Raw genomic sequence first — 144179 nt, forward strand, 5'->3', positions numbered from 1 at the left:
CTTTAGCTATAATACTGAAATTGGGATCATGCTGTCGCATCATTGGTCGATGTTGAAATTACTGAAAAATTGCTAAAATTGTTCGCACTATAAGCTTTGACGCTTATTATTAGAGCACATATATGGTGTCTTTTCCATCCCATCTGTCTACTGGTACGCTGTTGGTTACGACATAATGATTGACTGACAGCGCTTGTTTGAGTTGGAGAAGGAGTTTTGTGGGGGGGGGGGGGGGGGGGGGGGGCGGTGACACCTTCTGAGGATGGGTAGCATCGAAACAGTGATTGCGTACATGACTACTGCAGTATGAGGAATCAGACGAAACGGAACGCAGAGCCATCAGCTCTTCGTTCAATGTGACAGATGAGTTTAAATGTAGTTTGGAAACCCACGCCAACGCCATAAAACTCTTACAGTTTCCTTATGTTGAAAATGACTTTTATTTAAAATCATCCAGTGTGTGTGGTGTGTTATGGTAACAGAAGTGATAATATGGTTTACCCAGTGCGACGTCTAGAGCTAGCCCAACGGACCTATCTTCCCTCCAAAATTCTAACTTTCGGCCAGGGGGAGAGGGGCTTGGCACTTTCCAGCCACCTTGGGTATTGGTACTCGCATCATCAGCTGACGTCATGGCAGTCATCTTGAATGATGTCAATCATGTCACAGTGGAACGTCTTGGATAACTGTACTTTGGGGCGATGTCCTTGCTGTCTGCAAGAGGCAGTAGATCAGAGCGTCTTAATGTCAGTTTAGAACCTGACAATGACCTCAAAGTCGAGGCAGAAAAACAAAAGGTTTGGCAGTGTACAAAGCATATTAGAACAGGAAGAAAACATAATGTTTCAAACAACAAGACAAGGTCACAGGGAGCGTCTCTTGCCGCTTAGAGTATGGTCTGTGGGATACGATCATGCTCCTACAGTACAGGTGATGGAACTTTAAACTGGTTTGTGCAGTTGATCAATACCTGTATATTTAATAGGATCGTCACATGTTCTCGATGCCTGCACACATGCGGTATTTGTTTTTGCTATATGGGAGGAGGGAGATGTGGTAAAAATCTTATCTAGTTATCTATGGGATGAAGTTAGTTGCTCTTTTATAAGTCGTAATTTTTCTCTGATGGATGGTACCGAATAAAGAAGATAGCACGTTGGGGAGACAGATGTGAATGGACATGAATCTGTAGTATTTGTATGTAGTTTGGAGAAGCACCACAATGCAGTAGCAAAAACCACGTCCTTCCCCCAGTTCCTGTACTGTCTTTTATACTACTTCACGTTGCACGAGCAGGCTTTGTTTCTGTCGAATGGTTAAAACACAGTTCTGTCACAGTTACTCAGCTTCGCCTGTTTCTGCACGGATTGCAGGAGGTGGTAGATATGTTTCCTCTGACCCCTACTCCGTACCGGCTGGAGTGGCCGTGCGGTTCTAGGCGCTACAGGTCGGAACCGAGCGACCGCTACGGTCGCAGGTTCGAATCCTGCCTCGGGCATGGATGTGTGTGATGTCCTTAGGTTGGTTAGGTTTAATTAGTTCTAAGTTCTAGGGGACTGATGACCTCAGAAGTTAAGTCACATAGTGCTCAGAGCCATTTTTGAACCCTATTCCGTTCCGACTTACACTGGAACGATCACGTGCGCAAAGGTGCAGGGATGGTAGCGTAGAGTCTGAGGAGGCATTTGCAGGATGCATGGGGGCTACCTAAAACGAGGCGGTAATTTTACTGTAGCAGATAGATTCGAGAAAGGTGACTCGTTTCGAGATAGAGCCAAAAATATGATTCACTAGTGGCTGTAATCGTTAATGGACTTCTCCATATGATCCAGCGCAGGTATGTGCTTGAATGGAAAGACTTGATTCCAAATTCCAGACAGCATTTCTAGCGAATAGCGTGGTATTAGAGATCTGAAAAGCTTGTGCACATTTCTTACGACCTCAATCATCACACTTCTAGTACTGTTTGTGATCCTTCTCAGTCAACCATTGCCTATAGCCCAGCGGATGTATCACCGACCCTCTGAAATTGCATCGAGACAGAATGCTTTACAGATACTATAGAAATATCTAGCTGGGGAGGTGTGAGGGAGTCGCAAATACCGCTTACGTACCACGTTCCTTAGCCGAATCTCTTTCAAAATGCGGTAATTTTATCATGAGGTTGCATTATTGGCTACGTGTAACTGACGCACTGGTCTGATACTATACACTCCTACGATCACTATCTTGGTATTTGTCCGGAAAAAACCACCTCATTCACATGTGATGTCGTACCTCGATTTATAAAGCCAGTATAGGTTTTAACGTGAATACTTGTGTGCACCTGTAGAACCACGACCGCTTGTGACCGTAACATACAGTAGTTGTTGTGATCGGGTTTTTTAACATCTGGCCGATTACGTCTCTCTTTCTAAGACGCAGTGGTAGCACTCACAAGAAATGTCCATCCATCGCTGATTTTCTCTCAGTATTATTTCGTATTGTAGGCAATCAGTAATTGACGAATTATTGTACTTAGTAGTAGTAGGGGCTGCGTGATAGGTTCACATTGAGCATCAAGCTTACAAAGTATGTGTTTGTGTTCCAAAATATGCAAAGGGAAGAGTGCATCAAGTCATAAGAATGGTACAGATATTTCTATTTCCAGAGCCACAGCCGCCAGCAGGATGTATTTGCGATACTTCACTCATTGTCGAATGTCGTTCAACTGAAGCCGCAGTTGTAACATTTTATTGTAAGTATAGCGATCAAATATATATGTGAACGATTTCGTAGGATATGATTCCGTGTATACGTGGCCTGTGGTGGGAATGATTCACGTTTCCAGCTAACGGCAGAAGCCGTCTGAATGGTGACAGCCGAATAGCGAACTAATACTTGGTATGTGTTGGATAGCTTTGGTGATCGGGCGGAAACTTGAGAAGATTGAACATGGAGGTGCATTTGCACTGGACTTTTATTCCCTCCCATGTAAATTGTTCGGTTGACTGCTTCCACACATTTCCCGTCTTTATTTAGCTGAGACAATATCGATTGTGGTGTGTGCATCTAGCAGGTGGAAGATACGTTTGCTGGTTCTCTAGACATGAGAAACACCTTAGTTGAATTTGTAAATTATAGGGGTGATTTCGAGTATATTATGCCACCAACACTGGTATTCGCGAGTGGAAATATCAGCTTTCTCTATTGTTTCTAGTTACTGAGTGGTTTAGAGCACACTTCAACTAGCTGAAGTTTCGGGTTTGTTGAGAAATAATTCCCAGTCTGCATCTTCGGAATTATGTTGCGTGAACGGTTGGTGTGATACTGCTGTGTGCAAACCATGTGGAAATATATTTGTTATTGTAATCCCAGAGTCTGGAGATGGGTGTAGAAAAAAGCGAGCAGGGAAGTAGGTCTGAACCAGAAACAGTAGCGTTTTTGTGTTGGGGGGAATGAGCCCGAACTTGTACAACAGTTCTGAGAGTGACTTCCGCACACTGAGGGCGCTCTGGTCACCCGTCAGGAGTGGTTGGCCACCAACCTCGCAAGGACATATCTAGTGCCACGAGTATAACTACAATGCTGTCTTAGCGGTATATGTACGAATGACGTAAAAGGGGCGATTTTTGTATGGCGTAGGATACAAATTGTATGTTTATTACATCGACAAGTTAATCTGTGATATATTGCTGGGTTCGGGACCCGTTTCACACTCTAATATTCAAGCTCCTGTCCTCAGTGGGAGGGCAGCGTAATTGTCTAAGTCTTCCCGTATTTGACGATATGTATGGCGCATTTCGAGGCTTAGTTGTCGGTGCAATATGGCGATCAGCGTAAAATAGTTTTTTGCCTCTGAATATCTCGTCTGCAGAAAGAAACAGAAAAGGCAGATGGTGCTTCCACATTGACAGCATTAGTAATTTGGTGGATAAATTCGACAAGAGCCAATCATAATCCTACATTCAATCACAAGACTTCCATTGTGCTTGGATATAGGGGCTTGTGCTGCGTTTCACGAAATTTTCCGATTTTAAGCAGAGCCTTAGCTTATTGTTGTGGCTAGTTCGTAGTTTCTTGCATTTCATTTGGACTCATGCTGCGTGATTCAAATGTAAAGCGACTGTGTCGAACGATACGGAGCGTCGGGAAATCTCGAGCCCTTTCGAACGCGAATAGCGTGTGCGCAGCCCAAGACTGTCAGTTGCTCCTGGCGAAGACGCTGGATATTAAAGTCGAAAACTCGAGGTTTGATCCTGAACTGACGTGGACGAAGTTCGACAAGGGCTTATAAAAAATAAAACTTTGTTAGTAAAGTTATTCAGTCTATTAATGTTATTGTGCAGGTCACTTTAGAAGATTTAGCAGATTTAAAAAAACTTTTTGATCGGCTGCCGAACTGAGGATAAATTTGGAATAGCTGTAAACAATGACTAAGAAATTACTACAAAATTACTGAAAGAAACTGGGTTGAACCTTACATGCCCTTAAGGCGCCGAAAAACTCCGAAAACTTCTTATGAACATAAATAACAGGCACCTCAAATGGACTCGAAAACCTCGTTCTAGCTTAATGTCTACTTTTACATTTTAGATCAAGCTCTAATGTCAGATTTGATTTGTTATTTAGTCACATCAACGTATTTAGTGTTTTGTTTAAAGTCGGCAATGTTCAAGATGAAAGCCAATTTAACATTAATTGTTATCATTTAAAAGAAAGACTTTCTGTGAACGATGGTTTGTCAGCTATATAGAGGCTGGAGATTTGTGCGAAGAAACTATGTCATATCAAGCCGTTCTTACAGATTTCGGCAATGACAACAAAAATTCTGGAATTTATATTTGTAAATAATTTAACAGCTATGTGCCCAAATCTCACAATTTCATTACGAATTTTAATAACGATGCCATTCACAGTAGCACGCGCAGAAGGATCACTTCCAAAATTAAAATTAAAAAAAGTATTCCTTGCGCTCAACAATGGGGCAGGAAAGATTGTCCAACTTGGCCGCAATACCGACAGAAGAGAACATTTTACGTAACATAGATACTCACAACATTATTAAGGATTTCGCAAAAAGGAAAGCTAGAAGATTTGATATGAGATTTTTCAACCTAATTTTGTTATATATATATATATATATATATATATTAAATATTAAAATCTAGATACACTAGGATAACCCGCAAGCGTATAAAACCTATAAAATAGCAAGAAACGTTTTGCTGGTTAGACATACGAACGTAAGTTTTTTATTATTTTCTGTTAATTATGTAACGTTGTACAACATTATGACTAAAACAGCATAGGGCAATAAATACACAAAAAATAAAATCCTTAATTTGTTATAATTTGTATTTAAGATATGTTAGCAGATACGCAGTAAATATTTGTTATGTAGTATTTGTTTTCTTTTTGCCATCTTTTTCCAAATGGAAGTAAACTGGTTCACTCGTACGCAAAATTGAAGGGGCGCTTCGTTGGTTTCGCACACAGGCGCTGACCATGGTCGGCGCGCCACTGATTGTGGCTCGTTGCCGTGACGTATGTTAGTGTCTGTGGCTCAGCCGACGAGCGTTAGAGAACACGGACAGGCAAAGCCTACAGTAACCACAAGTCTTTGATGTTTATTGAACAGTACAGTATACATGAATAACATTTTCTCAGCGCCATGCTGTTGTTACCGCAACGTAAGAGAGACACTAACTTCCACTAGAAGACAATTCTTACGTTCCCCTAACCACTTCACTAGATATTGGCCATTTTCGGTAAGCGACGCGATTACAGTACCTTAACTTCACTGAATATGAATACGTAAGGTGAATGACAGGACCGCGTCTGAGACTGTTCATATTAGCCCTATTTACGGGGCCACAGCAGAAGCGTCCACGTCGCGGCCCTGGGAGGACTACTTGTAGTCCTGCTGATTCTGCTACCACCAAGCCATTACAAGAAAGAACAAAATGCATGACGACTCTCATAATCGGTCCTTCTTAAGACCACGTTTGACTATCATCTCCATAAACGTGGAGGGATTATCACCTGCCAAACAGGATATACTGGCTGATTTGTGCAGATCGAACGAATGTCACGTCCTATGACTACAGGAAACGCACCGAGGCCCAAACAGCAATAGACCTAAAATTACGGGCATGAAACTGGCAATCGAACGGCCTGAAGATCAAAACGGAAGTGCAATTTTCGTACGAGAGGGAGTAGCCTACGACGGGTTTCAACTTTCAGACAAAAACAACATTGAACTTCTCAGAGTTGAGACTACTCATATGACAATAACATCAATATATAAGCCTCCAAATACGCCATTCGAATATGACCTGCCGGGCAGTAATCCCCTTCCCACGGGCAGTATTGTAATGGGTGACTTCAATAGTCACCATACATGCTGGGGATACAATGAATCTAATGAAGACGGACTCAAGGTGGAGACATGGGCAGATGCTGAATCACTCTGTCTCATACACGATGCCAAACTCCCCCCATCTTTTAACAGCCGCACTGAGTACGTGAAAGATGTCCTGGGTCCTGTTCCACGCTCCCAACATAGACCCATCAAACTCACAGTTACTTCATCAGTGGTGCCAGTGCGGATTCCATTTCGACGAAGATTTAATTTCAAGAGGGCAAACTGGGAAGGTTTCGCAATTGGAATCGACGAAAAGCTGCAAAGTCTAGAACCAACACCCAGCAACTACGAAAAGTTCATAGAAATCGTCCAGAATGTACCAAGAAAGTCTATCCCTAGGGGCTGCAGAACGGAGTTTGTACCGGGCCTAACGAAAGACAGCCGTCAACTATACGATGCTTATAAGGAAAAGTATGAGGAGAACCCATTCTCAGAAGAAACTCTTGAACTTGCAAATGCACTTACCGACCAGCTAATCGAGAACCACCGAGATGAATGGCAATATCTTTTTTTTTTTTTTTTTTTCACTATGGGACTCAACATCTTAGGTCATAAGTCCCCTAGAACTTAGAACTACCCAAACCTAACTAACCTAAGGACATCACACACACCCATGCCCGAGGCAGGATTCGAACCTGCGACCGTAGCAGTCCCGCGGTTCCAGACTGCAGCGCCAGAACCGCACGGCCACTGCGGCCGGCAATGGCAATATCTAATGGAAAGTATAGACATGAAACATTCTAGCCGGATTGCCTGGAAGACAATTAAGAAGCTAAATAATGACCCTAAGCAGCGAACCCCCCTATGAACCATGGACCTTCCCGTTGGTGGGGAGGCTTGCGTGCCTCAGCAATGCCGATAGCCGTACCGTAGGTGCAACCACAACGGAGGGGTATCTGTTGAGAGGCCAGACAAACGTGTGGTTCCTGAAGAGGGGCTGCAGCCAGAGAAAGGGCAAGGTCATAGCCATTCCAAAACCCGGCAAACCATTGGACGAGCCAAAAAGTTTCAGACTGGTAACATTACTTTGCTGCTTGTACAAGGTGTGCGAGCGCATGCTGCTGAATCGACTTGTGCCTAATATTGATCATCAGATAATTCCGGAACAGGCGGGGTTTTGCCCTTTGTCCTCTAGCCATCCCTGCTTAGCCATTTTGCACTTCCTGTCGATCTCATTTTTGAGACGTTAGTATTCATTTTTGCCTGGTTCATTTACTGCATTTTTATATTTTCTCCTTTCATCAATTAAATTCAGTATCTCTTCTGTTACCCAAGGATTTCTACCAGCCCTCGTCTTTTTACCTACTTGGTCCTCTGCTGCCTTCACTACTTCATCCCTCAAAGCTACCCATTCTTTTTCTACTGTATTTCTTTCCCCCATTCTTGTCAATTGTTCCCTTATCCTCTCCCTGAACCTCTGTGCAACCTCTGGTTTAGTCAGTTTATCCAGGTCCCATCTCCTTGAATTACCACCTTTTTGTAGTTTCTTCAGGTTTAATCTACAGTTCATAACCAACAGATTGAGGTCAGAGTCCACATCTGCCCCTGGAAATGTCTTACAATTTAAAACCTGGTTCCTAAATCTCTGTCTTACCATTATATAATCTATCTGAAACTTGTCAGTATCTTCAGGCTTCTTCCACGTATACAACCTTCTTTCATGATTCTTGAACCAAGTGTTAGCTATGATTAAGTTGTGCTCTGTGCAATATTCTACCAGACGGCTTCCTCTTTCATTTCTTCCCCCCAATCCATATTCACCTACTACGTTTCCTTCTCTTCCTTTTCCTACTACCGAATTCCAGTCACGCATGACTATTGAATTTTCGTCTCCCTTCACTATCTGAATAATTTCTTTTATTTCATCATACATTTCATCAATTTCTTCGTCATCTGCAGAGCTAGTTGGCATATAAACTTGTACTACTGTCGTAGGCGTGGGCTTCGTATCTATCTTGGCCACAATAATGCGCTCACTATGCTCTTTCTAGTAGCTTACCCGCATTCCTATTTTTTTGTTCATTATTAAACCTACTCCTGCATTACCCCTATTTGATTTTGTGTTTATAATCCTGTAGTCACCTGACCAGAAGTCTTGTTCCTCCTACCACCGAACTTCGATAATTTCCACTATATCTAACTTTAACCTATCCATTTCCCTTTTTAAATTTTTTAACCTACCTGCCCGATTAAGGGATCTGACATTCCACGCTCCGATCCGTAGAACGCCAGTTTTCTTTCTCCTGATAACGACGTCCTCTTGAGTAGTCCCCGCCCGGAGATCCGAATGGGGGACTATTTTACCTCCGGAATATTTTACGCAAGAGGACGCCATCATCATTTAACCATACAGTAAAGCTGCATGCCCTCGGAAAAATTACGGCTGTAGTTTCCCCTTGCTTTCAGCCGTTCGCAGTACCAGCACAGCAAGGCCGTCTTGGTTAGTGTTACAAGGCCAGATCAGTCTATCATCCAGACTGTTGCCCCTGAAACTACTGAAAAGGCTGCTGCCCCTCTTCAGGAACCACACGTTTGTCTGGCCCCTCAACAGATATCCTCCGTTGTGGTTGCACCTACGGTACGGCTATCTGTATCGCTGAGACAACGCAAGCATCCCCACCATCGGCAAGGTCCATGGTTCAGTTTAATATCGGGGAAATCATCATATAACAATATAAGGTGGAAGAAAACGTTCAGGCCACATATAGGCAACGTCTCGGCCCGAAAAATTCTCAAGAAACATGAATGAAGCCACGGATAAAGTGACGCCAAATAAAACTGTGTAGAATTACACGCACATCTCAAATAATCATGATGAAATAAAGAACGCCGATGGGAAAGTGATGTCAATAATAAACTGATCGTCATCAGCCATATGACATCCGCAGACGGATAGTGTCCTCTTCCTGATTTTCCCATGCACTGAAGTCTTCAACTGTACATATTCACCACGCTAATGTGACAAGAATCCGGTCCTATTTTGCCTCACGCAGAAGAGCAAATAGCTTCTTCGCTCTTGCTCCCATCCAGTTGCCAGTCTACCTGGTTTTAAGTTGAGAAAAGAGGGAAAATCCCACCTCAGTAATTCGACATGTCCAAATATAGCCACAAAAATTGGTAACAGTGTTCAGATTCCAAATAATGACTAGGAAAACTGGTGCATTTTAGCTATAAAATTCACAAAAATAAATTTTGGAATACTGGTGACATAAACTTAAATCTTGATTTCAATGAACGAGTGAACTGTAAGTAACGATATCGTACGTGTTCCTATATAATGTCAGTGTTGATCATCTCTTCTTATCAAATGTTATAAGACATTGCAATGAAGTGTTCTTTATCCTAACAGTGCGCTCTTCTAGGACTGACAAGATAGGTGATCCAGCCGTATGAGTCGTGCTTGGGTGAAGCATACTAGCTGGGCTCGTTGCGTGTCAATTATTGCAGTGCTGGTACTCCCTTGTTGAGGAAATGGCTAGTTTTGAAATTATGAACATATGTCATTTGTGAACTATACGTCCTTGTTGCGCTTGCTGTTGTGCATATGGAGCTATTTGGACTGCACTAGTGCGTATTTAAATGTTCTAGACGATTATGGCTTCATGCAGTTAAATATTTAGGTGTGTTTAAACAATAACAGCGATGTATTTACGATCGTACTGTTAGTACATTTATTCTTCTAGTTGAAAAGTTCCACGTTAATATTATAAATTTTTGCTTTTCTGCCAGATTATGTCATGCGTATTTTAGGAAACTATGTGGCACAGTCAACAGCGTATCGTAATGCGACAGATGATGGAACTGAGAACCTTCTTTTGCGAACACGCTATTCGAACTAACTAACGATAAGTTGTTGGGAGAAATATCTCTGACGGTAAATGATACATCAGATGTTGACAAGGATGAATCTGTGTATTGGGCCGCAGAATTGAAAGTGGGAATGGTTCAAGCGAGTATGAACCATCATCACCAGACGGAGCTAAACGAAACGAATTTACAGATACTATGAGAAATTGTGTCTACATACAGAAAAGCTAAAAGAGAAGAGTAATAGAAAATATACATCGATGATCGCAAAGAAGATTAATTGTAGAAGGAGAGTAGTCAATAAAGCGGTAAGATTTTGCAAAACCGCCCCAAAATCATATCAGTAATCTTTAATAACAAAAACAAAACGTTTGAAAAGTTTAAAGAATACAGGCGTCGTGAACTAATTGTCCATGATTACTGCTATTTCTTACAAAAACACAACTGTAATAGCCTTGCGTGGAAAACTTTTGTTGAGCGATTTAAAAGATAAAACCGCTTTCGTTCCCGAAAAATAAGAAGACTAGATTCTACGAAAGAAGCGGACGAGTAATACACAATGAAGTCTACTGTATCATTTGTACACGGTGCTAACGTCTTAATCCTAGGTGAAGAATGTAGTGGAAACAGCATTTTCAATGTAGGCCGATCACGATTTGGATGTGAGATTTCAAGTGGGTGAATCTTACCGAATGTAGGGGAAAGGCACGCTTAATGAAATCTATTTCGCCTGCATCACACTCTGATGCTGTCCAACTCTATATTTCATCTGCTGAACTTCTTAGTACAACATGTACAATTGTTTTCTAGGACAGAATGGCTCTGAGCACTATGGGACTTAACTTCTGTGGTCATCAGTCCCCTAGAACTTAGAACTACTTAAACCTAACTAACCTAAGGACATCACACACATCCATGCCCGAGGCAGGATTCGAACCTGCGACCGTAGCAGTCGCGCGGATCCGGACTGTGCGCCTAGAACCGCGAGAAAGGACAGAATGAACGATTCGGACCAAGGGTGAGCCACGGAAATAGCTTTTAATGTAGTTGTTGATGCTAGCACCTGTGCCAAACGTACATGGAACCTCGTTATCCGCTGGATAAAGTGGTTTCATTTCAGATATAAAAGACAACACATTTTACTGTGGCTCGACTCTTGGACAAGGCTAACTGACGGGGCTTTATATCGGAAGAGCCGAAATTAAAAAATTCTTGAATAGGAAACGATTTGGACAGAAATAGTATCCCCACGAACCACTAAGTACATCCAACCATTTGACGTCTCCTTTTTCGGGCAATATAAACTCGTTATTCGCAAGGTTGTAGATTGCAATAGAAAAAAATATTCTGAAGGCGTCGAAAGATACATTACAAGACCGGGTATTAACAAGGAAACTTCAGTTAGTTGTTTATCATTAGATGTCCTTGCCAGTTTGCAAGTACATGACCATTTATGCGTGGCAGCCCTATGGATAGGTGAAAGAAGAAAGTATAACGAATTTCGTTAATATACTACGTGTAATAGTGATTGCAGTATCAAACATTGTGAAGACGGAGCTGATATTTATTCTTTCTGCTGTTCTCATAAGTTCTGCCCGGAACATTTTGTAACAATGCCTTATCACATATGAACACTATCGTATGTGCAGCAAAATACATTAGCATAGAAAATCGATTTAACAACAGAAAAGTACAATTTCCCATTTGTAGGAATGTTATACCTTATACTGATGGTGAATTAATATAAACTCTGTACGTATAATTATGCATGCATTTATGTGCATATGTGTGTAAGAATGTGTCTCCGTTAGTGTTTAAACAGTCTTTTCCCTTACATGCTTTACATTATATTGAGGTTTGCGTGCAAAACGGACATGTGGTTCATCTATACATTACGTTATTGCTCAAAAACTAGGCGTTAACTTAACAAGGGACTTTCAGTACTGCGTTCACCGATAGGAAATGATTCCAATATACGTTTTTCGGCCAGATACGGCACACACTCGAAGCATCTGTCTTGTAAGAGTGTCTTAAAGCCATAACCATACCGTACCTCACATTTACTTGCAGCTCTCTTCCTGTTGTCGTTAAGCTTCTGCCGAAGTGCAGCTATGCATGCATGTGTTGATCTTAGATACATCTCGAGCTGACTGTAAAATGGAAAGAGAAAATGTCGATGGAGCTTAGAAGAACAATTATTTCAAGTCAACAAGTCAATGTATACAGAAAAAAACAGTTTTAGTAATGATTACTTACACATTTTCAACTCGGATTTAGTATTCAACAATCGCTGCACAGAAATACTGCGAAATATTTTCTTAAAAATTTTTGATGTTACTAACAACGGAAACTTCCCATCGCACCCTCTTCAGATTTGTTGGTAAGCTGGTCTAGTCGATAGCCCATCAAAAACTGAACACAGATCAAGCGAGAAAACAGGAAGAAGGTGTACTGAAGCGTGAAAAGAAAAAGCAAAACAGAGTGCATGGTCCAACCTTAAGAATTTGAACATCAAGCGAAATTGGGGAGACATGGCGCTATGGTTAAGTGGTCACGATGCTGGACCACAAAATAGACGAGCCGTATTCAAAACTTTCTCGTACCACGTATTTTAATTTTTTTTCACAACATTAAGAACTGTCAGTCCCGTCATTGAAATATTTGTTGTCTTTCTGTAGTCTTGGCAGTTGTCATACTATATATGGGTTATAGAATATGAATCATGTGGTAAGAAAACATTACCATCGCAAATAAATGTGATGAATAGTGAGAGGAGGCGAGGTACCACATGGACGCCTCACAGAAGTGACAACAACAAATAAAATCGTGTAAACTATGTTACAAAAAATGGAATTCAAGAGTCAACATTTCCAAATCCGTACGCAGCTTCAAAAATGTTAAAAACATATGTTTTGAGCGAGCACAAAGAAACTGTGTGACTGTGAAACTGTTACGTTCATTTGTTGCAGTTTATGTGACAAACTATTATGTTTTCATGATTTTTTTGGGAGTGATCACATTCACATTCGTGCGAACACCTAAAGCGGGCAAGGAGGCAAACCTCACTCTCTCACTGGTGCACAATTTAGGTGCGTCTATAAGAGATTGCTGTCGTATGATACACGTACTGTCATTAACGCCATGTATGATATACCGGACTTGTTTTCCGGTGGAGGATTCGGTTGACTTGTAGTCTTGTCATCAGTCGTTTGCGGTTCCCATTCGAAAGCCAGTTCATTTTGGCTGCTAATATAGCAGTTGTGCAGAATCAAATTTCATTATAGGTCCCTTCCTTACATTTCGCTATTGCAAACGAGCGTTACAACACGACGCAGACACAAATGTGAATACAGTGAACAGCAGGAAAACAAAAAACAAAGAAAAGAAAAATGAGTGTGCATTTAACACGGTTCGCCCGCTTAAGAGTCCGATTCCGTAACCACTTAACCACAACGCCTAGCTTGTTGCACTTGCTCTGATTGGACCGTTCACCGTTTCTATTTTGCTTTTTTTTTTTTCACTGTTCAGTACTCCTTCTTCCTGTTTTCCTGCTTGACCTGTGTTCAGTTTTTGAGGGGCTGTTCACTGGACCCTCTTATCACTAAATCTGAGGTGGTGCGATGTGGGAGCTTCCTTTGTAAGGGAAGCTCATATTAGTTAAGGTCTCTAATAATGGAAAGAGAAGTTAAAACTTTCTGTCTTTCCAGTACATAATTTCCGAATACAACGCTCCTTACAGAAAACTATATGTCCAAAATCTGTGATCAAAAACGTGAATGTCCATGCATCTACTTGAGCTCAGCGTTGCATTAATTATGGGTTCTACAGATAGTCAAAAGCAAAAAACACCGTGAGAGGCATGTGTACCATTATAGTTCCAATGTCAGCCAAAACAATGTGTGTGTGTAGTGAGTGCGGTGTGTCCAGCGACTTGGGGTGATATATGAATACTCGTAAATATTGTAATGTTGCTTTTGGAACGGAAAGTATCTTCAAGGAATTATACTCTAGCAAGTTTTAAATTTTAATTATGCGTCACTGTTGTATCATCTGAAATACCTAATATCACTGTAAAATAATCTCTGAATGAAAGAAAAATTAACTAAGGCGTTGATGCAGCCGGCTGCCGAAGAGAATAGGTTGATTACATGACCAAACCGAGCTTGAGGTGGGGGGCTTCAGTTGATGCTTCTAGCTCCTTACGTGACAAGGATACTAGACACTTACACGGTTGATGTATGGAGAAGTTGTAACACACGACTTAACTGAATGTTCTGAAAGCATTTAGTAGTTCGCTTCATATCATAGAGAAATGATGAAATATGCACACATTCTATCTTTATGTTGTTGGTAAACTTTGTTTTTCAGGAAAGCCAACAGGAAATAACTCTGCACACTGGACATAGTCTAGTTTACAGTCCATGGAACATCCGTGACGGGAGAAAATAGCCTAAAGGAAATCATTTCCTTGGCAGCCAGTGTGTAAACCTGCTATGAGAGCTTACTCTAAATACTATAAACCTTATTTAATGACGGAAAGTAAGCACGAAAAAGGAAGATTAGGACTTGAAGTCCTGTAGATATAAGTGCGTGACTCATGTCGCAGAAACGTGTAAGAGGAGTCCATTCTTACCCAGCAAAGAAATGCATAAGTAAAACAACTGAAATTATACCGATAATTCGATCAGACAAAATAGCACAGCACAGTATCAGACGTTCAATCAGTCGTAGGCGGTTACCTTGGCGCAACAAAAACTTCATTTCATTGAAATCGAGGAACGAATGGACGTGGACACCTACATTTTAAGTCGTTCACAACTGGACATGTTGTGGGTGGTAAAGAGAAGAATGATTTCTCTAGTTTTTTGATGAGACTGTTAACTTTACAGCCTATAGGTGCTGTCTGTGGAAGGCTGGAAAGTAATTTTATATTTAACGCTGAGAATCGATTCTTGAAAATTTATGAGTAATTTTTCGTAAGAAACATGCGGTTATTTTTTCTCGGGAGCCAAGGAAACGAGACTTTTTAACATTTTCCTAATGTTCTTCGGGCAGTTGTACAGCCCTCTGACCATACACACTCCCCTCTTTGCTTACACTACACAAACCACATACTTTTTGAAGGAATTCGGATTATTATCCTGAATGTAAAATTATGTTAATCATGACATAAAAATGATAAAAATGCGAACGGTGTATATTTCAGCTGAAGACGTGGTGTTAGTCAGTTTTGCCGACACCTCGAGACTATGACGAAGCTGCTCGTCAATATTTTTATATACGTGGATGCATTGTAGAGTGTGAAAAGTAATGTTAGTAACTTAAGATTTCCTCTACTGTGTGCCTACCATTCGAAACTGATCGTTAAAAATTGTGTTGTGCAAGTGAAATTGTGTATCACGTTATGCAAAAGTTCAAGACACTTTCTTCTTTCGGAGATGACTAAGTACTGTGACCGTCGTACAGTATATTGCAAATTTCCCCCACAGTAAACACTGCTTACACTTTCGCATTGTAGTGGGTTGTCTAGACAACGCCTTCATCCCCTGTAGTGAGAATGAGACGAATTCTAATGCAGTGTATCATTGTGACCAGAAAGAGCATTATCTGAGATCTGTTATAGAAACTTCTGTTTTTCACTATTCGAAAAGCCTGATAATAATCAAGGAAATGTTCGAAAAATAACAAATAGTTGTTTGAAGATAGGCATGGAGTCAAGACGAAGCAGCTAAAGAATAAAAGCTGTTCACGTTCTTCCCTTTTCATGTTTAGAAGAGGCGATCGAAAGATTCTTTCGAGCAAGAGACAGACGGCCAGTTTCTCCTGCGTAATACTTAGCAGATGGTCTGTCACATGCCGCAAGGATATTGAACCGCAGTCAGATTTCTTGTATTTACATTCCTTCCGACCCCTGAATCTTGCACGAAATACGTCGTACCTATCACTTCGGAGCCATTTACACCATCTAATTACACAACCCTATTCTTTGCCTTCTGCGCCTGAACATGAAACTCATCGTTCAGCAGACTGTATGAAATTCACATTCAAAGCAGTTCTAAGCAGTACTGAATACAAGTATCAGAATACCTACAGAGCTCGATAGACCAGCAGGATATTGGTTTTCTCGTGATGCCATCACAGCAAATATAACGAATGGCGCCCTCATTTAGCGAGGTTAGTTATGTCATTGGTATTACGAAAACTTGAAAAGTAGATGAATCTTCCTGGCAGATTAGAAATGTGTGCCGGACCGAGACTCCACCTTGGGAACTTTGCCTTCGAGGTCGAGTCTCGGTCAGGCACACAGTTTTCATCTGCCGGGAAGTTTCATAACAGCGCACACTCCGCTGCAGAGTGAAAATTTTATTCTGAAAAGTAGATGTCAATGTGATCGGAAGACGTTACACTTTACTAGATGTTCTTTCACTCAAGATTTTGAGTGCTGCAACAAAGAACAGATACTATTTTTTCCTTAAATATAAAGGGAAGAAAGACATACTTCATTGGGGTACTTACATGCCTCTTTTTTGTGCGTGTTTTGATTCTATAATCTTATCTATTTGCTCTCGTAGATATTCTTGTCGTCTCCTTTCTTCATGCAAATTCATTCGTAGCAGGTATACTGTAAAAGTAAAGAGCTCAATAATTTTTCGTAACCAGAACGATTTTTGGTTAAAGATTTTTTTTCTCTTTTACTGGAATGTCAGTTGCATGCAACAAGGCAGAACAAAGATAATATTTAATGATTAACGACAAACTTTATTATCAAAAATTTTAAATATATTCCAGCAAAATGCAACAATATTTACGTTAAACTAATCAGTTTCAGTTATATTAAATGAACAGAAGGCACTGATATAGTAAATAACTATCCCAAAATTTTGTACTGATAACTGTAAGTGAAAGTTTCCGCCCATACTGCACGCAACAAAACATCATGGGAAAGATGGATTCTGTCATGATAGTAAGTAAACGAAGGGAGAACCATTACCATATTAAAACACTTAAAGTAATCATCTGAACACTGACTTACAGTTGATTTTGCTTTCACCCAGGTATAATGTGGTCTGGTCTTAGTCTACAGAGACTATTGCGACGCTTTCACATCTTTTTTTTGTCACAGGCAACACTCTGATGAGTGGTCTGATGGTTACTGGATTTTTTCCTGTCGAGTTGAGTTTCCCCACTGCAAGTAAACGTGCAACGCCCGAACTTTGCGACATTATGTATTGATTGTTGCTCTCCTCACTTATTCATCATCTCGTCTGTTGTTCAAGTCCCGCAGTTTTACCCCTGGCACTCAACAATTACAGTTTTTTACCCTGCTTTTATAAATTAGAATTCATATTTAATCTAAATTTCTAAACTGTGTACATCATAAAAGAGCGCGAAATTTGGACAGGAAGTAGATAACAGTCTACTGAATATTTATTGTTGTAAGGAACAGAACATTCCCGAGGATAACTTGTTGAAACTGTAATATTTCTACTGTTGTTACTGTAGCAGCTGTTTTAGTTGGAGCCCTCAGCATTGTGATCAGTAGCCTCCAGACATGATTAAGTGAAATAGTGTAGAAAGTAAATTGCATGGTAGAGCAAGTATCAACTATCAGAACAGTGGTAATAAATAAATTGAAACCCTAAAACGTAAACGTGTCTCTTAGGCTACGTTCACACTGCCGGCCGGGCCGAGCCGAGCGTGGCCGGGCCGCCGCCCGCTTCGATATCAAACACATGGTTTTGAATTGCGGTGTTCACACTGGCAGCCGGGCCGCGCCGACACGGCGTGAGCCTCCCGGAGTCGAGCCGGCGACATCCCGAGTGTTTAATATTGCCGGCGCGAGCCGACCGCAGGCGCGAGCCTGTGGAGCAGCACTGCAGCTTCTGCAGTACACGCATCACACGTCTCCCTTCTGCTTTCTTCACAAGTGTGACTGCACACATCTTTTATTTTAAGATGTTACCTCACATTTCACAATCAGTGAGGAAAAATTACGTTTATTATGATGATACATGCGAAATTACTTTTATTTCATTTATTTAATCTACCGTATTTACATGCATTTACAACAATAGCTTGCCAGCAATCGCGGCATTGCCGCCACTGAATAGTTCGCATTTACTTGTAAACGGAGACAGATATGAGTGTCACTGAGGGGCGGAAATGTGTCCCTACCAGATAATAATGCATTGTAAAGTCATGCTGTGGCAGTTCCTTATCAGTGGAGATAGAACCACTGAGTCAAAGGGCATTATCTCAAAACTCTTCGCCTATCAATCTGTCTATCTTACAAGGTAATGAAAAGAATTCTGTGAGGTCATCAGTGGCTCCACATGATGAACCATCACCACTGCCAAGCGCTGCATCATGAAGAAAAAAGAAGAAAAAAGTTGGAAAATTCTGAAGGAGTATTTTTGCGATTCTTCGTTGAAGGCACAGCAAGACATTACCCAAAATGACGAAGCTAATTACTTCCTAATGATTCTCAGGAGTCCCATAAACTCTCTTCCCCTCAGAGGTTAGCGTTTGTGAAATTTAAAATACAAAAGCATGACTACAATTAACTGGAGGTAGCGAATGCTGTACAAAGTTCTACTGCAAACCAAAAAGTGTGTACTAACGAATCTTACCTTATCGTTATACACAATTTTTCTTCTGCTGTTATACTTCTGCGAAAATTTGTGTTCTGTTTAGAAATTTTGTCTTGAATGTTCTGCAGCACATACTGAAATGTATTACGATTCATTCTGTAATTTGAATAAAATTTTTCAGGATAGTTTTTAAGTTCTTCATATAAAGAAAAAAACTCTCCTAAATGTCTGTCGCTATTCATAGGATGAATCCATAACCTCCTAGTTCTTCTGTACTTCAAAACTCGACGAGTTACTGCAGAGTCAAAACAATACCAATAAAAGAGTGAAGACATTGTTCTACACGACAGCACAGACTAGCTAAAGGCGAGCAACTGTTGACTGCAGCTGCGTTTTCTACTGACTTGCTTGTCAGCTGTCGAAGGGTGGAGATCTTTTTAAATTTATTTATTTGGCCTCCCGCCAGCCATTTAGCCAAAGAGTGGGGATTACCTTGACAGTGCAGCGCAGCCCGCCAAGGAAGAAAAAAAAAAAATGAACAACAATGAAACGCACATCAGTGCCGATCTACAGTAGTTTCATTAACTCTTCATTATTTTTTCTGTCAAAGTAGACAACGAGATTACAGAATTGCGCTTCAGTTATCTTTTAGTTCGAAATACGAAATGTACATCATACTAATTGTAGGATGTTGATGACAAATAATTGTTTGTCTTTTGTGATGCAACGTGTGGCCAATTATAAAAGCATAGCAGATGAATTGTCCAGTAGCCGAGGGAAAAATTCTTACACATTTGGATTTATCTAGAGAATGAGACCATTAAAATAATAAGAGGGACCGGCACTAGGTCCGCGCTGATCACTAGTAATTAGTATTTTTCTGCCCTGCATTATATGACTACACTAAACCAAGCTGTAACCGCGCGAACTCCGTGGCTTGCGGACGCGGCACTGACGCCACTGAATAGCTCGCATTACTTGAGACCAGAGACAGATATCAGTATCACTATCATTTCAAAAACTTTTTGGTACTTTTAGCTACATTTCATTCCCAACAATGTATGGTCTAAAACGGATCTAACAGTAAGCTAACCGCTAAATAACTTTCTCACTACAAGATTTGTAAATCAAGTGCACAACGTTGAAAAATAGCATCATTTCACAATGACTGTTAAGAAATATGGAAAGATAAATGATTCAATACGAAGCTAAGATGTTGCACTACCACGTGTACAAAAATCAGATTCTTTAGCCGCATACTTTCTTCAAAATCGGTTGGGAAGCGTTACGAAACTAAGAAATCACGCGAAACGAAAAGTAGACTTTTCCTTTTTTCACGACGTAAGTAACGCTTTTAAGGAAAAAATAAGCTCATAAAACGATGTGGCGAAGTCTTATATACCGCTAAGAATTTTTAAAACGTGAAAATCGGAGAAGTGGATTTTCCCCCATTTCGCCGTCCCGGCTCGGCGCGGCGCGCAATGTGAATGCACTACTCGTCGGCCTGAGCTGGCTAGGCACGAGCCGAGCCAGTACGCGTCAGCCCGGCCCGGCCCGGCCGGCAGTGTGAACGCAGCCTTACGGGAAACTAATTGTATAGAGAATTCTGAAAACTAAACGTTTTTCTCAGTTGCTTAGAACCAGCTATTGGAAAAAACTGATAAACGATTACCGTTGACACCTTACAACTGAGACGATAGTTCACAGAAGAAATTAGAAGGTAACTAAAACCATGATCTGTCTTTTTCGCAATGAGTTGAATATATAGAAAAAAAACTCTCACATAAAAATATAGACACACTTCAAGCATCACAGTCTGGTGACTGTTCCCGCAAGGAGAATCCATGGTGCAAGTGATTCCGTCTACGGTTCAGAGGTCGTTCAAGACTTCGCTTCTAACTACAGTGATAGTCCAGGAGAATCGCGGCTGTTATAGTGCTGCACACGTAAGAATGCGGATGGTGCGGCACGTGCAGTGGCAAGGCACAGTGTAGAATTTGAGGCCCCAACCAATAGAATCATTCTGCCGTGTATCTGTGTAGTGGGCGCTGTGTGGTGCACACAGAAACGTAGACCACTTCATGTTCATTTTCATGTTGGTTTAGGTATGGCGAATGCAGTTCTCACTGTAGCTAGCACATAGCAAACACGACAACACGACAAGCACTCCATTAAGAAGCGACATCGACATTTTTCCAATAGTATACATTATTCTAGAGACAATCAAAAAACTGAAACAGCTGCGCAACACGGTTCTCACGCCATCAAAGCCAGTTACTGTTACAGGCAACGTCTAGGGCCGGCAGCGTGGGAAAGAAACAGAGACACTGGTTCCGCCGCAAAGTATTTTCCGTCCCTGCCTGCGCGGAGCGCATTGCGCACCTGCCTTCTTAGTAGACGTGAGCGGTTTTGGTGAAACATCGATGCTGATATCGTATCATCATCGACTAAAAACTATCGATGGTTTCAACATCGATGTTAAATGATGAATTTATAGACTGGCGTAAAAAGCAACATACAGATACATTTAGAATCACGTTTATTAATCCGTAAATACGGCAATACTATTAACATTAGATATCCCACAACTTTTTGGCTACAGATCGTGATAATAACATTTTTGAGAGACTTTTCGCCCTCAATCTATTTTGCTGTTGGCAGAGATCATATCCTGCTACTGAGAAAAGTCTTTCAGAAACTTGATGTGGCTATACGGCACAAATATTGAAGTGCAGACTTTTGTGTTTTTGGGTTGGTAGTACTCATGAAGTGATTCTATGTTTCTAATGGATCCTCTTTGCTATATACATGACCACCTCTAGTATAACAACCTGGTTGTTGTTGTTGTTGTGGTCTTCAGTCCTGAGACTGGATTGATGCAGCTCTCCATGCTACTCTATCCTGTGCAAGCTTTTTCATCTCCCAGTACCTACTGCAACCTACATCCTTGTGAATCTGCTTAGTGTATTCATCTCTTGGTCTCCCTCTACGATTTTTACCCTCCACGCTGCCCTCCAATACTAAATTGGTGATCCCTTGATGCCTCAGAACATGTCCTACCAACCGATCCCTTCTTCTGGTCAAGTTGTGCCACAAACTTCTCTTCTCCCCAATCCTATTCAATACTTCCTCATTAGTTATGTGATCTACCCATCTAATCTTCAGCATTCTTTTGTAGCACCACATTTCGAAAGCTTCTATTCTCTTCTTGTCCAAACTATTTATCGTCCATGTTTCACTTCCATACATGGCTACACTCCATACGAATACTTTCAGAAATAACTTCCTAACACTTAAATCAATACTGGATGTTAACAAATTTCTCTTCTTCAGAAACGCTTTCCTTGCCATTGCCAGCCTACATTTTATATCCTCTCTACTTCGACCATCATCAGTTATTTTGCTCCCCAAATAGCAAAACTCCTTTACTACTTTAAGTGCCTCATTTCCTAATCTAATTCCCTCCGCATCACCCGACTTAATTAGACTACATTCCATTATCCTCGTTTTGCTTTTGTTGATGTTCATCTTATATCCTCCTTTCAAGACACTGTCCATTCCATTCAACTGCTCTTCCAAGTCCTTTGCTGTCTCTGACAGAATTACAATGTCATCGGCGAACCTCAAAGTTTTTATTTCTTCTCCATGAATTTTAATACCTACTCCGAATTTTTCTTTTGTTCCCTTTACTGCTTGCTCAATATACAGATTGAACAACATCGGGGAGAGGCTACAACCCTGTCTTACTCCCTTCCCAACCACTGCTTCCCTTTCATGTCCCTCGACTCTTATAACTGCCATCTGGTTTCTGTACAAATTGTAAATAGCCTTTCGCTCCCTGTATTTTACCCCTGCCACCTTTAGAATTTGAAAGAGAGTATTCCAGTCAACATTGTCAAAAGCTTTCTCTAAGTCTACAAATGCTAGAAACGTAGGTTTGCCTTTCCTTAATCTTTCTTCTAAGATAAGTCGTAAGGTCAGTATTGCCTCACGTGTTCCAGTGTTTCTACGGAATCCAAACTGATCTTCCCCGAGGTTGGCTTCTACTAGTTTTTCCATTCGTCTGTAAAGAATTCGTGTTAGTATTTTGCAGCTGTGACTTATTAAGCTGATAGTTCGGTAATTTTCACATCTGTCAACACCTGCTTTCTTTGGGATTGGAATTATTATATTCTTCTTGAAGTCTGAGGGTATTTCGCCTGTTTCATACATCTTGCTCACCAGCTGGTAGAGTTTTGTCAGGACTGGCTCTCCCACGGCCGTCAGTAGTTCCAATGGAATATTGTCTACTCCGGGGGCCTTGTTTCGACTCAGGTCTTTCAGTGCTCTGTCAAACTCTTCACGCAGTATCATATCTCCCATTTCAACTTCATCTACATCCTCTTCCATTTCCATAATATTGTCCTCAAGTACATTGCCCTTGTATAGACCCTCTATATACTCCTTCCATCTTTCTGCTTTCCCTTCTTTGCTTAGAACTGGGTTTCCATCTGAGCTCTTGATATTCATACAAGTCGTTCTCTTATCTCCAAAGGTCTCTTTAATTTTCCTGTAGGCGGTATCTATCGTACCCCTAGTGAGATAAGCCTCTACATCCTTATATTTGTCCTCTAGCCATCCCTGCTTAGCCATTTTGCACTTCCTGTCGATCTCATTTTTGAGACGTTTGTATTCCTTTTTGCCTGTTTCACTTACTGCATTTTTATATTTTCTCCTTTCATCAATTAAATTCAATATTTCTTCTGTTACCCAAGGATTTCTACTAGCCCTCGTCTTTTTACCCACTTGATCCTCTGCTGCCTTCACTACTTCATCCCTCAAGGCTACCCGTTCTTCTACTGTATGTATTTCCCCCATTCCTGTCAATTGCTCCCTTATGCTCTCCCTGAATCTCTGTACAACCTCTGGTTCTTTTAGTTTATCCAGGTCCCATCTCCTTAAATTCCCACTTTTTTGTAATTTCTTCAGTTTTAATCTACAGGTCATAACCAATAGATTGTGGTCAGAGTCCACATCTGCCCCTGGAAATGTCTTACAATTTAAAACCTGGTTCCTAAATCTCTGTCTTACCATTATATAATCTATCTGATACCTTTTAGTATCTCCAGGGTTCTTCCATGTATACAACCTTCTTTCATGATTCTTAAACCAAGTGTTAGTTATGATTATGTTGTGCTCTGTGCAAAATTCGACCAGGCGGCTTCCTCTTTCATTTCTGTCCCCCAATCCATATTCACCTACTATGTTTCCTTCTCTCCCTTTTCCTACACTCGAATTCCAGTCGCCCATGACTATTAAATTTTCGTCTCCCTTCACTATCTGAATAATTTCTTTTATTTCATCATACATTTCTTCAATTTCTTCGTCATCTGCAGAGCTAGTTGGCATATAAACTTGTACTACTGTAGTAGGTGTGGGCTTCGTATCTATCTTGGCCACAATAATGCGTTCACTATGCTGTTTGTAGTAGCTTACCCGCATTCCTATTTTCCTATTCATTATTAAACCTACTCCTGCATTACCCCTATTTGATTTTGTGTTTATAACCCTGTAGTCACCTGACCAGAAGTCTTGTTCCTCCTGCCACCGAACTTCACTAATTCCCACTATATCTAACTTCAACCTATCCATTTCCCTTTTTAAATTTTCTAACCTACCTGCCCGATTAAGGGATCTGACATTCCACGCTCCGATCCGTAGAACGCCAGTTTTCTTTCTCCTGATAACGACATCCTCTTGAGTAGTCCCCGCCCGGAGATCCAAATGGGGGACTATTTTACCTCTGGAATATTTTACCCAAGAGGACGCCATCATCATGTAATCATACAGTAAAGCTGCATGCCCTCGGGAAAAATTACGGCTGTAGTTTCCCCTTGCTTTCAGCCGTTCGCAGTACCAGCACAGCAAGGCCGTTTTGGTTATTGTTACAAGGCCAGATCAGTCAATCATCCAGACTGTTGCCCTTGCAACTACTGAAAAGGCTGCTGCCCCTCTTCAGGAACCACACGTTTGTCTGGCCTCTCAACAGATACCCCTCCGTTGTGGTTGCACCTACGGTACGGCTATCTGTATCGCTGAGGCACGCAAGCCTCCCCACCAACGGCAAGGTCCATGGTTCATGGCGGTGCATTTTATAATATTCATTCTGTAAATCAAATTTGGTTTCTCTGTTTTTATATACCAGTGTGGCTGTCCATCCTCAATGACAGTCGTTTCAATAGCTGTATGTAAATATTTGATGCTTTTGCTTCCCTTGGAACATACTAGATCGTTATTGACGTATATGTCTTGAATCGAGAACTGAGAAATGTTGATATGGCTTATATGTCATTATGTTCAGTTTGTCGTAGGCGCTTTTCAACTTTTCCTTAGATTCTCTCAAATTGTTATGGCGTAAAGCCAAGCGCCGGCACGCCAGTCGGGAACGATAGAGAAGAGATGGCTGTGAGAAGAAGTCAGCCAATGGCACACTGACCGACCCCTCTCCAGGACGACAACGCGACAGCAGCGGCCCCTGTGTGAAGGGAACATAAGCGCCGCGACCGATTGGTGACGGCCCAGTTCGATAGCAGCGTTAATTCGCTTGTACTATCTATGAAGCAGACTTGTAATTGTTTATACTGAAGAAGCTTAATTATTTTGTATGTCGCCCTTTGCTTGCGACACATCAGTGTAATTCGATCTTTTCTTTTTCTAGTAAAACTTATTAATACGATTTGTTTGAATTATTTGTTTAGCAAACCGAGTACGCAAGTTTCCTAGACACCATTTATTTGACCCCGAGGCTGGACATAGTACAAATAGTCTGTACTGGCTGCATGCCAAGTACTTTAATATTCGACGTACTAGTTATTAGCATTATTTTAATTTTTTAAACAGGTGTGACAGGTAGCCACTTGTAAAGCCAATGTAATATCAGCCATCAAGCGTATCAACGATATCTGCAGATGTTGGCATGGATGGCGCTCTAGCAGAGCAATTAATGCGATTATCAATCAATGGACGAAGCTTCAAAAGTATTTCCCTCATATAGAACGTTGATTTCCAGGAAGTGAATACTTCTTGAATTAGTTTGTCTGATACATTTCCTAGTTTAACACTTGTGGCTAAACATCATTTAAATCACAGTACAATCCTTTTCAAAGCAGTAGCCAAAACAACTATGTATTGTAGTGGTGCTGTTATGGGACAACTTCAGAAAAAGATTAGTTAAAATGGCTCAAAAATGATTAACAGTGATAAGAAGTAACAGACATCATTGGTCTAGTGTGAGTCAGATCTGAATGTAAGGCAGCACAAACCCACTTTTGCCAGAACTGTACGGGGACAAATGCACAGTATAGGATTTAGCAACAGACGACCAACATCACATTCAGTGCTTGTCTCTCACTGGTTGGTTGAATGTAGCTGAAGCAAAAGCCTTCACTCTTGATGCACTTCTTTTTAACTTCCTAGAGACCAGCTAGCATCACATTTTCTTCGAAAAATTGCCTTCGATATTAATGTAACTGTCCACTATTTTATTTAAAATTCCCACCAGTCTTAAATGTGCTGGCGTAAACTGTGGTTACTGGACCAGTTCTTGTAGTTATCTCATAGTGATCCAGTTGGCGTCGAAAGCGAGTCATAAACGAAACTTTGACAACGCACTACACTGTCTCTGGACGGACAACTTCAGAAGACAGAAGATGAGTGACTTCAGAACTTTTGCAACCAATGCTTGGCATGAACATGTTCACCGGCGACGTCTCCAGTGAAATGTCAAGTTGTAAACCACAATTTCGGGACACATCAAACCGCTCTGGTTTCTCGAAATGGCTAATTTCGTCATTATTAGAATTTGGTGCCATTTACTAGCAAGAGAACGGTCGACATGTTGTGACGAAACCTAATTTCACTTGAAGCACATAAGCCAAATTTCAGCTGGCTATACACTCTGGAAATTACCTACAAACCATGGAAACTTGATACAGACTGTTCATTCATTCTTTATTCATTGTCACATCCTGTTACGTCAATTCTATCATGAACGAGAACGTTTAGGTTTGTGGAACGGGTCAAGTAATACAATAACAGAAACAACTACCACTAGATATTACAGTAATGTATACTAACGACTCTTTTGCTTTTTCCCATTTATCTACAGGGTCGCCATTGTGCTATCGGTATTTACACTGTTAATTGCATTTGGTAGCCGGATGTCCTTTCTGAAGCCCCCACTCCACTTAATCATTTCATCCGTTCTTCATCACAAAAACACCCAAGTCATCGAAGTAGCGTAAAGTAGAAAGACTTGCACCAGGTGGCCGAACAATCCCAGACGCGGTCTCCCGATGCCATGCGATCGTTTCAATTCCCCAGGCAAGGAATCTGTGTATCACTTTTGTCCGTGTCTACTGTGGATGTCTTGGTCAAGTGTGATAACGTTCTATAAGTGTTTGAGTAGTTTGTATCTGAGGCAGGACATGGATACAAGCTGAATGTGGTAAAACAGTCTAAAACAGGCTGACGAGCTCACCAGCCCACATCGTTACTCCACGAGGCAGATTCGATCTGGAGCTGGTTCGCTTCCCCGTGTTCCAAATGCGGGCGCGTTAGCTCTCTCTACAACTCGGCGGGCTACTTCTGTTAAGTATGCTAAAAATAAATTATGGCTAGAGGTAATCTGTTTCAATTCGCAATTATGGTAATTACTTCCAGATTGTTTTATAATTATATCTCAGCAGAACAATAGCTACTTTGAAAAAAGCCACTTCTTCTCCTTCTGTACTACTCAGCTGCTATTATCTTCTTTTCATTTCTCTATGTAAGGCCAGTCCTTGGTGAGATGACAGAGAACCTTATCTGCAATAAAGAACGTTAACAAAGTTTTTCCGTGTTCGTCACCATTTTGGTGCGATAAAGTAACTCCAAAACAGGGAGTTCAGCTTTCCTTTGAATGCCAGTCTCAATCAACACATTTCTCATGTTATTGACTTTATTTCACTCACCTAATTCCTTAAATAATTACACTAATACGTGCCATTATCTTTGGTTTGTCTTAGTCCCATCAAATCAGATACTCTGCTGCACGAACACATGCTTCAGCACAGAGCAGCATCCCTCGCCACCTGCCGACGTATCGCCTCTACTGCCATCCGAATCTTCCCAATGAACTCTTCTTCACTTGTTACCTCCAATCTGTACACTTTCTCTTTGAAGAAACCCCAGAGGAAGAAGTTCAGTGGTATATGCGATTTCAGGCTTTCTCCTCGTGTTTCATGAATGGCTGTGTGTCTCTAGTAGTTGCCTGAGGAACGGAATTAGGAATTGGAGATACGGATTTTTCCATTCGACTTAGTCGTCGAATATCGTCATCAGACGTTTGTGCTTATCGCAGGACATTTCATACCGACCTAGGGTTTCGATGTTTCGTTTCCAGATCTGGAAGAGCTCTCATAGAAAGCCCTTGCCAGATTTTGGAAGTGCTCTTTAAGGAATTGGATTTCAGCAGCGGCGTGCAAATCGTCCGTGGGAAACCCAGAGCGTAAGTGCAGAGCCCTTCTGAGGGCACAGTTCTGCAGCCTCTGGAGTTTGTCCAGATGCGCTTGGCCATGCTTCCTCAGGTAGGGCACGCATATTCCATTTTCCATTACTGGACTAATCAATTACTGGTATATTTTTACCCCTGTAGAGAGGGAGGGAGTGGGTTGAGCAGAGGATAGGGAATAGGTTGGACATTTTGGCACAGACCTTCTAATGGACCTCATCTATGTAGGGCTTCCATGTCAGGCGAGAGTCCAAGGTTATGCGGTTCCGCGCCAGGGGAGTTGAGTTCCATGTGGGTGGAGGCGGAGCGATGGCGTTGAGGGGATCCACGTCTCCCGAGCCTCTGGGTGATCAGCATGGCATATGTCTTTTCAGAGTTGATGGTGATGCCCTAGCAAAGGGGCCATGTTTCCATGTTGTCTAAATCACTGTTTAGCCTACGGATGACCAGATCCTTTGTTGCATTACATGTGTAGAAGGCGCTTCAGTCTGGAACCGCGCGACCTCTACAGTCACAGGTTCGAATCCTGCCTCGGGCATGGATGTGTGTGATGTACTTAGGTTATTTAGGTTTAAGTAGTTTTAAGTTCTAGGGCACTGATGACCTATGATGTTAAGTCCCATAGTGCTCAGAGCCATTTAAACCTTTTTTTGTGTGTGTAGAAGGCTGTGTCGTCTGCATACTGCGCAGTGTGCACCAGCAGGCTGTTGGGGTGTCCACACAGTACAAACTATTCAACCGATTCCTGTGGACCCCAGCACAAATACGCCTTTTGGTGGAGTGGATTGTTTCTACATTATCAGAGAAAGTTCTGTTTGTGAGATAGCTTTGGATTAACTTAACTATGCCTCGTGTGAAACCTTGTGTGTGCAACCTGTATATTAACTCTTTGTGGCAAATTGAGTTGAAGGCTTTAACTACATCAAGTAGCACTGCCCCACAGTAGCCGCAGGTTGAAGCCCTCTGTGGCTGCTTCTACTACTCTCATGATTTGTTGTGGGGTGGAGGGTTTCTTCCGGAATCCGAATTGGAATTCCAGTAGAAGCCGCTCATTGACAATATGATCTCATGTGGGTATTAGCAGGAGGCGCTCATAGATCTTGCTGAGAGTTGGCAAGAGGCTAATCGGTCTGTAGTGCTGCAGGAATAAAGGGTCATCCCTGATTTGTGTATCGTGATCACTTCCGCATATTTCGACCAAGCTGGGAAATGCAGGCTCGAGTAATTTCATTGCAGACGATCCAGAGGTGTGTGGTCGCCGAGGGCGGGACATTTTTAACTGACTGATTGGTGACTCTATCGTGTTCTGGGGCGTTTTTTGTTGGAAGGGACCTAATTACTTTTGCCACGTCTTCGGGAGTGATAAGTGATGGTCTTCCTCAGCACTGAGGATGAAGTCAACTGATGAGGAACTACTTCCTCATGCTCCTCACTCTGGGGTTCTGCCACCTGGAATTGCTTTTCGAAAGTGTCAGCGAGGGCGTTGGCCTTTTCAGCATGGCTTTAGATCAAGCCCTGCTTGCCACGCAGAGGCGGCATCCTAGCGCGTATTTTGGTGAATTGTGTGGTAGCTTGCCAGAGTGTGTGATCGTCTACTTTGAGGGCCAACTGGCGCTTCTGCCATTGTTGGTTTCTGTGCTCATTGAGCGCTGCCTTCGGCTCTCTCTGTAGAGGACTGAGCAGCCTCCTGGTGGCCTGTTCTCTAGTGATCATCCACTGTTTTACTACTCTGATTTATGGCAATTTAAGCTAAAATTGTTCTGGGAGTTGTATTTGTGCAGGGGAATGGTCTCATCCGATGCCTGCAAGATGATACCTGTTAGGTCTTCTAGCGCTTGCTCTACTGTTTCGACAGTAGGTGGCGGAGCGCGAACGATATCCGAGGCAACAGTTTCTCAGTATTGCCCCCCCCCCCCCCCCAGTCTACGCCTCTGCAGGATGTCTGGTACAATGGGAGTGCTACCCATTCTCCCATATCAACCTCGAGGGTGACAGGGTTGGGTCAGAGGACATTCTGTTGATCGTCCTCACAGCCACGAACCCCTTGATTCTCGTAGTGAGAGAAATGTCTATTATGTCAAGCCTACCTCCACTTTTAGGAAAGTGTGTGTGCTCAACCGGACCCCATGTTTCAAAGTGGTGGTCGCATGCTAGTTGGTGCAATTTGGTGCCTGCTCTGTAGGTTATTCTAGAGGTCCAGTTTGGGTGCTTGGTATTGTAGTCACCTCCGTTCAAAATTTCTGCTTCAATTTGCCCTAATGCTGCTATATCTTCCTCATCAACCTCATCATTTGAGGATCGGTAGATTGCAACAACTGTTAGGGGTCCTGTGGCACTGATTGCTTCCACTGCTACTGCTTCGATTTTTATTGGTAGCTAGTATGTATACCTGGTGGTGGGGGATCCCTCTTTTATTTATAAGACCACTACTCTGCCTTTGGTTAGCCTATCTATACAGCATTAATTGTAATTGGGGACTGTCACTTTTATTTCCAGCTTGACGTGGGCTTCTACCATCATGCACACAGTAGGTAACTCCTTCATGAATCCTCTGAACTCGATCACTTGATTAACAATGCTGTTTGTGTGGTGTCACCGCCAGACACCACACTTGCTAGGTGGTAGCCTTTAAATCGGCCGCGGTCCGTTAGTATACGTCGGACCCGCGTGTCGCCACTGTCAGTGATTGCAGACCGAGCGCCGCCACACGGCAGGTCTAGAGAGACGTCCTAGCACTCGCCCCAGTGGTACAGCCGACTTTGCTAGCGATGGTTCACTGACAAATTACGCTCTCATTTGCCGAGACGATAGTTAGCATAGCCTTCAGCTACGTCATTTGCTACGACCTAGCAAGGCGCCATTATCAATTGCTATTTATCTTGTGATGCATGTACCGTCAGACCGATGTTCACCAATTATGGATTAAAGTTAAGTATTCCACAGCTACGTCCTGTTTTTGCTAGTTCATTTCCGTGTCCTGTTCCAGACCTCACGCCAGCCTGCGTGAGCTTAAACGCGTGCCTTTCGGCTTCCTCTCATGGTGACTTGGCGGTCTTGCCAAGTCACAACAGTTTGTGTTAAAGGTGCACATTGTCAGGCCTTGAATATTTGGTCGTCTGTCCATTATCGGTGTTTGAAGCTATTGATGATGTCACAGAGGGAACGACTGCTGGATTGCTGCATGAAAGGCAACAAGGATTTGCGTGTTCTGCTTCTGGGGCGCCCTGAACTCCATCATTTGAATGATGAGGTTCATGGTCTGGACCATAATGCCTAACAGCTGATCCGAGGGAGAGGATTGGGGAGCTGCTGGGGAGAGGCTTTCACTCTCTTCTGTAGCTTGTGTCTGGGGACCCCTACAGCTTTCTCTGTTTTGATGAGCCTAGTCATTGCTGTATTGTCATTCCCAGTGTTGTTCCTCTGTCTGTGTCTGATGTTCTGGTGACAGGGCTGGGATCCTTCCATTACATCTTCGTAGCTTTTCGGAGGGGAAACCACTTCAGCAACGTGCCCTTCAAGTTTTGTCTGCGTGTGTTGCCTTGTTTAGTTTCTTTTGTGGTTGCAGGAGGTTGTGCTGTCCTTTTCTGTGTGTAGGGGGTCCTTTGGAACTTTTGCCTGCTGTGTGTGTTTTTCGTGCACATGACAACCGATATATACCACTGTGTGGCTTTTTCCACACAGCGCACACCTTATTTGCGGGTCCGTGAGTTTAAGCGTGCATATTCTGGTGTCATGAGGCCCGGCGCACTTCCTACACTGCACACCCATCCGGCATTGAGCGGTGAAGTGCTTCAGTCCCTGATGCCTGAAGCACTGCATCATCTTGTTTTTGTCGTTCCTTCGTGCCTGGGGTGGCCAGAACCACCTTGATCTCTTTTCTGTTCTGCGGTATATCTGGGAGAGTAGCCTGAAATAGCGACCACTTGCTCTCTGCACCGGGTTTACTCATCTGCTGGACGGCTTTGATGACATACCTCTGGGCAGTCAGGTCTGTTTTGATTGCCTGAGACTACAGCTGTTCTGGGAGATGCTAATAATCATGTTTGTGTTTCGTGTTTTAGTTGAGGGGAACATGTGATGAGGTATGTTTTTTTCTGTTAATAATTCCTTCATGATGTTGTAATCTTCGATAGTGTTAAGTGTTATTTTTATCTTGTTCCCCCCCCCCCCCCCCCCCCCCCATCTGGTGTTGCTTTGAAGTTATCTCCTTTAATTGCAGCTGTGATCGTGTTGTAGAGTTCCTCACAGTTACGGGGAAATTCTACGACATTCGGAGGGAGGTGGCGTGTTTGGTGTTTTTGTGTTGTTGTTTCATGTGATGTCACCAGTACATCAGCCACAATTAGAAACCTGTTCGGGGTTAGTTCCATCCCCCAAACCAGTGCAAGATGTGGCTGGCAAAAATTTTTTCTCACCAACACGGTTATTCGGTCCTCTGCAGGTCGATGGTTTCCTGGTGTCCTTCCAGAATGGTGACAGGTGCTACCGGTGGCCCAGGCACTGCTGGCTCCTCAGGGGTTGATGGAGTGATTGAGGTTGGAGAGGCTGACTTCCTCCTGCTCTTCTTATGCCACTGGGAGGACATGAACTTGTGTGGAGGAGATTTCAGATATTTGGAATGGGGGGGGGGGGGGGGGGGGGGAGGGAGGAGGAGGGGCGGTTCGTTCGAGGTGGTGAGTTTGGGGAGTATTTCGATCAGCTTACAGGACGTCTTCTTGCCATTACTTACATACATTATGTATGAAGGAAGTTGATTTATGGCGTTGGCAAGCAGGAGCGGACTTCAGAGAGGCTCAGGAGGGGTGGGATCGCAAGTGCTGACTATGTATGTATTTGTTTCTGTCTTTTGAGTGACTGCATTCTGTGTAGTCGCAACCATGTCCAGAGCTGAAAGGGAGGCTTCTGTCAAGGGGTGTCAGTTACAACCTTCGTTGGTACGATAGGGTTTCTCGGTTACATTGCTGAAGCTAAAGACTTGCTGGTAGACGAGGAGGACTGGACGGTGGCGGCGGGAGCCTTCCCTTTAGTTCCTCGGCCTACTTCCAGTTCTGGGCCTACATTTTCCCTATTTTTGGGAGGAGCAGAGCCTGGCTCTGCAGGAGTCGAGGTGCTCGAACCGGCAGGCGACGTGGCCCTCGGGAACAAGAAGATATGCTTTTTGTCGTCAGCGGAGGACCGCCGCGCCCCAATTCGGCATGTGAGCTGAACATCTCGCTGCAAGTGAAAAGGCAAGACAGTTCCGCTGTTAGGAGTCGCTAAAAAATTCTTCCCGAACGCCAAACTCTATTTTAATAAAAACACAGTCCGTAGTTCCAGCGACCTTCGTATGCCAGGTTTGAAAGCCTTGGCACCTCCGCAACGTAATACAATTAACAGGTCCCTATGGCTAGATGCAGTACCATAAGCGCTCCTGCAGCTCAGCAAACGATCCACTCAGTACGACTGTCACCGAGCGATTGACACCAGGAGTCGACTCCCGCACTGGGTCCGCAACGCGCGTCCCCCCTCATCCCCCACCCCTCCTCCAACTTCCGGCGGCGCCGACAGCGCCGTGCAATTCCTCTGCAGCATGATTGGCCAGCGTGCGGAATCTGACAGCGGTCCAGTGGCTATAAAGGGCGCAGTAGAGAGCATCTTGACATGAGCCAGAAACACCACATGACACAACGGAAACACAAAAACGCCTCACACACCACCTCACCCCGATTGTCGCTGAGTTTTCTCAGAATTACGAGGAGCTCTTCGAGTTGCTGAAAACAGAAATCTGGGGAGGCAGCTTCTAGGCAAAACCTGCAGGTGGAGACAAAATAAAAATTGCAGTACACACACTAGAAAACTACACCACAGTCAAGACACTTTTCAACAACAAAAACATACACCACTACACGTTCCCCACAGCAAAAACACACAACAAAAACATAGTAATCAGAGACCTCACAAGATGACTGTGCCCCCAGGCAATCAAAACAGACTTGATTGCCCGGTGGTACGTCGTTGAGGCGGTCCAGCAGATGGGCAACATAGACAGCAAAATGGTTCAAATGGCTCTGAGCACTATGGGACTTAACATCTATGGTCATCAGTCCCCTAGAACTTAGAACTACTTAAACCTAACTAACCTAATGACAGCACACAACACCCAGTCATCACGATAGACAGCAAGTAGCCACTATAAAAGGTCACACTCCCTGACATCCCTCAAAACAAAAGGGAGATAAAAACGGTCCTGGCTGTGCGTGTCACCACTTAGCCACTGAGCTGTAAAAACAAGACTGTGCAGTGCTTCAGGTGTCAGGGCCTAAACCACATCGCCGCATACTGCACCATGCCAATAAGATGCAGAAAGTACGCCGAGGCCCACGACACAAGAACATGTACACTCAAACACAAGGACCCACAAATAAGGTGTGCACTGTGTGGCAAAAACCACACAGCGGATTACCATGGTTGTGAGGTCCACAAACGACACACACAGCAGCCAAAGGGCGCAAAGCCCACCCCCCACACACGCAAATAAAACACCACCAACCCAACCAGTCACACAAGGAAACAAAGCACAACAACACACACGGACAAGGCCTGCGTAAAACCAAGACCGGACACACCAAGTCAGTAGAACAACACTGGGAAACACACAACAACAACGACCAGGTACACCAAGACAGAGGAAGCTCTAGGGAACCCCACACACTGATGACCTCAGGTGTTAAGTCCCATAGTGCTCAGAGCCATTTGAGCCATTTTGAACCCCCCCCCCCCCCGCAATCGATCAGTTGTTAGGCGTTATGGTACAGACCATGAACCTCATCAAGTAAATGATGAAGGAATTAAGGGAAGCCCAGAAGCAGAACACACAGATCCTCACAAGGTGCGACATCGTCGTGAAAACACGGTGACCCATCGGTCTTTAATGACCATCATCAGCTCAGTTCCATAAAAACAAAGTCCTAATGTACTGCAGCCATAGTGGCATCGTCAAATCTCAAATGCGGAGTTTGCACCAGCATCGTCAAATACATATAAATAACATGACATGCACAAGTCATGTTGTCAGTAGTAAAGACCGAAACTGGTAACCTGTTAACTAAGAGTTTGTGACCATAGACGTAAATTAAAGGAAACTTATTACACAGATCCTCGTTGCCCTTGAGGCAGCAGTCCAGCAGTCGCTCCCCTCTGCGACTTCCTCAGTAGTTTCAAAACCCCATCATGGATAGACGACCAAATATCCAAGGCCTGGCAATGCGTGTCTTTAACGCAGACGGCATTGTTAATCAAGAGGTCGAGTTCAGAGAACTCATAAAGGAGTTCTTCATCAACATATGCATGATAGGGGAAACCCACCTAAAACCGGGAATAAAAGCGACAGTCCCCAACTATGTTAGCTACAGCAAAGACAGGCCAACCCAAGGCTAAGGAGTGGCCATATACATAAAAAGAGGGATCCCCCACCACCAGGTATTCTTACCAGCTACCAATAAAATCGAAGTAACCACTGCCACCGGGCCCCTAGCAATTGTTGCAATCTACCGACCCCCACAAGACCAGATAGATGAGGGAGACATAGCTGCTCTAGGGCAAATTGAAGGCAAACTCATAATAAGGGGCGACTTCAATGCCAAACACTGATTGGAATTCTAGAGTAACCTCCAGAGTAGGCGCCAAATTGCAACAACTAGCGCTCAACCACTATTTCGAAGCATGGGGTCCAGTTGAGCCCACACATTTTCCAAAAAATGGAGGTAGGCCCAGTGTGTTAGACATAGCTCTCACTAGGAGGACTGCGGGGTTTGTGACCGCAAGGACAGTCAACGGAATGTCCTCCGACCACAACCCAGTGATTCTAGAGGTCGACGTGGGAGAATGGGTAGCACTCCCACGGTACCAGACGTCTTACAATCGTACAGACTGGGAGCGATACCGAGAAATTATCGCCTCTGATATTGCTCGCGCTCCGCCACCTACTGCAGAATCAGTAAAACAAGCGCTACAAGACCTAACACGTACCATCTTGCAGGGTGCAGAAGAGGCCACCCCTCCACAAAGGGATGGCCCGCCGCCGCAAATACAGTTCCTGGAACACTTGCCATCTCAAATCCGACACAAGAATAGAGTGGCAAAAGACTGGAAGATGACTAGAAATCAGGCCACCAGGAGGCTGCTCAATCGTCTAAAGAGAGAGCTGAAGGTAGCGCTCAATGAGCACAGAAACCAGCAATGGCAAAACCACCTCACAGCCCTCAAAGTAGACGATCACACACTATGGCAAGCAAACAATTCACAAATAGAGGCGCTAGGATGCTGCCACTGCATGGCGAGCGGGGTCTGGCCTACAGCCATGGTGAAATGGCCAAAGGCCAACGCCTTCGCCGACTCCTTTGAGAAGCAGTTTCAAGCGGCAGAACCCCAGGATGACAAGCATGAAGAGGTGGCCCATCGTCAACTGGCTGTCTTCCTCAATGCTGAGGAGGACCCAGAGGACGAAGCCACGATTTTTGCCCCCGAAGACATGGTAAAAGTAATTAGGTCCCTCCCCTCCAAAAGTTGCAATTTTTTTTTTTACAGAAGAATGTTGAAGATTAGGTGGGTAGATCACGTAACTGGAGGAGGTATTGAATAGGATTGGGAAGAAAAGAAGTTTGTGGCACAACTTGACTAGAAGAAGGGATCGGTTGGTAGGACATGTCCTGAGGCATCAAGGGATCACAAATTTAGCATTGGAGGGTAGCGTGGAGGGTAAAAATCGTAGAGGGAGTCCAAGAGATGAATACACTAAGCAGATTCAGAAGGATGTAGGTTGCAGTAGGTACTGGGATATGAAGGAGCTTGCACAGGATAGATTAGCATGGAGACCTGCACCAAACCAGTCTCAGGACTGAAGACCACAACAACAACAACCCTCCAAAAAGGCGCCAGGATATGACAGTGTCACCAATCAGTTAGTGAAAAACCTCCCACCCACGGCGATCACGCTCCTCGCGAACGTCTTCAACGAGATTACTCGTTCCCGCGAGTTCCCAGTTTGCTGGAAACACGTGGAAGTGATCGCGATACACAAACCAGGGAAAGACCCTCTATTCCCGCAGCATTACAGGCCGATTAGCCACTTGCCATCCCTCAGCAAGATCTTTGAGCGCCTCCTTCTAAGACCCATACAGGAACATATTACCAGAGAGCAACATCTGCCGGATTTCCAATTTGGATTCCGGCAGAACCACTCTGCCCCACAACAGATCATGAGGGTGGTTGAAGGAGCCACAGAGGGCTTAAACCACAGAGGCTACTGCGGGATAGTGCTACTAGACGTAGTCAAAACCTTTGACTTAGTATGGAATAGAGGGCTACTCTACAAGTTGTACACACAAAGGTTCCCTGGGAGCATAGTTAAGCATATCAAAAGCTATCTCACTGATAGAACTTTCTCTGTCAAAGTAGAAACTGTCACCTCTACGAAAAGGCGCATCTTTGCCGGCTGGGGTGTCACAGGGATCGGTCCTGAGGCCCATTTTGTACAGTCTGTACACTGCGAACACACAAATGGCCCTGTCAAAGTAGAAACTGCCACCTCCACCAAACGGCGCATCTTTGCCGGCTGGGGTGTCACAGGGATCGGTCCTGAGGCCCATTTTGTACAGTCTGTACACTGCGAACACACAAACGGCCCCCCTGGTGCACACCGCACAGTACTCTGACGATACAGCCTTCTACACGAGAAGTGCGAACAAGGACCTGGTCATCCATAGGCTACAAAGGGTTTTAGAAGACACAGAAACTTGGGCCCATCGCTGGCGCATCACGATCAACTCCGAAAAGACGCAGGCCATGCTGATTACCCATAGACTCGGTAGGTGCGAACCTCCTCAACGTCCCCCCCCCCCCCCCCTCCAGCTTCACCTAAATGGAACCCAACTCCCCTGGCGCAGAACCCCCAAGTACCTTGGCGTAACCTTGGACTCTCGTATTATGTGGAAACCCCACATAGACGAGGTCCACAAGAAGGTCTGCGCCAGAATGTCCATCCTGCACCCAATCCTCAACTCATCCAGCTCCCTTCCCTGCTCAGTAGGAGTGAGCGTGTATCAGGCCCTGATCTGGCCATAATGGAATATGCGTGTCCTGTCTGGGGATACGCAGTGAAGCAGCACCTGGGCAAACTCCAGAGGCTGCAGATCCGCGCCATCAGGAGGGTATTGCATTTACCTCTTGGATTCCCCATAGATGATCTGCACGCCGCACCTGAAATCCCACTCCTGAGAGAGCGTTTCCAAGATCTGGCGAGGGCCTTCTATGAAGGTTCTTCCAGATCAGGAAACGCCCTCATCCATTCCCTAGGTCGGTATGACATGTCCCCATGACAATCACAAGCGCCCCAATATCCAATCGATAATCCTGCTCAATCCCACTTAACACCAATCATCTCGCCAACCTCAGGCAAGTATAGCAGACACAAACAGAACAATCATCACATTTCACAAACACCAAAAAACTTCAGATATAATCACACACACACGTATACAGGGGAGGAAAAGCCGAAAGGCTACAAACTCCCCCTCACACGTCCACAAAGAGGGGAAAGAAACAGATGACAGCAGCAGCATCTTGACACTTTGCCTGAAGATGTTGGACACAGACTCCACTGAAACGTTGGAAAGAGCGACGACGTCACTCGGCAGAGAACCTGAGAAGATTTCATAGCCAAGTCCAGTGGTGTCAAATTGGAAGATCATGCTGGTCAAGGAATGGGACTGCCCCACCTTTTCCATGTAGCTGGAAAATGCTAGTCAAACATTGTGGTATTCATAGACGAAAATGTTCTGGAGCATCATCTTGTTGATGGTCTGGATGACATGCGCCTACAGACATGACAGTACCTGTGGTAACAACTAGATGGTGCTCCAACACATTTCCATCTACGAGTATGACAATGGTTTGACGACCATTTTCCAGCTACATGGCTTGGAAGAGGCTGCCTCTTTCCTGTGCCAGCACGGTCCCATGAGCTGACACCACTGTAATTCTTTCTCTGGGATTTTATCGAAGAGTAAGTGTTCAGATCGGAGATAACAAGCACAGGTGACAACAATGAAAAGATTTACACGGCGGCAGTCTAATGGTCAACAGGGATTTGGTATCATGCAGCGACAGAGGGATCGACGTTCTGAAGCTTGTATTCATGCCAGAGGGAGACGTTTCGAGCATCTGCTCCGATGATACTAAGAAAGACCAAGGACTATGACACGTATTAATGTAATTATTAAAGGAATTAGGTGAATAAAATAATATGAGAAACGTGTTAATTGGGAGTGGCATTCAAAGGAACGAGAAACTCCCCATTTTGGAGTTACATATGTTACTCCAAAACGGCGATGCATAAGGAAATATTGTGTTAATATTATTTGTTGCAGTTAAGATCCTCTATCATCTCACCAAGGATTGACACACCCTGTAGAAACTGAAATGTTTGCTTCTGTCTGTCTGTATAGGCTATTCTTAGGAACTACTCAGGGGATTTTGACTCTGTTTTGACTAATAGGCAGATTCATAGTAAGGTTGGCGTAGATAACTTATAAAAAATTTCGTGGCAACAGGCTGAAGTATGATGTATTAAAGTCTGTGAAAACGAAGGCATTGACATTTAGCGGTACAGCCACCGCAACTCCAGATAGCAGTGAAGCTTGAGCAGAATCTACGTCGGGCCTGGTGGTTTAGCGTCTGTCTGAATTCCGGAAGGTCGCACGATCGAATCTCATATTTTTCACTGTCTTCTAACTAGATTCACACCTCAATGACGTGCACATTAGCCAGAAGCGCAAACGTTAAATTGTAGGTCACCTCTTCCTGGTTGGATAAATGGTTAGGGAGACGCAAGTCGCCAATGTGACGTCCAATTGAAAGACGTGGAGCCACACGAAACCATTATTACCAGAATCTATACATATATACACACGTTCTCCTTCTGTGTACGTTATAGTGGTGGTGGGGGTGTGTTGGGGCTTTTGGGCGCTCAACATCGAGGTCATCAGCGCCCTGACACACATTTAAAAGAAACAAATGTGGACAGACCTAAGAAAACTAAAGCACACACTCAAACAAAGCAGGAAAAGAAGGAAAATGCTACCTAAGAAAGTAAAACCTAAGGAAAGGGGAAACATAGCAACAAGAATGCCACTGAAATTGTCACTGGCGGGTTACTTACATAGAATATGGGCGAGCTTCTCACACAGTGAGCAAATTAAAATCCTCTCCCTAAAATCTTTGTAAAAACATTTGACAGGGCACAGAACTTTAAAACTTTAACCACATTCGTCCGAGTGTTGCCTAAAAGAGTTGGCAGGTCCGCTGGCAAGTCAGCCGTGGCCCGCTGGTCAGAAAATAAAACGCAATCCAATAAAACGTGGCGCACAGTGACCTGGACGCCGCAAGCACCACACATTGGAGGGTCCTCTCGCCGAAGCAGGAAGCCATGCGTCATAGGGCTGTGGCCTATTCGAAGTCGAGTGAGGAGAACCTCGTCCCGTCGACGGGGCTGAAAGGAAATACACCACACACGCGTTGTGGGCTTGACTATACGGAGCTTATTGTCAGTCACTTCCAGCCACTCATCCTCCCACCGACGCATGACCCGTGAGCTCAACAGCGAGGTGAGTGCGTGCAAGGGGATAGCACACTGAGATACGTGTGGATCGAGACACGCCTCCTTGGCTGCGAGATCTGCCCTTTCATTCCCAGCAATGCCGACATGCCCCGGAACCCAGCAGAAAGTTACAACCTTCCCCAGTCGCTGTAGTCGGAGGAGGGCATCCTGGATGGTCTGGACAATTTTGTCTGCCGGATACAAACGTTGCAATGAGAGAAGGGCACTGAGTGAATCGGAACAGACAAGAAATTTAGGAGAGGAAGAATGTCTCATGTGCTCCAGTGCCCGCAAGATCGCAAACAATTCTGCATCAAAGACAGTAAAAGTCTGAGGCAGTCGGACCTTGAGGACACGATATGGAAAAACAACTGAGCAACCAACAGAATCCCCTTGTTTCGACCCATCCGTAAAAACAGCTACATAGTCGTGGTGCTCAGATAAAATGGCAGAAAATGCTGCATTAAAAACGGTGGCAGGAGTGCAGTCTCTCTTGTACTGCAATAAATCTAAAATCCCTCCGGGCCTCTTCAATAACCAGGGTGGCAGGCGGTTAAAACCTTGGATTAGGGGTTGTACAGACTCCACACCGAGGGACTCTAGTACACGTTGCACACGGATCCCAAACGGCAACGTAGCCCGGGGACGGCGGGAAAAAAGGCGGTCCAGAGGTAGATGGGCAACAAGATGGTGAGCAGGCGATCTGGGAGCTGCAAGAAACTTACAAGCCTGGCGCACCAGCAGGAGCTGTTGGCGGATGGTAAGTGGCGGTTCGCCAGCCTCAGCACAGAGGCTGGGTACGGGACTGGTCCGATAAGCACCCGTGGCCAGTCGGATCCCAGCATGGTGAACAGCGTCAAGGATCCGCAAATAAGATGGCCTCGCTGACCCATATACTGTGCACCCATAGTCCAGCCGTGAACGCACAAAAGCTCCATAAAACTGTAGGAGACGCGCCCTGTCCGCGCCCCAAGACCTGTGGCTGAGGCACTTGAGGATGTTCAGTGCCTTCAGCGTTCTGGCTTTCAAGTCACGTAGGTGTGGCAGCCATGACAACCTGGAGTCAAAAATTAGGCCCAGAAACCGCACTGTGTCTCTAAAATGTAGTACAGTATCCCCCATATGCAAGGCAGGCAAAGTAGAAAGATGACGAGAACGATTAAAATGAACACAAACACACTTTTCGGCAGAAAACCGAAAACCTGTCTTTGCAGCCCACTCCTCTAACCGCCGCACTGTTAGCTGCAACTGACGGCTCACGGTTGCAACACTGGAGGAGGAACAGAAAACAGCAAAGTCGTCCACAAATAAGGAGCACTGTACTGGACTCCTCACTGTAGACGTTATACTGTTGATGGCTATGGCAAAGAGGGTAACGCTTAAAACACTGCCCTGGGGGACACCGTTCTCTTGCTCAAAGCGATCAGACAGTGTGTTACCAACGCGGGTCCGAAAAAACCGCTGAGACAGGAAAGACCGAATGAAAATGGGGAGGCGGCCACGAAAGCCCCATTGATACATTTGTGCAAGAATACAGTGTCTCCAAGTAGTATCATATGCCTTACTGATATCAAAGAAGATACCGATACAGTGATGCTGACGGAGAAAAGCCTGCTGAATAGCTGCCTCTAGGAGGGTCAGGTTGTCGACCGTGGACCGAAATTTTCGGAATCCACACTGAAAGCGGCTAAGGAGCTGTCTGGTCTCTAGCAGCCAGACCAGACGATGGTTAACCATCCGTTCCAAGGTCTTTCCGACACAGCTTGTCAAGGCGATACTACGATAGCTACCGGGACATGTGCGGTCCTTTCCTGGTTTGAGGAGAGGGATGAGAATTGCCTCCCTCCACGAGGTGGGGAACACTCCTGTCTGCCATATGAGATTAAAACATTCGAGGAGGATTTCCTTTGACGCCGCTGGCAGATGTCGAAGCATGGAGTACCGGATGCGGTCGTAACCTGGTGCAGTGTCAGAAGTCTCAGTAAGTGCCGATTCAAGTTCCCACATGGAAAAATGGGAATTGTAGGCCTCAGAACTGTTCGACCGAAAGTCCAAGGTCGCTCTTTCGACAGTCGCACGGTAGTGATGAAACGCTGGATCCTGATTTGTAGTGGCAGTACTTTGTGCAAAATGCTCTGCCAGCGTCTGAGCAATGGCTCTGGGTGTCGTTTGGAGGCACCCCTGGTTCAGGACAGCAGTTATTGGTAAACGGCTATGTTTACCGGAAATCCTCCGAATGGCTTCCCATACTCTTGTGGAACAAGTGGAACGGTTGATGGAGTCCAGGAACTCCTGCCATGCCCTTTTCTTGCTCTCTTTAATGACACGCCGTGCCCTGGCTCTCGCGATTCGAAAGGCGGTAAGATTGACCGCTGTTGGGCGGCATTTAAATCGGCGAAGAGCCGCACGCCTGTCCCGGATTGCTGAACGGCACTCTTCTGTCCACCAAGGCACAAGGCGCCGCTTAGGAGTGCCAGAAGACTGTGGTATGGACAGGTCAGCAGCATGATGGACCACAAGCGTGATGTGATCCACCCATTCCTGTACGTTATTGTGGCGGTCAAAGACAGCCAACCGAGTGAACAGTGGCCAGTTAGCCCTGCCAATCACCCACGATGGTGGCCGCGGCTCCAGCAATACACCATCCAGGAGATGAATGCGGATAGGGAAGTGATCGCTGGAATGAAGGTCGTCAATGACCTCCCAGTGAACAGAGTCGGTGAGGGTTGGAGAGCAGAAAGATAGGTCAATGGCTGAGAATGACCCTGTAGCAGTAGAGAAATGAGTCGGAGTACCTGTGTTGAGGATGCACAACACTTGAGATGTTAGGAGGCTCTCCAAAATTCGACCTCGAGCGCAAAGAGAAGTGGAGCCCCACAGGACATGATGGGCATTGAAGTCTCCCAGGAGAAGAAATGGGCGGGGGAGTTGGTCGATAAGATCTGTGAGAGCGTCTAAGGTCATTGCATCCAGAGGGGGTAAATAAAGGGAGCAAACGGTAAGCCTCCGAGGTGAATAAATTTCAACTGCAACTGCTTGCAGGTCAGTATCCAGGGGGAGGGCAGAGGAGTGGTGGTCATTATTGACAAACACAGCGACTCCACCTTTGGCCCTTTCTCCAGTCAGGTCATCTTTGCGATATGACGTATAGCCCCTTAGTACAGGAGCATCAGATGGTTTTAAATGCGTTTCCTGTAAACACAAGCACAGGGGGCGTTGCCGTGCTAGGAAGTTCAGTTCCTCCACATGTGCCCGGAATCCATTCATGTTCCACTGTATAATGGGAGCCATCTATCAGGGTGGGAGTACCTTCATTCTCACTTTCTGTTGGGGAGGAGAGCCCACAACAGGTGGAGGCTCAGTTTTGGGGCGAGATGATTGCCCCAGTCTGACATCAACCTCCATCGCCGCAGAAGAGGAGTCGAGAGAGACGTCAGGGAGAATGACATCCACATCAGGAGACTGTATAACTGCAGTCTCCTTTAGTGGGCGAGTCTTCACCTTTGTCTTTGGCTTCGATGTTCTGGCCTGAGGTGGCATTGAAGCCAAAACCTCAGAAGCAGTAGGGGGTGTAGCAGTGCTGGGCAGTGCACTAGACTGGACCTGGGAAGGGGCAGGAAGTTCCATGATGTCAGCTACCACAGCCTGGTCAGATGGCCGGGGGGGAGCAGCAGGCTTCACAGGAACGGCAGCAGCACACGTACATTGACAAGCGCAGGTGTTAGTGCAGACAGTAGCAACCGCCGTTTGTGTAGCGGCATCGGTTTTCAAGACTGGTTGTTTGAGAACGGAAGAAAAGGAAGCAGCGAACGTGGGCGGCTGCATGGACTTGTAGATTTTCTTCGCCTCACCATACGGGATGCGTTTTGTAGTTTTTAGTTCCTGGATCTTCCGTTCCTCAAGGAAAACTCTGCATTCCCTACTCCACACAGGGTGATCCCCAGAGCAGTTGACACACTTGGGAGGAGAGGAGCAACCAACTCCCTCATGGGCGGCTTTACCACCATTCCCGCAAGTGGCTTCCCCTCTACAGCCGAGAGCAGTGTGTCCAAAGTGTTGGCATTTGAAACACCGCATGGGGTTGGGGTAATAAGGCCGTACACTGAGACGTAGGAAACCTGCCTTCACATGCTCTGGCAGTTTGGTGGTGTTAAATGTAAGGATAAATGAGTCAGTCTTTATGAGAGCACCATCCACCCGTTTCATAATGTGTTGCACGTCCACAATTCCTTCCCGGGACCATTCAGCCTTCAGTTCGTCTTGGGGAATGTCAACGAGATTTCTGCAAGTCACAACACCCTTGCTGTAGTTCAAGGTGTTGTGAAATTCAGTCTCTATCGCAAACTCCCCAAGAAATTGTGCCTTCTGAAGGTTCTGGACTTGCTGGAAGCTAGATGTTTCAACCAACAAGGTGCCATTTCGCAAGCGCTTTACAGCTTTTAATGTGCCAGCAATACCTTCTAAGCCCTTCTGTATATAAAATGGCGAAACTTTTTCAAAACTCCCATCTTTTCTTTTAATTATGAAAAACACATTCTGCGAAGCAGCATGCGTTCTGTTACTACTACCTGAGTCAGGAGGACTGGCTACACGAGCCCTCTTGTTGGATTGGGTGTTAGAACCCACCAGCGATCCACCCTTTCCGCTGGCAGGAGAAGAATAAAAGTTCGAGGGTTCCATCTCGGTCCCACGAGCAGCTAGGGAACTAGAAGTCCACCTAGACAGAGCCCCGCGTGCCTAGGTAAGCCTTATACAACTGGGGCGCGGCAGGTGCCCCAGAGGTTGCCCGCTTGCGACTGTTCCACCCCAACAGCCATGCATCTTATAGGCGCGCAGCACACCGTAAGATTGAGGGTTTTTTATAGAGGTTTACCTTCCTCGCAATCCAGGCGGTCAAGCCAAGATTACCATTCCCCGCAGCACACAACGTTCCACCGCCGCGCCATGCGGTGGTCGCTGAAGCATGTCCGGGGATTACGGTGACAGGAGACTGGCGGCGCTGACCAGTCCCCAGCTCAGGACCCCGGGGTCGCCAAGCCCGTACTCAGCAAATGAATGCTGAGCCCCTGGGGGGGTGTACGTTATAAACTGAAGTCAATAGTCGCCTTTGTATACCTATATACGAATGCTAATCGCAGGGATTACTGCAAGGATTTTGAGAATGTTTTCACTAATCTTTGCCGTAACTTTTTCCCGCGTGGACAGAACTGACAGTTGGTGTTCAACAACGCAAACGAACGCATATAGTGTCCAGCAACGTGGCATTAGTTATTAACATGACAATTACTCCACACAGTAAGGATTATGATTCTAATTCTGACGCCTGCACGACCTGCGATCGCCTTTATATCGGCTACATTCGAAGTTTTATTGTACAACGCATTGACACCTAGCGCGCTTTAAAATGTCCTTTAGGACCGAAAATGGTCAAAGTGCAAGATATTGTCTAAAACATCGGTGCCAAACTCTGTCCAACTGGTGCGTTAGATCGTTAAAATCACGGGCTGGTTGGAGAACTCTGCCCATAATGCGCCAAACGCTCTCGATCGGGGAGAGATCCGGCACCTTGCTGGTCATGGAAGTGTTTTGCGAGCACGAAGACAAGGAGTAGAAACTCTCGCTGTGTGCGGGCGGGCATTATCTTGCTGAAATGTAGGCCCCAGATGGCTTGCCACGAAGGCCAACAAAACAGGGCTTAGAATATCGTCGACGTACCGCTATGCTGTAAGGCAACCGCGGATGACAACCAAAGGAGTCCTACTATGAAAAGATAGTTTTTGCAAGATTTAGAATTACGATGTTGACTGCGAGCCAGATGCAAACTTGTTCCATTATTCTCATGGCTGTGACTGGTATGGCTGTGTTTGGAACTTCTATCAACAAAACTGCGTCATCAACAAGCATTTAAATTTTTTCAGTGTCGTCCAATGTCCACAGGAAAACATTCATGTACACTAAGAACAGTTTAAGGACTTGGGAAGATCACAGAAAACGCCAGAACTGTAAGTTTCGTTGTTCAGTTCTACTAGAATTGAGTTTGAGAGATCATATATTGCGTACTCAGTAGAGAAATCTTTATGGAAACCGGGTTGTTAAAAGTTTATCTTCAGAAACATGGTTCCATTTCTGTTATAAGCCACTTCTCTGAAAGTTTTGAGAATATGGGAAGGAGTTAGATAGTCATTTGCTTGTCTCCAGTTTTGCGTATTGGTGTTACTACTGCATTCTTCAGTCTTTTAGAAAATACACATTGACTAATCCACTGACTACAGTGTGTGGCGCTACCAAGTTATCACAAAATTTTAAAAATTTGATTGAGATGTCATCATTGCCACAAGAGTTACCACTCTTTAGTGACCTAAAGACTTTTGCAATCACTCTAATAACGATGAGCTGACAAAACTAATGTCTGGCGTTTGAGTATGCGTTACCTGTCTAAGTAATTTTATTAGATCTGCTTTCAACGCACGATTGTTATCCCCGTGACTACAGCTACTATTAGGAAAAAGTCCTTGAATTTAGTAGCTAATGCTTTTAAGTTAACTTCATCTGTTTAATTGCTATTACCGTCTGGGAGTTCAGCATCATTTGCCTTGCCGAGTATATATAACATTAAATGCCGGTCACCGTGGCCGAGCGGTTCTAGGTGCTTCAGTCCGGAACCACGCTGCTGCTACAGTCGCAGGTTCGAATCCTGCCTCGGTCATGGATGTGTGTGATGTCCTTACGTTAGTTAGGTTTAAGCAGTTCTAAGTCTAGGGGACTGATGACCTCAGATGTTAAGTCCCATAGTGCTCAGAGCCATTTGAACCATTTGGATCTTTTGCTGGCACGCTGAAGAATATGGTAATACCGCTTACAGTTCATTTTAATTCTTGATGAAACCAATCCTTTACATCAAATAAACCTCTCTTTTCGTAGCACCATGTACCTGATTCATTCATTGTGTTATAAGAATACTTTTAGGAAAGAATTAAATTTCTCACCCACTGTGTGATCTTGGTGAATTCCTTTCCATTTATCATCCTGCGATTTATAATTCCAAAATCAGTCTGGACCGCAAAATAGAAGATAATTTATTAGTGGTGAGTGGTTTTAATCTATGTATCACCTTTGGATTATAAGGCATCTCCTTCAATTATCCGTGGAGGCGCTGAGTGGAGCCAAACTGTATGCCAGAAGGCACATTCGCCAACTGCTTATGTACCGATATACGACGGGCATACAGTAAATAGTGCACAATATTTTTTCTCGTCCATTTCCGTTTAAAAAATGCGGAAAGTGTTGTGATACAACGTGGAACATTATCGCTTCAACCCACATAGGTACATGAATTTCCGATTGGTGGCGGCGCTATACGTAGTCTTCAAAATGGCGTCTGTGACGGAGGTGCGTTCCAAGTAGAGAGCTTCGCTGACTTTCTTTTGGCGAAAACCAGATCATTGCAAGTTCGCGCAAGCATGTCAGACTTTCCGCGTGCTGGCTGGCCTCACACAGCTGCGACTCCTGCAATGTTGCAACATGCGGACTCCCTCATTCGATGTGATCGACATATCACAATCAAACACCTCGCTGCTCAACTGAACGCTCTGTTGGTAGAGCTCACACACTCGTTCATCAGTTGGCGTACTCACGGATGCCTGCCTGCCGGGTTTTTCGCCGTCGAACAAAAGACCATAAAGAACAACGAAGGACCTTCTGTGCGGAATTGTTTGCGCTCTACGAAACTGATCGTAACAATTTTTTGTCGAACATAGTCACTGGGGATGAAACGGCAGTCTATGGACTGGCTCCGTACCACCTCTCCTCCGTAGAAAAGTTCAAACCCGCGATCTCAGCTGGTAAAGTAATGATGACCGTCTTCTGGGACTCTGAAGAGTTTACTCTGTTACATGTCGTTCTCATGTTGCAGCGATCAACTCTGAAGTGTATTGTGCTACGGTCAGGAAATTGAAGAGACGATTACAGCGTGTTCGTCACCACAAAACTACAAACGAACTCCTCCTTCTCCGTGGGTACGCAAGGCCTCCACAAGTCCATGCACCGGATAGGAGCTCACAAAAGTTCACTGGACTGTTCTACCTCATCCACCTTACAGGCGGCTCTCACACCTTTGACTTCCATCTGTTTGACCCAATGAAGGTTGCACTCTACGGGAAGCATTCCGTGGATGATTGGGAGGTTAGTGATGCAGTAAGACTTGGGCTCCGACGTCGATCAGTAGAGCGATACCATGCAGGCATACAGCCCCTTCCAGTAAAGTGGCGTAAGGGCGTAGCATTGAATGGAGATTATATTGAACACTAGGTTTTGTAGCCAAAAAAGTGAAGAACAATACGGTGTATTGGAATCCTGCATAAAATCAACCCGCACAAAAAAAAAAATTTGTTGCATTACTTACAGAACGTCCCTCGTAGATTGAAGCAGGACACGTCTACTAAATCATATTGTGTTTTGCGATCAAGACTGATGTTTTCAGTGTAACTGAACTTGGATCGCTGTTTTCAAATATGTTGTAGAAAAACCTGTAATTTATCTCTGAATAGTGATATTGAGTCACTATTTGCAAATCCGTGAAATTTTCATTTCTCTTTCTTAGTTTAACTTCGTTGATGGGTATGTGTTATTGCTCCAGTTTGACGATCATGGTCAAATAAGCCAGTTGTTATGGTGTTCAGATCTATTTCATTAAAGACAAATCGACTCAAGAATGAATTATCAGTTTCTGGAGCACTATGCACTATATCCTTGTATTCTTACTATTCTTGTTGTGAATATTATCTGGGGGGAGGGGAGAGGGGGAAGGGGGTTAAAAACAAACGCTGGACGACATTAATACTAGGGGCCCTCGATGAAAACTACCCAAGATAAAATATATTTTTAAATCTCGACATACAATCATTTCCCAGTTATTTCTAATAATTCATACTTGTACTCCCTCTCATAGCTTCATGAAAATTAAAACATTTCCTGTTGGGGGCCTCTCGCTAGTGCTATCTGGTACATTTCGAAAGCCTATTACTGAAGTACAGCTCTCAAAACGCGATGAATGGAGTACTCTATCGCCAAGGAGTTCATTCAACTTTCTGTGAATATAACCACTCCCCCTTCCTCGTATTACGCCTCTAGTGATGTGACACTAATTGAGACTTGCAGATAATGTTGTGTTATGCATACCAGTTACAGAAATATTTTTCAGTGTCCTGTATTTACATGGCTAGCTAATTTTTTTTCTTATACTTTGATGGAGATGCCTATTACCATATTGTGACTGTTAACATTCCTACTCTTTATTTCTCCATTTATTATTGCAAGCGTGTTTGTAGTTATTCGGAAGCAAATATCTCGGAAACATGCACCATAAAAAAGCCTAGTTAAAATATGGAAAATCACAGAGATTGGGCAGATACTGTTCTGGCTGCACTGAGCGCTTCTGGATATTAGTCGTGCAACTAAATCTCTTACTGGAAACATTCTAATGTAGGCCGTGCCGTGCTTGATGCTACCCTGTGAGGGGCGACGGTCCGTAACACTAATGTATTATCGCCTCAATCTGTTGAGCGACACACGAAGCTCAGCATTTGCACATTCAACAGGACACAGTATCTAGTACTTGTCATATCGGCTGAAGAGCGTCTCAGTCTTCGAAGTTACGTAAAGACCACTTCTAGCGATCTCATTCCCAATTATGTAGTTGTTGTTACGCTCTAAACTGCTCCTGGCATCCCAATAATCACTACATGATCTTCTTTACCAAGATATTTCTACACAGAGCCTAAATTACAAATGCGTCGGCGAGCCCTGTACTTTGCTTATAAATACTAGTTATTCACTACCCAGAGAGTTCAACCCTCCCGTCCCAAGGCTGCTTTCTAGCAGAGGGGTCTTCTTGGGGTTTTAAACCTCCGACTAGTACCAACCTCAGCTTTCTCTGCTTTTCTTGTCTTGCCAAAGTGTTTCAACTGTCTGGTTTCTGTGCAAACTTTGGTCTTGTCTCCAGAGGGGTGAAGCTGTTGGAAACATAGACATAGATTGAAGCTAGCAGAACTGTTGCCTGATGTGGTAGGTTAGATCACAGTCCCGTCATGTAGCCTATTACTGACTACAATGCTGCCTCCTACAGTCCTCAACTGTTCTAATTCTGCGTGTACCACTGCCGATCAGCTTAGAATTTTAAGGTCAGCTGCTCTCACTCCATAATCGTGGAGCGGTAGGCACGACCAGCCGAAGACTAACCACATCTATATCCACGCCTTTTGCTTCACTACACGGAACACGAAAAAAGAGTGGGCACTCTTCACACTGTCGACCATTTCTCACCACTCTCCGGCAGTTTCCACGACCGTCCATTGTAGTAATTTTTGTCTACAAGCATTAATCAGCGGCGGTTACTCAAAGAAAAATTGCGATTAGATGAGTTACTGCTGTTTTATTTAATAAAAAAGAGTGACTTACATCTACATATCTACATCTACATATATACTTCGCGAGCTACCAAGCGGTGTGTGGCGGAGAGCACAATTCGCATCAAAGTCATATATCCCCCCCCCCACCCCGCCCCCCTCTGCTCCATTAGCGGATCGCGCGAGGGAAAAACGACTGTCTGAACGCCTCAGTACGAGCTCTAATTTCCCTTATCTTTGAATGGTGATCATTGCGCGATTTGAAAGTTGGTTGTAATAATATATGCTCTACATCCTCGGCGAAGATAGGAACTCGGAATTTAGTGAGCAGCCCCTTCCGTTTAGCGTGTCGTCGATCTGCAAGTGTGTCTCACTTCAAAGTTTCAATGAGATTTGTAACGCTCTCGCGATGACTGAATGTACCAGTCACGAATCTTGCCGCTCTTCTTTGGACCTTCTCAGTCTCTTGAATCAGACCCAACTGGTAAGGGTCCCATACAGACGAACAATAATACTGGACTAACTAACGTATTGTAAGCTATTTCCTTTGCTGAAGTACTGCATCGCTTCAGGATTCTACCAATAAACCGCAATCTAGCGTTCGTCTTGCTCGTTACTTGTGCAATCTGATCATTCCATTTGAGAGCATTTCGAATACTCACACCCAATTCTTGACGGATGTTACCGCTTTCAAAGACTGGGCATTTATTTTGTACTCGTACATTAATGTTATACGCAATAGGTTACACTTACTAATATTGAGAGATAACTGCCAGTCATTACACCACGCATTTATTTTCTGCAAATCCTCATTGATTTGTTCACAACTTTCGTGTGATACTATTTTCCTGTAGACTACAGCATTATCGGCAAACAGTCCACTGACGGTATCAATACCATCAACCAGATCGTTCATGTAAATCGTAAAAGGCACCGGACCTATTACACTGCCCTGAGGCACACTTGAAATTACGTTTGTTTCTTGAAGTCACACCGTTCAGGACGACATACTGCTCCCTGTCTGTTAGAAAACTATCTATCCAACCGCATATGTCATCCGATAGGCCGTAAGCTGCCACTGTTTGGAGCAAGTGACAGTGCGGAGCTGAGTCGAAAGCCTTTCGAAAGTCAAGAAATATGGCATCACCCTGTCTGCCGGTATCTACATCCTGTTGTATATCACGCACACATTTATGCAAGTTGCGCAAGAAACTTGAGTATATGGTTTATAGAAGTACTGCAGTAGCTAACTGGTATGTTAGTAAATATTTTTCACGAAAGACGATGTTTCCTGTTCGTGATTAAACTACCACTATTTGAGGGATTGAGATCGTGTTAGTTGCTTTCGCTACAAGTGTATAAAGTGGACATTTTGTTAAGTAAAACACGTCAGCAAAATTTATTTTTATTCTCTAAACCATTGATTCTCATAGTGTGCCCCTCGGATCCCTGGGGGGCCACAAGACCTCTGAGGGGGTTCCGCAAACGTTATATCAACGAAGCAAATCACGTCTTGTCACTCAGTGAGAAACAAATTGTTATAAATGTCATACTAGTGTTGGTTTTGTAACAGGCTTTGTTTCTCTCGGTCCGTAACTGCGGAAAATGAGTCGACAAACAACAGTAAATCTACACGACACTACAATCAAAATCAACAATCAAAAGAATTTAGCTTGTACATGTATTCTACGTGCAACTAAGTTAACACTCGGCGCGGTGGCTGATGGGAGCGACTGTAAATTCGAAATGCCTTTACGGTCGCTCCCACCATCTACCGCACCAAAGTGTCAACACATCTGAAGATGGTCATCATTGACCGAAACCGGAAGTCTGATGAGAAAAATTTGTGACCATAGACGTGAAGTAAAGGAAATTTATCTACATTCGGGCCAGTGTTCAACTCGCGGATATGCCGCAGCTTTTGCAAGTGTCATCTGAGTTTGCGCATACAGTAGGTATGTGGCGACTTGATCTCGTCACTACTCATGCTCGCAGCTGCCATGCTGACATTTTCTTCCTCTCTCTCGCTCTGTCTGTCCCTCGTGCTGTCTTATCTAGACACGCCACAAATTTCGATTAGACTTTCTCCATTTCTCTCTCATGTACAAACACCTATGACCGCCTCGAAGGATATCGTCGCTTCGCTATCTATACTTCACTACCCGGGTCTATACAGGGTGTTGGGAAATTCCCGTTGCAAACTTCTAGAACTTGTAGAGAGGACCGGGTGCATAATATTTTGAGTGGCAACCCATGGTCGGAAACGTACCGCTTCCTTTCTACGACGGCTTGAGTTCAGATCTTTAACTCACCCACTTGTGCTTGAGGAATTGAATTACGTGTTATGCAGTGCAACTATCGGGAAACAATTAGAAGAGAAACATAACTAAACACCCAAATATCACTTAAGCATATTTGATTGCATTAACATTATGCGTTTAGAATATTTCTAAACAAAAAAGGACCTAACGTACTGTATGTACAGAACCGTACTAATGCATTACAACTGTGGCTCGATGTGGCAACCTCCGACGTTGTTACAGAGATTGTACCGAAGAAGCATTTTCTGGCGCACACTCTCTATCCCACCTTCAGATTTATGGCAGCGGCCGAAACTCGTGCCTTCAGGTCTTCCTGTGTTTCAGCAGCAGTCTCGTAAATTAAAGTGACAGCAGGCGGCCGTCTGACGTAGTACACGTAAGCCGCCCACCATATTGCGTACCAGGACAAGCGACTCTGAGACTTTTCTCTTTCTCTTAGTAGACGTGGAAGCGTTACACATCTGAACGGAAGCCGTTGCAGAGTGGAAACGGCACGTTTCTGGACGTGGATTCCTATTCAAAATATTATGTACTCACTCTCCTCGACAAGTCCTAGAAGCTTGTAACGATAATTTCCGAACACCCTGTACAAACGCACGACGCACAGCACAGAGAACGGTCCCTACTACAGTTTGCGATTGCAGCGTGCAGTCCAAAATCGGCACCTTTCATCCGCGCATTGCTCTTGGATCGCATAATGTTTGATTTCTATTTGCTATTGACTGCAGGTGTAAAATTAAATGTTTTATGGCGACATTATTCTGTTTGTCATATTGGAAAATCCCCCCCATTAACCATGGAACTAGGCGTTGGTGGGGAGGCTTGCGTGCCTCAACGATACAGATAGCTGTACAGTAGGTGCAACCACAACGGAGGGGTATCTGTTGAGAGGCCAGACAAACGTGTGGTTCCTGAAGAGGGGCAGCAGCCTTTTCAGTAGTTTCAGGGGTAACAGTCTTGATGATTGACTGATCTGGCCTTGTAATACTAACCAAAATAGCCTTGCTGTTCTGGTACTGCGAACGGCTGAAAGCAAGTGGAAACTACAGCCGTAATTTTTCCCGAGGGCATGCAGCTTTACTGTATGGTTAAATGATGATGGCGTCCTCTTGGGTAAAACATTCCGGAGGTAAAATAGTCCCCCATTCGGATCTCCGGGCGGGGACTACTCAGGAGGACGTTGTTATCAGGAGAAAGAAAACTGGCGTTCCGGAGGGCATGCAGCTTTACTGTATGGTTAAATGATGATGGCGTCCTCTTGGGTAAAACATTCCGGAGGTAAAATAGTCCCCCATTCGGATCTCCGGGCGGGGACTACTCAGGAGGACGTCGTTATCAGGAGAAAGAAAACTGGCGTTCTACGGATCGGAGCGTGGAAAGTCAGATCGCTTAATCGGGCAGGTAGGTTAGAAAAATTAAAAAGAAAAATGGATAGGTTAAAGTTAGATATAGTGGGAATTAGTGAAGTTCGGTGGCAGGAGGAACAAGACTTTTGGTCAGGTGAATGCAGGGTTATAAATACAAATTCAAATAGGGGTAATGCAGGAGTAGGTTTAATAATGAATAAAAAAAAAATAGGAGTACGGGTAAGCTACTACAAACAGCATAGTGAACGCATTATTGTGGCCAAGATAGACACGAGCCCACGCCTACTACAGTAGTACAAGTTTACATGCCAACTAGCTCTGCAGATGACGAAGAAATTGATGAAATGTATGAGGAGATAAAAGAAATTATTCAAATAGTGAAGGGAGACGAAAATTTAATAGTCATGGGTGACTGGAATTCAAGCGTAGGAAAAGGGAGAGAAGGAAACATAGTAGGTGAAACTGGATTGGGGCTGAGAAATGAAAGAGGAAGACGTCTGGTATAATTTTGCACAGAGCATAAATTAATCATAGCTAACACTTGGTTCAAGAATCATGAAAGAAGGTTGTATACATGGAAGAACCCTGGAGATACTAGAAGGTATCAGATAGATTATATAATGGTAAGGCAGAGATTTAGGAACCAGGTTTTCAATTGTAAGACATTTCCAGGGGCAGATGTGGACTCTGAGCACAATCTATTGATTATGAACTGTAGACTAAAACTGAAGAAACTGCAAAAAGGTGGGAATTTAAGGAGATGGGACCTGGATAAACTGAAAGAACCAGAGGTTGTACAGAGTTTCAGGGAGAGCATAAGGGAACAACTGACAGGAATGGGGGAAAGAAATACAGCGGAAGAAGAATGGGTAACTTCGAGGGATGAAATAGTGAAGGCAGCAGAGGATCAAATAGGTAAAAAGACGAGGGCTAGTAGAAACCCTTGGGTAACAGAAGAAATACTGAAGTTAATTGATGAAAGGAGAAAATATAAAAATGCAGTAAATGAAGCAGAAAATATGGAATACAAATGTCTCAAAAATGAGATGGACAGTAAGTGCAAAATGGCTAAGCAGGGATGGCTAAAGGACAAATGTAAGGATGTAGAGGCTTATCTCACTAGGGGTAAGATAGATACTGCGTATAGGAAAATTAAAGAGACCTTTGGAGAAAGGAGAACCACTTGTAGGAACATCAAGAGCTCAAATGGAAACCCAGTTCTATGCAAAGAAGGGAAAGCAGAAAGGTGGAAGGAGTATATAGAGGGTCTATATAAGGGCGATGTACTTGAGGACAATATTATGGAGATGGAAGAGGAAGTAGATGAAGGTGAAATGGGAGATACGATACTGCGTGAAGAGTTTGACAGAGCACTGAGAGACCTGAGTCGAAACAAGGCCCCCGGAGTAGACAACATTCCATTACAACTACTGACAGCCTTGGGAGAGCCAGTCCTGACGAAACTCTACCATCTGGTGAGCAAAATGTATGAGACAGGCGAAATACCCTCAGACTTCAAGAAGAATATAATAATTCCAATCCCAAAGAAAGCAGGTGTTGACAGATGTGAAAATTACCGAACTATCAGTTTAATAAGTCACAGCTGCAAAATACTAACTCGAATTCTTTACAGACGAATGGAAAAACTGATAGAAGCCGACCTCGGGGAAGATCAGTTTAGATTCCGTAGAAATGTTGGAACACGTGAGGCAATATTGACCCTACGACGTATCTTAGAAGAAAGATTAAGGAAAGGCATTTGTAGACTTAGAGAAAGCTTTTGACAATATTGATTGGAATACTCTCTTTGAAATTCTGAAGGTGGCAGGGGTAAAATACAGGGAACGAAAGGCTATTTACAACTAGTACGGAAAGCAGATGGCAGTTATAAGATCGAGGGACATGAAAGGGAAGCGGTGGTTGGGAAGGGAGTGAGACAGGGTTGTAGCCTATCCCCGATGTTATTCAATCTGTATATTGAGCAAGCAATAAAGGAAACAAAAGAAAAGTTCGGAGTAGGTATTAAAATCCATGGAGAAGAAATAAAAACTTTGAGGTTCGCCGATGACATTGTAATTCTGTCAGAGACAGCAAAGGACTTGGAAGAGCAGTTGAACGGTATCGACAGTGTCTTGAAAGGAGGATATAAGATGAAGATCAACAAAATCAAAACCAAGATAATGGAATGTAGTCGAATTAAGTCGGGTGATGCTGAGGGAATTAGATTAGGAAATGAGACACTTAAACTAGTAAAGGAGTTTTGCTATTTTGGGAGTAAAATAACTGATGATGGTCGAAGTAGAGAGGATATAAAAAGTAGACTGGCAATGGCAAGGAAATCGTTTCTGAAGAAGAAAAATTTGTTAACATCGAGTGTAGATTTAAGTGTCAGGAAGTCGTTTCTGAAAGTATTTGTATGGAGTGTAGCCATGTATGGAAGTGAAACGTGGACGATAAATAGTTTAGACAAGAAGAGAATAGAAGCTTTCGAAATGTGGTGCTACAGAAGAATGTTGAAGATTACATGGGTAGACCACATAACTAATGAGGAGGTATTGAATAGAATTGGGGAGAAGAGGAGCTTGTGGCACAACTTGAGTAGAAGAAGGGATCGGTAGGTAGGACATGTTCTGAGACATCGAGGGATCACCAATTTAGTACTGGAGGGCAGCGTGGAGGGTAAAAATCGTAGAGGGAGACCAAGAGATGAATTCACTAAGCAGATTCAGAGGGATGTAGGCTGCAGTAGGTACTGGGAGATGAAGAAGCTTGCACGGGATAGAGTAGCATGGAGAGCTAAATCAAACCAGTCTCAGGACTGAAGACCACAACAAACACAAACAACATATTGGAAAATTAAACTGTTGATTTTAAGAGACAGAATGATGTGTTGGATAAAAGTGTTCCAGAAGAATCTTGCACCAAGAGTACAAAGGTGGTTCATCCAGAAGACGCGGCATTATCCTCAAAGTTTTCCGATCAACACTATGAGATTAAAGAAGACTTCTGGCTAGATGATTTCAAACACTAAGACAGCTAACAACTCACACCAATCGCAGATTTGTAGATTGTAACGGCTCACCTCTTTACATGTTACGTAACAAGCTACTTCCGAATAGTTCCATGGTACATTTAGGAACTATGCAGCCACTATCGTTGAGAATTCAATAAAACAACGTGTGCCAGGCATAACATAATGTATGCTCGATGAAAAATCTGCAAAGCATTTTTCTATAGTGCTGCTTTCAAACGACACTATTACACGTCGAATAACGATGTCGGCGCCTATATGAAACAAGAACTACTGAGTGACTTTCAACACAACAAATTCATGTTGCAAATGGTTGTTGCTGGACAGGCCATCTTGTTGACAACTCATGTAAACATTCATCTGCAGAAGAATTGCTTTTGTGCGTATCATTGGCGCATAACACGAACGGAAAATAAACTTTCAACACGAATAATAATTTTTTGAAATCAACTATCTTTGTTGTATCGACTGGTACAACTGCGGGAGCGTTATCACCAATAAACGGGAAAACACCAAATTTTAGTTCAAGCCTTTGTATCCTGAATAGAAAAGTATTCGTGACGTTCTCGATGAAACAGTAAAATTAACCAAGTACGTTAAGTTGCTCCTCTTCATTGTCGATTGGTTTCAGTGTTGTGTGAAGATTATGGTAGCAGAAATAAAACACTACTGCTCCACAATGAGGTAGGACGGCTACCTCAGGTAAGACTTTAACAAGATTATTCGAACTAAGAACTGAATTACATGCTTCTACCACTTACATTTACTTTTAATTAAAAATGTCGCTTGAGTGCTGTGATTTGGTTGTTCATATTTAACTCTTTTGGTAGATATATTTGGAAAAATTAATGAATTAAATCTATCTCTACAAGGAAGACAGGCAACAGTTTTCACTACTAATAAGAAATTAACCACTAAAAAACTGATTTTTGGGTTGTCTGTGTTGGCAAGAGGGAGAACTAGAAACCTTTTTAATACTGAATGTATTCGTTAGAGAGACAGCAGAACTACCAAATGAAATTACTGATGAATTGCTCCATTGTCTGTGTGATATGCAGGTGTTTTGAGACTTGATTTCGTGAAGAGCATAATTCAGAACTGAAAATGAATTCGTGAGTTTAGAATCCTTTTGTACAGAATTTGCAGAAACCAGACAATGTGTCAAACTAAACCAATAAATACTTTTTAGACATGACGTCAGTCTGAAACATGTAATCATTGCTCACATCAATGTCACTCGATGATTTATGGTACAGTGTCCTTGATGAATATCCACAACTTGCCGGACAGTCTCTTTATGTTCTTCTCCATTTCCCAACAACATATTTGTGTGAAATTGAATTGTCTGCATACGGATTTTCTGCATATGCAGTTACAAAGACAAAATGCCGCAATAGAATCGATGCTCAATCTGACATGTACCTTCTACTCGCTTCCCTCAAGCCCGATACTAAACAGCTAGTCGTGTAAATAGGATGTAGCCCCCTATGTGCACAGGCTTTCGGTTCGAGTGTTGGTTTCTCCTCAGTATGTGTTACACTTGCAACAGTGGCCGAAACGTTGGTTCATCAGTTAACGAATACTATACGATGCCGTCTGCAACCTAGACGAATTTTATGGAATGATACAGTTATGTGCACCTCATTCAGAATCCCTAATCTGGGTCCTCCATCGTTTTCTCAAATAATTCAGTAACTCAATAGAAATGGTGATAGGAACAGTGGTAGGATCGTTACAAAAATTGCAAAATAATTTATATTCCAAAATTATTGAAAATATGGCATGATAATACAGGGCTGCTCTAAAACAAGGAACCGGTCTCAGACATTTATTGCTTCCAAACAACAAATGCTCCTCCTCTTACAATCCAGACCGTTGGATTGTAAGAGAAAGAGCAGAAGATGAACCTCGTCGCCAGTTGCTTCATAGGTCTCCAAATCTTACACCTTGTGACTTTTATCTGTGGGCTTATGTAAAAGACCGCAGTTTTATCCCCCTCCCCCTATACCTGACACACTTGAAAGTCCGCACATCGTATTGCTGAAGCTGTGAATTCGATAACAATAGTACAGCTGCTTCTTGTCTGGCAGGTAATGAGCCACCGTTCTGATATTTGTCGTGTAACACATGGTCTTCTCATTGAATGCATAAAATCTGATCTTTTCTCTTTGCAGCATTGTTGGTTTCTATCTTTTGTAGTTTGGAGGCAGTAAGTGTTTGAAATCTGCTACTTTTTTAGTCCTGTATACATACACTGCCTTTAGGTGGTCCATAGCGTGTACTTTTTATTTTGTTCCGGACTAGTATCGGTTGAACATCAAGAAAAGTAAAACAAGGGTAGCAGAATGTATGCAAGTTAAATCGGACGATGCTGAGGGATTAGATAAAGAAATGGGGGACCAAATGCAGTCAAACAATTTTGCTATTTAGGCAGGAAAATTAGTGATGATGACCGGAGTAGAGAGGGTATAAAACGTAGAGGCGTTGTAACAAGAAATGCATTTCTGAAAAAACAGGAAATTGTTAACATCTAATATAACTTTAAGACTTTCGAATTGTTTTGTGCAGTCTGGTCCCTTCAATCCCACAAACCAACCAACTCTTTTGTGAAGGTATTTGTATGGAATGTAGCCATGTATGGAAGTGATATGTGGGCAGTTAGTAGTTCAGCGAAGAAGAGAATTACAAATAACCTTATAGGTCGGACAACCATAGCTAAAGAACTTGTACATAATGTAAAGGACAAGTCTTTTGACAGAGAATTGGAGATGTTTTACTGTACATGCACGGTTCATATTGGTTACCCATCTGCCGTTTCATCCATGGTTTTACCGAGCAGTGACATGTTTTTATGCGCAGTTGCACCTTGGAAGTCGTGGCACATGAAGTATTAGTTTTCTGAGTACATAGCTTTACTGTCTACTTTGTTCGGTAGGTTATGTTGACTATTAGCGCTTATTCTTACGTAGTTTCATTCGATATGCGGATACAACCCTCCAGGGTACGAAATCGGTCGTCATACAGGAAAAACCACAATAAAGAGCTATTGCGGATTTGAACTTTCACTCAGTTTAATACGGACTATTTTACCATCTCTGATTTTAAGTTGTTTGATTGTACTTCAGATTATGCATAAGAAGAGAATTGAAGCATCTCAAGTTCATAGCCGCAAAAGAATTCTGAAGATTACATGGGCAGATTATATAACCAATGAGGAGGTACTGAATAGAAATGGGGAGACAAGAAATTTGTTGCGTAATTTGGCTAAAAGTAGAGACTGGTTGACAGAAGTTAGTTAGTTTAGTTAGCTACGTGTTCCATTGTTCAATAACACGAAAAACCGTTATGATGTGGAACGTGTCAAACGCACAAGAAATGCCCACAGGAAACAATTTTCTTTCTTTTTCTTTTTGTTTACATTATAGTGTTGTACCGAAATATTTCTATTCCATTCCCTTAAATGGCACAAAATGCATATAATATTTCTCCAGATTTATTTACTCATATTCATATTCAAGAATTCATCTATGGTATGGAAGGAGTTATCAAGGAGGTATGATTTCAATTTGTTTTTGAAACTTACTGCTGTCTGTCAGACATTTTATTTCATCTAGTAATTTATCAAAAAGTTTTATAGGAGCATATTTCACTCCTTTCTGTGCCAAAGATAGGTTAAGTAAAGGATAATGTAGGTCTTTCTTTTTTCTGGTATTGTAATCATGAATGTCGCTGTTGATTTTAAACTGGTCCATGTTGTTGAGAAAAGATTTCATTACTGAGTAAATGGACTGTGAAGCAGTTGTAAGAATTCCTAACCTTTTAAACAGGTGCCTAAAAGATGTGCGACTATGAACCCCACACATTATTCTAACTACTTTCTTTTGAGCAGTGAATACCTTTTTCCTAAGTGTTGAGTTGGCCCAGAATATTATTCCGTATGATATCATCAGAGAGTGGTATTATGCAAAGGATGTTAGCTTACTAAATTCTACTTCCTCAAAATTGGCAATTATTCTGATTGCAAAAGCTGCTGAACCTAGTAGCTTTAGGAGATCCAAAATATGGATTATCTAATTAAGATTCTCATCTATATGTACACCAAAAAACTTAGTATGCTCTACCCTGGCTACTGACTTCTTTTGATGTGTTATGTTTATTGAAGGAATTATACTCTTTGCAGCAGAAAATTGGATGTACTGTGTTTTTTCAAAGTTCAGAGCAAGCCCATTCGCAGAAAACCAATTGATAACTTTTCCAAAGACCTTATTTGTATCATTTTCTATCGGACTTTCTTTTACTGGATTAATAATTATGCTTGTATCATCAGCAAACAGTGTCAGTTCAGCATCTTGTTTCACATAAGAAGCGAGGTCATTCACATATATCAAGAACAGAAGGAGACCCATAATCGAACCTTGTGAATAATCGAGCCTTGTGGAATGCTTGCTGAGTCCTCAGTTTAATGCTGGAGGGAAATGTGGGGGTAAGAGATGTAGAGGGAGGCTCAAACACAGAAACCAGGTTCAAATGGATGCAGGTTTCAGTAGTTATTCAGAGAAGAAGGGGTTTGCACAGGATAGACCAGCGTGGTTAGCTGCGTCAGATTGGTCTTGGCACTGAAGATTACATCAGCTAACATCGCTCACACGCCCATGTTCACCAAATATCGCTCACATGCCAATATTGAATGTCATCTGTATTATGGTGGGCAAAAGACACTGTACCATACTTTTTACTGTACTGTATAGTGTCTTTGGCATATGCTACAAAAACCTATAAAGCAAATACATTTACTAGATTCGGAGAAATGGCAGCCACATCATCTTATACGCAACAGTGTACGCTAGAAATAAACATACTGTATGCTGTATTTCGTCTACAGTATACAGATACCGCTGAAGGTGGGCATGTTTCCGATACTAGTCCGGTAATAAAACGATAAAGTAAAGAGTACAGTCCACTGTCCTGCTGAAGTCGGTGCACACACATTAACATGTCATACGTTCTATATTTACAAACTGCACAAGACGATATTGAAGAGAGCGTCTACTATTACTCTTGCTATAAAAATGGGTCTGTTTATGATTTAAGCGCTTCTTAGAAACGTTGCCTTCATCAGTGACCACGATTGTTCCATTGTTTTCCCTATTATCTTGTTTACTCGTTACATACCACATTGCTCTGGTGCCTCATTATCATTATCTATGTTATAATTGTTATTGTTATTCAGTTTAATGTTTTTTCCGTCGAGTCTCTGTGGAGAAATATTATACTTCAAAGTTAAACGTAAACAAATTAGGTTGTGTTCCACTAACATGTGTTTACTACTGCACACTTTTCAGCAAATTAGTCCATCATCAGGTAACGAAAAGAAATTGTTATCATTCTTACTGTTATTATTAGTTTCACTGTTCATTTGGTGTTTTTCCTTTCTCTCATTTTCTGCTTGTACAAACTATTATTTTGTTTTGTTGTCTTTAAATAAGTTTTACGTATATCATTGTAGCCACTGTGACTACTCTTGGCAAAATCGGGACTGTGAAGCCAGAAATATGTATCGTTCAGCTTTATGGAGCATTCTTAAATACAGTTTGCGAAATTATGGAAGAATATGTACGAAAGTGCAGTAAAATGTAAGTAGCTTTTAATAAAAACCTGTAGTAAACTTGTAAATTTTGTTCATTTCGTTTGTATATGACATCTTAATTAAGCAATCTCCCATTCACAGACTGTGTACTGTAAGTTTTAACAAAAAATTAAATATTTCCTTCTTTAATCCTTTATATGTTCCACCATAATTTCGCGCCTCCAATTAAGAATGCACTATAACTCCCATACATACAAGTTTCTGGAGCGTTAACATAGCAAAGAATGTCCCTACATTAATTAATTAATTTATTTACACGTCAAGTTCCGTAGGGCCAAATTGAGGAGCAAATCTCCAAGGTCATGGAACGTGTCAGTACATGAAATTACAACATAAAACTAATAACAGATAAAAATAAAATGTTTATGAACCCGAAAAAATTCTTAAGTAAACGCAACTACAATACAACAAGAATCAGTTTAATTTTTCAAGGAATTGTCGACAGAATAGAAGGAATGACTCAAGAGAAAACTCTTCAGTTTCGATTTGAAAGCACGTGTATTACTGTTAAGATTTTTGAATTCGAGTGGTAGCTCTTGAAAATGGATGCAGCAGTATACTGGACACCTTTCTGCCCATGAGTTAAGGAAGTCCGATCCAATTGCAGGTTTGATTTCTGCCGAGTATTAACCGAATGAAAGCTGCTTATTCTTGGGGATAAACTAATACTAGTAACAAGAAACGATGATAAGGAATAAACATATTGAGAGACCAATGTCAACATACCTAGACTCGTGAACGGTGGTCGGCAATAGGTTCGTGACCTTACACCACTCATTGCCCTAAACGTCCGTTTCTGAGCCAAAAATATTCTTTTAGAATGGGAAGAGTTACCCCAAAATATAATTCCATACGACATAAACGAATGAAAATAAACAAAGTAGACTAATTTTCGTGTCGAACGATCTCTAATCTCAGATGCCGTTCGAACAGTAAAAATGGCAGCGTTAATTCTTTGAACAAGATCCTGAACGTGGGCATTTCACGACATTGTTTACTGTCGATCTGAACACCTAGAAATTTGAACTGTTCAGTTTCATTAATCATATGCCCATTCTGTGAAATTAAAACGTCAGTTTTTGTTGAATTGTGTGTTAGGAACTGTAAAAACTGAGTCTTTCTGTTATTTACCGTTAGTTTATCTTCTACAAGTCATGAACATAGATCATGAACTGCACTATTTGAAACCGATCCAATGCTGCACACAACATTCTTTACTACCAAGCTAGTGTCATCAGTAAACAGAGATATTTTAGAGGTACTCGTAATACTAGAGGGTATATTATTTATATAAATAAGGAACAGGAGTGGCCCCAATACTAATCCCTGGGACCCCCCCCCCCCCCCCCCCCCCACTTTGACGGTACCACACTCAGACCCTGCATCACAGCCATTCTCAGCATCGTGAATAATGACCTTTTGTTGGTTGTTGTTAAAGTAAGAGGTGAACAAATTGTGATCAACTCCCCGTATTCCGTAATGGTCCCATTCTGGAGCAATATTTTGTGATCAACACAATCAATCGCCTTAGTTAAATCAAAAAATATGCCTAGCGTTCAAAGCCTTTTGTTTAAACCATCGAGTACCTCTCAGAGAAAAGATAATATAGCATTTTCAGTTGATAACAAATCATGTGATATAAAATAATCAATTATCCTAACAAACAGCCTTCTCAATAACTTTAGTAAACATCGATGGCATAGAAATAGGTCTAAAATTATCTACATTATCCCTTACACCCTTTTTATAGAGCGGCTTCACTACTGTGTACTTTAATCGTTCAGGAAACTTCAGGGAAGTTACAAATATGGCTAAATACTGGGCTAACATATGTAGCACAGTACTTTAATATTTTGCTAGGCACTCCATCATAACCATGAGAGTCCTTAGTCTTCAGCGATTTAATTATTGACTCGATTTACCCCATGTCTGTACCACAGAGGAGTATTTCACACATCAATCTCGGAAAGGCATTTGCCCAGAAAGGTATATGATTCTTTGTAGAAACTAAATTTTTATTTAATTCACCAGCAATGAATTAGCTATTCTATTTTCGTACCACATACTCTTTGCCTTCCTAATAACATTTTAAGCACCTTACAATACTGTTTGTAGTGGGCTACCGTAGTTTGATTGTGACTGCTTCCAACATTGTGATGTAATTCCCACTTTGTTCTACATGATATCCTTATCCCACTAGTCAGCCACCTGGGCTGCCAATTGCTGCTAGTATCCCTTTTACAACGTTCTAATGGAAAGCAACTCTCATAGAGCATGAGAAATGTGTTAGGGAATGCATTATATTTATCATCTATGTTACCAGCACTATAAACATCCTGCCATTCTTGTTCCTTGACAAGGTTTAAAAAAGTCTCTATTACTATTGGATTAACTTTCCTACATAGTTTGTAATCAGATGTGACATTTGTTTGAGTACGAAAGCCTTTTAGTGTTAAAATTTATGCATCATGGTCCGAAAGGCCATTCACGCTTTTACTAACAGAATGCACATCTAGTAATGACGAGTAAGTAAAAATATTGTCTGTGGCTGTGCTACTGTTCCCGTGCACCCTAGTTGGAAAAAACTCAATCTGCATCAGATCATATGAATTTAGGAGATCTACCACCATCCTTTTTCTTGCTCCATCATATACAAAATTATCCACCCCCGGTAGCTGAATGCTCAGCGTGACGGACTGTCAATCCTCTGGGCCCGGGTTCGATTCCCGGCTGGGTTGAGGAATTTTCTCCGCCCAGGGACTGGGTCTTGTGCTGTCATCATCATCATCAGCCTATCATCCTCATCGACTGCAGGTCACCGAAGTGGCGTCAAATTGAAAGACCGGCACCCGGCGAACAGTCTGCCCGACGGGGGGCCCTAGCCATACGATTAAATAAATAAATATACAAAATATATATTGAAGTCACCACATATAACTAACTTTTGGTATTTCCCACAAAATGAATTAAGAACCCTCTCTAGCTTAATCAGAAATTCTCTGAAGCCAGAGTTAGTGGACCTATAAACAGCAACAATTAGAAGTTTAGTTCCACTAAATTACACTGCCCCTACACAACATTAAAATATCTGTTCAGTGCAGCGCCGTTATACGTCTATGGACTCAAATGGAATACTGTTTTTTACGTACATAACACCAGAAAGCCCAGCTGATGATGTTGTGACCTCTAAATGTACCCTGCCGTAATAAAAAGCACAAAGATATACATTTGCACAATAATAAAATAATGAAATTAATTACTGTTACCGACACAGTTGCATCAGACTCGAAAAATGATTATATCTCTGCGCTGATCTGCTCATGTTCGCAAGAGAGAAGAAATTTGATCTTCACTACTAAGTTCAGGTGTGGAGAGACAAAGTGATGCCGTATGACGTGGTACTCAATGAAAACTGGAAGCGCTACATGGAAACTGAACCCCAAGAACTCTGTGACATCCAAGCAGACAGTGTAGATCCTCTACGACTGACAAAACGATGGTCGACTTAAAGGTAACGTCAATTTAAGGACCTTTCCTGCCTCGCTGAAGTGGCGAACGCAAACCAGTATCACCTGAGATCTTTGAATAAAGTGTCGCTTTAAGGAGAAGATATGACGCATCACTGCTCATCCTGTTTCAGTCTACGACAGTCGATTGCATCGGATGATACGCCGTGTCGATAAAGCGTCATAGAAACCAATATAATCATTAGGCAGCGATGTCAGTAGACTGGGTCACATTTTTAATGACTCGGAATTGCATGGATCCAGGAAAACATGCAAAACACCCTATAGAATGTTTTCACAAGCATCGTCCCTAAACAATACTTTTAGCTGTTTGAGTACTTATGAAGTTTTTTGTAGTGGCCTGGAACTGCAACCGTGGTAATGATGTGCGCTCATGGATAATACAGATAGAAAAAATTTTAATATTACTTCGAACTATGCATTACATTTCCGAGATAGTTGAAAGGGTCCTGTAGTCCCCTTCCATTATCATTTTATTTGCTTTCCAGTGATACAGAACTCTGGCATGCGTGAGTGAATGAATGTGGGTGTATTTCATTTTGTTATATGGTGGTTTAGTCTGCTGCAGAGAATCAGCGGTAGTCGTATAGAATGGCCAACTCTTGTAGTTTTCAGGTAGGGAAAGAGGTTTTTTCCCCTTGTTTGAAAGTTACCGATGTTAGGTTGGTGGCAGAAGCCTCATCTCTGGATTTTCCTGGCCTCGAGGTCGTGTGGGAGACGTTGGAGGGTGTGAGACCGTCAATCTGCTTCCAGCTCGCCGAGGGTCTGCAGCCGAAGTCTCTTTGAAGAAGGGTGAGTTGACTTAACCGCGTGGCTCGTTGTGTCACAGCAAGAGGGGAGCTTTTAGCTTTTGGTCTCGCGTTTCATCTTATAAAGACTGATTTGCTGGGGCGCAGCAAGGAATACAAGGCTTTTGTAGACTTTCAGTTTGATTCCTAATGCAGATTTGACTTTGATACGTATGAAGAACGTAGCACAATGGTGTTGTATATGTTGAAGCGCTCTCGGTTCAGTATGAATGTTTGTGCGCCTGCAACTGCTTGTGTGTGCATTCTAATCTTTTCCGAATCTCGGTAATATTTGCTTCTTTGTGAATGTTCTTTGTCTCATTACTTTATGTCCGGTGGAAACCATCCATATGGGTTAATATTAGAGTTTGTTGGCCCTCTGCCATTATCATTTGTCTATTCAAATGTGACCTGCGTGAAATGTTAATTGTTCGCGACTGCGTGGTTTGATGTTACTAAAATTTGGCCTTGATATGTAGAAATTGTGTGGGTACACGAGTCTGTTGTGAAACGTATAGTGTTTCACAAGCAATTGTACTGAGTTACCAGGCAACAGCAGTTATGTAGATGCCTTACATCAATGTTTTAAGGAATAAATAATTTTGCCTCCAATCTTATCCAGTGTACCGATGTTGCGTCTCCGTTACCTACGCCATTTCCTTGTTAGCCCATCCGCAGCGTTTCCATGCGCACAGGTCCAATAACTAGTGCCTCTTTATATTTAAAACAAATGCTTTGGAATAGATCTTGTTTACAGGAATGTTGCTGCAAGTTGCACTAATGCACAGTGTTCACGCAGTCTTTACTTTATTCAGTATTTGATTCACGTGAATAATGCCTGCATCATATTAATAATTACATCCCATTCTTTATCAGTGACTTTACAATTCTTACGAATAAGTTAAGTAATTGTTGTGTGGCCGGAATTGGTGGCGACCCAATCTCTTACGTTGATTTCAATGTCAAGTACCATTTTCTTATTCAAAGTGCGCGTGGCTCTTTTAGCCATCAGGATACATTCGAAGTGTGCATCACGCTTCTTACATTGCGACCTTTTACTCACGCTGCTTACATAGTTCTACAGAATTTCTTTTAGAAACTAATAAGAAATAGAGATTAGTAATAATATGTGGATTACCTTTAAACAGACAATTGTACTTCTGCACTAGATCTTTGCAGAAGTCCTTCAACTCCGCCACAGTGTCAGGCATGTCCAGTGACTCCACGCTCCCCATTTCAGACATTTTGGGCATCTGCCTGATTTTCCTCGGACCAGGAGGTCTCTTCTCGCCATAAATGCCTCTTCTTTCCACGACCTGCTTGTTTTTGTCGATCGTATTTAGTTCTTCAGACAGTTCTTGAACCATTTTCTGTAAATATTCCTTTTTCTTTTCCTCACTTGTCAGCCATTCCACAAGACCTTCTCTACTTTCTGCCTCTTCCGTTTCTTCTTCTCCCATTTCTTCAAGTTCACCATTCACATCAGCGATAAATCTCTCTAGCTCTTCTTTTAGGCGATTTAGTAGTTCGAGTTCAGTTTCTTCTTTTGATGGGTTATTTAATTCCATTCCATTAAACATGAGCCATTCGTCTACGTACTTGGAAATGTAGGTACCTTCTGCAGCGATCTCAGTGGTATCTGGAATTTCATCATCTTCGTACACATGTGGGGCCTGAGAGTCGATGCAGTTCCTGAGTTTTTGTATGTAAAGAGACTGATTGCGAAGAAGTTCTTCCATATGCTTTCTGAGAAGACGTGCTAAGTTTGGATCCTTTTCGTCTTCCTCTTGATTAGCGTACCGAGTTTCCAATTCGCCTACGGTCTTCAATCGTTCTTCTACTTTGTTATCGAGAGGTTCCTTTTCTGTGCCAATACGAGACCACTCACTATACGCAGAGCTCTCAGGATCCATATGTTTCCGTTGTAAATCGACGTACTCCAGTAGCTTAGCAATGTGGTCACTCTGTTCCTTCACTAAGGCATATGCACGCGCAACGTCTAATTCAACTATGTAACTATCCAAGCAAGACTCCTGGATTAAGTACTTCATTAGTAAGTTATTCACCGAGTTAAGTTTTTCCGCTCTTTCCTCAAGAATCTCTTTATACCTATTTAGCTCTTCTGGCGCTTCTTCTCCTAGTTTGTTTATAAAATTTTCTATGCTCGCAATTCCTTCACCCAATTCGCTCAAATACCTTTCAAATTTAGCAGAATCATTTTTCAGTATTTCCAGATAATCGGTTCCTGTTTGAAACTGGCGTGGTGCGAAGGAACCCCTCTCAGCTCTTTTAAAGGTTTGCTTTAACAGGGCAATAAGGTCAGGATTCTCAAGCCGTTCCAAAAACTGTTCTTTCTCTTCGACTAGTTGGAGAACTTTGGGCAGGTCTTCTATCCGTCGCTGCTTCGCTATCGTGAATAATCTTTCATACTGGACGCCTAAAAAGTCTTTCAGTTCCCTCAGCTCGTGACTCAGCAGCTCTATGTCTACTGACAGCGACCTGCTCCCCTCACTGTAAGAGCTGCCGCTGCGTACTGTGCCACTACCAGTGACAGAACCTTTCTGACTGCTGCTGACTGAACCTTCCTTGCTTCCTTCATCACCCTCTTCTCCTTCTCCTTCTTGGCTCTCGCTTTCGGCAACTTCTTCGCCTTCTTCTTCTCCTCCCTCTTCAGGGGGTTTCTCTTCATCTCCTTCTGACATGTTCGCAACTGTAGCACTTCTCTACTCTTGCACGAGGTTGTAGTCCTGACTCTTCGTCAATGTAGTGGCTCTTGTGAAGACTTCACTCTGAAAGGTAATGGTACATAGTTATTGTAGTTGTTAGTAAAAGGCAAATTTTATGATATCCTATCGCTTTATTGAAAATGGCTGACATCGAAATAAGTGTCCAAGGAACAGAAAAGCAACTGAAATCACTCAACAGAGGAAAGTCCACTGGACCTGACGGGATAACAATTCGATTCTACACAGAGTACGCGGAAGAACGTGCCCCCCTTCTAACAGCCGTGTACCCCAAATCTCTAAAGGAACGGAAGGTTCCAAATAATTGGAAAAGAGCACAGGTAGTCCCAGTTTTCAAGAAGGGTCGTCGAGCAGATGCGCAAAACTATATGCCTATATCTCTGACATCGATCTGTTGTAGAATTTTAGAACATGTTTTTTCCTCGCGAATCATGTCATTTCTGGAAACCCAGAATCTATTCTGTAGGAATCAACATGGATTCCGGAAACAGCGACCGTGTGAGACCCAAGTCGCTTTATTTGTTCATGAGACCCAGAAAATATTACATACAGGCTCCCAGGTAGACGCCATTTTCCTTGACTTTCGGAAGGGGTTCGATACAGTTCCGTACTGTTGCCTGATAAACAAAGTAACAGCCTAGGGAATATCAGACCAACTGTGTGGCTGGATTGAAGAGTTTTTAGCAAACAGAAAACAGCATGTTGTTCTCAATGGAGAGACGTCTACAGACGTTAAAGTAACCTCTGGCATGCCACAGGGGAGTCTAATGGGACCATTGCATTTCACAATATATATAAATGACCTAGTAGATAGTGTCGGAAGATTCATGCGCCTTTTCGCGGATGATGCAGTAGTATACAGAGACGTTGCCCCATTAGAAAATTGCAGCGAAATGCAGTAAGATCTGCAGCGGATAGGCACTTGGTGCAGGGAGTGGCAACTGACCCTTAACATAGACAAATGTAATGTATTGCGAATACATAGAAAGAAGAATCCTTTATTCTATGATTATATGATAGCGGAACAAACACTGGCATCAGTTACTTCCGTAAAATATCTGGGAGTATGTGTACCGAAGATTTGAAGTAGAATGACCATATAAAATTAATTGTTGGTAAGGCGGGTGCCAGGTTGAGATTCATTGGGAGAGTCCTTACGAAATGCAGTCCTTCAACAAAGGAGGTAGCTTACAAAACACTCGTTCGACCTATACTTGAGTATTGCTCATCAGTGTGGGATCCGTACGAGGTCGGGTTGACAGAGGAGATAGAGAAGATCAAAAGAAGAGCGGTTTATTTGGTAAGCGTGATAGCGTTACGGTGATGTTTAGCAAACTCAAGTGGCAGACTCTTCAAGAGAGGCGGTCTGCATCGCGGTGTAGCTTGCTGTCGAGGTTTCGCGAGGGTGCGTTTCTGGATGAGGTATCGAATATACTGCTTCCCCCTACTTATACCTCCCCAGGAGATCACGAATGTAAAATTAGAGAGAGTCGAGCGTGCACGGAGACTTTCCGGCAGTCGTTCTTCCCGCGAATCATGCGCGACTGGAACAGGAAAGGGAGGTAATGACAGTGGCACGTAAAGTGCCCTCTGCCACACACCGTTAGGTGGCTTGCGGAGTATAAATGTAGATGTAGATGATACCAAGCAAGTTGGCTGAACTTCAGATGGGCAGAGTGAAACATACACTGCGCCAACAGCGAGCCAGTGATCAAAAGTATCAGGACAAAGTATAATACGGAAGTGAACAGTAGAAGGCGGACCATCCAGTATAAAAAGAGGCGGTAATTATTTTGTTACCAGCGGAGGAGCAGTAACACAAGAACAGGTCAGTCAGAAGAGTTCAGTGATATCGAATGTGGACTAACCATTGAATGTGTAACAAAACTATCGGAGATTTTTCAACCTTTGTAAAGTCATCCAAGTCGACTGTTGGTATTGTGATTGTAAAGCGTAAAAGTGACGGAACAACAACACATAAACCAAGAGAAGGCAGACTTACGTGTTGGCTAAGTTCCAAATTGCTACCAGAAGTCCGGCTATCACAATGACTGTGGGCATGGTAGTGAAAAAGAGAGGGGCACAGCGGTCGTTCAGATCCTCAAAAGCCGCACATGCAGTAGTCAATACAAACCAATACTTGAAGTTGTGCCAAGAGGGACGCCAGTGAACAGTGGATGACAGGGGACAGGTGATTTGGAGTGATGATCCATCCTCTGGCAATTCGATGTAAGGGTTTGGCAAATCCGTGGACAATGTCACCTGCCTTCACCTGTAGTACCAACAGCGAAGTGCAGAGGAGGCTCTGTTAAGTTATGGGGGTATTTTGCGTGGTCAGGACACGGTCCCCTTGTTGTACCTAAGAAAACGCCTGAATGCAATAGGATATGAAGACTTTTACGGAATTGTGTACTGCATACAGCAGAGGCACATTTCGGAGGCGATAATTGTTTGTATCGTAATGACAATGCGTTCTGCCCTAAAGCAACATCTGTGAGCCAATGGTTTGTGAACAGTAACATTCCTGAAATGGAGTGGCCTGCCCTGAGTCCCGACCTGATTTCAATGGAACACGAAACAAACAAATACAATCCGAACAGGTCTTGAAGGCCCAAAAGTACCGACCGGCAGCTATGTCATCATCAGCCCTTAGGCGTCACCGGATGCGGATAAGGAAGGGCATATGGTCAGCACCCCACTCTCCTGGCCGTTGTGAGTTTTCGTGACCGGTGCCGCTACTCATCAATCAAGCAGCTCCTCAAATGGCCTGACAAGGATTGAGTGCATCCCACTTGCCAATAGCATCGGCAGACCTGGACGGCGACTCGCCCAGGTGCTACCCAAGCCAGACAGTGGTTGACTTCAGCGACCTGACGGGGATCAGTGTTGCCACTGCGACAATGCCATTGGCCCCCAATGGAACACATCTGGTATGTATCAGAACGCCGACTTTGCTCCAGACCTGAGCGTCCTTCACCACTACCTTCTGTACTTTCGGCTCTTGAGGAAGAATGGGCCATTCGTTCACAGACATTCAGATGCCTCATTGAAAGTGTCCCCATCAGAGTTGAAGCTGTCATCATAAAGGTGAAGGGTGGACACACTCCACATTAATGACGACTAATAAGTTCAAATGGTTCAAATGGCTCTGAGCACTATGGGACTTAACAGCTGAGGTCATCAGTCCCCTAGAACTTAGAACTACTTAAACCTAACTAACCGAAGGACATTACACACATCCATGCAGGATTCGAGCCTGCGACCGTAGCGGTCTGGCGGTTCCAGACTGAAGCACCTAGTACCGCTCGGCCACACCGGCCAGTTACTAATAAGTGACCAGGCACTTTTGTCAAATAGTGCAGAACTTACCGCCATCCCAATTTTAACAAGTCACTGATGACAAACATTTTAATAATAATCATCTAATAAAATATACAATAATATTAATTTTTAATAATAATAAAATTTATAAGCATAATAATAGTAATAGTGCCTGGTTTTAATCAAAGCTTGGTGAATCGCTTTAACATTACATACAAAAAATTACAGCTCAGAGAAATATAACATCTGAAAAGGATACATTGAAAATTTGAGACGTAGATACGTCATGAAATTAATTTAAGAATCGTGAGAGTACCAAATGCTCGAAAATTTGGCAACGTCGTATGTTATACGATATCAACTAGAGTGTGCAGTCACTATTATTAGTATTTCACTAAGTGCTAAAACTGCGAGAAAGTCTGAAGACTATGAATATGCGTGTGTGTCAGTGAGAGGAATAATGTTGTTGCTTCCAGTCGTTTCTACTTTCGGAAAATCACTTTTTTTTTTTTTTTTTTTTTTTTTTGTGGAGCATCTTTCTCTTTCCGTCTTGCCTTGCTCGGCTTCCTCTGTTTTGCAGTTCTACCTGTGAACCACGAACCATATCGAATTTTTCGTTGACAACAGGTACAGTCAGTCTATGAATGTGCACTGTCCAACCCCTTTGAAAGTCTCAACGTGGACTCCTTGAAAGTAATAATTTTTATTGCCTTTTTACCTTGTTAAGATTTTGGGTGCAGTACCTACTTATTTGTTACAGCCAGCTATTTGTGCCACTGTATGAGTACTGAATTGATGGACCAATGTCCTCAGGAAGTAGAGAGCCCACACTCAGACGCAACCTAGGCCATCATTTTTTAAATAAAGACTTCATGCCGTCAACTTTTGTCACTTTTGTAAGATGCATTTGTCCTCTTTCTATTATTCTACCTTCCGGCCTTAAGTTTCACTATTCCTGTCTGATATGTTTTAACTGTTGGCCACTCACTCCTGTCGTCCCCATACGACTAGCATATGGCATAACTACATCGTTGTTGGATGGTTCCGCTGCAGTCCCTGTACTGTAATAAACGCAGATGTTTTCAGTGTATTTACGACTACTAACAGTCCTGGCAATTCGCCTCTTCCTTTCTGTTCACATGTTCACATCCTACTCCGTTATACTGTTATAGAATATGTATCTGGCTGCAGTGTTACCGCACAGACCACGACGCATCCACGCGATCAGGTCCTGCTGGAAGCATCCGTGAAGTATCCCATATCAACCACAGTTTGTAATTCCTAGAAGGCCTTGCCATTTTAAAGGTGCTTAGTCTCCATGTTACTTTATCCTCTGGGGGGGGGGGGGGAGGGATTGAGCTCCATGACACCCTGCCACCTCATCCCCCACCCCTGTGTAACCTTGCATCAGCGCCTGGAGTCATAAACCGTAACGGATGCGAGGAACATTCTGTTTTGTGATTCTGTAGCGTGTCGGAACCGCTCCTGGACACCAATGTAGCATTGCTGGGTTGGGGTCGAGTTGAAATCAAGAGGGGGGGGGGGGGGGGGGGGATGGTGCAGCGCACACTTGGAAGCGCACATCTGGGAGCGACAGTCATACAACGTTACTTGTAAGTGAATTTCTTGGTCAAGCAAAGGGTTAAAAACGCTGAGCTTCTTCGAAGCTGCATGCAATGGTCAGGCATGCGTGAACGTGCCACAAAGCAATGCTGACGCGTAGTCATTGTGTCGTGACGTCGCCGCTGCAGGTCAGTACCTTGACTGCGTCAGCTTCTGGTGACGGTAGCGGGCGTGGAAAGCGCGACTCGCCATAAGTACTGCGTTGACTCAGATTGGCCACCACCTCAGCATCCGTTACGGTTTATGACTCCAGGCGCTGATGCAAGGTTACACAGGGGTGGGGGATGAGGTGGCAGGGTGTCATGGAGCTCAATCCCTCAGCACTCTCGAAGAACACCCATCATGTGCTCAGGTGGACTCTGCCTCCTGTGGTCCAGGATGCCACTTGTTGTATAGAAAGGCCTAGGTAATCCACCATGGATTGACCAAGACTGCAGCAGATGTTCATGAGTCAGCCACGAGGATGTGCGGACGCACCTCGCCGGGTAGGTGCAAAGATGGCAGTTTCTAGATCGGCCATGATGACCCTCGGGATGAGGAGGGATGGCTGGTCACCAGTCTTCTACGATGACCTAGTAGGCAGCACTGGTGGACCGCAGCTGTGATATGCGTCAGATTTGGCTGCCTCACTGTTAAAGTCAGTAAGCATATAGCTGTTTGGCCATCCTCGAACAACTATTTGTGGTTTCACTGAAACTCATCAGACTGTCGTTGTGTATGGTTCTTCGACACAGATAGAACGGCAGCATGACAGTATGTGTCCTTGTGGTCAGAAAGTTACATTATTTATAAAGGCCAATCCCCCGCCTATGACGCGGTGGCTCTTGAGTACATGAGCATGGTTTCACCAATCTGTCATACCAGTCAGGGCATATTGCTCGCTGTGATAATTTCAATAATGATTTCTAGGCCACTGAGCTCAATCTTCCCGTCGACATTTAAATGTGTAGCAGTGCTCTGACATGGGGTTAAATAGTGTTACCTCACAGAGACTTACTGAATAGTACAGCAGTGCTTGCATCTCGGTTTGCCCCATAACGAGGTCTGCTGTGTTGGCGGTGCGCCATGTTGACATAACTATTGGCAAATCTTTTCAGCTCTAACCTGTACCTTTCCAAGGTTGCCTGGTGGAACTTTAATAAAAAATTTTAAGCACAGTAAATTTATTCGTCTGTGCAACAGTGTGTACCGTGCAAGCCTCAAATAAATCGCACTAGCTGATGCGAAACATACGAGGGTAATCCCAATAGTAAAGTCTACTATTTTTTAATGAGTACATAGACCTGTTTATTTCTACAATGGCTTACATCAATTTACAGCTTGAACATTTAGCTATTTTTCGACATAATCACCATTTCTCTCCATGCATTTTTGTAGATGCTGTGGCACTTTTTGTATGCCCATGTCATACCAGCTCGCCGCCATGTTGTTCAGAAAGTTATGAACCTCTTCTTTCACCTCGTCGTCAGAGCTGAATCGCTTACCGGCCAAATGTTCTTTTAACCTAGGGAACAGGTGATAGTCTCTGGGCGCCAAGTCAGGACTAAATGTTGGGTGGGTGATTATGTTCCACTGAAACTGTTGCAGGAGAGCAACGGTTTGTCGAGTGATGTGTGGGCGAGCGTTGTCATGAAGAATTTGTACGCCCTTGCTCAACATTCCTCTTCTCCAGTTCTGAATTGCCCGTTTGAGTTTTTTCAGAGTCTCACAGTAGGCCTACCAGTCAGCATTAATTGTGGTCCCAGCGATTCAGCTCCGACGACGAGGTGAAAGAAGAGGTTCATAACTTTCTGAACAGCATGCTGGCGAGCTGGTATGACATGGGCATACAAAAACTGCCGCAGCGTCTACAAAAATGCATCGACAGAAATGGTGATTATGTCGAAAAATAGCTAAATGTTCAAGCTATAAACCGATGTAAACCATTGCAGAAATAAACAGATCAATGTACTTATAAAAATAGGAGACCTTACTTTTGGATTACCCTCGTATAGTTCTTCCTTTTTGTGGCCTACTATGAAAGAGCGAAGAAAGTAGGAAACTTCACGAACCGACAGAGTCACAAATTGCTAATACGCATGTTATTTTCTTCGCCTTTCTATTTCTGTTTAGACGTGAGATTAAGATCAGTGTTTACATTAATATAATGTATACTTCCGGTCTCATAAAGCTTGCAGATTTATATGACTTTAAAATGTTAAAATAGATTTTCCATCGTTATTAATACGATATTTTTTTCTCCTCTTTAGTACACAACAAGTTGCAACGAATATATGTGGCGATACCAAATCACTACGTGAAGAGCGCACTGTCAGCGCAATTTATAGCATACAACCAGCGTATCCATTACAAAAGTTTTATTTGCCAGAAATGTTCACTGTTGTTTGGATAAAAGAACGGACATGTAGAATTAGTCCTATTCAAACGCAGTTGGGCAGTTTTCAGCAAGAATTTTCACTCTGCAACTGCGCTGGTTTGATAGTTTCTGGCAGATTTTAACTACGTGCTGGACTGGAACTCGAAACCAGAACTTTGACTTTCGTGGACAATTGCCCCGGTGGAAAAATTGTAGCTGTGAGCGAAGATCTTGAGTCCTGTTTGGATAGGTTAGACGCTGGAGCGATTTCCCGCTAAAGCAACGGTCCCAGGCTCAAATCCCGATGGACCTGAAGAGTGGAAATTTAGCCTCGAAACAATTGCCTACACTGTCGCTAAGCTTCTCCAAAACATGATTCCAGGAGTGCTGGTCCTGCTAGTCACGCAGAAGCGAGAAAGCACCACGGACTGATTATCTGACTGTAGTGGCTGACGCTACGAGACGGACGTTCTGTATCACAGAGTGGTTTTACTGTTAAAATTCCAGGAATGCGTGTTGCTATTGAAGAGTCAATCAACATATTGCTTGCTCATACGTACATTCGCTATGGACCATGAATGTAAAATTAGAGAGATTCGAACTGACGCATAAGTTTACCAACAGTATTGTTCTACCTGCTGACCAACCGCGACAGGAATAGTAATGTGGATAAGTAATAGTGGAACACAAAGTATCCTCTGCCAAACAGCATAAGGTGAATTGCAGCGTATATTTGTATTCATATAACTGCAGAATATCTACCTTTGTGGAGATCAATGGAGACAGAGTCCTTCGTACGGGACGAGGATAAGGAAATAAAGGGACTGTAGGCCGCATGAAGGAATCATACCATCATGCGGTTTTATTTTTATTGGGAAGATGCGGAAAACTAATCAAGGTCCGACCATTCGGCCATAGCCTCAGTGGCATTGCGTATGTGAGTCAAACCACTAGTTACTTCCAGTTGACAAACATTTTCTTAATAGCTCATGTACGTAATTGGGATATTGACACGAACATGTCAAAATGTATTATTTTTCTATAGCCTAATATAATTTTCATTATTGGCCCTTCTTAGCTATGCGTTTGCATAGCTTAAATAGCGTCATGGTTGATAACTCTCCTGGCCCTACGGGATTTTTGAATTATAAATAAGTTACGAAACAAAATTTCAGGGGATGCCAGACAGCTGATGAAGAAGAGAAAAGAATTAAAAGTAAATGATAACAGAACTGATTGACTTAAACAGAGTTATTCATAATCGTTTAGGAAAGATGTCATAAGGTGTAATGATAAGATTACAAGGGAGACAATCGTGAACAGTGGAAGTACAAAGAAAACGGAAGAAGCACTAAAAACTGAGTTGACTTTATACCGCACCAATCAGGATGTTACATGATTGTTACAACGAACTGAGAGGCCATACTAAGGGTATAAGAAGATTTCTTCCAATTTTTGTCGTAGTTTTGTATGTAAAAGTACAAGTAGACGTTGACGTTCTTCGTGTGCTTGCCGTACTTCTATCGTGCACCAAGTCAAGACTGGCTTTTTCTTCTGCTTCATTCATATGTCATTCAAGAGCTACTGTAAAATGTACCAAACTCGCGAATTTCATTGAAAACACGAGGAAACGGTACTGGGTCTGTCAATAATTACAGTTATCAACAGCATTTCCATTACAAAATTCTTAAACAAATGCCATGTCGACATCAGCTTATGTGAAATTGGGCGTATCGTTTTCAGAAGTGTGTGCTTGAAACTGCAGTGTCATTTGTGTCGGGCGTCAGTCGCAACTGCTTGTCACCTGTTTTAGATCTGAACACGCGCACCAGATCTTGAATGATCTATTTAACGATTTCGTTAAATAATTTTTGTGATACGTGAAATTGCGCTCTTACCTTTCGCTGTGAGTCTTTTATATCTAGTGTTCTGCATGCAATACTGACACTGCAAAGAAGTGATTATATAAATGAATTATGATCTGTATCTAGAAGAAATGAGAAATTCCTAGAAATTCTAGGGACATCCAGGGTTGCAGCCTACTTTTACACTTGTTGTATGGTCAAGACTACAAAGCGATGAAGATCTCGATCACAATCTAACATAACAGTCGCGACACTGCGTCTCTTTTTTTTTTTTTGTTACCCACTGCGATTGCAGCGCACCATGCGGCCAGGAAGTTACACTGTTGTGTTCGATTAGATTCTTGAAAGCGAAAGCGAATCTTAATTGTTTATATTGGCTTGTAGAATGGTTTTTACCAACGGGAGCGTCTGTAGCGCAATAAATCGGAACAACAAGATGAAGAAGAAGGCGCCACATTCGTCTTCTTTTTAGGGTTCCTAACGACCCCAGGAAGCGTGAACCGCTACATTACAGAACACTTTATTTACGATTTTCTTGAAACCTACAGATATTTACTGGAAAAGACCGTGTTCTTTACGAACAAAAAAAAATTCTAGTAAACAGCAGAAGACGCGACCTTTTGCAGAGAGGCATCGTATATCTACTCACAAACGAGAAGTTTTCTTCACTACACTTCCAGCCAAATCAGTGAATGTGGAACACAGAAAATTTGTATGGAATCCAATACCTACATTATTTAACGTAGCAGATAAACCACCACAACTGTTGCTGAAAGAAAAAACCAGAGTGACGTGATAATAAAAGAATAAAAGCAATAAACTGCTTGTGGACACAGAAGAAACTATTTCCATAATTATTGCTGCATCTGAGCCACAAACGGCAAGAATCTTCAAGACATTCTCATTTGAAGTAAAAGTAATTACATTTACAAAAATATTTATATATTAGAAAATCGAAAGAAGTGTAGGACTATGTGAAACATTAGGCTCCCTATAAAGTTGTTACATGTCAAGGAAAGTGACTATCATAATAGGAAGAGACAAAAAAAGAAATGTTTTCTTCTCATGTATGAAATATATGTCTACATTCTCTTCTTTTTAGAAGATTAAGCTACAATTATACACATATTCGAAGGTAATTCTCCATCATTAAATTGCAGCTTACGTCACTGTTATGTCGTGTGTTTCATGGTCATTCATGTCTCTTGATAACTTACTAATGCTTCTAAAGCAAAAATACAACGACTATTTCGCTAATTAACTAGAAAAACAATTAGAAAACGAACTTTAATTTTACAGCTACTTTCTCGCCACTTGGGGTGCTAGCGTCGCACCAACTGTCAGACGGTAACAATTTTCACAGTAGTGAGTGTCGCGACTGTTTGTGTTAGACTGTGATCTCCACCTAAAATAAAAAGTGATTAAGGTGCCGTGATCATCGTCTGATTAAAGCGATTTATATGATTATGTTATTGGACTTTGTTACCTCGAATAATACTTGATTTCTAGCGAACTTTGAAATACGAACATTATGACAACACAGCATACTTAGACACGGCTGAACGTTACGACAATGCAAGATATAAATTTGAGCAAAAATCGCTCGATGTTTCTTGTATTGCTGCAGCATCTTCTATAAAAGCAAACTGAAACCTATTACTCAATTTTTTTTCATACAAGAAAATCTAATTTGAAATATATAAATTCAAGATTGTCGAATACGTTGACAGAAGAAGCCTTTTTCTCTTTCATATATTTTTGGCATGTTTTAGCTGCTCTCTCCTCAGTGTACGACAGCTTAAGTGAATAAGACCTCAATATTGTAAGTATATTATTTCTATCTCTTAGACGATTCTCTTTATATTTATTTATTTACGATAACGAAACAAATGTTTAGTTCCGAAATGTCCCTTTCTTTCCTGATGCACTAAGATCGTGTTGAATAAACGAGAAACATTCTTAAGTACAAAATATCCCCCATGTATTAATAACATTATTAACAGTTAGCAGCGTAATTCTAAACTTTCTAATATAAATGTTGCATTAATGGCAACTGGCTGCGCACAAAAAGGAAATGCGAGCAAATTTATAGACGCTCTCACATTAGCACGTTTCAGGTATCTTTTTAACGATTCTCCTTTAAACAGTCTCCTTTAAACAGTCTCATAACAACGTGTGTTTATTTTATTCAATATCTTTCTCGTTCCTTGCTTTTCGAAATGCGATTTCCGTAAAAAGCGTTGAATTCTCGCTTACGAACAAGAACGTTGCTCTTATATTCACAGCAGACAATAATTTTACGATTTCTAAACAACACTTAATTTGTTAAGTAAGCCGTTTTGTAAACTGCAGGTGCTGTACAACGTCACTCATTTAGGGGGGACAAATGTATTCTCATCCTATAAATTAATTTTAACACTTTTTTTTATAGGGAAGGAATGTGAAATATCTTACCTGTACAATTTTTGAAGGTCCATCTTCTTATCAGTATAAAAATTTCATGTGTTGAGTTCCATACTGGGAATTTTGTATTTTTGTATAGCCAAATAGGTAAACCGGTCCGAAAAAAGGAAAGATATTCACATTTGTAAACAAGCAAAGATATATGTTCCTAAGCGTACCACAATATGCCGTCACCACTGACAATATTTTGAAAGAAAGAGCGCATTGTGTCCCGACAACAAATTAATTTTCCAATAGATAGCTTTTTACTCACAAAAAAGCGTAATGTAGATTACGTGTGAGTGCTAAAGAGCTTACTCTCAGAAACTGTTTAAAAAATAACTGTTATCCATACAATAACTCGCTGATCTTCACTTCTCTCATGTTTTTCTGTTTAATTCACAGCGTGATAAAGAACACACACATTGAGTGAAAATCACTTCATGTAAACCGCTTTGCAGTGTTGAAAACATAAGTTTTACTTCATCCACGAAGATTACTATATTAATTGCAAAAAATAAAACTTATGTAAAAACGGTCCTTAGGTATTTTTCATCGTGATTTGTTATGAAAATTCTCAATATGCCTGTTAAAAACGTTTATTCTTGCAGTAGTTCAGTTGTGATCCGTTCTACATGTTCTTGTTCCCATGAGCCTAATTGAAAGCTTCCAAAATCAACACACACACACACACACACACACACACACACACACACACACACCACAGAGCGCGTAGTGCTAGGCTGGTGGACATGCGATGGAGGTGGCACATGGGCATTGGTTTTATCTGTTAGCCAAATAACCCTGTAACTTCACGATCTGGTGGTTAAGAGCTCTTGAACATTGCGATTTATATCAATATTTCTGAACACTCAGTTTTGTATCAGATAAACGTGCCTTGGAAAGTGATGTTTACTATATGAAAGAACCTTAACTGTTAACCTCCGAATGTCATAGAATATTCTATTTTGGAGAATTATTAACGACCTGTTCGAAGAAACAACCTCATCAATGAAGACAAGTGTTTTTGTAATTATATCGCCTTCCCCTAGAAGCCACTGCTCAGTTCGGCTCACTTCTCATCGACGGCCAAATCTCGGAACAATACTGAAAGTGTTACCGTTTCTGTTTTTTATAAAATCTTCGAAATTAGCGATCGTTTATGCTATTTCTCTCTCAGTATGTGGTATTTGGGGGGGAGGGGGTTGAACAAATGGGGGTTGGATGATGGCGGGGACAAGGTGGCACTCAGTTTTTTACAGTTCTTCGTATACGGGAGAATCCTCCGTGCGTTTCTTTCGTTGTTGCAAATATAATTGGATTGCTTAATATATTTATTTATATGCACTGACGTTGCGTCTGCTGACATCGTTCAGTCTAATTTTAGAGCTTGTAAAATAAAATTCAGAGTCAATTGCAGTGAAACTTTCGCCTATGCGGGACTTCAAAACTACAGAAAGCTATAAGAAATAGAACTTTCTGTCAGTATATTGACTGCAGTTTCCAAAATAAGAAGTATTAGAAGCAGTTTTCCGAAGGAATAAAAAAAGGAGTATTAGAAGTCAGGAAGTAATACTTCGAGCTGTTAACTTTTTAAATGATCTAAATATTCCAGGAAAATTATGTTTAAGTGTTGAAAGTGTTGACAGTGGTTCTAGAGCTGGAACTGGGATAAGTGAGAAAAAATAATAATTTTTTGTAAGAAACTGACAGGTAACGGTGCTTGCCTTTTCTTTCACCATTTTTTTCGTTGTGTAAAACGTTTAAAGGCTTGTCAGCATCGCTAGAGCGTCGTCTGTTAAGGCACGTGCCCACTGGCAAGTAACTTCCGCAAATAACTTCTGCAAGTACTTGCTGAGATTAGTACGAAAACTTGCGCAAGTTGACTTCTGCAAGTTGCTTCGGCAAGTTAATTTCACGAACTTTCTGCAAGTACTTGCGGAAGTGTATCCACTACAGTTCGGGTTGTGAGACAGGCAAGTTGAAGATTACAATGTCGTGTGCACAAACCAGAGCAGCCACCAGTGTTGTATTGTTATTGTTAAGCGAAGAGTGTGACAAAAATTGAAAAGTTAGGAAAAAGAGAAGTGTTTGGGGAAAGAAATGGCTTTCATACTTAAGTTTCCAAGAAACACTACTGAAAGAACTGAAATCAGAGGACTTTGCTCAAATTACAAACTTCCTGAGGATGTCTTTTGCAAGTTTTGAATACCTCTTTTCAATTGTAGAATCAAATATTCGGAAGCAGGATATAAATATGCGGCAAACTATATCACCAAGAGAACGTCTTTTAATTACTCTTCAATTTTTAGCCAAAGGTAAGAGAATAAAACACGTAAATGTCAAATAAACATTTATTGTCAGTAGTCGTACATTTATATTTCTTTCACCGAATTATTTTTTTTTTATTTTTAGGCGATAGTTTTCACTCTTTGATGTACCTTTTCCGAGTACCCGTTTGCAAAATTTCTCGAGTTGCTACAGACTGCTGTGTGGGTCTATATGAATGTTTGAAAAGAGAATATTTGAAGGTTAGTATTTTGATATTTCATAACTCACACAAATAATTCGCTTAAGCAGAAAATTTACGAAACAGTTACCGTGTGGATGACGAACTTGGGCAGTATCAGAATAATAATTACTTTCTCTGATGGTATGCAGATGAAACTGCTTTCACCTGTCATCCAAGAATTGGTTAAAGTTTCATCTTCCTCAGATACTTCGAGTTTTGCCTTTTGTATTATCCTCCATAATTTTTTTCGACTTGACATTTGTGTTTTGTGTTAATAACCTTAATTCCGATGCCACATAGTCTCCAAACACATGACGCTCATCAACAGGTTTGTGCATCGCTTCTACTGCCTTGTTTAGAATAGTGTCTGAATTTTCCTCGGTATTTGTTTTTTCTTTTCAAAACTCTTATTTCTTGTGCTTTTACCTGGACTGTATCTGTCTCACACTCATTATCTTCCCTGGCGTTTTCTGATCCCTAAAATAAACATTGTAATGTAATATTTATCTTCAAAGGGATAAATTTCAGATACAATTTTGTTTTCTATAGTTTTAGGTACCTTCAACAGAAGAAGAATGATTACAAATCGCTACTGGTTTTGAGAATAGATGGGATTTTCCAAACTGTATTGGCGCTATGGATGGAAAACATAGAGTCATACAGGCTCCCAAGAAAGACGGCAGTGTGTACTTTAATTATAAAGGGAACCACAGTATTGTGCTATTGACACTGATTGGACCTGACTACATAGTTATATACTTCGATGTGGGCAGTGATGGTGGAATATCTGATGGTGGAGTTTTTAATAATTGTAGACTGTCAGAATGTCTTGAGTCTAATTCTTTGAATGTGCCAGTTCCTCGAAATTTACCTGGTAGAACTGTGCAGATGCCTTACGTCATTGTTGCTGATGATGCATTTGCTCTAAAAAATTATATTATGAAGCCCTGCCCATTTAGAGGCCAACCAGTGCAAAATCGTGTGTATAACTATCAGCTCTCTAGAGCAAGAAATGTGTCTGAAAAGTTTTTTGGGCTTATATGCACACATTTTCGAGTACTACGAACGCAAATTCTTCTAAACCCAGAGGAACCGAGGCAAATTGTCAAAGCGATTTGTGCTCTTCATAACTTTTTACTCACAGAAGAGAGTAGAAATTCCGTTTATGCCCCACCTGGCACATTTGATTCTCAAAATTTACAGACGCAAGGAGAATGTCGCAAAGACATATGGACAGAAACGATTATACTACTGGAACCAATAAACATACATAATTGACCACAGATGGTCAAGGAGTTCAGAAATAAATTCACAAACTACTTTGTTTCACCAGAAGGGGAAGTAGCTTGGCAATACAGACGCCTTTAAATTTAAGTTGATTTCTGACGAGAGTGTAAACATAAATACATCTGGAATAAAAGTAATAAATACTATATGCAGAATATTAAATTTGTTTCACTTACCATATTATCTTCGGTTTTTTTTTTGTGTGTAGGAACGAAACATAAATTTCATGGAATCAAAGAATTCCCATTTACTTTTATATAAGTCGTCTGAACTTCGTCCACTTTTTATTTTCTGCGATTTATTTAGTTCTTTATTATACTGCGTACACAAATTGTGAATTTTTTCCCGTATTTCTGGCTCTGTAGTGTCGAATTCTGACGCAATAATATCCAATGCATCTTGTTTTTTTAATCGATTTTTAAAGTGCGTGTGTTGTGTGTCCCATAACACTTAACACATAACTTCCCGCAAATGGCAAGTTCAGCAAGTAATTGCAGCAAGCTACGGAGAACCGTTTACACCAGCTTGCGGTAGCTGCTTCTCCAAGTTGACGAAACTAGCAGAAGTCAACTTGCTGCGGGTGTTTCCACATGTAAAGAACTTGCAGAAGTAGCTTCTGCAAGCGACTTGTGGAAGTTTACTTGCTAGTGGACACGCGCTTTTAAGACCGTAATGAAATGATAGGGTTAAAATTACCGGAATTTCGTGTGTACGGGCTTGTCTGTGTGGTTACAACTGCACGTGTTTAGCCATCGTGAGGTGTTGAAATAATCACACACATTCCGGTACACGTGCCAGGCACAGCAATACAGGAGGACTGAAATGTCTGCACCGACAAAACTGCGCAACCCAGCACAATCGTAATCGCACACAACAAAAAGCAGTCTTGTAGCCGTAGAGGTGACCACGAGTAGCATGTGAGACGTTCAAAAGGGACTTCTGTTGCTTTTTCGTTTTGTTGATTTGTAGAGTGCTTAGTAGAGACATACTGACCTAGTTTACATGAGCTCCCAAAACCGCATTTCGTAAATCGATTTCCCAAAACCGCTTCTGGTTGGTCATGTAGACACTCCTAACTCGATTCTAAAAATTCTGTTCTAGTTGCTGGTTTTCCAGCCCCCGCGATCGATTTTCGCTCCCACGTAAACGCATAACCGGTATGAAGCGTTATAGGAGTGCCAGGTTTCGTGTTGTGTTCTCTCTTCTCGTCTAGCGTTAAATGTCGCGTAATATGGAGGAAACGAGCTTTTATGCAACTAAGGAGAAAAGAAGTGCTGGACCGAACAGGAAATAATTCAAGTGCTATACTTAATAGAGAAAAAGCATATCTTAAATTTGCTAAACGGAAAAAGATTCCGAAATGGTGATGTTTTTACGGAACTATCGAAAGCTATGGTTGAAGAAGGATACGTAACAACACCGGATCAATTGCGGATGGTGTAGCTTTTTAGATACAAGTAATGTTTGTAGTATAAACATGAACATTCTTGTTTATGTTTAAATTAGATTTAACTCTAAATTTGTATTTCAGATCAAATTGGAAATCTCCGAAGAGGAGTAGTGGAAGAGAACGGTCAGGCTTTGCTTTTTATGACGATACGGCCAGTCTCTTGTATCGGAGACCGTCTGCCTAAATTGTAGAATGTGGTGTAGATTCCACACCACGCGAAGAAGGTGAGCTTTTAGCTGTTGTAGGAAAACAGCATTTTTATTTAATTCTATATCTATGATCTTAAATAAAACGCTGTATCGTGCATTTCTGTATTGTGCATAATCTGTAGAAAGAGACTATGAAACGGGAGAATCGGAACCTCCAGTAAATGAGAAGATTGCTTTCACTGTAGCTGCGGTGATTTCTCCTAATTTTACAGTCACTGCATCCAGCAGACCTGTAAAAAATGAGTGCTGCGTATATTTCAAATTTATGTAGCCTTGCTTATTGAAAATGAGTTTTGTGATTGATAAACATTGTTATCATCACAGTTTCATCATAGCTTCACTATATACGAAGTTTGCATGGGCAAGCGGAGGGGTCCAATATCACACTCTAGCTGCGATACAAAGCTGGTAGTTAACTCTTATTTTGGAGCAAAGCTATGGTATCAGTTGCAAGATGCATGTCAGTGGCGTACCTCCTGCGTCCTTTGTCTCAGCAAACAAAACGAGAACAATCCAGGTTACGTGGAAACAATTCCACTGAAACCTTAAACCACACCGCTGTTAAATTAATAAAACTGTTGAGGTAGTCTCCAGCAGTCCGCTTTCTTGTATCTTGAATTATTCTTTATTTTTGCTCAATATTAGTAAGCACGTATTTTAAAACAACTATTTACAAGTGGAGTGGTAGTTTTCTAGCGCGTCACTTGTGAGGAAACATGAAAGCAGGCCGAACAGACGGAATTCTATTCACAGTATAGTGCGACTGTTATTCTGGAGAGTGCCTTTGACATGGCCAGAGAAAGGCAAGGAAGGTTGGCTTTGCACAGAGACATCAAAAATAGATAGACACGTTTTAGAGGTAAGAAATTTTAACCTCCATCTCAGTATTTTAATAGTTCATTACTTTTTGATAAAGGCGAGTGAAAAATGTTTATTTTATTTCGTTTTTATCAAACTAGATATTTTGTGGATGCGGCGCTCACACAACATTATGTATGCGGTTGCTCTGTCCCTGGCGCACCCACTTATTCGGCGCGCATGGTCTTACACACTTCTCCTCGGTAGTCAAAATGGCTTATAAAATGAGTAAAAATTTAGTTTTCATTTATTGCCTTGATTACTGCGCACATTTTTAAAGTTTCATACGGTTGTAGTGGAAGTGATCATCGAGCACCTATACGTGTTTCAATTGGGCAGTGAATGAATTTCATGTTTATTGCGCGTTCTGTCTATGAAACCAGAAATGCTAATATGCTACCATAGCTTAAGTTTGAGGACACAGATAGCAGTTTCTGAGTGAAAATGTAAATTAGGTTATAGTCTGTTAATCAAAATGTTTATTTTTAATTAATGAAAAGCACCAGTTTGCCTTTGTTCTTCTCTGTAGAACAAAAGCAAACTGATGCTTTTCATTTATTATAATGTTGTTCTACCAAGAACCGGCGGAAGATTCTGTTAATATGTTTATTTTTCCTCACTGTAAGCATTCGACTGTTCACTGGAAAGAGTGACTTTTGTACAGTTGCAATAACTATTTAAGAATAATCATCATAAACTATGAAACAGTATCTTGCAAAAATAAATGAAAATATAAACGCCATCGTCAGCAAAAGAATATCTGCACCTGTTGTAATATAACTTTTATTATATTAGATAAAACATGTTTTAGTAATGTAACACTGTAATGTTTTTATTAGCCAATTACTGTGAAATTCATAAGATCTTTCGAACTTCAGGCATTTTAACACAGCTCAGTCATGTTGAGATAAATTAGATAATGGCATGGAAGTTATAAAATCGCCCAGTTAAAATGGAGTACCAATTTGGAATAATCGTATATATACAGACCAAGTACCATGGCCATGAGGATAGCGAGACTTGAAGGTTTTGCTGCGGAAACCTGTAATCACATCAGCATTTGTTTATAAAGAAGGTAACATTACAAGTTATAAGTACTTCATCAACACCGTGCTAGTTTCGCTAAATATGCTACAGGTTATCAGAAGAATCTGAAAGGGATAGGCGGTGCGAGAAACAGCTGCTAGAAAAGATGCAAGAAAACCACGCAGAAGAGACAAGACCACTTTTTTAAGTGGCCTGTAGTCCATTTGTGGGGAAGTTCTCAACCCAATTTCACGTTTTACCCACATACCTTCCAGTTCTTTCCACAGCCTGGCTTTGTCCCACAACTCTCAGCTCCATCAGCTTCTCCAGCTCCATCACATTCTCCAGCCTCATCACTTTCTCCAGCTACATTCGCTTTCCCCTCTCTGTCCTATTTCTTCTCTACATATTACAAACACGAAAATATAACACGTGACAAAAATAAAGTGTTTGTTAAAAAGATCTAAAATAAAGTACCTTTTCAAAAGAGATATGATTCACAGGGTTTGGAAATGTTACTGGCATTGTGTGATATCTGGAATTCAGCAGAAAGCCTAGCTAATGTACAGAATGCCTAAAATCGAACGTCAAAGTATGAAAAGATCCATATTTTATACATTGCATAGGCATTGTACACTATGTCTGATTGCCTCCTGGCACAGTGTATAATATGCCTAATCCCGCCATTTTTTTCAGTAACACTGTGTACGATGGCGTTCGAGTCTTTGTTTAATGGTTGCGAAGGCAGCGGCGTATTGTCGCACGACTTTCAATTATCGCGCCACGGATGTCACCATAACAGATACTGCAGTTAACTGTTACAACGATATCCATGGCGTGATAGTTGAACATCGTACAGTTCTCCACTGTATAGCTTTTGGTTGACTTTCCACACAGGCTGTCCCGTCATCCTTTCCCGTTCTTCTTGTAATCACCATGTCGGAAAGGAATGCGATACCAAGACAGGAAACACGCCATGCTGCAAAGCAACGATGTTTCTGCGACGAGTTACCTCAAGCAAGAGCAAAGGCTGCTAAAAACTGTGTTTTCCTAACCGAAACCAGCTACCAAAAGTTAGTCAGCGATGTGAAAAGGCTAAGATGAACACGAAGAAGGAAGCACAGGACTAGTGGCTGCTGAAACACTATGAAGTGATGATGGTTGAGAATAAGACTGAGTTGATCTATCGTGTTAAAGAAGTTACGAATGGTATTCAAGTTTTTTTTGGAAATTTGTGGTAAGGTCTTATGGGACCCAACTCGGTCCCTAGGCTTGCACACTACTTAACCTAACTTAAACTAACTTCCGCCAAGGACGACACACGCAACCATGCGCAAGGCAGGACTCCAGCCCACGAGGGGGGAGCCGCGCGAACTGTGACAAGACCCCCAGACCGCGCGGCTACCCCACGCGGCGAATGGTATTCAATTTTACGTTGCCGACACCGACTTATTCGACATACTCCACACCCAAGGCTCATTTGGCTATTGGTCATGGAAGGTGGGACAGGATGTTGAAAGAATTTTGATCCAAGTACGTGAGCATTACTCATCATGATATTAAGCTGTATATCCACCTTAGTGAGCCTTGCCAGACGAAGTAAAAAGGTGCCAAAGGAAGTGTTGTTACCAAGCCAATGGTATTTTCCGAATTCAGTTTCCCTTATGACGCCGATCTCATCGATTTTCAGTCCCATCCTAATAGAGAGTACAAGTTTACAATGAGCTACCAAAAACATCACACTAAGTTTGTAGTACTCAGGGCTCTGAAATCAAAGGGAGCGGAAGAAGTAGCCTACAGTCTCATCGGCAAATTTACGTTGCTTGGTGCTCCAATGATTCTACAGTCCGATAACGACAGGGGATTCGTAAACAAGGTGGTAAGCACCCTAAAGGAGTAATAAGCCACACTGAAGATCGTCATGCTATGAAGAGCATCTCACAGAATCAGGGAAGCGTCGAAAGAGCAAATTAGGACGTTGAAAATAAGCTGTCTGCTTGGATGCGAGATGAAAAACCTAGCTGATGGAGTGACCGACTGCGGCTCGTCCAACTTATGAAAAACAGAGCATTTCATTCTGGAATTAACAGGTCACCATACGAAGCTCTGTTCGCCTGCAAAGCTAGCGTAGGTCTCTCGACGTCTCTCTGCCTGACGACGTTTTGCACGATGTAGAGACTGAGGAAGAGCTGGGAGACATAGTAGAGAGCGCACAAACAACACAGCAGCAGAAAGAAAGACGAGATGAATCAATGCAAAAGGCACAGCTCCCTACAGCAAACATACATGAGAATGCAATCCATGATGGTGGAAACCACGCTTTCCTCAATGCTTAATGAAGACCCTTCCATTTCTGCGGACACCGAAAAACCTTCTTTTTCTGATATCTGTTGCGTCTGCTTAAAAGAAACCAGCGGTGCTCACGCATGTCAAAAGTGTGGCCGAAACGCTCATGCCATCTGTGGACGTTCTCCTAAAGATGATTGCGGCGATGAAGTAGAAAGCTATGGGCTTAGCATTTTGTACAGTGTTAGCTTCAACATTGAGAAGGCTTTCAAAAGTAAAACGGAATCGAAATTTAGCTTTGAGATTCAGGGCAAAAAAAAAAAAAAAAAAAAAAAAAAAAAAAAAAAAAAAAAAAAAAAAAAAAAAAAAGGGATTCTGACAAAAAAAAAAAAAAACAACTCATGTGCCTTTGGATGTCACTGTGCGAGGTTCGATTCCCGACGCCGACAAATGTCACTATATGTCTAAAGGACCGTATGTCCTGACCACGAAATACCTCTCCGATCTGCAACTACTTCTCAACCCACAAAAAGCGTCCAACGATTCTTCAGGTGCTTGTGCCACATGAAATACCAAAATATGAGGTGCCTTCGTGTGAAAATTAAAATTAAATGTAATTCATAACGTCACCCTAGCGTTCCCTGCTGCAACAAATAGATCATGCCACTTATGCTTTGTGTTTTAACGTAACAATATTCTTCCGCATTCTCCTTTAAGTCATGAAGTCTGTGTACAAGACCAAATTGCCAGAATGTAAAGTGTTTTTTTGTGAAGACGAAAAGTAGGTAATTACTGCAATAAGTACTTCAGACACAGTTCAGCTTCAGTTGCTTTCCAGTGAGAATACCCTTTGCTTTTATTTCGTAGTTTCGTGCCTTCAGTTTCAAAAGCATATGCTTCTAATCTTGTGCCCTTTTAACACCTTGAGTAAATGCCTAGGAACTGTGTAGAAGACCTTGGAAAGGTATGTAATGTTTACACAAGAAATTTATTTTTTATAGTTTGCCTAAAACCATCAGGCATTCTATACAGTACCTAGGCCTTCTAGAGAATACCGGGATCTCAATGCCGATAACATATACATATATATGTTACTTAGAGTATATGATACACTGTACTTATTAAACTCTTAATCGAGTTCTCCTACGTTCTGGCGTAACGAAAGTGCTGGCGTGAAGATAAAGAACGCAAGAGCAGAGAAGGCTGTGAGACGATGTCAGCAAATACACTCATGCTCATAAATTAAAGATAATTGCGGAATGCGGTGCCACAGAACGTGGCACAACACAAAACTGCCGCTAATAGTATAGGCACATAGGGAACACACACGACACAGATCCGTAAGTCCACGATATTGGTGAAAAGTTGAGAAAACCGTCCCGAAACACATCTGCTACAAAACGCCACTGTTTCCTGCGCATGTACCCCGACATCAATACGGGATATGATCTCCATGCACACGTACACAGGCCTCACAACGGGTTGGCTTACCCTGGATCAGGTGATCGAGCAGCTGCTGGGGTGTAGCCTCCCATTCTTGCACCAGTGCCTGTCGGAGCTCCTGAAGTGTTCTAGGGGTTTGAAGACGTGCAGCGATACGTCGACCGAGAGCATCCCAGAAGTGCTCGATGGGGTTTAGGTCTGGAGAACAGGCAGGCCACTCCATTCGCCTGATATCTTCTGTGTCAACGTACTCCTCCACGATTGCAGCTCAGTGGGGCCGTGCGTTATCATCCATCAGGTGGAAGGTGGGACCCACTGCATCCCTGAAAAGGCGGACATATTTGTGCAAAATGACGTCCCGATACACCTGACATGTTACAGTTCCTCTGTCAAAGACATGCAGGGACGTACGTCCACCCATCATAAGCCCACCTCACACCATCAAACCACGACCTCCATACAGGTCACTTTCTAGGACATTAAGGGGTTTGGTATCAGGATCCTGGTTCACCCGACCAGAATCACTGTTCAGACTATACCTGGACTTGTCCGTGAACATAACCAGGGATCGCTGATCCAATGTCCATGTACTGTGTTCTTGACACCAGGCTTTACGGGCTCTCCTATGACCAGGGGTCAGTGGAATGCACCTTGCAGGTCTCTGGGCGAATAAACCATGTCTGTTCAGTTGTCTGTAGACTGCGTGGCTGGTGACAACTGTTCCAGTGGCTGCGGTAATGTCCCGAGCAAGGCTACCTGCAGTACTCTGTGGCCGTCTGCGGGCACTGCTGGTGAGATTTCGGTCTTCTTGTGTTGTACACTGTGGATGTCCCATACTGTAGCGCCTGGACACGTTTCCTGTCTGCTGGAATCGTTGCCATAATCTTGAGATCACACTTTGTGGAACACGGAGGGCCCGTGTTACGACCTGCTGTGTTTGACCAGCCTCCAGTTGCCCTAGCATTCTACCCCTCATAAAGTCATCAATATTTCTTTGAGCCATTTTCAACACACAGTCACCATTAGCACGTCTGTAAACGTCTGCACACTTATTCGCTGCACCGTACTCTGACATGCACCAACACCTCTGCGTATGTGGACTGCTGCCAGCGCCACCGTGCGACGGCCGCATGTCACATGCATCGTTTGGTCATATCCCGAGGTAATTTAAACCCACAAACCGCCCACCAGAGCGTTGTTTCACCATGTATCAGCATTATCCTTAATTTATGAGCATGAGTATAGTTAGGACCGCACCACGACAGGAGCGGCCCTAGCCGAAAAGTAGAAGATCCATCATCCTAACTGTTATGCTGAGACAAGTGCCTTTTATTAATTGCATCTATGAACATCGTCTATAGCGACGGACATTGATTATTTGCATGTCGCCCATCGCTTGCGACTACCAGTTGTAAACCAAAGTTTAGTAATGTCAATCTACTTTATTAATGTGATTTGCTTGAACTGTTGTATAGCTATCCGAGACAGCAGCATCCGTCAGGCACCCTATAAGAGAAGAGTGGACAGGACCCCACATTCACAATGGGTAAATAGAAGCGCAATATATTTTTAGACAGTGTCTTAACCCTTTAGTAACTTGGGAGGCCTCCGCGCAACTATAGTCATTGAGCTGTGTGAACATTTCATTTCCCCTCACCACATATTTTAGCTAGTTTTCCCTGAAGTTGTCTTCATGCATTTCAGTGATGTTGTGGAGAACACAGCACGAAGAGACAAGGTGAGACATAGATTCATCGTTTATATCTACACGTTTGGCAAGGTATCTCCATCGAGCAATGAGCCTACCAAAAGCATTCTCCACAACAATTCTGACGGAGCTCAATTAAACACCAAAACTCTCTTGTTTAGTTGTAACAGTCCTGGTATTTGGTTTCATCACCCTTGGTATGAGGAGATACGCTGCATCTCCAAGCAGCAACTTCGGCACAACAGTCCCAATGCTTGTGCTTGGTGCTTAAGAAAATAAATTTAGATTAGTAGACAATATTAAAATATTGTTGATTGTTTTTTAAGTACCTTAACTGAGCTATAACTTACAAAATAACTGTAATTATCATTTGTTTGTATATGAAAAAGTACTACTTTCCATATACTAACTTAATTGTGTAAGAAATATTTATTTTACATTTCTTCCCTTTGGAGTTTGCATAATGTTGGTTTTGTAGGTTGCACATAAGAAAATGAGTGGTCTATGCTAAAAAGTTTTTAATATCTCTGGAAGTTATTTTTACTAGGTGACACACACACACACACACACACACACACACACACACACACACACACACAATGACATTACTAGATCATCAGAATTTCGACGATGACACATATTTTCACTAACAATATTTGGAGTTTCAACTGCGTGACATGGAACACCTACTTTTTGTGTATATTGGATTGTTGTAATAAGGAAATATAGTTTATTGAAAAAGTGCATTTTTTAGTAATGCATTTTTTGAAACAAGCTCTACAGCTCTATGGTTTGGGCAGCTTCCCTTTTCGCAATTAATTTTGTCTGTAGCTAAACATGACTTGTTTTTATTTTTGATGTGAAGTGTGTTAACATGCTACAGGTGAATCGTTTGACTTAACTAGACAATTTATAGTCAATCAGAACGCACTAAGCGCGTGAAACTGGATTTTATAGCCGCCAAGGAAACCAGCCTAATGGCACATTAACAGTTGGGAGTCTACAAAACTGTATCTTAGGTTGGGTATCAATCTGCCGTCCATTTTATAAAGTCCTGAATTCTTCAGTACTGATGTATCATGGACATCCTCAATGTCGATGGTGTTAATGTTCCTAAAACTGTACAGAGGAAAATATATTTGTATGTTTTGACCAAATCTAATATCGTTTTAAATTTAGAAGGAAACGTTTCAAATACCAACAACGACAGTCAATAACTGCCTAAGGAACAACTCACGTTCACCCCTTTCTGTTGACAAGGTTTGTGTATCCTTCCTGAGGAATTACAACAGGAATGCGAATGCCATCTATTGCTCCTATGACTTGTGGTAAACCTCTCATGCTGGAGAACTCATTGCAAATTATCTCCGGTAGCTCATTGTCTGGTCGTTTAAATATTTTGTCACCAACACAATATTCACAGCCTAACGAATGAATACAGGCATTTGTGGAAATAGCTTTTGTTGCACACCAAACCGATTTGCTATTACCCTGTACTCTGCATAGCTTGCCATTTTATAAAGAGCTATTGCCACCCTGTATGAGAATGGCAACGGCTCACTAAATAAATACGTGTCTGGAGATAATGCATTTGATAATTCCGTACAAGTATGGCAGGAAAACCTCTTTCCTGATGTGAAAATTTTCCAGCCATTCGGATTCACCAAAATGCTGCTGTACAGTTACATTCCAACAGTGATAACTTTGCCCAGTTGGGAATCTACAAAACTGTATCTTACGTCTAGAATCAATCTGGTGCGATCTTGGCGGGTGCAAAATAGAAAGCTCCTCTGGAATAAATAGTGAGGATATAATTCGGAGACATCGGCTTTTAAATAACCTCCCCTTCCTCCGCACGATTACCCTCACAGTCATTTGGCATTCATATACCCTCTTTATCATGTTCATTTACAAGCATTGTAAACCGTAAGAAGCACAACACTACAGAGGAATTCATCGAACGCTGAAAATCGGTAACTTGTTTATGAGAAATAGGTATGTTCGATGATCATAGACATTCAGAAAAAGTGAACGTTGGCCATTTATCATCGATCTTTCAGTACCTATACGGAAGTCATTTAAACGTACCAACTTCAATGATAAAGACAAAATATCGACCATATCCATTGGCAAAAAGACATGACTAGTTGCTACATTGTTAATCCTTCGTTGTCATGTAAGCGACTCGTTCTCTAAGTATATCTTGTAATGACGTCAGTACAGTGAGTGGTTAATGGAGTAGAAATAGCATCGGAATAAATTGTCATATATCGCGTTTTGATTGAAAGATTTTTGCAGCTGGTCCAGCTGTAAGGTTTCTACAGTTTAGAGAATTGTCAATTTTATTTGTTGTATTTGCCACAGAGAGCATCTTTGGAAACCTGATCATATGTGTGATACATAACACTTTAATTACCAGAGGCTGTGTTAGGAGCTCCCCATACGATTATCATTCCTTCAACCTCTTAAAAAGCACGGTGAAAGGTCGACATTTCCTTTCGGACGAGGATGTGCAGCAGGCAGTTCCCGACTTCTTCGCGCTCTAGAAAAATTACTTTACCAAACGGTTACGTTCAACCTGATGCGTCGATGTGATGATTGCGCAGTGCTCACGGCGATTTTGCCCGATGGCATAATTCTGGACTGTATGGCCTTCGACGGAAACTTTTGATCGCCCTGTACAACAAACTTCATGAGGGAACACATATATGTACGTGAATCAATAGTCGGAGTTCTTGCATTATTCTTACAGCACGTTTTTAAGAAATGAAGACTTTCATTCTTAAAGATGAATTACCCAGAACATTATTCCATATGACATTATTTAATGAAAATATCTAACGTATGTCAACTTACTGATTTGCCTCACCCAGAGATGTGCAATGACTATAAATGTAAATGTGGCTGAACTAAACTGTTTCAGGAGTTCTGAAACGCCCTGTTTCCAGTTTCAATTCTGTCAATAGTGACCTCTAAAATTTTTGAAGTTTACCCTGTTCGTTGTTTCCTCACAGTGTGTTATACTTATTACTGGTGCAGTACTTCTAGGTGTGCAGAAGTGAATGTGTTGTGTTTTCTTAAAACTCAGACTGACATCAACCGCAGAAAACCCGTTTACCATTCCTTCTGCTGCTGTATGTGTGCTTGGATCGATTACAACGCTAGGAAAACAATTTATATTTAGGACTGTCTCGCCGTTATGTTGTGCATAGAGCTGCTTTTCTTTTCAGTGTTAGTTAACATATCAGTTATACGTATAGTATTCTTACGTAATAGCGACTGGCACAAGATCGTTTAACCAGTCCGCTGTCAAGTGAATGATTTTCATTTAACACATTTTATCTGTGGGAGTAATGAATATTCCTCTTTGCCTAGTTGATAGCAATAAACATGGTGAATAGGGCACATATTTCGAATCTGTTTGTATAGGTGTCTTAAAAACATTTCCATGTGATTTCGATATTTCGTTTAAGTGCTATTTCTTTGCGAGCAATTTTTGGGTACTGATTTGCTTAAATATATTTAAATGCCATGTGACTAGGGCCTCCCGTCATGTAGACCGTTCGCCGGGTGCAAGTCTTTTGACGCCACTTCGGCGACTTGCGCGTCGATGGGGATAAAATGATGATGATTAGGACAACACAACACCCAGCCCCTGAGCGGAGAAAATCTCCGACCAAGCCGGGAATCGAACCCGGGCCCTTAGGAATGACATTCTGCCGTGATGACCACTCAGCTACCGGGTGCGGACATTTGCTCAAATGAGAAAGCCCTTTGAAAACTCAATGTGATTACATATAGCAAAAATCAGTACCAACGTATTGGTACTAAGTGGATGCGTTATGTGGATACACATTTAAAATATATCGTTATGAATTGCAAATCAGCTAATGACATCTTTGTTAAGAAACTGAACTTCTTGCGCAATTTATGTGCTAAAAAAGTCTGATTATTGTCCATGTATATGAATTTGACCACCAGCCACTCCCTCAAACCACACTGTTAATTGCAATACGTTTATGTCACACTACTACTGCTTGCTCCGTTGAACATTACGAGATTTTCAACTGTATAACTTAAAATAACAAATAATTAGTGACTATTTTCAGTAGTAGACTTTAGATCAGAGACAGAGAACTAAGCATGAAAGTAAAGCCGTTACGTGGTGAAACGTGGAAAAATGAAAAGTACTTAGAATGGAATTACATGATGTTCTTCCAAAAAGCAGTGAAAGGTCACCTGTAAACAATGACAATAATTCCTTACATCCAGAAACAAGAAAAAGGAGAAATAAAAGCTGTTGATACTATTGAACGTATGCCAGTATATTTCAGTATTAAAATGAACGTCATAGTACATACACGAGACAGATGGTCGCATATAACAGTAACAGAAAAATACCTGGATTGCAAAGCGATTATTGCTATATCTGTTGTTACATTGTCATTCCGTGGATCGTCTTTCGTCTCGATGACCAAAGGTAATCTCAAGACTGACAGTTTAAGAAACTCTATAGCGATGATCATCTTGCAAAGCTGGTATTTATTGTCATTCGAGAACAAAAGAAAGAAGATATCTATACTCATATGTAACAATAAGTGAAAAATGCCTGATTTGCAAAATGTTTGTCGCTGTAGCCATGTATTCTTCCATTACTGTTGTATTTCACCATGAATGTCTTCTTTCCTCGGCTCTGAGATTAGCGCTGGTACCTCGTTGTGTAGCCACATAATGGGCAGAATGATCCGTGCGTCACTTTCGCAATGAACCTTCAACCTTCACTGTCATTCTTGATTGGAAGGACCCCAGTTCTTCCTGCAGTCGTGTTTGTTTCTCTAAAGCTGCATCAAGTTTCGTTTTGAAATACTGCAAAGAAGTTGAACACAGATTACTTTTAAAAGGATTCTTCAACAGCAATAAAGGCCTACCCCTTCTCTAACGGAAAGAGGCAATTCAAACAAATTACATAATACAATTCAACTGAAACATAAATCGCAATAAAAGACTTTTCTTAGAACATAACTTCCTTCTTTCGACGGAAACCAACATAAGGTCAGGAGTACCCAGGCGATGCACACGTTTGAGCTAGACGTGCTATTAACTGTATCATAAGACACATGTTTGTTCTGAGGCAACAATGATGACAACAGGCACCCCAAGAGTAAAGGATCCGAATTACACGATACTAAACCCGGCGCACGCGGAAGGATTTATCCGAATGAACGGAGCATTATGGGCAGGGCCCTCCAACGAGCTGCGGATTTTAGCGATCTAACGCTCCAATGGGAAAGAAATTGGGACGATATCCCTCATGAAGACATCCTACAACACTATTACTCGATGCTAATCCGAATAAATATTTACCTAACGGTCAGAGGTGGACCAACGCGTCACTACTTGTTCAGTTTGTGCAGCTCTTTCTATTGAATAAACCACCAAATCTACCTGAAACAGTAATCATTTGTTTATCTGTACATGTATATCATACCTACCGATTTCCGTCCCACTGGGATAATTCCATTGCCGTGCGTCTTTTTTTTCTTTGAGTATACAGGGTGTTACAAGAATGTACGGCCAAACTTTCAGGAAACATTCCTCACACACAAATAAAGAAAAGATGTTATGTGGACGTGTGTCCGGAAACGCTTAATTTCCATGTTAGGGCTCATTTTAGTTTCGTCAGTATGTACTGTACTCCCTCGATTCACCGCCAGTTGGCCCAATTGCAGGAAGGTAATGTTGACTTCGGTGCTTGTGTTGACATGCGACTCATTGCTCTCATCAAGCACATCAGTACGTAGCATAAACAGGTTAGTGTTCATCACGAACGTGGTTTTGCAGTCAGTGCAATGTTCACAAATGCGGAGTTGGCAGATGCCCATTTGATGTATGGATTAGCACGGGGCAATAGCCGTGGCGCGGTACGTTTGTATCGAGACAGATTTCCAGAACGAAGGTTTCCCGACAGGAAGACGTTCGAAGCAATTGATCGGCGTCTTAGGGAGCACGGAACATTCCAGCCAATGACTCGCGACTGGGAAGACCTGCAATGGACGAGGCAATTCTTTGTGCAGTTGACGATAACTCAAATGTCGGCGTCAGGGAAGTTGCTGCTGTACAAGGTAACGTTGACCACGTCACTGTATGGAGAGTGCTACGGGAGAACCAGTTGTTTCCGTACCATGTACAGCGTGTGCAGGCACTATCAGCAGCTGATTGGCCTTCACGTGTACACTTCTGCGAATGGTTCATCCAACAATGTGTCAATCCTCATTTCAGTGCAAATGTTCTCTTTACGTAAGAGGCCTCATTCCAGCGTGATCAAATTGTAGATTTTCACAATCAACATGTGTTGGCTGACGAGAATCCGCACGCAATTGTGCAATCACGTCATCAACACAGATTTCCTGTGAACGTTTGGGCAGGCATTCTTGGTGATGTCTTGATTGGGCCCCATGTTCTTCCACCTACGCTCAATGGAGCACGTTATCACGATTTCATACGGGATACTCTACCTGCACTGCTAGAACATGTGCCGTTACAAGTACGACACAACATGTGGTTCATGCACGATGGAGCTCCTGCACATTTCAGTCGAAGTGTTCGTACGCTTCTCAACAACAGATTCGGTGACCGATGGATTGGTAGAGGCGGACCAATTCCATGACCTCCGCGCTCTCCTTACCTCAACCCTCTTGACTTTCATTTATGGGGGCATTTGAAAGCTCTTGTCTACTCAACCCCGGTACCAAATGCAGAGACTCTTCGTGCTCGTATTGTGGACGGCTGTGATACAATACGCCATTCTCCAGGGTGCATCAGCGCATCAGGGATTCCATGCGACGGAGGGTGGATGCATGTATCCTCGCTAACTGAGGACATGTTGAACATTTCCTGTAACAAAGTACTTGAAGTCACGTTGGTTTACGTTCTGTTGCTGTGTGTTTCCATTCCATGATTAATGTGATTTGAAGAGAAGTAATAAAATGAGCTCTAACATGGAAAGTAAGCCTTTCCGAACACATATCCACATAACATATTATCTTTCTTTGTGTGTGAGGGATGGTTCCTGAAAGTTTGGCCGTACCTTTTTGTAACACCCTGTATAACTATGAAGGATACAGGAAGCATAACACTGTAGTTAAGTAGAACAACATCAGCTGTTCTAAATGAAATGTGGGCTCTTAAGACCAGGCATCAAGACAGACTAAGGATTGTGCTGGGATATATCATAGTGCAATGGTGGATACCTTAGTGAAGGAGAGTACTGCAAATCGCCTTTTTCAAGGTGTTACTGAACATTATATCACCCCTTAACACACACACACACACACACACACACACAAACACACACACACACATACACACACACACACACACACACACACACACACACACACACACACACACACGAAAAACACACTCAAGAGCAATGGTCGACGTACTACAGCACAGCAGAGAGGAGTAGAGAAAGATTTTATGCCCCAGTTCAAGCTAACATCTAACAGATGCCAAGGTTTTACAAGATGAATTCAGCAAGTGATGCGCCTAGGATACGTCTGATATCCCGTAAACTATGAGTATATACAGGGTGGTCCCTTCAAGCGACAATATGGGTCGTCTTTAAATTTCGGTCTACAGGGTCGTCCATTGATAGTGACCAGGCCAAATATCTCACGAAATAAGCATCAAACGAGAAAAATACAAAGTACGAAACTTGTCTAGCTTGAAGGGGGAAACCAGATGGCGCTATAGTTGGCCCGCTAGATGCCGCTGCCACAGGTCGACGGATATCATCTATGCTTTTTTAAATAGAAACCCCCATTTTTAATTACATATTCGTATAGTACGTAAAGAAATATGAATGTTTTAGTTGGATCACTTTTTTCGCTTTGAGATAGATGGCGCTGTAGTAGTCAGAAACATATGGCTCATAATTTTAGACGAACAGTTGGTAACAGGTAGGTTTTTTAAATTAAAATACAGAACGTTTGAACATTTTATTTCGGCTGTTCCAATGTGATACGTGTACCTTTGTGAACTTATCATTTCTGAGAACGCACGCTGTTACAGCGTGATCACCTGTAAATACCACATTAATGCAATAAATGCTCAAAATGATGTCCGCCAACCTCAATGCATTTGGAATTACGTGTAATGACATTCCCCTCAACTGCGAGTAGTTCGCCTTCAGTAATGTTCGCACATGCATTGACAATGCGCTGACGCATGCAGTCATGCGTTGTCGGTGGATCACGATAGCAAATATCTTTCAGCTTCCCTTCAGAAAGAAATCCGTGGACGTCAGATCCGGTGAAAGTGAGGGCCATGGTATGGTGCTTCGACGACCAATCCACCTGTCATGAAATATGCTATTCAATACCACTTCAACCGCACGCGAGCTATGTGCCTGACAACCATAATGTTGGAAGTACACCGCCATTGTGTCATGCAGTGAAACATCTTGTAGTAACATCGGTAAAACATTACGTAGGAAATCAGCATACATTGCACCATTTAGATTGCCATCGATAAAATGGGGGTCAATTATCCTTCCTCCAATAATGCCGTACCATACATTAACCCGCCAAGGTCGCTGATGTTCCACTTGTCGCAGCCATCGTGGATTTTCCGTTGCCCAATAGTGCATATTATGCCGGTTTACGTTACCGCTGTTGGTGAATGACGCTTCGTCGCTAAATAGAACGCGTGCAAAAAATGCCGCAATTTCTCTTGTGCCCAGTGGCAGAACTGTACACGACGTTCAAAATCGTCGCCATGCAATTCCTGGTGTATAGAAATATGCTACGGGTGCAATCGATGTTGGTGTAGCATTCCCAAACCGATGTTTTTGAGATTCCCGGCCGGCCGCGGTGGCCGAGCGGTTCTAGGCGCTTCAGTCCGGAACCGCGCGACTGCTACGGTCGCAGGTTCGAATCCTGCCTCGGGCATGGATGTGTGTGATGTTCTTAGGTTAGTTAGGTTTAAGTAGTTCTAAGTTCTAGGGGACTGATGACCTCAGATGTCAAGTCCCATAGTGCTCAGAGCCATTTTTGAGATTCCCGCGCAATTTGTCTCCTACTGATGTGCGGATTAGCCGCGACAGCAGCTAAAACACCTACTTGGGCATCATCATCTGTTGCAGGTCGTGGTTGACGTTTCACATGTGTCTGAAAACTTCCTGTTTCCTCAAATAACGTAACTATCCGGCTAACGGTCCGGACACTTGGATGATATCGTCCAGGATACCGAGCAGCATACAAAGCACACGCCCGTTGGGTATTTTGATCACAATAGTCATACATCAACATGATACCGACCTTTTCGGCAATTGGTAAACGGTCCATTTTAACACGGGTAATATATCACGAAGCGATTACCGTCCGCACTTGCGGAATGTTACGTGATACCACGTACTTATACGTTTGTGACTATTACAGCGCCATCTATCACAAAGCGAAAAAACTGGTCCAACTAAAATATTCGTATTTCTTTACGTACTACACGACTATGAAAAAAAAGGGGGGGGGGTTCCTATTTAAAAAAACGCAGTTGATATCCGTTTGACCTATGGCAGCGCCATCTAGCGGGCCTATCACAGCGCCATCTGGTTTCCCCCTTCACGCTAGACGCGTTTCGTTCTTTGTAATTTTTTCGTTTGATCCTTATTTTGTGAGATATTTGGCCCGGTTACTATCAATGGACCACCCTGTATAGACCGAAATTTAATGACGACCCATATTGTCGCTTGAGGAGTTTTCAGTTAACTGATTTCAAATACATCACTCTACCTTTTAAAAATTACATGAAAGACCGTGAGGAAACGTAGAAGGTAGCTGGGAAACGAGGAGTCACGTTCTCCACTTCAGTATCTCTTTTATTGCATGGGAACAATGAAACACAGTTTCCCAACTTTAGTTACCTATTTGTCTGCAGTAAACAGTTTTATATATTAATAAATATCCATGACCATATATCAAACCAAGTAAAATCGGTGTGAAAGGACTTTACTGGCCCTCATCGTGCATGTATTAGCATATCCCCGTAGTGCTTTAATACCCAGCCATTACATTTACTGCTTCACTAAATGTTGGTGAGGCTGGATGTGTAATTTGACTCAGATCATGTCGCAACTTTGTGTTTAATTATGTATTGTTGCACTGACGAATGTTCGTGCATGCGACGCGGACCAGGTGGATTGCAAGGGCATACAGGACCAACTCCGAGCATCCGGGCGCTGGTAGGTAGAGCCTACAGTGACCACAAATCATTGATGTTTATTCAACAGAACGCTTTGCGTGTACAACATTTTTACAACGCTCTGTTTGTGTTCCTGTAATATCAGAGAGACACAGACATCCATTAGAAGACATTTCTTTCGTTCCCCTAACATCTTTACCAGATGTTAGTCGCTTTATCTGACTGCCACGATTATGGGACCTGAACTTCTAGAACACGTAAGGAGTACGATAGGACTGTGTCTGGTTCTGCACATATTACCCTCATTTATGTCGACAAACTTCGAAAACAAATGGAAATAATGTGGGATATTATTTTGGAAAATACCACTACCACCTTTAGGCTGCCTCTATGAATGATTGTAGGACTTCATAGCAGTCACATACTAGAACTGCTCTTCAACATAATAGCTATATGATCCTTTTAATATAGTAATATACAGCGAGTTATAACAAGTGAACAAAATTTCATTTACATGTTCTCACTAATTTAAAGATTTTTTATTTTTATGTAAAGAAATATAAAAAATCGTTATAGGAAGAATGGATTCATAATTAGTTTACCTGGGTACACAGGACGTGGTGCAGAATGCACAACACGACTGACCAGTGGCTGATTGGAATGCTTAAATCATGCTCATATTGATGCAGTTAATAAAACTATGAGCTACCACATATATTACTAACTATGGTGGGCAAGCTGAGCAAAGGTTGAACGCACGAGATTGTGAATGAAATTCATATCGATGGACTTCTACATCGACAGATTCTCAAAAACACAGAAAAATAGTTAGCAACAGATAGCGTCTGGTTAACTGCTATACACAGACTTTAATGTGCTGAATCATGAAGGCAACTATTGCTTGCTAGCTGTGAAACCATGAGCATATGTGTGGTGATGGACAAGGATCGACACGCTAATCACAGAGAAACAAACACTAGAATAGTCTCAAATCCTCTCAGAATTTCACCTTTATCTTCATTGTAGACAATGTGGGAGGTGGTTGAAACCTATACAGAATACGCAAAAAATAACTCGGAAATCAAAATGGACGCCGGTTGGCATTTCACACTGGATTTTGGTACTCGTTGTACACAGAATTTAATATTGACCCAATGTAGGGAACAATTTCTTGCAAGTTGTGAAACCATGAGCACGTGAGGTGGTCATGGACAAAAGTAGACACTTTACCTGCGATGTTACCGCCACTAGAATTGGCTCAAACCCACTCAAAAAATCCACACAGAATTTAATATGCTACGCAATAGTATTTACTATAACTCGAAATGGTTGAAATGGCTGTAAGCACTATGGGACTTAACATCTGAGGTCATCAGTCCCCTAGAACGTAGAACTAATTAAATCTAACTAGCCTAAGTACATCACACACATCCATGCCCGAGGCAGGATTCGAACCTGCAACCGTAGCATCCGCGTGGTTCCGGACTGAAGCGCCTCGAACCGCTCGACCACAGCGGTCGGCACTATACCTCGTCAGCTATGAAGCAATGGAGTTGTGGGGGGTGGTGGTGGACAAAGACTGGCGTACTAGCCTCAAGGAAACCATCCCTAGAATTGAATAAAATACACTCAGAATCCTACGTGAACAATCTATGTTCAAGTATTAGCAAAATATTAACTACTTGGGCACATAACGTTGGCTCAAACTCGCACAAAGGGGTCATCATCAGAATACACTCTTCCCACAGACTTTACAAAAGTAATCAAAATTAAGGGATCTTATGTCACTTCCCTGACATACGTAACTCTGAAAGTAAAGAGACTGGTTGATTCTATAACTAAATACTTATTCTTATATCTGAAACCACAAAACAAGCAAGACGATCTAATAGAGCTCACTTACCACTCCAGTGACTGAATGCCTGTCGTTGCAGACGTCAAGAAACGGCTCCACATTCAAAACAGTGTCTGGCGTGTGTGTGTGGTGTAGCAGGGGGTGGGGAAGGGAGGAGGGCAACGGACTAGTTTTGATGACCAACTGCAGCAGATCGACAAAAATCTAATGTATCATACAGGGTGTTTCAAAAAGGTACGGCCAAACTTTCAGGAACCATTCCTCACACACAAATAAAGAAAAGATGTGGACATGTGTCCGGAAACGCTTACTTTCCATGTTAGAGCTCATTTTATTACTTCTCTTCAAATCACATTAATCATGGAATGGAAACACACAGCAACAGAAAGTTCCAGCGTGACTTCAAACACTTTGTTACAGGAAATGTTCAAAATGTACTCCGTTAGCGAGGATACATGCATCCACCCTTCGTCGCATGGAATCCCTGATGCGCTGATGTAGCCCTGGAGAATGGCGTATTGTATCACAGCCGTCCACAATACGAGCACGAAGAGTCTCTACATTTGGTACCGGGGTTGCGTAGACAAGATCTTTCAAATGCCCCCATAAATGAAAGTCAAGAGGGTTGAGGTCAGGAGAGCGCGGAGGCCATGGAATTGGTCCGCCTCTACCAATCCATCGGTCACCGAATCTGTTGTTGAGAAACGTGCGAACACTTCGACTGAAATGTGCAGGAGCTCCATCGTGCATGAACCACATGTTGTGTCGCACTTGTAAAGGCACATGTTCTAGCAGCACAGGTAGAGTATCCCGTATGAAATCATGATAACGTGCTCCATTGAGCGTAGGTGGAAGAACATGGGGCCCAATCAAGACATCACCAACAATGCCTGCCCAAACGTTCACAGGAAATCTGTGTTGATGACGTGATTGCACAATTGCGTGCGGATTCTTGTCAGCCCACACATGTTGATTGTGAAAATTTACAATTTCATCACGCTGGAATGAGGCCTCATCCGTAAAGAGAACATTTGCACTGAAATGAGGATTGTCACATTGTTGGATGAACCATTCGCAGACGTGTACCCGTGGAGGCCAATCAGCTGCTGATAGTGCCTGCACACGCTGTATATGGTACGGAATCAACTGGCTCTCCCGTAGCACTCTCCATACAGTGACGTGGTCAACGTTACCTTGTACAGCAGCAACTTCTCTGACGCTGACATTAGGGTTATCGTCAACTGCACGAAGATTTGCCTCGTCCATTGCAGGTGTTCTCGTCGTTCTAGGTCTTCCCCAGTCGCGAGTCATAGGCTGGAATGTGCCGTGCTTCCTAAGACGAGGATCAATTGCTTCGAACGTCTTCCTGTCGAGACACCTTCGTTCTGGAAATCTGTCTCGATACAAACGTACCGCGCCACGGCTATTGCCCCGTGCTAATCCATACATCAAATGGGCATCTGCCAACTCCGCATTTGTGAACATTGCACTGACTGCAAAACCACGTTCGTGATGAACACTAACCTGTTTATGCTAAGTACTGACGTGCTTGATGCTAGTACTGTAGAGCAATGAGTCGCATGTCAACACAAGCACCGAAGTCAACATTATCTTCCTTCAACTGGGCCAACTGGCGGTGAATCGAGGAAGTACAGTACATACTGACGAATCTAAAATGAGCTCTAACATGGAAATTAAGCGTTTCCGGACACATGTCCACATGACATCTTTTCTTTATTTGTGTGTGAGGAATGTTTCCTGAAAGTTTGGCCGTACCTTTTTGTAACACCCTGTCTATCTTTGACTCATTCCCTCGTCTCTGTTCTTTGCTAAGCTTGTACATGAAATTAGGTTGTTAATGGTTCTGTCTGCTCATTCATCTGTGTCTTCCCCACATAAGTCGTCAAAATGTTCAAATGTGTGTGAGTTTCTAAGAGACCTAACTGCTGAGGTCATCGGTCCCTAGACTTACACGCTACTTAAACTAACTTAAACTAACTTATGCTAAGAACAACACACACATCCATGCCCGAGCGAGGACTCGAACCTCCCGCGGGAGGGGCCACGCAGTCCATGACATGGCGCTAAAACCGCACAGGCGCGGGAAACATGTGGATCGGCTAGGACGTGTTCAAATGAATAAATTAACAAGTCGGCCGGCCCACTCCTTCTCCAGAGGGGAATGTTCCACTGGTCAGTTAAATACGTAACATGAAAGAGTTGTATATGTGCAACTTGCATCAAAATGATAACAATGAAAGAGTACATGAGTAATACGACAGTGCGCAAGTTGGTCTATTTTTGTGTAGTTTACGACTTAACTCTTGATCTTGGTAACAAGTGCACTATCTGCTAATTCGGCTTTCACCTAATTTGGCTCTTACGTAACTGCGCTCTCTCTGTCTAGGCCGTCTCTCTCACTCGCCTTCTCCCCCATTTCCCTCAAATGCCTTGTGTCCAATGTCTTTTGAGTATTACACTTTCAGCCAGTGGGTGCTTAGTGCTATGAGGTCTGATCCATTCAGAGTCAGATTAAAAAATCATCTGGGCGCCAGTAACCCACCAGCATTGCCAGCAGCAGTGAATATTATCACTTGTTAAAATTATTGATATTGTTAAATATATTTGCCATCTGTCTCTATTATAACTGCTTTTTCAAGTACTTTTACGTTGTGTGTTCAACTTATGAGGCGCTTACACTGAGCAAGATGGAATTTGACGAATCTGTTTACTGTAAACATCTAGCACAGAATCGGGATGACAGCTTTCTACATTGAGACTGGAAGGACACGATAATGGACAAGCGTAAGACTGTAGACAATGGAATATTGTTCTGAAAATGATGTCTATGCACCAGAATGGGAAAAAGATGCGTTTCCTGACGAACACACCACGTTGCATATGGTGGAATTGTATGCCTTTCCTAAAATGCTTATTCAGTTTCCTATCATCCAAGAAGCGTAAGCAATTGTAATAAACATTAATCTGTCTATGATAATAGTAATTATCAATTATAGTAAGCACTAATTTGTCTATAATAATGATAATAATAATAATAATTGTTGTTGTTGTTATGTTTGCATGAAGTTATATCCTTACGGTTCTGTCCTTACTATTACAACGCTAATGGAGGTGTTCAGTTTATAAAGAGGCTATGAAACAGCTATCGATTGTGAAGGGTCTTAATATCCGTGCATATCATCATCTCGCTACATTTTTTGGCTTGACAGGTACGACAGATGACGTCAACCGTCAAGTATTTGGAAAAAAGATATACCATCGTCACATCACGCTGACAAGCATTCAAAGTTTTCATATTTTTGTTTTTCGTACAGCACGATGTGATGCTGACTGTTCCAGTATTCTAGAACTTGGGTTGATAATATTTCCCGAAATTATTACGTTATAAAAACGGGCACTGAATGTGTTTGTCGAAACTGTAAGCAGTCGATATTGATTGACAATGGTGCACAGCAGGTTCACAAGGGAAGCCCAGTCACGTGTGTATTATTGGGGACAGGTCTACACTTCCGAAAGTGAAGCAGTGTGTGTGTGTGTGTGTGTGTGTGTGTGTGTGTGTGTGTGTGTGTGTGTGTGTGTGGTGTGATTTTGTGTTGTATGTGTTTAAAAGAATTTAAAAAAACTCTCTAAAAACAGCATTTTTTAATGTGAAACCCAGTTCATGTAGTAAAATACATTTTGTGTTTAGAGAGGTCTGAATAAGCTTGGACCCAGCTTTCGAGAGAGGAGGTGAAATGAAGGTAGAAGTGTAAAAATTCCTTATATAATTAGTTTCCCAGTGTCCCCGTCTGAAAAGTCTAATTCTTGTTCTTTACAGTGACGAACGTAATAATAATAACTGTCAGGCAATTAAGCCTTAATTTAATGCTCAGACTTCAGACCCGGATGTAACCCGCTTTATGTCTACCGAACATGTCAACCAGCTACAGGCAGGTGAATATCGAGCATCCCACACATCCCGTAATAATAACTGTCCGGTAATTAAATCTTAATTTACTTTCCCAGGCACTTCCCGTGACTTGAGATCTCAGATGGGTAGCTCACCGCCATCTAGAGATATGCACTTGGCTTCCACTTCTTCGGAAATCAGCCTACAACAATACTCTGGATTGCCTTTGCAGTTAACTGGCAATAAGCACAAAAAGCTCAGGCGAATGTCGTGTGTGATCAGCATAGTTCAATTAGTATAACACTAAATTGATATGCAGGTGCAGCGCTGACACTGATTTAACCGGTGTTCATCACACATTTTCATAAAAAACACACATGCAAAAAGAATTTTTTGTTGTTCATCTTTTCGACTTCTGCATAATTAATTGTAATGAGTGGCGGACCATCAACCTGACACCTCCCATTCACATCATAGTGCTTAGAGCTGGTTTCATATTTTTAAATACGTGCGGTAGCAAATGAAATCCATGTGAGACGTCAAACAATCACGGTGTAAACCGTGTTGGAAATAGTTAATAATCAACACAATTTAGATACTGCAGTGACTTGAAAGTTTTTCATAAACATCAGTGAGCACCTTACACACGTTTTTCGATTTCAGGCTATAGTACATACAGAACACATCAGAATAGTCTTCTTGAGCAGTAAATCCATAATCCTACCGTTATGGAGTAATAATTTGGTGTAGAGTAGTCAACACATCACTGCTAAGATGATTCTGTGAACATGCCTGACTCCTGTTCTCACCATGCGGCAGCGCCAGCAGCAATTTCAGCTCGCTGATTGTTGTGTCTACGCGCACAACAGGAGTAATACGTTCACAGTCTTCGCACCAGTTAGCGGTAAAGAGCGACTGTCCCGGTCTTAGTGTCAAGAAACACGTTACTCAGTCCTACTGTAGCGACACTGAGCGCTGTGCTTAATACGCACTTTTATCTGTATATGGCAGATACATTATGTAAGTACGCCTCAAATGTTGCACCGCTGTTAGAGGAAAAAATCTATAGAAGCCGCTAGCGACAATTTGCTCGCTCAGTCATGTGAGTGAGTGCATTTCAATAAGTCATGTCGTACCGTTTACTTACTCTGCCTGCAGAAAGAAAACAGTCATTTGCCGATGGACATGACTGTCGTCGTAAAAACAGATAGAATTATACTTCTTTTTTTTCTCTTCCAGATGTGGTAAAATCACTCCCTGACGCAAAGAAATGCTGCTGTTTAACATTACGTACAATCTAAATATCATTACACGTAAGTATGTCAATATTTGAATGTCTTCAGACTGTCAGTTCTGTCCAGCAGTGAGATTCTAAAATCCGAAACACAGTGACGTGAAAGTAGAACTTTCCAGAAACGAGTGGAGCTGCCTGTGCGATAGCTCAATGCAGATGGCATCAGTGTTTCATGGAAGCACTCGGTCATCATCAGCAGAGTTGGGCAACCACACAGTTGCAATGAGAACGAGTGTACATACTTGTAGGAACCACCTTCAGTACCAAAATGTAAGCTACTTATGTCAATCCAGCAAACACTAGACCACCGACTCAGCTGGCAACCAACTATCTACAGATTGTACGAGAAATTATGGATCAATTTACTGGAGCTAGTGCGTAAACACTCTACCCCCCTACCCGGTCAGAGGAAACGGTTTCTGAACTATACGACAAATCAGTGTATTTAAGTACATTTATATATCCAGCAATATGTAAGAGTCTATAAAAATATAAAGCAACGTGTAAGGTCAAGTGTATTTTTATGCACTCGTATCTATAAAAATTACAATACAGTAATACAAATGCATAGTCATCGCCACGTCGTCATCTTAAGTAACAGAGTGGTCCTGAAGTGATGCTGAAAACTTGAGGGGAAATAAGAAGAAGGATGAATTGTTGCTTTCCGATGGCATCTGTGCTTCAATTGTGGTACATTCAAGTTGCATAAAAACTAATTTTGTCACTGTTAACACTTCCTGAGAGGATTTGATTCCAGTACATGCACATATTTTCAAATACACTATTGCAACAGAATACCAGATGTTACAAGAGATTTTACACAGTATGGATGGAGTTACATACCACGCGTTCAGCGAAAGCAGTGATAGTTCACCACCAGAAAGGTAAAATGCAGTACCGTATTTATATTCTATGACACTGTCGTGGAGAATGAGGATCATATACTCAAATATTCCTGCTTTGGCCAACATGTAAAAGTGGACATTTCTCATCTGCGCCAGACGTATTCCCAGATTCCACATCAGCCGGTTCGTGATAATGTTAACCTCACCACCGTTTTCAGAGAGGACGACATACATTTAAAGCATATTTACCAGGCACGTGTGGGTACTGACATGACGTTCAATGAATTTACATCCATCTGTGCAGATTGCTGGAATTAGAGTGTGAGTTTCTACTTACTGACAAAACTGCAAATGACGGATGACATAGATGTAACTTTCAGGAGGTTCTCGTTATTAAAAAGTGATGTCACTATATGATATGCAACAGCCGTATTCAAATGTACGTGAAGCCTTCGGGCCAAAAGGAGGGTTATGAATAGACAGAACATCCATTCACAGGAGGACGCGAAAACTGAAGTTGTCAACAAAACTGTTAATCGTCATACTACGGAAACGCAGTCGTTGGGAAACGTCATCCAAAACATAATGACTGTATAGAGCCATGCAATAGGAGAAACATTAGAAGCCATCAACGAATCTCTTAATCACCATACTACAGAAATGCAGACGTTGGGAAGCGCTATGCAAGCTCATTGCATAAGCTGTTCATTAAATATAAGAAACATTGGAAGATATGAAAAAAATCCGCTAGTAAACTTTAAGGGGAAAAATTATCCTGAAGAAAGTATTAGAACCCTTCTGCAGTTAATCAGTGTTGTAAATACTAAGGTGAACAAGACTGGAAAAACAATTTCAGACATTTGAAGAGAGATTATACAAGATATGAGCAATCTCGAAGTCAGCGTAGTATGCAGCAACATCTCGACAGAACGCAAAGCCATAGAGGTGTGGAAGGCTAGTCGATGGAAATTATGCCTGCTAAAAGTAGGGCAGTATAACTTCTAACCCTGTTATCGAATCCATCGAATGACTCTCGAATCCTGGAAGAGACGAATAAGGTGCAATTACTGTTTTTGTTCATTGTCACAGTGATAATAAGATAGGCAAAAGATAATGTTAGCAGGAAAAAACCATGTATGCTTGGCACGCAGCCTGTAAGTTTAACAGAGCACGCAATAGTGGTTGACAGTAGAGAATTTCAAAACACGCAGCATTTATTGAATCTAATGTTCCTAAGAGTAACGAAACCTAGGAATTATTTACAGAAAGATCTACAAAAGTACAATGAGATACCACATTTTCCATGTGCTCATAAGAAAGTCAATAGAGAACTGAAACGCCCAACCAGTGTCGAATACAGGAGTTTGATTAAACCAGCCATAACTGGTGGACATAGCACCGGTAAAGGGACTGACAGCCAGCAGAAGACAATTACCAATCTGTGTCTGGAGTGTACCAGTGACATAATACACTCCTGGAAATTGAAATAAAAACACCGTGAATTCATTGTCCCAGGAAGGGGAAACTTTATTGACACATTCCTGGGGTCAGATACATCACATGATCACACTGACAGAACCACAGGCACATAGACACAGGCAACAGAGCATGCACAATGTCGGCACTAGTACAGTGTATATCCACCTTTCGCAGCAATGCAGGCTGCTATTCTCCCATGGAGACGATCGTAGAGATGCTGGATGTAGTCCTGTGGAACGGCTTGCCATGCCATTTCCACCTGGCGCCTCAGTTGGACCAGCGTTCGTGCTGGACGTGCAGACCGCGTGAGACGACGCTTCATCCAGTCCCAAACATGCTCAATGGGGGACAGATCCGGAGATCTTGCTGGCCAGGGTAGTTGACTTACACCTTCTAGAGCACGTTGGGTGGCACGGGATACATGCGGACGTGCATTGTCCTGTTGGAACAGCAAGTTCCCTTGCCGGTCTAGGAATGGTAGAACGATGGGTTCGATGACGGTTTGGATGTACCGTGCACTATTCAGTGTCCCCTCGACGATCACCAGTGGTGTACGGCCAGTGTAGGAGATCGCTCCCCACACCATGATGCCGGGTGTTGGCCCTGTGTGCCTCGGTCGTATGCAGTCCTGATTGTGGCGCTCACCTGCACGGCGCCAAACACGCATACGACCATCATTGGCACCAGGGCAGAAGCGACTCTCATCGCTGAAGACGACACGTCTCCATTCGTCCCTCCATTCACGCCTGTCGCGACACCACTGGAGGCGGGCTGCACGATGTTGGGGCGTGAGCGGAAGACGGCCTAACGGTGTGCGGGACCGTAGCCCAGCTTCATGGAGACGGTTGCGAATGGTCCTCGCCGATACCCCAGGAGCAACAGTGTCCCTAATTTGCTGGGAAGTGGCGGTGCGGTCCCCTACGGCACTGCGTAGGATCCTACGGTCTTGGCGTGCATCCGTGCGTCGCTGCGGTCCGGTCCCAGGTCGACGGGCACGTGCACCTTCCGCCGACCACTGGCGACAACATCGATGTACTGTGGAGACCTCACGCCCCACGTGTTGAGCAATTCGGCGGTACGTCCACCCGGCCTCCCGCATGCCCACTATACGCCCTCGCTCAAAGTCCGTCAACTGCACATACGGTTCACGTCCACGCTGTCGCGGCATGCTACCAGTGTTAAAGACTGCGATGGAGCTCCGTATGCCACGGCAAACTGGCTGACACTGACGGCGGCGGTGCACAAATGCTGCGCAGCTAGCGCCATTCGACGGCCAACACCGCGGTTCCTGGTGTGTCCGCTGTGCCGTGCGTGTGATCATTGCTTGTACAGCCCTCTCGCAGTGTCCGGAGCAAGTATGGTGGGTCTGACACACCGGTGTCAATGTGTTCTTTTTTCCATTTCCAGGAGTGTAGATTGGTTAAGACTGTTTAGAGCATCAGCCAGCATTGGGAACATAGGTCACTCGAATGAAATTACATTAATAATTTCAGAGCTTTGGGAAAACGTATCATATAGTAGAAAACCAAAGTATAGAGAAGGTTTTTCACAAATTACATAAGCCAGCACGTAAAACATTCCCATGTAGATGTTTTATAATAAAAGGTTCGGATTATTTGTGGCAGGCAGATACGGCGGATCACGTTGATATGAGGCAGTATTTATGGGCGAATAGTGGTATCAAATTTATATTAATGGCTACAGATACGTATTCCAAATTCACATAGGGTCTACTTGTTAAAGCAAAGACTGAATGTGAGACTGCACGGATTTTTGAACAGCTATAGTAGACAGGAACGAACTGATGCCCACATAATCTGCAAACAGATCACAATGGTGATTTCTAAAATTTTTATATCAAGACCGTGATGGATCAGTATGGAATATGACTGTACTCAGCGTTTTCCACTTGAAAGCAAGACGGTGGAAGCAATTCAGTCGTCGTGGTTCATAGAGATGGTCAGATATTCTCCCACAAATAAACAGTCAGTATAACAATGCTCACCACATAACGATAAAATGGCGTCCACGATAATAAACTTAATACAGAGTACAGTAATATTAAAATGATGGACCTACAAACTCAGAAATATTATATAGGTGATCTGCTGTGTATTTCAAAATACAAGACAGCGTTCGAAAAATCATATACCTAGCGAAAGTGCAATGTACGAATCCAAGAACTTCCGTCTTAAAGGATGACAACTGGCATTAAACAGCTTGGAGTTTTTACACAGAAAACTTCTATATAAGCACTGAACCAGACGTGTCTCATGAGACATAGAGGGGACAAGGCTTTAGTAAAGTGGCTTGGATTCCCTTCGTTGCACGAAAGTTGGGTGAACGCTCCATATTTGGAATATAGCTGTGCGCAAATGCCAAACAGTATATTATCATACCATGTGTGGTAGGTACCACACCAATGTCAGCTGAATTGCACTTACGGGGATATAACTTCTGTGGGCCCGTAACTAAGCTGGAAAAGCATTTGGCTGATGGTGAGAAAGGTATTAACTTACTAGACAACGTGTGCAAGGAGCATTAAATAGTGTACACTGCACATAAACGTTTGGGGGAGTGACAGACTGTTGACAGAAATTTAGCTCTTAAAGATATGGAAATACGTTGAAGAGGGGATATTGGTGTAGATTGGTTTGCTGCAATCACAGTTGATAAGATAATGCGCGCCAAACTTAAATTGGGTGCTGGAATAAAATTGAGTCACATAATGAATGCAGCCCAAGGTACACTAAAGAAGAAAAAGCTGTGAAAAATATCAATTTATCAGCTGTGTCCTCAGCACAAGCTTCATGGAGCACCAGGATGGTGTAAGAAGAGGAAGAAGTTGTGTTAAAACACCTACAACTTGACAAACAGTCTAGACGTCTGGTGGAATCATCCCTTTTCAGATTCCAGTGCTTGTAGGATTGTCTGCGGCAGCTCGCTGCTGGAAGGAGCTGCTGCCATAGCTCGAAATGTGGAGAACGTAACAAGCACAGAAAAGCAGGTGAAAGAAGCGAAGTAATAACGCCACCAAATTTATCGCAATTGGGAGAGAACTATATAAAGAAAACCATACAGGAAACGTCTTGGGGTTAGCATTTAAAAGAAAAAAAGCGACTAGTTATACTATCAGACAGTCTGCTAACTGATACAGATCTGCTGAAATTAGTCAAAAAACTAAACATTTCGTAGCGCGTTTATGGTGAATACAATGACAAAGATTAAGTGGAAATTTAAAAAAGAGTTCGGGATCGTAAATTTAGATGCTGTTGGTGGATCTGGAACCCACTGTGTTGCAAATGTTGAGAAGAAGATTTGAAAAGTTACATAATACTTTGACTTGTATGGTGATTTGCAACCACCAGAAGTATTGCAGAACTACTTCGCTGGCAATGTGTTCTACAATTTTCAGCACTTCCAAGACTTTGGTTCACATCTTTGCGGTCACCCGTTCGTCATCTTTATCCTGACAAACGCATAAAAATAATTGGTACACTCATGGCTATGTTCTTGTTGTGGTCTTCAGCCCTGAGACTTGTTTGATGCAGCTCTCCATGCTACTCTATCCTGTGCAAGCTTCTTCATCTCCCAGTACCTACTGCAGCCTACATCCTTCTAAATCTGCTTAGTGTATTCATCTCTTGGTCCCCCTCTATGATTTTTACCCTCCACGCTGCCCTCCAATATTAAATTGTTGATCCCTTGTTGCCTCAGAATATGCCCTACCAACGGATCCCTTCTTCTAGTGAAGTTGTGCCACAAAGTTCTCTTCTCTGCAATTCTATTCAATACCTCCTCATTAGTTATGTGATCTACCCATCTAATCTTCAGCATTCTTCTGTAGCACCACATTTCGAAAGCATCTATTCTCTTCTTGTCCAAACTATTTATCGTCCATGTTTCACTTCCATACATGGCTACACTCCATACAAATACTTTCAGAAACGACTTCCTGACACTTAAATCTATACTCGATGTTAACAAATTTCTCTTCTTCAGAAACTCTTTCCTTGCCGTTGCCAGTCTACATTTTATATCCTCTCTACTTCGACCATTATCAGTTATTATGCTCCCCAAATAGCAAAACTCCTTTACTACTTTAAGTGTCTCATTTCCTAATCTAATTCCCTCAGCATCACTATACTAGTCGTAATTTAGATTAGGTGCTGTACACTCTGACTGTTAAAGGGCGATAGTCAATATTAAATATCAATTACTTTCCGTGAACATATCTGAGCAGTGGTGAACGGAATATTGCACTGACTGGACTGGGAACACGGAAAAGCATACGATATTGCAGTACAGTGTTGTTCTGAAGTACGATGCAACGTTCTTTCGAAAAAAAAATAATTGAAATGAGCGTTTGGCGTCATTGGCCGGGAGGCCCTTTACGGCGCAGGTCCAGCCGCCTTGATGCAGGTCTTACTGCATTCGACGCCACATTGGGTGATCTGCGGGCCGGATGGGGATGAAATTATGATGAATACAGCACAACACCCAGTACCTGAGCGGAGAAAATCTACGACTCAGCCGGGAATCGAACCCGGGCCCGTAGGACGGCAATCCGTCGCGCTGACCACTTTTTTTTTTTTTAATTTCAGTTTTGTTCATTTTCGTTCGTTGTATATGCTCGGGGCAGACGTCGCAAGACATCCGTTTCAGTTCGTTGTTGATCCATTAACTCAGTTTTTTATTACAGAGGGCAGCTACCTCTCTGACCGAACACGCTGAGCTACCGTGCCGGCAAAATTTTCACTCACCACTCAGCTATCGAAGCGGACGTTCATTCGGACATGCACGCTGAGTTGGGTCGGATAACCTCTTGGTAGGGCAACTGCTCACGATAAGTGGGAAATCCGGCTTCGAGTCCCGGTACAACACAAATTTTCATTGTCGTCATTCCATTATACAGCAGATGGCTGTTCATGTTCACAGCTGCCAATATATTTCATGTATTTCATAACGGCCGCAGTCGCCACAGTGCCTGTTCCTTTGGACGTCCATGCATCTGTGAAGAAACATTGCACTGTAATTCAGAATGACACAGGCACTACAGTATCGTATTTATCCACCGACACTTTCAATTAAAATGTCTCCCTGTAGGGGAATACACACAATGGATGCAAGACTGTTGGTTGTAAACACATGGTTGACGGCATATGAAAGTTTGGTTCGGGTCGTGAGTCGTGCTCGTAGAGCTTAATACTAAATGCTAAAGCGACTGCTCGTGATAAGCGGGATATCCGGGTTCAAGTCCCGGTCAAACGCAAATTTTGATTGTCGTCATTTCATTATGCAGGTGGTGGTCGTCCATACTCGTAATTGTGAATGTATTTCGTATATGACAGCATTCCTAATATCAGCAAGAGTGACAATAAACTACACTACTGGGCGTTAAAATTGCTTCACCAAGAAGAAATGCAGATGATAAGCGGGTATTCATTGGACAAACATATTACACTAGATCTGACATGTGATTACATTTTCATGTAATTTCGATGCATAGATCCTGAGAAATCAGTACCCAGAACAACCACCTCTGGCCGTAATAACGGCCTTGATACGCCTGGGCATTGAGTCAGACAGAGCTTGGATGGTGTGTACAGGTACAGCTGCCCATGCAGCTTCAACACGATACCACAGTTCACCAAGAGCAGTCACTGGCGTATTGTGACGAGCCAGTTGCTCGGCCAACATTGACAACACGTTTTCAATTGGTGAGAGATCTGGAGAATGTGCTGGCCAGGGCAGCAGTAGAACATTTTCTGTATCCAGAAAGGATCGTATTGTACCTGCAACATGCGGTCGTGCATTATCCTGCTGAAATGTAGGGTTTCGCAGGAATCGAATGAAGGGTAGAGCCACGGGTCCTAACACATCTGAAATGTAACGTCCACTGTTCAAAGTGCCGTCAATGCGAAAAGAGGTGACCGAGACGTGTAACCAATGGCATCCCATACCAGTATGGCGATGACGAATAGACGCTTCCAATGTGCGTTCACCGCGATGTCGCAAAACACGGGTGCGACCATCATGATGCTGTAAACAGAACCGGGATTCATCCGAAAAAAATTACGTTTTGCCATTCGTGCACCCAGGTTCGTCGTTGAGTACACCATCGCAGGCGCTCCTGTCTGTGATGCAGCGTCAAGCGTAGCCGCAGCCATGACCTCCGAGCTGATAGTCCATGCTGCTGCAAACGTCGTCGAACTGTTCGTGCAGATGGTTGTTGTCTGACAAACGTCCCCATCTGTTGACTCAGGGATCGAGATGTGGCTGCACGATCCGCTACCGCCATGCGGATAAGATGCCTGTCATCTCGACTGCTAGTGATACGAGGCCGTTGGGATCCAGCACGGCGTTCCGTATTACCCTCTTGAACCCACCGATTCCACATTCTGCTGACAGTCATTGGATCTCGACCAACGCGAGCAGCAATGTCGCGATACGATAAACCGCAATGGCGATAGGCTACAATCCTACTTTACCAAAGTCGGAAACGTGATGGTACGTATTTCACTTCCTTACACGAGGCATCACGACAACGTTTCACCAGGCAACGCCGGTCAACTGCTGTTTGCGTATGAGAAATCGGTCAGTACGTTGTAGGTGTCGCCACCGGCGCCAACCTTGTGCGAATGCTCTGAAAAGCTTATCATTTCCATATCACAGCATCTTCTTCCTGTCGGTTAAATTTCGCGTCTGTAGCATGTCATCTTCGTGGTGTACATTTAGTAGGCACGTACGATATTGACCATCTAAATACTTGTATCAAGCGGTCTGTAAATGGATTTGACCTATGACTAAACTTTAATACCTTTAAATGTTTCAGTCGCGTTTTGGAGAAGATTTCCGATAAAATGTACGTGTCGGAACCAGCAGTTGATCTGTTGCCAGTCAGTACGATTTGCACTGAGTGTAATATGGCAAAGAATTCATATCTCTACTGGAGACTGAGTCCCACAATTTACGGATTTCTTCCTACAGTGGGTCCAGGATATAAAATGATTGAAGTGCCAGCTATCCCCATATGTCTGCCAATGACTGCAGAGATATTATACAATCTCGACATGAATACTGTCGACGGGGATGGGAATCTAATTGACTTTCCAGTTAAGGAAATCCTGGTACATCTCCACATGAAGTAAACGTCATCATGGGTGTGAGATATAAAAACACACCACGCAACTGTCTGTGTGTCATTTCACAGCAGAAGCACAACTTGATGGCACTGGAGAATTACATGTTTCCTAACTGAAACCACTCAGTGGCATCATCACTCGATTTGACGCTGCCAGTTCAGAATGATGAGCGAATCATTCCACACGAAGACGTCGCTCACAAACCGTTTGCTTTAGCTGCGTTTGATAATAATGACGAGATACGGATTCTACCAGCACACGTTAACCATTCCAAGCAGTTGTTTCCTATAGCTAGAACGAAATTGTTTGAAGAAGTATGGAACACCTACAGCATCATCTCAGCTTATGCGAAACGTATTCTCGTACATTTTTCACGAGATATGTTACAAACTCATTGGTGTCCAAGTCTAGCACACCAAGAATGTTGGTATCGTTTCGACTCTGAAAACATACGTCTCCGCATGGAATTTGAATAGTTTAATGAATGCAGAATGGTTCATATATGTGGATCGACCAACAACTGCTTTAGTGTGTGCATCCCGTCAAAGATGCTTATGGGCTTCTTCAACGATATGAATGAAGTTATCATGTATGCGAAGCAGGAGCACATTCTAGGACGATCTGCAGTGGACAGTAATCCGTAAGTGCAGACAACACAGAATAATCCTGAACATTACAAAATTAAACTGGATAAACATTTTTCTGTTTCAGATGAAAAGTGGTTGAAATTTCTTTAAGTGCTGAACTCAGATATTACACTCCTATTAAATTTCTGCTCATTGATGCTATACAAAGACCCATATCTGCTGACAACATGCAAACAGGTATGGTCCATTAAAATGACTGTACAACTAGAAACACCATGCTACCTAATTATGGCACTGTGAATAAACAGGAGAGGAAATATGAAAGAGCTCAGTGTGTTCGACAACTGCAAACTAATCAACGCAGAATATTTTCCACATGATAATAATTTGCAGCTTGACTAGCGTATACAGCATGCACAGTCTACTATACGAAATGTGTTCGTGGTTTCGCTCTTCTTACTACGAGGAAGATGAGTCTGGAAGTATGATCAGCTAACTTAGTTTTAGGACTTGGCACCAGTTGTCGTTATAGACTGCTCTAAACAAAATGAGAGTACTAAAATGGTCCCATTGGCAGTCGACTGGAATTTGAATCATCAGAAAATTTCCCCCAAGGCACTGCTGCGTTTGCATTATTAGTGCATGATTCCTGTTCAGTTACTCGTCTTTGACTGCGGTTGTACAGCGAGCCCTATAAAGGTACATATGTATCACAGGCATGTCATTTCACGATGAATCCCCAGTGCACGAAAATTGTTGTTGATGTGCAGGGCTTCCTCTACGAATGTGAGCACTTCGTACTTAATGATGTAAAGGGTGGGGAAAATAGAAGTCGCCCGAAGAACAGAGATCCAGGGTACAAGGAAACACAGCAGGGAAAGGGAAATACAGTACTAACCTGACTATAGACGATGTTGGAACTGACCACCACTCATCCCTTGGCACTCTTGGGCCCTGGTCGGCAAGTTGCTGGATGCGGATCGAAGCTTAATTGCTGGAATTGCTGCAGTCTTATCCGAAATGCTCTGTTGCATTATTGAACACTATGAGGGATGCCACAAAGGTTTCAAAATGTCGGCAATGAAACGCGCCGAAGTCAGCATCTGATAAAAGAAGATGCGACCGATAATACGGTATGCAGACACTGCAGACCAAACCCCAACCTTCTCATAATGCAATGGTGTTTCGTGAAAGTTATGTGGCTTCTCCGCTGCCCATAACCTGTGATTCTGCGAGTTAACCACTCAGGTGAAATCAGGCTTCATCAGGTATATAAAGAACAGATCGATTTCCAAGCCATTCATTGTTATCTCAGTGAACAGCCAGTCACAAAACTGGAGGCGATGGGGAACATTTGCTGGTTTTAATGAATGAACAACAGCCATTCGGTAGGGATGCATCAGCAGGTCCAAGTGGAGTATCTGTCCACATGATCGACTTGATATGCTGTTCCCTTGCTTCAGACGTTGGGTTGATTTGGTAGGACTCTGAAGTCTTTCCTGGTGAACTGCAGCAATGTTTTCTGGTGTGCAGGTAGGTTTCGAAATGTTTTTTTACTTGTTCAAAACTGATCCTATCTGGCGCCATTTTCGGCCTAAGTGTCGCATGGCACTTTTTGCTGTTACTTTGACACCATTAAACTTCTCAACAAACAACTGGCTACATCTTTTCTAAGATTTTGTTGTCATGTAATTTTCCACAACGAACACCTGCTCCTCCACTGATAGGACTATCGTCACCTTTGCACTGCTCCACTCACACTGACACAGCCCACGCTACACTCTGAACTGGTGTGGGGGACGTGGCGGGCGTACACCTGGTTTGTGCGTCACAAGGTGTGGTTGCATGCATACTTTCACGTTTCAGTCGTATCCATTGGTCAGAGTTACTTTAATATGCCTCACCCTATAGCTTTCGTTGCATTTACAGACATAAAATGTGTTTTAATGAGATTGCTCGCAACTGCCACATCATCCCAGCTGTTCAGAACAATGAAATGTGCCAAGACTCGGAAGAACGTAGTGTGGCTGACTCGATAATGTCATAGCAAAAGCTGGGACGAAAAGCGAATGAGCTACAAGGACATGTTGACATCATACCGAAACTTTGCTCGCAGAGACGGCATTGTGTATGTTAAAGGTCGTGAAAGGTCATCTGGATGCGTTAAATTTTCAAGAATGCTGCTATCAGGAATTTTGAATCGTTCAAACGTCCATCAGTTCGATATCTCCAGAAATTGCATGGTGGTGGAGGAAGAAACAGTTTTATACGTGTTTCAGATAATGTGCAAATGCTATTACAGTAGTTGAGCAATAAATAAAATCTTTTCTTTAAAAATTCTTATGTTTATTTATAAAACGATCTCATTTTTAATCAGGTACGTTGTTTTTTTAAAAAAAAGACATTTATGCTCTTCTTCAAGAATTGGACAGACGATTCTAGAAGACTTTGCAATAGGTCTCTCAAAATGTAGCCTGTCAGCAATTGCTTGTAGCCAACATATTCCATTATTCCATTTGATGCGTCTCTGAATACAACATAACACCCGACGTTCTTTCGAGAAATGAACCGACTTCTGCTGCTGCTGCTTCATCTTCATGGCCGCTAAGTAATGACACTAGTAGTACCGCGTCAAAGAAGTGTGTATCTACACACTGGGACCTGTCGCTGTATGTTATGGGAAAGTGATGTTTCTGCCAAGAGTCATGCAGAAATGCGTAAGAAGGGACAAGAAGAAGAATGGTGGGACTAGAATTCCTTATCAGCGCCCACCATATCGCTGAAGGAGTTTATATATACTCCTGGGGAGGGCTACCCCAGCCTTATTCTCTCTCTGATCACCAACCAGCAACGAAACGTTCAAGCACTAATCGTGATGGTGATGGTGAAGGATGCAGTAAGTGTTCATGCACGTTGGCTGACAATGATGACACCACACTGTTGTCACTATTTACAAACAACTGGATGATGTTCAGCTTGAACAACTTGGCACAGGGTGATGAAAGTAAGTATACATGGTTTATGTAGTAAAGCACTATCCAGCTTGTGCCACATACCTCCACCTCCAACAACACCCATGCTGGGTACGCTTCTGAGGGCTGGCACACATGTTTGAAGGTGGGCTACTAGAGGAGTATTTCGCTAATGAACATAGCGATCTTTTTGTACATATCTACCTGGAAATTATTATTAATAATGACAGTATGCTGTGTTTTTATTATTTCTGAATCATTAGATATTTACCAGTTTCGCATTGGGTGGTGGTCTTACGACAACAACACCACAGCCTGAACCCTCTCACTGGTGGCCATCTCCATCACCACAGCCTGGGCCATCAAATTGGCCTCAATCACCAAAACCATCACTACCACCATATTGTACTGCTGCTGCAACACCACCCCCTCTGAGGCCCAATCCTTCTCGATGGTCAACGGCCCCATTGCTACAGTTCAGGCCGTTAAATTGGCAACGACGACCACCTCTCACTGCCATCATAGCACCACTCTCTCTGTGGTCTGGGTCTTCAAATTGGTGACTGCCTCCAATGCCACAGACCAAGCTGTCGAAGTGCCGACCACCAACCCATGCTGATGTAGCAACATTACTGTTGCAACCTTGACTGTGGAATCGGCTTACGTCCACAAGAGACTGGTGCGGCGTCCAACACTCACCATGCTTGCTATGCAGTAACAGTAACACTTCAACATCAGCCCAGCCCGTTAATAAGGACTGTTAACTAAGTCACACACTTCCTTTAACTGTTTCGGTGACCGCTGGCACTTTTAGTAACGAGACTGTGATGCCCACATGGATACCTTCACTACAGGCTAAAGGGACCCAAACACTTTCCTTAATGCATGTAGCATGTTTGCCCATTCTGGAAAGGGATCTTCATAAAATCGTTGGAAGCCTATAGTATCCTGCTATTAAGCTGTAAGCTGTGAAATCCCCCCCCCCCACCAAAAAGAAATAGTAGCGTCATTGGTGTTGGAGAGAGCTAGGTATTGTTGACATTTCGGTAGAAAATGGTGTGATATCATGGGGTGATTCAATTGCAGATTGTTTGAGCAATTTTACCTGGGTCAGTTTTCTAAAATGCAGAAAAGACAGTCTGGTAAGGCACTCAGTCATGCACTCCACCTCGATGTGCACTCGTGTGCCTAGGATCCAGTAAATAGGAAGTGGGGGTCTAGGTTCATCTATCTTCTGAAAGATAAAGCTGCTAATGTCTAAAATGCTCCTAAGAGAGATATATTTTACTTCACATGGTCACTTCTCACTTGCGATAAAAATTATGAGCAGAAGGCAGAGTGTTGTACTAAGTACAAAATGAATGTCTGCAGGCATTATAGCTTCAACAGTAAATAGTTCCATGTTAAAATCTAGGACCTACCAAAATGTGAGAGGCAGATTCCCAAGTATTCTGTGCATGTTTATGGGCTGGTTGAAGTAAGGCCAGAAAAAATTAAGCAAACTGTGCAAAATAAGAATAAGGATATAATGCATAAAGTAGCTGCACCTCTGTAGTGGACAATCAGTTCCACCTCCTTTCTACCAAAGTTTTAGAACATCAATGGGACATACCATTTTTTTTGGCGATACCTCAACTTGTTTGCTTCATCCAGCATTGGTTCATTGGTCATACCAAGAACCAATGCATGTGGAAATGCCAAGTGCGGCAGGCAAGTGCTCAAAGTTTAAGAAGCCCACAACAAGGAGCGATGCTCCTTTGTAGTTTACGGTGTCTTCAAGTGTCTTCTTACTCCTGTGGCACATTGTAAAGGTAATCCCACTACCTCTCATAAAACCTTCATTGAATAAGACACACCAAATGTGGCTGCATTTCAAGTTATGTGTACATACATTTCAAATCTCCCTCGTTTCAGATCATATGTATGGGATAATCCTGCGAGATGGCTGCTCACTGAGCTCAAAAAGCTCGTATGGGAAGTCGATTGCTGTTATAGCGACAACGATCACATGGCCAGCTCTTGAGAGAATGAGGAATTGCACAAGAAACCTGTTGACTGTCATATCTGTGGACTGCCATTGGATAAAGATGCAGAAACTACTCATAGAGGTCACCATCATCTAACGGGGGAGTTCTGCAATGTATCTCACAATGCTTGCAACTTGAAATACCAGTAACCACGACGCATACTCATTTTCTTTCACAGTTTCAGTGGGTATAATGTTCGCTTTCTTGTTGAGCACATGTGTGATTTCGGCTTAAGAGAAGACAAACCCACTGTCATACCTAACGCTGTTACATGAAAATAGGCCAGATCTATAATTTTTTATTAAAGCTTGCTAGTATTGAGGAAATAGACGTAGATTTGAACATTTACTAATTGTGCTCATGCCAGACGTAGTTTGATTGACCTGCCATAGTTGCATTTACCTGTATAAGTACTATAAGAAAGTAGCCACAGAAGTATTCTTGTGTGAAGGGAGATATATACATATTGACTGTAGAATATTTATATGGTTTTAACTAGGGCAATGTTTAAGATGAGTCAAGCAGAGCAGAGCAACACGCAACAGCCATACATATTGACTGTAGAACATTTATATGGTTTTAACTAGGGCAATGTTTAAGATGAGTCAAGCAGAGCAGAGCAACACGCAACAGCCTTCAGCTGTGAGCACGGATAATAGTGATGTAGTAAGAAGTGTTGTAGAACCGATCGCTACAGATAGTGCAATAGAACGCCCGGTAGACACGGCTGGAGATGTAACAGCAAGTATGCAACATGGATTACATCCATTAGTAATTGTCATGAGACAGATGCAGATGATAACCGAGAGCATGAATAATATGAAAACCGACATTAATGCGAAGTTAGCCTCAGTTACCGAGGGGCAAAATGATTTGAATGCGAAATTAGCCTCAGTTACTGAGGGGCAGGAAAATCTGAAAGCTGAGATTAAGCAGCAGTTACATGACAGTTTTTCCGAATTAGAGCAGCAGATAGAGGCGAAGACAAAGGAACTTAAAGATCAGGCCGAAGAGACGGAACGAAAATTAACTGCACAAATAGAATTGGTTAAAGCTCAATGTGAGGAATCTACTCAACGCGTACGTGTAGAAATGAAGGAGTATGTGGCTATTAAGATAGATACCGTACGGGAACAGGTGGAAATGGTTCCGCAATTAGTACAAAAGCAAGATGCCATGTCATGTGCAATTGCGCAACTTCCTGAATTGGCACGTACGCAGACGAACCTAAAGGAAAGTGTTGAACATCTGACCGAACGTCAAGACGTTGTAGACCACCAAATTAATGTATTAACGGGTAAATTATCCGAAATCACATTAGAAAACAAAAGGCTAATGTGTGAAAACGTTGAGCAAAATGTTAAAGCAGCATTCCAGAGTCTATGCGGCAAACAGGAAGAGAATTTGTTTGCGAAAGGACTTGAGGAAGTGCGACAGCAGTTAGGTGCTGATTTCGAGCATTGGAAACAAACGATAGAAGAGTCGATACGCGTTTCACAACAAGGCTCAGAACAAATGAATACCGGCCAGCAGCAGAAGTTGGCAGCGTCTGTAGAGCCAGTTACTGCACATTCGCACACGATACCGACTTGTGTGAGTAACTCGAATATTAAATTGCCACGAGCTAGTTGTTCGCGTGAAGTTTTATCTGACGGAGATTACGAAAGCCTTTGCCATGCCGAAGAAAAACTGATAAAGCATCGGCAATTCCAGATTTTTAACACTGACAAAAGGGGGGTCCATCCGATTGTTTTTATCCGAAGTTTTAGAGGAGTGCTACCCAGAAATTGGTCGGAGTGGCAGAAAATCAGTTTCGTGACTGGGTATATACAAGGTTCGGGAGCGATTTGGGCCTCGGACATGACTTCTGTTTGCTCGACATATGACGATTTTGAGAAAGCGTTTTTAGCAAAATTCTGGTCAGAAGGGGTACAGGAACGCCTAAGGCAGGAGGTGCTCTACCCAGAGCCTTTCTCTTTTTCAAAAGGAAGCCTTAGGAAGTATTTTGAAAAATATATAAACAAAACTAGATATTGGGACAGACCTATGCCTTTGCCAGACATAATAAACATACTTAAGGCAAGATTACCAACTAACATCCGGAATCAATTAATTTACGGGAACGATAAAGACTTGGAGTCGTTCCTCACGACGTTAGATCATATAGACATTATAGAAGAGAGCAACCAGAAAGCCCGTAACAACAGATTCCAATATAGGGAGATAGAACCTCCGCCAAATGGTAGGCAAGGGAACGCACAGAGATCGATAAACAGTGGAGAAACCCCTCAAAATTTCAACAATAATACCGGCAATAGTCTTGCGAGGGGCTATCCAAGGAACAACAGGAATGGGAAAAGATACAATCCCGTATGGGGGAACGAAAGGAATTTCAGACCGCAAGCCTGGAACAATAACAGTAATAGAAAGTGGAATCAACCGGGGGGAATAGATACAAATAACCAACATCAGTGGGGACGGACATCTACGAATCAACCGGTAATTACCGAAGTGACGGACGATGTCAACCACCAGGCGAATCAAAATCCAACAAACTTGTAAGGACCCACTCGTGCCCCGGAGGAGCGGTCAACAATTGGTTGAGGGGCAACAGGATATGTGTACCCATGCTAACGTATAATGATGGACGATTACTGGCAGATGAATTGACCGAGGACTTAGAACTCCAAGATGAGGATAAGGAACAGGTGTCAGTAGCCGAAGTGCAAGTCATTTTGGAGACTGTACCTATAGTGGCGGTTTTGGACACAGCTGCAACCACGAATGTTATTTCGGAGGCTCTATTCAACAAGATCAGAAATATAAGACGAGTACCAATTTTTCCAGTTCAAAATTGTAGAATAATAGGCGCCGTTGGGGCTAGATCGGCTAATGTAAAAGTGCAGTCACTACTTAGTGTAGAAGTCGGAAATGTAGCAATATTAAGCACATTCCTTGTTGTAAAAAATTTGGTGGTAGACTGCATTATAGGAGTCGACAGCCTACGTCAATACGGATGCAGAATAGATTTTAAAACAGGAAAAATTTGGTTAAATGTAAATAAACAAGAAATTGAGTTGGACTTGTTGAAAAAGGAAAGCCTTACCAGAAAATATAATAGTGGGATCAGTGTGCAAGTAATCAGGACTGCACAAAATTCTAAACAGCACGTAAATAATGAGTTCCAAGTCAAAGGAGACTTCGGTCAATTAGTGTATGAGAAGTTAAAGGAATCCGACTGCATTATTGAAGAGCAGAAGAAGCAGCTCAAAGAATTATTATTAGTGTATGAAAACGTGTTTGACGAAAGGCCAGGAGTTATTAAGGGATACATATGCCATCTCTACGTTAAGCCACACGAAATGTATTGTAGAACTTTCTATCCTGTTCCCTGGAGGTTAAAGGCTCAAGTTCAAAAAGAAATAGATCGCATGTTGAAATGGGGTTTGATCGAACCGTCTACAAGCCCATACTGCTCCCCATTGCAAGTGACCGAGATGAACGCTCGTAAAAAACATAACAATAAACTGTGTGTGTAGTCATAGAAACCTTTAAATTGAAATAGTTAATCAGTGACATAGAGTATAGAAATAGTGACTAACTATTATTATCGAGTGTTGTAAAGAAGATAGTGGAGATAGGCTTCACCTGTGGTTTGGGTGAACATAGAACTTTAGCATTGCTAATGTCATCAAGAATGATTAAGGATCTAACTGACCTTCAAGAAGAATGAAATGTTTCCCGCAAATGACGCGGAATAATCAAAAGAGGTTCCGAGTGAATATTCATATATAATCTCATGTGAACGCTTACATGTGTAAACGTGCGAAGGGATGTGTTGTGGTAGTGAATCGTGAGTGACGGATAATGCCGCAAAGATAATTTCCCGCGCAAAACAGTTGACGTCGGCGCGAGAATTAAAATCGATATAGACGATACAGATATGCTTTGTAAGAGACTCGCACCAAACGCGAGGATAAACTGATTCATGTTGAACTCTAAAAGGAATAGGTGTTATAATTAGAAGTTAAGAGTTTTAAATTTATTAATGAATGATTAAAGAAAGTAATATTCATAGATTCAGTAGTAATTTAATGGTTCGTGTTCGTTTGGGAATTTTGTGTGAAAAATCCATTTCCATATATGAGCATGGATGAACACCGTATGAATCAGAGAGTAATTGAAAGAAGCGAATCCGCATTCCTCAATGCTAATAACTTTTACATTTCAGCACTCAAGCGAAGAAATATATGTATTTAGAATAAAAAGTTTTGAGTATAGCTAAATTATATGACTTATCAAGGAAATATGGATGATGTCTTGGTATAAAATGAACTACACTTTCCATTATTCGATGATTTGAATCCAAAATCTATAGTAAGTTACATGAATCCTTTAAATTACGAAGAACAAATCAGTGATAGAAAACGTGTTAGAACTTTTGGACTTATAAGCACAAGTGGGGAGGCAAAGTCAAAAGGAGTATTCAAAAGGGAGTAAATCGGATGATGCTTTTGGCAACATCATTAGTTAATGGTTGAATTCCTTGAAGTACGTCGTAACAAAAAGGATCCATGAAGCCATAAGGATTTTGCTTTCAAAAAGGAGAATCTTGGACAGTGCAACCTAATCAGTTCTCTTACAGGAAGAGTTTTCCTTTTGGTCATTGCTAATTCTTTTGGAATGAATGTTGCATGTGAATTCGAGTATCCCTGTTCCTTCTACTCTTCCCATTGTGGGCCGCATAGGAGATCAACTACAGAGGGGGCCGCGTAGAAGACCGACTACAAATGTGGACGTCGGGGACATGCAAGACCCGGGGGAGTTTAGCACCGCAAGATATTGTACCAGGAGCAAAATTGTAAAACGAGAATTCACGTTATTTATTGTAAAACGTTTTTTTTTTTTTTTTGCTAGAGGCACAAACCACTCTTCTCCAAATCGTGATACAAATTGATCCCTGTCTTTCCTTTAGAGATCTACTTCAAAATTATATTTTTTTTCTTCTATAGGCTTTCCTATCTTCTATGTACCGTAGGCTGGGGGTCTAGGCTTAAGAGGTTTTCCAAGGTTTCCCTGCTTAAGAAAGTTCCCGAATGGGTAGACCCTGACATCAGTTCATGAAAGATCATCTTCCTTGGTTGTGCACAGCAAATATAACACCTAGATGCACGTAAAAGCAATACAGCGGCGGTACCGGTCTCTTCATTTCTTCTGTCTTCAACATTTCTTTTCTTCGTCTGTCTCAAATATAATATTCTTTTTCAGTCGAAGGACTGACAATCATCACTTCCGGGTTATCCACGCTAATAGATAGCTCGCGAAGTGTGTTCGGTGAATCAAAATTGAGCTCACAAACTTCGCTCGCTGCGAGGGGCATTGTAATCTCCCCACGGAAAATTACCCTCTACCACGCAATAATTAATAATGGTCAACCAAATCATCCACATGTATTTACGTTTGAAAAGTATCTGATCAGATTTTCTAGTAATATATGCGCCGACAGCTCGTCGACGCCAAGATATTTTTCTAGTACGTTTATTCTTTGGAACAACAGAGGTACAGAAATGTATGCTCCATGGTTATTATAGAGAGGGGGAGGAACAGCTTAGGAAGTATCGGTTGGAAGATTGTCGGATTGCTAAAGGAGATTTATTTACTCTTCTTCGCGCTAAAGCGAGCTAGGAAAGTTTGTGCCGCTAGCGGGATAAATAAAGAGAAAGAAAAACCTGTAAAAGAAAATTACATGAGACTTGGAACCAACAGAAAACGGAACATGTACGGAAATGGATTCAATATACAATTTTCCTCAGAAATAAGGTTTGTGACCATTTTATTCTAGAGTGAATGACGAATGAGTTCTCTGTCTGAACCATTGATGCCCTGTAATTATTTGGGAAGTTTCAGCTGTGACGAAGAGAGCCTGCAATCTCTGAGTTTTTTTGAAATCGTCCAAAAAGGCTTCGTCCACAACTGAAATTTTAGATCTGTCGTAAACTGAACGAATTGTTCAAACGATCGATTTTCCCAACTGAATGCAGCGCTTAATAATAATAACGAATGTAAAGATCTTTTCTAGCAAGCCAGCCGCTGAATATTAAGACGAAGGGCTCCACCAGAGATTCTACTAGGCTGATTTCACGTAAATAATATATTTAAACTGTACACAGATAAAGGACAGAGAGAGAGAGAGAGAGAGAGAGAGAGTGAGAGAATCCACCATTAGCATAATTGTTTCTCTGTCTTTTCACGGATCAGCCTAACTAGAAAACACGAAACCCTGACTTTATTGTACCGATTTATGTGTGAGAGGGAAAGAGCGATAAAGGCAACAGATACACTTCTGTACAGACAAAACATTACACCAAGTTAGCGGCAAGCTGCATTCACATAGACTTTCATCATTTACAAAAGCAGAGTAGAATTCATTATAGGAGCTTTGCCAGTGGATGCACTGGCATGGTAAGGCGAACAACCTGCAAATGAGTGAGGAGTACAGGCTGTCTAATGATGATTCGACTTATATCCTCTATGTGGATGTGAATAACTTATATGGGCATGCCAAGCAACAATCCCTGCCAATTGGAAGATTATAATAAATATATGATGACAATTCACTCATCCAATTGGAGAAAAAGATTTATGGTGTGCTGTTAACTCTGACACAGGATGTGTCATGGAGGCAGACCTTGAATATTCCAGGATTTTCACGATGTGCCCGGCATAATGTCATTTTGCTTAGAGCACCTAGCCCTGTGTAATAATTCCATTCCCGAGCTGAATACGACTCTGGCTAACAAGCAGAGGAACATCATTCACTACTGCAACCTCCAGCAGTGGCTCAGATTGTGAATCAAACTTGTCAGAATCGCCTGTACCATTTCTTTTGACCTGAGTCCCTGGTTGGAAGAGTGTATTAATTTAAATACCGGAAGGAGGGCCATTTTAAAAAAGATTTTTTAAAAATTAATAAACAAGCATATGGTTCGGAAAACTACGGAAAACTTAAGAACTTACTGCGATATTTGCCTGCTTTATCGATGGAATAGGCATTATGGTTCACAAGATTATTACGCCTGGCCAAATTTTAAGTGGGGCACAATCTTCAATGAACAACTTGTCGCTCTGGAAATGGCTAAGGTTTTGGTGTGGTTTACGAAGCCTATCCATGTTGCTTGTGTTTATTGGACCTCTCCAAACTCCACATGTACCGGTTTCGTTACAAATTCGACAAGCAGCACATTGCCAACCCAAAGTTACTTTTTATGGATGCTGACAATTTCATCTACCGGCTGTATGGATGTGAACCATATGAAGTAATTAGTAAACACCATAAAATAATAAGCTTATCGACCTGATGAAAGGCAGGGCCAATGGCTTGCAGACTGAGGAGTTTGTGGGACACTAATGTAAGATGTACACATACCATACAGATACTGGCACCACCCAAATGTGGGCTAAGGGTGTAGAGCATGTGGCTACAATATCACTAATGACCTAGGACTGCAAGTTGTGCATGCTAGATGGTGTTGATGGTGCCCCACCTACATCCCCACATATGGAGTGTCAAATCCTTTGGCTGCTTGCATGTGGTACACCCTACACAACAAATGACAGTCAGATTGTTAGGTCATGACGACAAGCAATTCATCTGCGGTGATGGGATTAGATGTCTACCATTCTCACATTATTCACATGAATGTGATAGAGTGCATGTGTATGTATGTGTGTGTGTTTGCGTGCGTGTGTGTGTGTGTGTGTGTGTGTGTGTGTGTGTGTGTGTGTGTGTGTGTGTGTGTGTGTGTGTGTGTGCGTGCGTATATATATGAAATATATGAAATGTCTGTGTGTGTGTGTGTATGTGTGTGTATGTCCATGCATGCACCTTTGTGTGCTTTTCTTTTACTTATTGCTGTTTATATATAAGTGCAACACCTAAAGAAACAGCACTCACATGCACACAGAGATCCCTCTCTGCCTCTGTTAGTAAGCAGTAGTTTCGTATGTGTCTCTGCATAGATGTTGTATAGAAAATTACTGTGCTCACCCAGAAAACTTTATTTGTAAATGTGAAAAATTTAAAACAAAAATGTTTGTATTTTCCAAAAAAGTTGTTCTTATTGTAAATATAAAAAATAGGTGAACATTAAAACTATGTGTTCTTTCAAAAGATTGTTAAAAATTCTTTATTTTGAAGAAATGCTGTAAATATGAAGAAATAGTTAATGAAATTGCGTGTTTTTGTGTAAAAAACGCCCTCTAAGCCTATACGTTTTTTATTGATGATGGTGGTGGGTGTCATAAATCCTTTTTTATCATAATATTTTTTTAATTTTATAGATGTACATATATATATTCGGTACTGACTAATTATTTCATATTTATAAACCTTTTATTCGGCTTGTATTGTATTTGATTCTATCACGGTAATTACATGCTTTTGTATCCCATCACTATATTCAGTGTTCATAAAGTTTACAGTTATAGTTTCATCTTTTATAGATTATAGTACAGGTCGAATACACATATTTATACATAGCCATAGCTGGTCTAGCTTCACTTTGTTGGTGTGTAAACAGGTAACATAGTCATGGAATGCCACTGTAATATTGCAGCCAGCAGCACAGTCAGTTTGACGTTATAATTAATGGACAATACAGTTCTTGCCCAGTTGAATCCTTCATGTATATAATCGCACTATTAATTCTCAACTCAAGCATTGCTACAGAGATCCACTATTGCTTCATCTCCTTTTAACATACCAACATTAATCAGTGTGGAAAAGCGGACTAAACTCGTCAATAAATTTTTCCTTATACATATTCAATCCTATCACAAAGGTAGTCTACTTCCATCCCTGTACAGCGTACTTTAGTACCACTTCACTGTGGATTCTCTTTATTGATGACAACTTCAAAGTCCCTGTTTGGTACTGAACCCACATTCACACGCTTTGACACTCGCTATTAAATTGTATGTATCAGTGAAGAGATGTGGCAGAATTCTGCTTGTAGTTGTAGTAGTAGTAGTAGTAGTAGTAATAGCACTCGATTGCAGTTTCAATGATGCTGTTGGCTGGGGTCGATCGAATGCTAGCAGGTCTCGGCACTCAAATTGAGACTGCTGCTGCTGAAATGCCAATAGGTCAGGGAGCTGAGCTGCTAAGGTTGCTGCTGCCTTAGTGGCTGTGTGGAGTCTTGGAGGTCTTAAACATTAATAATAGAATAAAGTAAGTATATGACCGCTCATACTAACAGCACAAATAATAACAATAATGAGAAATTACTTACTTTCAAATGAGGTAGTATTATTCTTCCAAACTGCTCGCAGCTGCTGGATGTGCTTCATCATGATGATTTTTGCTATTCGGACTACTGGAAATAAGTGGCGCTGCCTCTGCTCAGCCAGTTGGTAGTATGATCTGGCACTCTACTTGGAGCAAGCATAGGAGCACTAAGTGACATTGGGCAAAAGCATAATACTCCAGCATCATTAGACATAAGGCATTTGATGGAGAGGTGGGGGGGAGGGGGGGAGGGAGTGACAAGTGAATGAGAAAGAGAGCAGTATTACAGATGAGCCTAATTACATAACAGCCCAATTACCAGTTGCTGTCATGGTTAACAGTCATGTCGTAAACTACATAAAAATGCACCAGATTGCCTACTGTCTTACTATGTACACATGGTCCCGTTTCATTCTTAAAGCTATTACTGTGTCGTACCTCAAATTTGTTTTTGGCGCACTTCTTGTCCTCTTTAAGGGCCTCCTTCAGTGCTTCTATGGTCGTTAGCGCTGATCTTAGCTGTATTTCATACTGGCTGTAAAAGAGAAAGAAAAACTACCGATATAACTTAGAAGATGAATATTCTCAAGTCAGTAACTTAGTGAACAAAGAAAAAAACATTTAATAGTTTTTTACTTTCACATGCCATTATGGCATGACAATTTTCGACTCAGATTTATTATTCAACAATTCCCCCACAGAAATAGTGCGAAGTAGTTGCCAAACTAATGTATAATATTACAGAGAAAAACTGAAAGTAATTTATTCATTCTTCTGGAATTGACAGGTTAGGTATATCGTGTTTGTTCCTGATGACTGACGGATACATTTTCGCAACTGGCAACGATAATGTATCCATATGAGAAAAATGCAGGACGCCTTGGCATTGTCTGAGTTCAAAGGTTCAAATGGTTCAAATGGCTCTGAGCACTATGGGACTTAACTGCTGTGGTCATCAGTCCCCTAGAACTAAGAACTACTTAAACCTAACTAACCTAAGGACATCATACACATCCATGCCCGAGGCAGGATTCGGTTCCAGACGTAGCGCCTAGAACCGCTCGGCCACCACGGCCGGCGTAGAGGGAAGCAGCAATGTCGCGACACGATAAACCGCAATCGCGATAGGCTACAATCCGACCTTACACGTGGCATCACAACAACGTTTCACCAGGCAACGCCGGTCAACTGCTGTTTGTGTACCAGAAATCTTCTTCCTGTCGGTTAATTTTCGCGTCTGTAGCACGTCATCTTCGTGGTGTAGCAATTTTAATGGCCAGTAGTGTATTTACACCGACTAATTATACAACTCTATTCCGTTTCTTTCTACTCCCGACGATGAAATTCTTCGTCCGTCAGGCTGTGGATGCTACGTAATCGAAACAGGTATGGTGAACATCCTCACGGAATTAAAGGATCAGAATATCGACAGAGCGTGGAGTATGCCTCTATCGAGATGCTAACACTGAAAATTTAGCAAAGTTACACCACCATCTGGCGTTAAATCACTCTTATTACGAAACATTAAAAGCAGAGGTCAATCTCTTCGAAAGTCATTACACTCCACCATAAGATCATTTGCTCGAGCTTCCCAGATTACAACAAAAAACATATAAGATTTCCTCCTTAAATATAGAGGACAGAAAAATATACTACAGCTAGGTACTTACATGCCACGCTTTCGTGCATGTTTTGAGTCTATAACTTTGTTTATTTTCTCTCGCAGTTGCTCTTGTCGCCTCTTCTCATCATTCAAATTCATTCGCATCGTGTATACTGAAAAAGTAAAAAGCGGAAATGACTTTTCGTAAGCAGAAAGTTTTTGTCACGTTTCAATTTTGCTATTTATGTTGGTATAACAAGATGCATGCAACTGGACAGAAAAAGACGCCTATTAATCATCAGAATACTTAATTATAATTGCCAAAATTTATAGTCAACATTTTTGAGTATATTTCAGTAAAATGCAATAACGTTTAAGTTAAATAGATCAACTTTAAATACATTAGATGACTTGAGGATACTGTTACTTAGTATAACTGTCCCAAAAATTTTATACTGTAACGAGAAGCGCAAATTTCCGCCCACACCGCACACATCACAGGACATCATGGGAAAGCTGGATGCTATTACGATAGCAAATAAATGAAGAAAGAACATTTTCTGAATTAAAACACTTAAAAAAACAATATGAAAATTTGATTACATCTGATTTTGCTTTCATCCTGAAAAAAATATGCATTGGCTTCAGTTCACACAAATTGTTTCTTCTGCTTCATACTCTTCTTCTTTTTCCATAGCCTACAATCTGATGAGCGGTTTGATGTTTACAGGATTTCTTCTTGTCGAGTTACTGTTTCCCCGCAACAAAAAACTTGCTTCACACGAAGTTCTCGGTTGTTGTTGTTGTGGTCTTCAGTCCTGAGACTGGTTTGATGCAGCTCTCCATGCTACTCTATCCTGTGCAAGCTTTTTCATCTCCCAGTACCTACTGCAACCTACATCCTTCTGAATCTGCTTAGTGTATTCATCTCGTGGTCTCCCTCTACGATTTTTACCCTCCACGCTGCCCTCCAATACCAAATTGGTGATCCCTTGATGCCTCAGAACATGTCCTACCAACCGATCCCTTCTTCTGGTCAAGTTGTGCCACAAACTTCTCTTCTACCCAATCCTATTCAATACTTCCTCATTAGTTATGTGATCTACCCATCTAATCTTCAGCATTCTTCTGTAGCACCACATTTCGAAAGCTTCTATTCTCTTCTTGTCCAAACTATGTATCGTCCACGTTTCACTTCCATACATGGCTACACTCCATACGAAGTTCTCGGTATTAGGTAATAACTATTGCTATACTTCTCCTCACTTATACGTTATCTCCTCTACTGTGCAAAGCTTGCAACTGCGCCATTGCCAAAGTTTAGTCTCACTACAATGCTGTATTCAACAGCTGCTGTTTCGGCTACGTGCTTCGCGTTTCTAGCCAAGAATGTATAAATTCATATTCATAATCAGTGTTAATATTTTTAAACTGTGTGCATCGTAAAGTAGTACAAGAACTGGACAAGCAATAAGCATCAACTCACCGAACGTTTATAGTCATAAGGAAAGCAACGTCCCTGGAGACACTGTGTTCAAATTTGATCACTGTTACTGATGTTACTGTTTTAGTTGGAGCCTTCAGCAGCCTTCAGGCACTATTAGTGAAATGATGCAGAAAGTAAATTATATGTTAAAGTAAGTATTGGCTATCAGAACAACAGTAATAAAAATGAAATCACAAACATACGTGTCTCTCATGCGCAAATCAATTTTATAGAGGGCTCTGAAAAATAATTACTTTCCTCACCTGCTTAGAACCAGGTAGTTCAAAAAAACTGTAAACGCTTACCCCTGGAACTTTACAAATGAGGCGACAGTCCTTCGAAAAATTTAGGAGGCAACTGAAACTGATCTGTCGTTTCCACTATCAACTGAATGAATACCCAAAACGCAGATGCTCATATATAGACACAGCACAAGCATCACAATCTGATGACTGTTGCCGCCAAGAATGCGTGCTTGAAACGGTTGCAGTCTACAGAATGTAGCCAAAATACACTGTCAGAATTACGGACGCTGTTCAGGGATATTTTCTAAGGATTCTGGAATAAGGAACCCATGGTATCCGCTGTCCCCTTTGCAGATGAATTATCTGTGTTTCTGTGTAAAAAAAAAAAAAGGAAACCCAGCCATCAGGCTCCGAAGACCACGCGGTAGTCGACCAACCGTGCCGAGGGGAGTAAACAGGACTTTATTTCACTTAAATGGGTGTAAAATCTACCCCACAGCCGGACTGTCGGGTTCACAACCATATTTTTTGTTTGTCTTTACTGAAATCCACCTCTGTTCTCAAAATTATCCATGACCCTGCTGTTCCATAGCACGTTTTCTCTGCACAGTACATGCATGAAATGGCTCGTAGTGTACTTAGGGAATCGAACCTGATGAGGATTTTCTTAGCTCCAATATGTCTCAGATTTGTATAGATCACATTATAGTAGCATCACTATTCGGCCTACAACACTGCACGATACTGGATTGTGACTTGCATTGAAGAATACAGGATCCCGACAAAGTAGCACGGAAACAAATACAACTATTAGACACTTGCACCATTCAATTCGATATCCCATGGCTAAAAAAAAAAAAAAAAAAAAAAAAAAACAGAACCCTATGCAATATTTCTCGACATGTCAAGGAAACACTGGCAGAGATAGGCAGTACAATGGAGGCTGACTGAAGGCATCTTCGTTCGGCCATGGTAGGCACACTATACTGCGACTTAGTGAACGGCAGCGCAGCGCTGGATACACCGGTACCCGCCACACCACTGGAATCCAGCACCATCGGGCGTGACCAGTGCATGGGTGGGAGATCGTTCGCGTACACTGCATGCTTTCAGCAGTTTTCCTCCAGCTTTCACGGCAGAGGGATGGAAAGGGTGTTGGTGTAAAGTCCCTGAGAGCATCGACAGACCCCTTGGTGCCGTCCGAGTGGAGTACGCAATGTGACGGTATTTAATTTCACCCTCTCCATTCTCTCATCATCATCCAACTCATAAATGACACCACATTGCACACTTACCCATTAAAATCACCTACACTTAGCAGTAACACTCAAACACAGAACGCTCACGCTTCACGAAGGAAAGGTGCTTACGGGTACAAAGGATGAAAAACACTTTTCCAATTCAGGTAGCCGTGGATCTGCTCTTCGGGTCCTCCCAGCCAAAATACCATACGACTTTACTTTTTGCGGCGGACTACAACGTAGAAAGCCAATGGCCTTTTTACTGTGGACTACGAGGTAGAGAACCAACGGCCTTGCTGTGGTTATAATACCGGTCCCCGTCAGATCACGGCAGTTAAGCGCTGTTGGGCTTTGATTGGTGACCAGCCGGCTCTGCTGAGCACTGTTGGCAAGTGGGGTGCATTCGCCCCTTGTGAGGACAATTGAGGAGCTACTTACGACCATACGACTTTACTTTTTACTGCGGACTACAATTTAGAAAGCCAACGGCCTTGCCACGGCTATAACACCGGTTCCCATCAGATCACGGCAGTTAAGCGCTGTTGGGCTTTGATTGGTGACCGGCCGGGTCTGCTGAGCACTGTTGGCAAGCGGGGTGCATTCGCCCCTTGTGAGGACAATTGAGGAGCTACTTGACTGAGAGGTAGCGGCTCAAGTCACGAAAGCTGATACCAACCGGGAGAACTGACCACATGCTCCTCCATATTCGCGTCTAGCGATGCCTGTCGACTAGGAATGTTGAGCCTTCCGAGCCTTCTTCGGATGGAAAGAGAGGGAAAAGGTAGAAACCTTCCCGAATGTGGCTCAAAACCGTGAAAATTGAGATAACACAGCCATATACTAGACACAGTGAAAAAAGAAGTTCACCGAAAACCTGTGCTGATTTCTCCACTGGCTGATAAATAGCTTTTTCATACTTTTAGCTATTCGAGTACTTATGAATTATGTATAGTGATCTGGAACAACAAACGTAACAATAACTTGCATTCATGGACTATGTTGATAGATGGGAATTGTGGCTTTACTAAGAAACAGTACATTATGTTGCCGAGTTAGTTCTACAGCAACTGCAGTATCTACCGCCATCCGGTCGCCCGCATTTTCAAATACGCGCGCCGCCAGTTACGCCGTCGCATTTCGTACAGCCACGAACGGTTACGTCGCTGCCAACGAGAGGCAAGTATCCCCTCTCCGGAGCTCCATCGTAGAGTTTACTTAAGTTCGAACATATACACTGTGCCCATTCTAAGTTGAACGGCATTTACAGACTTCCATAGTGGCCAGTGTCGTCCTTTACTGGATATTCATAGTGTTTAAGACTGTCTGAACCGTAATTAATTTGTATCGACATATATTTCAACATTCAAATCTACTGTTCGTAACTGACGCTGCAGCTACAGCAACAAAGTTATGTGTTATTTCTAGTGTTTGATATCAGATGTAGAACAAATTAATATATGAATTCCCTGTTTATGAACAGCATTTGTGCCAAGCTTGTGTGCCCACTAAAGAACTACACACTGTGCAAGGAGGTCATAACATAAACTAGTAATAGATTAGTAGAGATTGATAGTAATATGAGGATTACCTTTAAACAGACAATTGTACTTCTGAACTAGATCTTTGCAGAAGTCCTTCAGTTCCGCCACTGTGTCAGGCATGTCCAGTGACTCCACACTTCCCAGTTCAGACATTTTGGGCATCCGTCGGCTTTTCTTCGGACCAAGGGCTTTCTTATCGCCATATATGGCTCTTCTTTCCACAACCTGCATGTTTTTGTCGAGCGTATTTAGTTCATCAGACAATTCTTGAACCATTTTCTCTAAATATTCCTTTTTACTTTCGTTATTTGTCAGCCATTCCACAAGACCTTCCCTACTTTCTTCCTCTTCCTCTGCTTCTTCTTCCATTTCTTCTAGTTCACTTTTCAGGTCCTCAATATATCCCTCGAGCTCTTCTTTTAGGCGCTTTAGTAATTCAAGTTCACCTTCTTCTTTTGATGGAATATTTGATTCCATTCCATTGAACATAAGCCATTCTTCAACGTATTTTGAAATGTAGGTACCCTCTGCAGCGATCTCAGTGGTATCTGGAATCTCATCATCTTCGTACACATATGGGGCCTGAGCCTCGATGCAATTTCTAAGCTTTTGTATGTATACAGATTGTTTGCGAAGAAGTTCTTCCATGTTCTTTCTAATAAGCCGTACTAAGTTTGGATCCTTTTCGTCTTCCTCTTGATTAGCGTACTGAGTTTCCAATTCTCCTACGGTCTTTAATCGTTCTTCTACTCTATTATCGAGAGGTTCCTTTTCCGTGTCAATGGCTGACCATTCACCAAACGCTGGGCTCTCAGGATCCATATGCTTTCGTTGCAGGTCGACGTACTCCATTAGCTTCGCAATGTGATCACTCTGTTCCTTCACAAACGCATATGCACGAGCAAGGTCCAATTCAGCTATGTAACTATCCAAGCAAGATTCCTGGATTAAATACCTCATTAACAAGTTATTCACAGAGTTAAGTTTTTCCGCTCTTTCCTCAAGAATTTCTTTGTACTTAATTAGCTCTTCTGGTGTTTCTTCTCCTCGTTCGTTTATAACGCTATCTATGCTCGCAACTGCTTCACCAATTTCGCTCAAATACCTTTCAAATTTAGCACTGTCAGCTTTTAGTATTTCTAGATAATCGGTTCGTTTTTGAAATTGGCGTGGAGCGAAGGAACCCCTTTCAGCTCTTTTAAAAGTTTGTTTCAACAGAGCAATAAGGTCAGGATTCTCAAGCCTGTCCAAAAACTGTTCTTTCTCTTCAGCTAATTGGAGA

Source organism: Schistocerca americana, chromosome 2 (assembly GCF_021461395.2).
Source record: "Schistocerca americana isolate TAMUIC-IGC-003095 chromosome 2, iqSchAmer2.1, whole genome shotgun sequence".
NCBI classification, from domain to species: Eukaryota; Metazoa; Arthropoda; class Insecta; order Orthoptera; family Acrididae; genus Schistocerca; species Schistocerca americana.